This window comes from Grus americana, chromosome 2 (genome assembly GCF_028858705.1).
Source record: "Grus americana isolate bGruAme1 chromosome 2, bGruAme1.mat, whole genome shotgun sequence".
NCBI lineage: Eukaryota > Metazoa > Chordata > Aves > Gruiformes > Gruidae > Grus > Grus americana.
Genome location: NC_072853.1, coordinates 18,895,780 through 19,039,958, shown reverse-complemented (window position 1 = coordinate 19,039,958; position 144,179 = coordinate 18,895,780).

Here is a 144,179-nt window from a genome sequence, read left to right as displayed (position 1 = left end):
ACCCTTTGTGGAGTGTGGTTTTCATGTATATCATAGACCAATAGGTGCCACCATTGCACTGTGACAGTCACAGAGAGCCTGAAAGAATAAATAAGAGGAACTGTTTTGTTTTATAGTTCAGAAAATGCATTTTCTGAGGGAAAAAAGCAGGGTTTTTTTCCCCTTGGAAAAAGCAATTTTGGGGATGTAATTTGGTTGTTGGGCTTCTTATTCCTTGTTGTTTCCTTTCCCTTCTTTCTTATTTTTCCCCTCTTTGATTCATTCTAGCCAGAATGTTGCAACCTTGACATTTCTTTGCAATTATTCGAAGCCTTTGATCACAAGTATCCAAATGAATTAAGCTTTAGTAAACCGTGTGGATGTGCCTTTGTGTCGTTTTACTGCTGAGCAAACACTACCACAGAATGACTTCATTTGATTAATTTCTCATTCCTTTGGTGACCTAAATAGGGCTGCTCTCACAGTTCTTTATTGGATTTTTATATATGGAAGTCACACTAGATATACAGTTGCAAGTTACAGGTTACCATGGAAAATTCTGTTGAGAACAAAACGTTTTCAATGTTGGTATTCCTTTGTTCACAATATAGTGAATGGAAGTATGTTTGTGGGATGTATTACTGACTTCTCCACTCATACTTGGGTATGTTTCAAAGCCTCTGAGTACTGCTGTTTACTACGTAAAAAACCCAGCACCCTTTGCTGTTAGATATTCTGGAACTTAATTATTGACCTATTCAGATGACTTTAAAGTGTACTATGGTAGATGCAATTTATTTTCCTATTTGTAGGCAATGGTAAAATTGTGCCACTGAGAAATGGCAGATACACAAATACTTGCAAAGCCAATTTAGATGATAATAAGGGAAGTTTCCTACAATGTCCAACTTACTAGTCTGAACCTCAGTTTAGTTTGAGTCTCCAAGATGAGAAACAAAATCTATGTCAATGTCTTTTCACAGTGCTTTTCTTGCTGCTCAGACTTCTAAATGAGTCAGCAGTTATTGAAGGTTTGTGTGTAATTGAGATGGATGTAGAAAATGTGATAAAGCAACTTCACTTTGTACTAATTATCAAATCATTTGCTAGCAGTAAATCAATACCACTATGACCTGGATTACACAAAACAACGTCAAGATGAAAGAGTTGCCCTAGTTTCTTCAGTTATCTAGTCTTATCTGCATGACTATATTTTATTAGTTTTACTTCATTCTGTAATGTGTCACTAATGTATTAAATAGTTAGAACATCCACTAAACCTTTTTCACATTACATAGGTATCTAGGGAGCTTAATTCTTTTCCATTAAAACCACTGGATTTTCCATCATTTCCATAAAACAGTTGGAGAGGGAAGAAAATCAGATCTATAATGTTCCATGCCTTAGAGAATCATGTCCACTGTGGTGAGGAGTGCTAGGGGAGACCATAAAAATATCATGCCTTTTTTGGTTGAGAGCAACCCAGAGCAAGGGCTTGCACAGCACAATGTCTAAACCACTATGCATTATTTAATCAACAGAGTTTATTAATCAAAATACATTCATGCTAACACAGATTAAACCTGTCATATCCAAACTATCCATATATTGGTTTGTTATTTAGGGTTTTTGTTTGTTTTGTTTTGTGGATTTTGTTTGTTTGTTTGTTTGTTTGTGTTTGGGGTTTTTTTCCTCCCAGTAAGTTTATGCTACCTGATGTATCTCTGTATTGCTCTTCCCTACAGAAGGCTATTTGGAAATATCTGCAACAGTAAACCAAAGAGGGTGAGGGAACATGCTGATACACCACTATTGTTACCATTTGCTGAACTACAAATTGGCACGGCCTTGGCCTTTGTCAGCAGCACTCTCCCAGGCAGTGCCCGGCTGCAGCCTGGGGGACAGCTCAGGAGGAGGGCACTGAACCTGGGACCAAGGAATCCAAGTCCAAAGAGAAGGAAACATAAAGTGTTTCAACACTGTCAGACTCCTTACAAGATTTCTTAGTGCCACTGACATTTTTTTTTCATATAAAATGTTTCATGAAGCACAAACCTGCCTTTATTTCCGTCAGCTAACATTTTTGCTAAAAAAATTTGTAGCTTTTGTCCCTCAGAGCTGAGGAGATTTCAGAATCTGCAGCTGCCTGTCAGCTCCTACATCAGGAGGCACACCATCAGTAAATGACAGAAAAGCAAATCACTCATGCAAAAGACAAGTTTAGAGAAAAAGATGAGTCCAACAGAAAGTGCAGAGGTGAGCCAGCAAGACTGTTTCATGTACCAGGATGTCCGTTCTCTGTGAAGTTACTAGATATCTCACTCCAGGATAGGGGTGATAATGAAAGACCCCGAGCATACCAAAATGCTTATCCTGGTTTGCTTTCCAGTCTGTGCTCTGGCCTGACAAACCAATTCCACTGCTTCGATGCTGACCCTTTTGCCCAGCCTTTCCTTCTTGACTTATGTATAGGTAACCATCTACTTTTCCTAAAAGATCAACACTTTTATAAAGAGTCAGGGGTTTGCTTTTTCTTAAGCAGATGAATGATTTTCCTATTAATTGCAACAACATGTCATAAAACAGTAACCAGGAAAAATCTACAGCATAATATGTTTCCAGATTCTGTTTGCAGTAAAAAACCTACAAAACAACAAAACAAAAAAACCCCAATAATCCCAAATCTTTTGTTCAATGCACCAAATGTTGTTACAGAAACCTTTCTGTCCTATTTCAGTATGCATAGGTAAAGCTCAGATTTTTTAAATACTTTTCTAGAACTGTGTTTTACACCAATTATTATCAGTGTTGGTTCCTAAAGAGACATCAAGGTTAAATTTAAAAAAGGCTCTGCTAAAGCAGATCTTCTGAAAACAAAAGGAGACATCTAAAAAACAAATCTTGTAAAATACCTAAAAATAAATATTATAGATTGCTGCTATTCTTGGGCAGCCATTTTACAGAATTTTGTAACCCACTATTGAATAAAATTATACTTTTACTAAAACAGCTGCCATATAAAAGTAAATCATTTTTCTGTACCTCTAAGGTATATGTCTTTTTTGCTAGACTTTGTGTTTACCAATATTTTGAAACAGTACCTTGTTATTTTTCTTAACATTTTAAAGAAAAATAATTGAAACACTTTCTCCTGTCATTTTTTTCAGACTACAGCATCATTGGAAAGATTTGCCAACTTGCTTTTTCTAGGAAATGAAAATCTTAGTGGAAAATAATGTCCAAATCTCTTGTCTAAATCCTTCTGTATCTGTGTGTATGTGTTTCTCTCTTTTTATTTGGACCAATTTCAGGAAACATTTAAGCAAATGATCCCTGTCATCAAGATTTAATCTTATGTCTAAACCAGCATGCATTTATAAGTTTAGCTAAATAGAGATTAATTGGGCCCTTAACCTAAACAGACTGATTAAAGACTTATTTTGTCGCTGTATGGTCCAGAATAGAATCTATCCTGCTCGTCCAGGAAAGCTCTAGGTAATCTGAATGTTTATTGTACTGGTATTCAACATCATAATTCCTGTAAACCTTCCTTGTATTTAACTGCCAGGTACGGATGGTCCCATTGACATCAGAGTATTTGATCCCATGGGAAACTCCTATGGAATATTAAGTAAACTCAGGCACTTGCATATTAATAGGACATCAGGACTTTGAGAGCTGAAAGACTGGCATTAGTACACTTGTTTTCCAGGTGATCTGGGAGAAACTCTAAATAAATCAGGAAGAATCAATGCAGAAGTTCTCAAACTGTAGCATCCCTCTGTTCCACTGTCATTATAGATGAGACGTGTCTTCATGTGTGAAAAGCTCTACAAGGAGGTTTGCATAAGGATGCATTTGCTAGTTTGTTTTTTTTGGTTTTGTTTGTTTGTTTTTGTTTGCTTTGAGGATCTTTTGATTAGCTTTAGGCACCAAAAGATTTACTACACAGGATAATTCCAATCACAGTCCTTTCAATAAACTACAGATACTTTTTTCAAATATATTGTTTTACATTTCAAGGACAGTGGAAGTTGTTTCTAAAAAAAAAAAATAATAAAAAAAATATCACCGTAAGGGCAAGTATTGCAATTCTATGGCACAGATACCAGTTGCTGGTAGCTGATAAGAGGTACATAGAACATGTTCTTAATTACATTATTAACGAAACCTTGTTCAGCAGGGATAACCCAGGAGTACTCACAAAATTTCCCTGTTCCGAAATTCTTTACTCTTCAAACTAGAGTATCATGCTGAAACATGAAGGTATTTAATTTTTAAGGGAACTCTCTGTGGTTTTTGTTGTGGTGGGTTTTGGTTTTTCATGTGGGGTTTGGTTTTTTTTGGGGGGGTGGGGGGTGGGGTTTGTTTGGGGTTTTTTTGAGTTGGGCTGAAGCTCTCACCCAGTCATTAGCCCAAGCTCAAATGCAGTTCACCTCTCTTTTGAGCTCCGCTGCTAGTCGACATCAGTATTACAGCACAGCAAAGCCCCCTGGCAGCCAGCGTGTCCTGCTAACAGGCTGCTCAGCCGGAATAACTATTCCCAGAGATGGCTCATATCATCTCCCCATATAAACATTCAAGCTCTGCCAGAAGGACCTGGTTTTATATTACCTTACATAGCTCCATACTGCACTAAATATTCACTAACCTTTAGTAAAAACATGCTAACATACACATGTGGCAAGTATTTTCAATTTACGTTTTCACTAACGAACTTTGTTGAGTTGAAGAGTTTTCTTCCTTTGGTTCAAGTTTTTACTTGAGGTTGCTGATGTAGCACCTGCTATTCTTCATATGAAGTCATTTCATATCTATTTCAGGTGTGCAATTCTTTGCAGTCTCAGGACAATGTTAAATGAGAGTATTTTACTTTCTTTCTTTTTTTTCTTTCTTTCATTCTTTTCAAGCCGTCCAATTGGTTTTGTGAAAGACTTGGTTCCTTAGGCTCAATATTATACCAGGAGCACTGTCTAATAAATAAAGATGTTGTTTGGCATTTTCTGTAGAGATCTCACTGACTGATTCACCTTTCTCAGTATAGGTGCAAGAAAATATTTAAATAAATTATGTCCCTAGAAATAAGGGCAGACGATTACCCTATTGCCACTTCTTACCACTTACAAGAGCAAAACATAACCAACATTGGAAACTGCTACATTGATTAAAAAAAATAGACTTTATAGTTCATGGTGATGCAAGATTCATAATTTCGGATTCTTATAAATTTCACATATTACATAAACTGGGCTTAGAGAAACAGATACATACATTAAAAAAAGAATTTATTTGTTCTGGGCAAACATTAAATCAGCAGAAACAGACTCATATACCTTCTCATTAAAAGTTAGTGTCAAGAATAAAGGTCCTAGATTTAGATATATCTTCCTATATTCCTCAAGATATCTTTGCCATGGAACCAGCTACATAAAACAAGCAAGGCTGCAGCTATTCCTCTGTAATTAAAATTTGCACACACTGGGAAAATTACAGACCAGTAGCAGTAATGAACAATTTTGCAATGAGATGTTGCTTAGCATAGCTGAGACACGGAGCTTCCAAACCTTTTACTGAATCAGTTCATGAGCCAAAGAGAGTCCAGGTGGCGTTTTTCATAGCTAGCATTGTGTATGCACCAGCAGTGGAAAATCCAGTCTGGCATGAGCTCAGATATCTTAGAACAATCTGCTTAAAGCAAATAGAATGAAGTCAAAATGTTTTGACTGAGTCTTTTGGTACTAAAAAGAAAACACTTAAATGGTTCAAGAAATTCTAATCATATATTAATTACATTTTCCTACATTAATACTTATTTTTGAGAGACTGAGACCCCCAGATTTTAAGTTACACAAACATAAGTAGAGGGAAAAGTAACAGACTATTATTTAAGCCACCAGTTCCATCGAGCCAGTAAATTGCATTAATAAATGAAGGCTCATTGTGAGGTGTTCATGATCAGTCTAACAGTTTAGTTTACCGGAACTAACACTCATAACAAAAACATAGAGTGTATTCACATCATGGGTGAATTCAAGGAATCATGATTTGACTAGGAAAAAAGGGAAGGGAAGGGAAGGGAAGGGAAGGGAAGGGAAGGGAAGGGAAGGGAAGGGAAGGGAAGGGAAGGGAAGGGAAGGGAAAATTCTGGTTGTAAGAAGATCGGTATCTTTATGTAAGATGGCTAAGCAGATATTCACATTTTGGAGGAGTAAGGAGTGCATCACACTATCCTATTGGGACAATGCTGTCCTATAGGACAATGCTGTGCATCATACTGTCCTATATGACAGTTCTCACTGCCCTATAAAGTGTGAAAAGGAACTAGTTCCCTCATCTGAACCTGTCCCTGTGCATTCAAGTTATTCAGAATTGATCTACACATTATACGACAAGCAGAGTGAGGCAGCTGTCCCCATGTACATTCCCAGTCACCAGTCCCCAGACCTAAGAAAGGTAATACCTGCTGTGCAAGCAGTCCTTCTGAGCAGACGTTTTGCATGCTGGAGTTCCTTGTGTTTTCTCAAACAAGGAGTAATAAAACTTATCTCTGCTTCATTCCCTTGAACTCTCTGCCAAAGAAACACCCTGTCATTGGCTTCAGGAGGCTGCTCACTGTAGTTTCCAAGTGCATAAGAAATACTACGTCAAAAAACACCAAAAAATTTATCAATAACTAACGGGGTTTTTTTGTAAAAAATATAGAAATGGAATGTTATATTTCCTTACTGATTAATTTGGAGACCACCCGAAAAGATTCTGTCTAATGAGTTCTTGCTTTGATTTTTTTTCCTGTGTAGCAGGCTAAGTATAGACTAGGGCATTTTAATAAGGAACTGAATGAAATTCAATAGGAGTATGGGTCTTTTAATCTGCACTGTATCAGCATTGCCTAATTCTCCCTCTTTAAAAGTAGTAAAAATTTGCTTTTTTGTTTAATGGACCCTTGCTAAACTGAAACAGGCACTGATGGCTTAAATACCTTCAATAATAAAAACATCAGTCTAAATAAACTTCATTGCCGTCAACTTTGTGAATTTTACAGGAGCATGTTTCATGTATTTGTGTAAATATTTGTATATTTTTTGCTGTGCATAAAATCTAAAAGTAATTTCTTTAGTGCTGTAAAATAAAACTGAAGTAATTTGATTTTTTTATAATATGTCTATCAAGTGCATAGCCAAGCAATGATGCGTTACATACAAATACATCATGTTATATGTGACTGTGTCAAAGGCAAAGAACTTTCTGAAAATCTAGACAAGCTGACTGATAGCAAAATAAAGAGGAGACTATTTTTTGCCAGAACAGCATTTCATTGATTTCAGCTAACATTTATTTTCTCTTTTCTTTTTAACTAAAAATATGAGAGACAAAAGAACAAAGTTCCCAGCTTCACTGGGATTTCACTGGGCAAGAAATAGACATGGAAAGAAAACTGGTTTTGCAAAAGAAATTCTTTTTTATTCATCCAAATGCAAAACATTTTTCGTCTGAAAGCCTATAATGTTTGGTAGATGATTTTCAGTTTTCTGAAGAAAACCACTTTCAGTACAAGACCAAATACTCAAATTTAAACACAAATTAGAAAAAAAGTTGAAAGAAAACTCAAGTTCAGAGAACCAAAGCTGGTGCCAATGTGCTGTTAATTTGTCACATAGGTATCTGATTTACTTTGTTATACCTTTTATCATTTATTCAAATCCAAGGGACTGATAAAAAAAAATTTTGCAAACAATTTTAAAATATCACTAAAATGCTTTCAATGTTAGTGAAATTCTCCATGTAACTCATTTTAGCTCTGTGCTGGCTGTTCTTCTCCTTCACGGGACTGCCTGGACCTGAATTCCAGGAGGATTAGCTCCCTAATTTTCCCAGAAAACTAGGTGAGACTGCCTGGACTGCAATTTGCCCACACTCTCCTTCTTGTATTTTTTGAAGATGGGTGTGATATTTTCCTTTTCCTAGGCATTGGGAACCTACTACCTCCTTGCCAGGGCCTTTCAAATGTGATAAAGAGTGGCCTTGCAAAGACTTCAGCCAGCTCCATCATTGCCTGCAATTGCAAACCGTTCGGTGCCATGGTCTTGTGTGGGCCCAAGTGGATTAGGTGATCCCTGTTCTGCCTTCAGTTTCACTTCCACAGTTTCACTTTCTTTGGATACACTCTAGCACCTCAATGTCTTTCTTGTAGTGAGGGGCCCAACAGTGAACACAGTGCTCGAAGTGCGGCCTCACCAGTGCTGAGTACAGGGGGACAATCTCTTCCCTAGTCCTGCTGGCCACACCGTTTCTGATATAAGCCAGGATGCTGTTGGCCTTCTTGGCCACCTGGGCACACTGCTGGCTCATATTCAGCTGGCTGTCAACCAACATCCCCAGGTCATTTTCCGCCAGGCAGCTTTCCAGCCACTCTTCCCCAAGCCTGTAGTGTTGCATGGGATTGTTGTGACCCAAGTGGAGGACCTGGCACAGGCCCTTGTCGAACCTCACACAACTGGCCTCAGCCCTTCGATCCAGCCTGTCCAAATGCCTCTGTAGAGCCTTCCTGCCCTCAAGTGGATCAACACTCCCACAAAACTTGGTGTCATCTGCAAACCAAGGGTGGACTCAATCCCCTCATCCAGATCACTGATAAAGAAATTAAAGAGAACTGGCCCCAGTACTGAGCCCTGGGGAACACCACTTGTGACCGGCTGCCAACTGGATTTAATTCCATTCACCACAACTCTTTGGATCTGGCCATCCAGACAGTTTTTTACCCAGCAAAGAGTACATCCGTCAAGTGGTCATGAGCTGCCAGTTTCTCCAGGAGAATGCTGCAGGAAACAGTGTCAAAGGCTTTAGTAAAGAACCAATAAATGTCATCCACAGCCTTTCCTTCATGCACTAAGCAGGTCATCTTGTCATAGAAGGAGATCAGGTTACTCAAGCAGGACTTGCCTTTCATAAACCCATGCTGACTGGGCCTGATCACCTGGTTGTCCTGTACGTGCTATGTGAAGGCACTCAAGATGATCTGCTCTATAACCTGGCACTGAGGTCAGAATGACAGGCCTGTGGTTCCCCGATCCTCTTTCCAGCCCTTCTTGTAGATGGGCGCCACATTTTCTAATCTACAATCAACTGGGACTTCCCTGGTTATCCGGGACTGCTGATAAATGATGGAAATTGGCTTGGTGAGCACTTCCACCAGCTCCCTCAGTACCCTTGGGTGGATTCCATCTGGCCTCATAGACTCGTGTGTGTCTAAGTGGTGTAGCAGGTCACTAAGTATTTTGCCTTGGGTTACGGGGGCTTCATTCTGCTCCCTGTCCCTGTCTTCCAGCTCAGGGGGCTGGGTACCCAGAGAACAACTGGTCTTACTGTTGAAGACTGAAGCAAAGCAGGCATTAAATACCTCAGCCTTTTCCTCATCCTCTGTCACTCTTTCCTCTGTGTCCTGGTTTCAGCTGGGATAGAGTTAATTTTCTTTCTAGTAGCTGGCATAGTGCTGTGGTTTGGATTTAGTATGAGAATAGTGTTGAGAACACACTGATGGTTTTAGTTCTTGCTAGGTAGTTGTAGTGCCTACACCAAGTCAAGGACTTTTCAGCTTCTCACGCCCTGCCAGGTGCACAAGAAGCTGGGAGAGCACAGCCAGGACAGCTGACCCAGGCTGGCCACAGGGATATTCCCTGCCATAGAACGTCGTGCTCTGGATATAACTGGGGGAGCTAGCCGGGAGGCAGATTTGCTGCTTGGAAACAGACTGGGCATCAAGTTTTCTTTTCCTTCTGCACATGGTGAGCAATTGCATTTGTGTATCACTTTATTATTTTTATTGTTGTTATATTAATATTATTGTTATTATTATTATTGTTATCTTCCTTTGTTATCCTATTAAATTCTCTTTATCTCAACTCATGAGGTTTTTTTTCCCCATGCTACTTCCCATCCCCTTGTGGGGAGGGAGAAGTGAGCAAGCGGCTGCTTGGTGCTTAGTTACTAGCTGGGGTTAAACCACAACACCCTCATATCCAATAAAGGATGAAGATTCTCCTTAGCCCTCCTTTTGTAACTAATGTATTTGTAGAAACATTTTTTGTTGTCTTTTATGGCAGTAGCCAGATTAAGTTCTGGTTGGGCTTTGGCCCTTCTAATTTTCTCCATGTATAACTTCATGATATTTTTGTAGTCCACTTGAGTTGCCTGCCCCTTCTTCCAAAGGTCATAAATTCTCTTTTTTTTTTTCTCCTGAGTTCCATCCAAAGGCTTCTGTTGAGCCAGGATGCTCTTCTTCATGTCACCTTGTCTTTTGGCGTGTGGGGATGGCCTGCTCCTATGCCTTTAAGATTTCCTTCATGAAGAATGAATTTCTGTAGTCTTTTGCCCTTCAGGACTGTCTCCCAAAGGACTTTGTCAACCACACCCCTAAACGGGCCAAAGTCTGCCCTGCAGAAGTCCAAGGTAGCAGTTCTGCAGAACTCCCTCCTTACTTCTCTGAGTGTCTAAAACTCTACGATTTCATGATCACTATGTCCTAGACCTCCAACCATTACATCACCCACAAGTCCTTTTCTGTTTGCAAAAAACAGGTCCAGTGGTATGCCTTTCCTAGCTGGGTCCCTCAGCAACTGTGTCAGGAAGTTATCATCTTCCACACACTCAAGGAACCTCATAGACTGTTTCCTCTCCCCTGTACTGTATTTCCAGCAGAAATCTGGTAGCTTGAAGTTCCCGATGAGAACAAGGGCTAGCGATTGTGAGACTTCTCCTGGCTGATTAGAGAATATTTCATCTCTTTCTTCATCCTGACTGTGTGGTCTATAACAGACTCCTACCATGATATCTACCTTGTGGTCCTTCCCCCGACTCTTACCCATAAACACTCGACTCTACTCGTTTGTGGGCCACAAGACTTTACTGTAGCTGATACTTTGGTATTAACTTATTTGTATGATTTTCTTTCTTCCAATAAACTTTTGTATTTCATAAAATTTAGAAATAAAAAATGGAGGAAATAATGTAAAGTAATTATGACACAGAATTAATTTCTAATTTGTACCCTATTTTTAAGTATATGAAAAATAATTTAAAAAATCTTTCTTATACCTTTCTTCTTGGGCATAATGGTTTCAGATTGAATACAGGGAGGGTGGCTTGCATTTTCTTCTTTATAATGTTTCTTTTCATTTTATGCTTCTTGAAGTATGGATATAAACTTTTGACCTCTAGCTATAGAACTGTGTTAGTCTAATTTAAATAAAAAAATTCTTCACATTTTAGATGTTAGCAGTGCCATATGAAACATGACATCTTTGTACTCCTCAGCTATCAAAAATATTTTTTTGTTTCATTTATAGTTAATAAAGTGAAAATATATGTTGAAAGTAAAAAAAAAAGCTAGAATTTTACCTTTTTAATTACAAAGGAATCTTCATATGGTATGAATTCCATTGAGAGCAAAACAAAAATATGTTTTCCAGGTGTTTTCAAATTCATACTGCTTATTATAAGCTAAGGGGGATTTTTAAAAGTGTTTCATTTGTACAAAGCTACCTTTTACATCTTTTCTATTGATAGTTTAAGGATTTAGGTTACAGTAAACAATAAAATTAAGTTGGCTCAATATCCTTCCTTTTCCTTTGGTTAAAATACTAGCAAGCTTTTCCTTCTATTCCTTCCTTCTTTATCTATAAAGTTGCAAAATTCAAGCTTTATTCAAACAGAAATCATTGAATTACACAAAAGAAATTCTGAGTAGCATCTGTGAGTTTAGTTTGCTAAAGAGCATGACAAGAATAGTAATTTTTGAGACACATTCATAGTTCATGTATGAATTTTATTTTTTTTCTTACAATCATGTTCCATAGCAAAAGAATTCGTTCATCTTTTTCTCTAGGTTATTCCAAAAAATCTTCTTTAAAATGCTTCTAATGATGGTCAAGTTTCAGCAATATTTAAATATCTGTCTCCTGAAATCAAAAGTTAGGCATATGTTTTATCCTAATATGACACTTATAATAGACTACCTTTATTTCATGGTTTTCTTAGGTTAAGATGACTGGATTTGTGTCTGATTGTTCTAAGGAACTGCTAAAGCTTATTGTTTTGTTGTATAAGATCATTCAAAGAATAAGAAACCACTACTAAATTCAGTGATGTTTCTGTAATTTACCTCATTAAAAGACAATGTTTTCTCATTGGGCTTTGGAAATTCCAACCATCAACTACTATTAAAAGATCAGTCAATTGTTTGAAATCCATTATGAAAACATTTTTCAGATGGCATCGTTTATTGAACTTGACATTAGATGTAATTCAGGGTGAAGTAATTAAACTTTACGTGCTATTGACACTGGCTAGTCACATGTATATTTAAATTTTTTTGATACTTCTTAGAACGAAAGATAATGGTATTTAAACAGTACTACACATTTATTTAAGACAGTCTTCACTTCTCATTTCACAAATCTTTTTACTTGAAGATAAATCGCAAATGACTGAACTTACAGTTTTAAACTACTTCTCTGTTATGTTAAGAAATTTAAATGCAAGCTGTCTAATGAATCTTGTTATGGCCCCTGTGCCTAGAACTGTTTCTACATTAAAGACAAAGAAATAAAATCAAAATAAAAGATCATCTTGAAGAAGGAATCCAAGGCTTTCTCCTTTTTAGCTTCTTGTCTACAAAAGTTAGTTCTTCTTTCGTTTATTTTGCCTGAAGATTTCTTGCATTCTGAATTCTTGTTTTAACATTTAAAAAACAAATCATTAAAAGATCATTATATTTTTTTGTTCACGAATATAAGAAGTATTTCCTGGTATACTATTTCATATATATTTTTATGGTCTGAGAATGATCTTGTCTATAACACTGGATAAAGGAAATGCAGTGACATATCCTTCTTCGACCATGCATGTGGATGAGAGACTGTATCTATTGTGGTTGGTGATTAATTGCAATGAGCATACTAAGAACGAAACAGGAATTCAGCTAGGGATTAGAAGGCCATTGAAATATAAAAGATTTCATCCATTTAAGTGCTAGTCTAGAAGCTGAAATAGGCAATCTGCATTTGAGAGAAGCAAGAGTGTATCTTAATTTTAGCTGCATGAAAGCTGGGTCCCCCCCTAAGCAGTGTCTTCGTTCCCTAGCTCTCAGTGGAGTGAGGAGAGAACAATGCTTCCTGCTTTCTGCCTCCCATGCACAGAAGTAGATCTGGGAGCCTTATTTCCTCCAAAAAACAGAGAGGTGGGAAGTGTCACTTTAAGGTGATTCCTTCCAGATGTCTCATGCTATGTCACATTGGAAGTCTGTGGCAGAAGTGGCAAATTAAGCCCATCTGTGGAATCCCAAGTGAAAACTGGAAATACTAAATACTGTTTGTAAAGAATGGAGGAAAATTAACAAATGAGCATTTTTTCATAAAAGATATAGCTGAGAAAAAAGCATATAGATAGATTGGACAACATGAATCTGAAATTTATTTTCTTTTTTTGAAGATAGTATTTCTCTTCATATTGTAATATGTATACTATAGTTTATATCCAAAATACTTTCCTCATAAATTATAGCAAAAGTCTTGCACTGCCTCCCAAGTTCCTTTTCCAGTCATTTAAGGCAAAACTGAAATAAATGTTAAATAGCCCTGTTTTCCCCTCTTCATCCAATTACAAACTATCCTTTCTTGAAAATTAGGTTTTAGTTTTATTTTCTGCCTTCTACAGCTATGTTGCAAGAGAGCTTAATTATGGTTGAAATGCTCCCCATAGTTCTATTTCAATATATTTTACTTCTCTACTTATTAAAAAAAAAAAAAAAAAAAGTGCTCCCACTTATCTTTATAGATGTCTCAATTTTTCTCCTTACCAGACTTAGCTAAGTAATTATAAAATAAAGTACAGTCTTATGAAAAGATAATGTAACAGAATTAGAAATGTTGGGTATTGAGATACTACAGTCTGCAGTAAATTGTGATGGTAAATAACTATTTCAATTTCAATAGAATAACAATGCAGCGAAGTGATATCTCTTCATTTTGTGTGCGACAAATCAGTCGCACATAATAAAAGCAATCACAATTCAACAGATTTAGGGATTACATCCTCATAAAATCACAATTGCTTGTTTCCCAACCAATTAATAGGAATGAATTTTCATGTAGTGTGTATAAAGGCTATTTTCTTTCCAATTATAAATCTACAGGTAATAAGATGTCCACTGTAGAATAAAAAAGCATTTTCAATTCACTAGGGAGACTTTATTTTTAAAAAAGATCTGGTTGTCTACAACTCATGTTAGTTTTCTTAAATACCACACTTGAAATTTTTAATCAGGAAAATAGGAAATATTTTTTCCAGACATGTTATTAATGTCATAACAGTTAATTTTCTATTACAGTTTAAATTGCAAATCTCAATATATATTTGTTTATTACTTGGTTCTAAGATTTTTTCTCCTCTCTAAGTCTTATCCTGCTAGGGCATAAATCTGAGACATTTTTATGTGTAGAAATTATAGGTAAGAATCAGTTACAATGTTGTGAATGGAAATTTAATTTTCAATTTAATAGAGTAATTTTGTATATATTTTTAAATGTGATGTAACGAAAGATGCATTTTCACAAGTTTCTTACATTATCTGCTGTTATAATGAAGTGAACATTAATGACCCTGAACATTAATACAGTTTTCCCCCTGTAATTCTGATATTGAAATATAAAGAATTTCAGTATGAATAAAAACTTGATTACAGTCAAACCGCCCTATAGTACATCAGCAAATTGCATACATTTCCATGTTCACCTTGTCTTGATTTTCTGATGATTCTGCCTGATTAAAATTATTTAAAATTTACCAAAATTTTCACTTTGCTGTCACTAACTAGCAGTTATGAAGTAGTTCACACTCATGACATGAGCTCTGTCATGAGATCTCAATCTTTTAGAAAGCCTCATCCACTGACTGGTCAGATTTGGGACTGTTTGTGGTGTTCATCTTCTCATTTGGAGGTGATAATGGCCAGGGGTAGGTGAAGGAAAAAAAAAAAAGTTTTAGTGTCATGCATAAGAACAAATTAAACATTAATTTGAATATAAATTACTTTCAGATTACTTAGACAAGTCTTACAAGGTTTTGCTCATCAGGAATTGCTCATCTGGCCTTTAACAAATCTGATTCTCCTCCCTTACTCTTCAGTTCAGTTCAAACTTCTGTTCACTACAATGACAGAGAACTGATGTTTAGCTTCTGATTCTCTGTACACTCATTTAATCTTTAAACTCAAATAACTACATTAATTACCATAAGGTTGCATCTCATTTCCACCAGGGTAAACAGGAGAGCAGTTAGTCTTTCTCCAAATCCCTCTGAAACACTCTCTCCTGTCACTAGAGAGTGAAGAAAATAATTTAACTTATTGATCACATGTCTACTGGGTAAATAATACCTTTTTTAAAAATAAAAAAGCGGCTTTTAAACCATTAGATATAGGGATTAAAATTCTGTTAGAAACCTTTGCCACTGAAGTACCCACCAGACAATGACGATGAATTAAGAATGCAATTCAAACATATGAACTATGATTGCGCTCAAGAAGGGATTTTTGTGAAATTAGTTTTGTGACCCTACTTGTAACATTAGCTTTACCTTTGCATATGCAAACCTCTGCTGTTGTGGCCCTTTCCTGGGAAGACCAGTCCTTTTCATGAATAGTCCCCTGGCACAGATCCTGAGCTCTGTAGGGATCTGCTGCTCAACTTCTCTACTTTAAGAAAGCTCTGTTGCTGAGCTGTTGAATCATCTCTGGAATCTGTCTGCCCTTCCTTGGAAGATAGGGGAGCTGTTAATCTGCAAAGTGGTTATGATTACAATGGTCATTAAAATATGTTTGTACTTATATGTATGTGTATGTGTGTGTGTATTTTTGTGTTTGCATGGGTGTAGAAAAAGTGTAGTGATCATTACTATGTTTCTTAATCTCCAGTAGTTTCTTTAGACATAAGAAAAGTGTAAGGAATTCCTCAGTAAAAATATTTTAGTAAGAAATCACACCTGCTACAAAAGCTAAAATTGAAACAGGAATCATGATACATAGCAGTTATAAAAGCAATGCTAGCTGGAACTTAAGTGACAAAGGAACAGCTTAAGTGTGTACACCGATACGTTTCAGAGAAGTCAGAAGAGAGTTCCAAAGAATTAAACTTTGGGAAGTGTGCAAAGACTCTGGCAGTCGGCTTTGGTGGTATGCATCCTGATGTTCCCAAGAACACAATATTCAGAAACCATTTCCTATACCTCTCCCATATTTGGAAGTCTAGTCACATTGGCTGCCAGCTAAAGTTTATGCTCGCAAGTAACCCCAGGGCTTAGCTTCCAGCAATCCTTTATAGTTAGCACATTAGTCATCTTCGACTGGAGATGAACTTGAAAAATACCCAAAATATCCCCAAATACCAGCCAGATGTAGAACTGCCACAGGTGCCACATATGGAAAAAATGTCACCATGTCTATTAATCAACATTTTATTTCAGCTGAATCTCTCTTGACAACAGTGGTTTTGAGGATAGTATTCAGGCACGACATGAGAAACTCCGGTAACATCCCACTGCAGGTGTACAGATTATGCCTTGTTACACTTGACCTCAGCCAGCCAAGTGCAACATTTTCATCTTTTACCTCCCTATCATAAATTCCAATTTTCTACAAACTGCTTTGATCTTCCTCTAAATTCCACTTTTTTAGACCAAAGTATTTTTTAGCTGTACCTTATCAGTACTACAATGTGTTTACATGTCAGAAAGAAATAGCATATAAATAAGTTCTACTCATCTGTGACAGGCAAATATTTTAATTTTCATTAGTTTTGACAGGACTTCGTTTGCCATAGGTAATATGCATTTACAAGTTGTATTTTATTAGCACATCAAATCATGTTGCACTGAATTACAATTTGTCACATAGTATTAGTGTTACATTGTATCTGACAGGACATTGCTTCCTTTTAAACATACTCAGAAGCTGATAAACTTGTGGAAATTTTATGTATTTTGTACATATTTTCAGCTCCCAAAAGGTGGGAATTTTTGTTGTTGTTCAACTGAACAGATATGTATTAATGAAAGTTTTGGCACCAGACAGCATATTTCCTTGACTGAAATCTTATAATTTACTTTTTCTCATGATTTTTTGGCTTTCAACAATCCAATTTTTAGCAAGATTTAATACAACGTATAAAAATGCAACATGCAAAATTCACTAATCCTGTGTCATTTAAGTAAGTAGGGGCTTTGTCACTATCTTCAACCATTTGTTTCTTTTCAATAAAATGTTCAAGCTCTATTGCACTTCATTGTAGTTTGTACAATGTGTTTTATGAAGGGTGTGTTCTGAATGTTTCATGGAGGAACATCATAGGATTGCAATGCTTCTGCACTGCTACCTTCTACATACTGAGGAAAAGAAATTAAGAAAATAAATTAGTTGTGTTTTCAGGAAATGATGAAAACACATTGACCTAATAATTCTTTTTACAGCCTTATGTCTATTTGAAGCAGAGGTAATGTCACATGAGACTTAGAAGAAATTATTAATCTAGACTAATATCCAATATCCATTACGGCATGCATAGATATCCCAATCAGACAAACAAAGATTCCACAATATTAGATACTTATCTGTACCTAATTTAAAAAAAAAAAAAAAAGAAGGAAAAAAAAAAGAAAATGAAAAATTCATAGTAAAAAATGTATGGACTAACGTGTGACCAGACAGACAATAAAGGTAGTCAGAAGAAACAGTACAAATCCACAATGAGATTATAACAATCAATTCAACAGGTTTGAAATGCAGTCATTTTTGCCTCTGGAGTAGCCAGTTGTGAAGTAACTAATTTAATCATTTTTCTAACTTCAAATGTATGTATACAATATAAATTATTCAAACTATTTAAAGTTATTTTCATATATTGAATTTTTAAATAGTTGTTCAACAAAATGTTTTCCAAAGGTGCAGTCCTTTACTTCTTTAAGAGAATCTTTTTACTAGTAGAAATGAACATATAGTGTTCAAAATATACATCAAAACAGAAACTCTGATTCCAAATCTATTTAATATTTTATTATAGGTAGTTGATATCTAATTAACTACTGTTTAATATTTCCTGTTGCTAAGGTTTTAATATTAATCTATAATTAGCAAATTTTCCAGAAACTATTAAATATAAACTATACATATTAATTGTGTATAAAATTATGCATATCAATATATATGTACACATATAAAGAACATAAAAATTAAACTCTCTGTCATTCAGGAAAATGCAATCACAGCCAAAGCAAGTTCACCTCACTTCATCTTTACAAAAGAGCTCTTTATTTTCATTTTAAGGCATCTTCTGTTATGATTATGTATTATGAATGTTTTGGTATCGTGCTGTGTTTTGGATTTAGTATGAGAATAATGATAACACACGGATGTTTTTAGTTGTTGCTAGGTAGTTGTAATGCCTACACCAAGTCAAGGACTTTTCAGCTTCTCACGCCCTGCCAGGTGCACAAGCAGCTGGGAGAGCACAGCCAGGACAGCTGACCCAGGCTGCCCACAGGGATATTCCCTGCCGTAGAACGTCATGATCTCTATATAACGGGGGAGGCTAGCTGGGATGCTTCATGGAAACAGACTGGGCATCAGGTTGGGTTTTTTTCCTTCTGCATGTGGTGACCAATTGAATTTGTGCATCATTTGTATTATTGTATTATTATTATTATTGCTATTACTATTAATATTACTATTATTATCAATGTTATCTTATTAAACTGTCTTTATCTCAACCCACAAGTGGTTTTTTTTCACTTTCCTCCCCATCCTCTTGGCAAGAGGAATGAGCGAGTGGATGTGTGGTGCTCAGTTGCCATCTGGGGTTAAACCACGACATTGACCCAACACCTAATTGCTTTCCACCAATACTGCTATGGTTAAAGGAAACCGCAAAAGCTCTTTCAGTGTAAGTTTTCAAGAAGGGATTTAATGAATAGATGTTGACTTAAAGATATATAATAGTGACTCTGCATTAGACTACATGACCTGTCAAAATTAATTTAATGATTTAATGATGTTATTTTTTATATGTATCCAGTTATTAAAAGTTCTTTTTTTTTTTTTTCTTTTTAGTTAGTGTGGTAAGTTGACCTTGGCTGGCTGCTAAGTGCCCACCAAGCCACTCTCTTGCTCCCCCTCCTCAGCAGGACAGGGGAGAAAATGAGATGAAAAACTCATGGATCAAGATAAAGGCCATTAATGAAGTAAAGCAAAGGCCACATGCGGATGAGAAGCAAAGCAAAAAGATTTATTATCTACTTCCCATCAGCAGGCAATGTCCAGCCACTTCCTGGGCAGTAGGACCTCAGTACGTGTAGTGATTTCTTCGGAAGAGAAATATCTTTATAGCAACTTTTACCCCCATTTACCTCAGCTTTTATCACTGAGCATGACATCATATGGTATGGAATATTCCTTTAGTCAGTTTGGATCAGCTGTGTCCCTTCCCAACCTCTTGTCCACCCCTAGCCTACCGGGCTTTTTTGGGGAGGGAGGTTTGAAGAGACAGCCTCGATGCTCTGTGAGTACGGCTCAGCAGTAGCCAAAACACTGGTGTGTTATCAACACCACTCTAGCTACAAATACAAAACACAGCACTATAAGGGTTACAGTCCTTGGTTTTGGGTAGCTTGGATCCTAAATCCTAGCCTACACAGTTTCCCTGGTTTTCCATCCCAAGAGCATTACATGTTCTCATATCAATTATATATGGTATATGGTTCTAAAATGTTTTAGATTCCTAGCATGAAAATTGCTATATGCCCACTATCATTACAAAAGAGAAAATGACATGTTCTAACAGTTTAAATACAAGGCAGGGAAGTGGGTACTTGTGAGTTCTTGTACAAAATCCTGCTGTGGCTTTGGATAATAATAATTATTATCGTAGCTAGTGTTTAATGTTTCATATGCCATAGCTTGGAAATGTCAAGTGAGATTATAATAAATTCCAATCCCACACAAATTCTACAGCCTTTTAGCAAGTGGTTATCCCCCCAAAAAATCTGAAATATGAACAGATAATATAAAGGGAAGGCTGATATACTTCAAATGTAGACTGGGAGCAAAAGCACTGAGTAATTGAGGAAAACAATCCCATGGAGCTCAATCCATATGCTTTTTTAATCCTCAGAAATGCATTTATATAGCGAGACTATTAATTGGATTTATATTACATTTAAAAGAAAAGAAGGTGACCTTGAAGTATTTGAACTCAGGTGTGAAATACAGCTAAAACAGGCAGCCTGCAGTAGCCTTGCAACAAATCCTGATCAGAGCTTTATTCTCAATCCATCTTTGCTCTCCTTGAATTAACCTCTACTTCAGTTAAAAACAAAACCAAAACAAAAACCCCAACCACAAAACAACAAAAACCAAACCTGAGATCAGGAGATCAGTCCTATAAGTCTGTTGTGAAGAGTGCCTGGAAGACCTCAGAACTGTGAAAAACCCTTACATTACAATTCTTATTTGATGAACTTAATGCATAACCCATTCCCTTTTGATATGCACTGCACATAGTACAGCACTGTTGCATATTGCGGAGGAGAGAAATTATTTACCATTATAAAATGTCACCTCTTTTCCTGCCAAAATTCTTTGCCCATCTTTAAAGTAATTAGTTTTGTCATGACTATTCAAAATTCATTAATAGAAAATTCTGGCTGATTAAGCATGTCCAAGGCCAAGACTCACAAACAGTGATTCCTCTGATTTACATGGATTCACAGAGTAAATATTTGTCTGATACTGAGCCAGAACTGCCTACATACTTTACATTATGTTATCAAAGATTAATTTTGCTCTTGATCACACAATTTCACTAACTTTATAAAAAATGGAACAGAAGGCTCAAAAACCCATTACTTACCTGTGGGGACTAAAGTCTAAAAGCACTTTGCCATTGTTCAGAAGACAGCATTTCCAAAAGCTTTTTAATTTCCCTGCTGGTAGGAGAGAGAAACTTGAAACTTTAACACAAAATGGATTTTTTAAAAAAGGGCTCCCACTTCACACAATAAACCAAGAACATGAAGTCTCTGTTGACTACTTTCTTTTTTCCCCATCTCCTGATTTCATATATTCTATTGGCAAGCCTATAGACAAATACTTGCTACAGTGCACTGCTCACATTTTGAAAACATCTGCAAATTTACCACTGTCAACATTAAGAACATAAACGTGCAGTCTGCATTCAAAGAAAGGAGGAAAACAAACAAGCAAACAAACGTCTGCAATGGGAACACAAAGGTTTAATGAAAGATTTTGCTTTTCTTCTGAAAACTATACCACTCCTTAAATTGCTTCTTTCAACAAATTCTTTTCTAGAATTTTCTACAGAGGCACACGAGGGCATGAAGATAACTTGAAAATTGTTTTTATCATTTTGTGTCCTGTGGAACTATTTTCTTTGCTGAATAATCAAAACCTAGAACATTTATAGTCAAAAGTTGTTCTCATTTATAGACCAAGAACATTGAGAATCACTTTAAAATGATGGAGGAATTTTAAAAGGATGGTATTTCTATGTATTCTTAATTATGGTCTGTGATGCCTTAACTCTAGGAAGAAATACCAATCAAGTTCTATATGCACTGTTGTTATGAATAACCTAATAAATTCAATGTAAGTATTTGTTAGTAACAGTCTTCTCAGTTTTGTGTTTATGAGGTTCCAGCCTAGTTTTACAGATCATGAATTAATAATACTTGTTTGCCATTAAACAAAGGAGTCACATAAATTTCTTTTATTGTTGTGAATAACATCTAAGAGTGAGGATGGCTATATAGTGAAAGTCATACTGAACAGAAAGCTTTTAAAATGACAGAGGCACACTGGCATTACAGCAATGGAAGCACACTGGGATTTGGACTAAAATTCTAAAAGTTAGAGAACACAGGTGGAAAATAACATTCTGAAATGTTCTACTCCCATCAGACCTGTAAAGTTAAAGAAGGTTCAGGAAGCGTTTGTACTTTTGTATAAGCAAAATGCTTAAGACAGTTTCCCCATGACAGTTTCGCTCAGCTACAACAAGAAAAAGAAGCCATTCACATAGTAGCAGCTGATGTAACCAGCAGGAATAAAAAACATTTCTCTCTTTCTGCCTTCCAGCTTCTTGCCATACTGAAACACAGCTTTAATAGTACTTTATTCTTTACTTTTTTTTTTTTAATAAACTTCCCAAGACTTAGTCCCTATTAATTTTCTTCAAAGTGATAGTTGTTGTGTAAGAATAAGATGCAAGTGATTGTAAATGGGGAATAAAAATAATTTGAAGATGATGTAAATCAGAGCATTTTAACAGAATATGTCACAATTAAAAAGAATTTGAGGCAAATTATGAAGGATCAAACCTTTGGTAACACAAGTATGCACAGTTCTATTACCTTCAACAAAACATTATATGTTAATTAAACCAGGAAAAAAAAGTCTTTCATATTAGTTTTTTATAGACATGAGGAATGTCTCATTTCCTGAATACTGTCACTGCCAGCACTTTGGAAGTGAAAGTCAGAGAGACATTGCTCCATCATCCAACCACGTGTGTCTTTCTCTTCTGAACTTAGTTTTGCAAAGTGTATAGAAACAAATAATAGAATCGATTACTCAGCTCCATAATGAATATTCATTGTGCGTTGTTTGATTTTGAACCCTGCAGGAAAAACTAAAAATAATTCAGAGGCCTTCAGAGGATATATTTTCACTCATTTCCATTCTTCTCCTTTGACATCCTCTAGTAGTTTAGCTGCTCTTTCAAAGAGTGAGAAAATTAGTGGGGATTACATAAAGAGCATCACTCAAAATCTGTTGTGAGCTACTAGTGTGTTTTCAGGTCAACAGCTTCTAAAAATGGGGCTTTCTAAGCTTTAGTTCACGTTATAAAGAAAAAAAAATACCAGCTGAAGACATATTCAAAGTGGCATTCAGTACTATTATAATAAAATTATAAAAGGCTATTATAGTTGCATTGAATAAATAAATTACATGACTGTTTCTAAATTGCATATTTAATCATCACATGATTCCAAGTTAAAAAAAAAAAAAGAAAAAAAAGCCTAAACAAACCAAGCAGTGCATGTGTTTTCTTTTCTTGGTTTTCCAGAAGTCTACTTTGGGACACCTACAATGGGATAATTTCATCATTAAGACAGTAAAGTCCATATTTCCACATGTGCAGGTGAGCTACCTGTTTAAGCCCCCGTTATAGTAAACAAATATCTAGTTAGGTAGTCAATGTGGCTTAGACTTATTCAGCTGTCTCTAGCACAAGGGTAACCTCCATAGTAAACTGATTTACCACCATGAACTGTTATTTAGAGGTGGTGAGCATCTCTATCTCCCACTTACATTTAGAAAGATCCAGAACATCTTAATGCTCTCACATGAAGTTGTTGTCATCTCAAAGGGCAGTGCTCAGCAAAACATAAAAATTTTTGGTAGTCGACACAGAAAGTAATATTTGTGATTTTTCATGTATCAGAAGAGATTAATTTTCTTGTGGAAAATAGGGAATCAGTCTGAGGACTGCCTGTACTTATACCCAGCCTCTGTAGGGCCAGGAGTTAGCTGGACTGTGTCCTGGTAGCAATAGTACATTGTCCTTTGGAAATGGCAAGGCATAAGACACGGATGCAATACAGGAAAGTCTATAATTTCCTAGGAAATTGTTTCAGAAGAGAACTTTATGCCAGTGTTTATTTTTCTATCTTTTATAAGCTTCCTTCTTAGATGGAAACCAAGGGGACCAGATTCCTCTCTTATTGCATTCCTACCTATAGGTCTAAAGCATGGTGTTCTTTGTGACCCGTTATGGTTATTTAATTTCTGTTGGATGATTGACAATTTTGTAAAAAATTTTTCACTCAAGAGCATTCTTTATATTCTTCAGCTAGTTAATTGTAAACATAGACAATCATAGTGTTAAAGAATGAGTTTCCATGCATAATGTACAGCATCAGACTGTATTAGCCCCACAGTCCATTGTATCCAAGAGGGACCTGATTCTGTGTTATTTTTCATTTATTGGACTCCTGATACCTGTTTAGCATGAATGTAAGATACCCCTGTCCTGGTTTCAGCTGAGACAGAGTTAATTTTTCTTCCTAGTAGCTAGTATAGTGCTGTGTTTTGGATTTAGTATGAAAATAATGTTGATAACACACGGATGTTTTTACTTGTTGCTAGGTAGTTGTAGTGCCTACACCAAGTCAAGGACTTTTCAGCTTCTCACGCCCTGCCAGGTGCACAAGCAGCTGGGAGAGCACAGCCAGGACAGCTGGCCCAGGCTGCCCACAGGGATATTCCCTGCCATAGAATGTCATTGTTTTTTTTTTCCTTCTGCATGTGGTGAGCAATTGCATTTGTGCACCACTTGTATTACTATTATTGTTGTTGTTATTATTATTATTAATATTATTCTCTTCTTTTGTAATCCTATTAAACTCTCTTTATCTCTAACCATAGAATCATAGAATGGTTTGGGTTGGAAGGGACCTCAAAGATCATCTAGTTCCAACCACCCTGCCATGGGCAGGGACACCCTCCACTACACCGGGTTGCCCAAAGCCTCATCCAACCTGGCCTTGAACACTTCCAGGGAGGGGGCATCCACAGCTTCTCTGGGCAACCTGTTCCAGTGCCTCACCACCCTCACAGTGAAGAATTTCTTCCTAATATCTAATCTACATCTACCCTTCTTCAGCTTAAAGCCATTACCCCTGGTCCTTTCACTACATGCCCTTGTAAACAGCACCTCTACAGCTTTCCTGTAGGCCCCTTCAGGTACTGGAAGGCTGCTATGAGGTCTCCCCAGAGCCTTCTCTTCTCCAGGCTGAACAACCCCAACTCTCTCAGCTTGTCCTCAGAGGAGAGGTGCTCCAGCCCTCTGATCAACTTCATGGCCTCCTCTGGACTCGCTCCAACAGCTCCATGTCTCTCCTGTACTGGGGCCCCCAGAGCTGGACGCAGTACTCCAGGTGGTGTCTCACCAGAGTGCAGTAGAGGGGCAGAATTCACAACCAGTCCAAACTGGTATTGGATTAGCATTAGTTACCATGCGTGTATACACCTGCTGCTATACCCCACGTCTGTCCCAGGGAAGACAGACCCAGGGTTACCAGAAAAATACTAGCAGTTACACGCAGGTAAAGAACAGCTTGGAGGAACTGTTCTCTTACATGTCCATGTGAGGAACAAGTACCATGTTCCTTGGCTGCAGCCATCACTGGTTTGGGGCATGCTTAGCAGCAGGCTTCAAAAACAGAGTTCTCCCAGCCTTTAGCAGAGACATATCTCAACATTGTGGATGCATGGCAATCTCGAAAACACTGTGACTGATTTTCTGGAGAAGATGCACAAATCTTTCTTTCTACCTCTTCACTTCCACAGAGAATCTGACACAAAATTTCCATCCTGCTCAGAAAGTAGGGAAGCACGATACTTGGCCAAGTGGGTGTTCCATGTTCCCATGACTCCAATCATTTTTAAATCAACCCCAAGAAACCCGAAGACCTCCCAGTTGCACTAATCATTAAGTAAAATATTTTGGCATATGCTTGAATGGTAGATAAAAATAAAATCTGGGATCTTTGTTACAGTGACTTGGTCTGAATGGTTTGTCTCAAAGCAGACTTTGCCACCTAGATTTTCTCAGTAAAGCTATACACATTCTGCTAGGGCTTTACTTTTCACAGAAAAATCTATATACCAGATATATTCACATCTCAGAGGCATGAGGACTGCTGGAGTTTCTGTCTGCGGCCATTATTACATGTAAGTGAAGCAGTGAATTAATTGAACAAGTGAGCATTTGGAACAACCAAAACTAATTGTATCCTGGGAAACTAACTAGGGAAATGCATACTATTAAAAGTTAAAAGATTAATAGCCTTACCATGTTCTAATAATCATTGAAAGTGTTTACCTAATGACTCTAGGGTTTGCCTAAAGACTCTAAGGAAGTTATTGTCTCTTTAAATTCAGTACACTTTGTTGAAGTAGTAGGAAATAAGGAGTAGTAAGAGAACATGGAGACAGGAAACAATACAGAGACAAAGTGGAAAGATGGTTTAATAATTTGGACTGTACATTAATAATTAGGACTGTAATTTACAAGCAATAAGATGCACCTTGCACTTGTATCTTCTATGAGCTCTGGGACAAATCATTCAGTGTAGTACTCATCTCAGCAAATGTTATCTGTAGTCATCCAGACTCTTTTTATAATCAATAGAAGGAAAGAGGCCCTGAGCTTATCAGAACGCTTGAGCAAATGCTTATGTTCCCCAGACGTATCCACTTGGCCTTAGAGAACCACCTTGTGATTAGTGATGGTTAGATAAAGCAGCTTGGTGTCTCTCCTAGCAAGCAGTTACAGTACCAAGTATAGCAGATAAAATGACAGGTTAGGATTGTAGGCAACCTGAGTTCAGACAGATGAAGAAATATAGCTATACAGGCACTTAGAGTTAAGACTTGGAGTGCACCAGACTTCAGGCTGCACAGGCTGAGCAGTATTATAGTTAATGCTTCTAAGAGCCCTTGCCATAAAATGGGAATATCCAGTACTTTGCTATCTCATGGGGGAGAGGAAAAGAATCAGTAACCACACAGTAGTAACCGGCAGTAGTGGCAGTAAATCCTGCTTAAGGCTGATAGAGTAAGAATCTGATTTTGTCTAAAAGAGAGTAAAGGAAAATACAAATGTGAGGATTAGGATGTTTGTCTTAATCCATACCCCTAGAATGACTGGTAAAAAAGAGCAGGATTATCAGTAAGTGAATCGACTGAAAAATAAGTAACTTTCAGTGCAAGCAACTAATTATATAATTTATATTTAAAAAAAAAAATGTAATTTTGAATTCTCTTACATTTTTGAAGGAGGTGTCTACAAAGACATTCATAAGTTTGTGCTGGCATGAGCTGCAAAGGAACAAAATGTCTGACCTGCAAAGCATTTCTACCATTTACAAATGACTGCAACCTGATTCAAAGAAATGAAAAGTTAAAAAGTATTGGGTTTTATTTAGTGGAACTGAAACCCCACAAGATTGCACTGAGTTTTCAAATTTCCCCAGCTGCCCTTTAATGAATTCCTTTCTTACTAGGTTTCTGCAAACCAGCAAGTTAGCTAAGTGAGCTCTGTGAGTCAGCAAGGGGAGCATTCAATCAGCCACTGGAATTTAGCTGCTTCCAGGAAAACTTCTATTTCTACCTTTTTGGGGATGTCAATAGTCCAATGAGCCTGGCAATCAGGCAGGCCAGCGGCACAGGAAGTGAATTGCTCTAGCTATCTGGAAAGCTTGGGAGATGCTTAGTCAAATCTCCAGACCAGGAGCCAACAGAGCCAGTTGCTAAGGACATCTTAAAATTCATCAGGCACCCTGTGAAATGCGTCTAGCTAAATACCTAATTGCCCTGCAAACATGGTCAAGCTGGTGCCCTGACAGCCCAGGTATGCCACTGTGTGCCTCCCTGGGACCTCTCCCTGTCGGTTGGGTAAGAGGGCTGCTTTGCTTACCAATTTTGCGGTCTTTTTGGCTGGTTCACAGGAGGAACAGCTGTGGCGTGCACAGGGCTGGAGAGACATACAGCTAAGCAGATGGAGAGCAGCAGAAATTTGTAAAATTAGTTGTGGGAGCCTGGGAAAATCACTTAGATTTATTTGGAAGACTTAGGAAGCTGAATGATTTGGTTTCTTGGTTTCCATATGAAGTGTTGATATAATTCAATATTTCCCTGAAATACTGGATTTTTCTGGATTAGCATTTTCTGTCAGTTTTTTAACCAGCTCTATTCTCATGGCCTATTAAAAACAGCTAAACATTTTTGATAGTTCCACATAACCAGAAAATAGAATAGTTCATATTTAATATTATTATGCATTTTTATTTTATACTTTTCATTTAAAGAGTCAATTTAGCCTTGCAAGAAAAGCAAACCAAACCAAAAAAACCCCAACAAACCAACAAAAAAAACCAAATCGCATTTAATTTGGAGCTTTAATAGCCAGTTGAGAAATGCAACCCAGCTGTTAGACTGTCAGCATCCATTCTCTTGACCTTTTAGTCCTGAATCCACATCTCTTTCCTTGGCTCTAGAGATTTCTAGGCTTGGAATGGAGTTTTTTCTTTGAGATGTAAAATATCACTCTCTAGCTTTGGGGATAAATTGAAAATCTACTTGTCTGATTTAACACTTTAAAATGTTATTGGTTCTTGTACTATTATTGACTACAGTATTTACAGCTCTCTTGGGGATGGAAAATAGCTGCTCAACAATGGAACCTGGATTGATTTTCATTCATTAACTTTGAAAAAGGACATAAACATCCTGAACTATGTATTCATTCAAAATTTATCATTCCTCCTTATGTTTTAATCATGCTTTAGGAACTGATCTTATTGTTCCTTTCAAGAAAGTCAGTAATAAGTTAATGGATTAGAACTTCACTGGAAAAAAAAATCCAATGAAACTACTTTTCAACAGATTATTTAACCCTATTAGAATTAAAAGTTTTTAAGAATTTATACACATACATACATACAACACATTCTTCCATGTATAAGTATGTACACACATACATGTATAAATATGGAAGAATTAAAATATATCCAGCTTCATCATTTCTATTTTTGATTGACACAAACTGTAACTTATAATAATTTCACATACACACACATATATATGATATTAATTCTGTATTTCTTTCATAAAATATTTTATAAATCCTGATATGGGAAGTTAACATATTTGGTTTTCTGATAAAAAGAGAAGCTGGAGGAATGTGTAGTGAAATACATACAGTACAATGCATACACATCCTACAAAACATTTCACTATCTACCAACAGATTTTGGAGTGCAACCAGAATTGTCAGAATTCCCCAAATTATTGTTTTTACATCTGTAGTATGACTAGCATCAGTAAAAAACCTACCAAATACAGCAAATAAGAAGTAGTGAAGTACTTCAGATGCTTATTGGAGAATATGGAGTTCAACAGAGTGAAAACTACTAAAAGCTTGATCTTCTCACATCCTATGGCTGCTTTAACCCTTAGGATCTTCAGAACTGTATTAAGTCTTCCTCTTGTTGATGACAAATTGACTCCTGGACAGAAATTTGTTCTTCAGAGAATCTATATTTTGGAAAAAAAAAGGGAAAAAAAAAATCCTCCTCTTCATTGCAATTTGTTTAATCAGATTTATTAATTGGTAAGTAATCTGGGAAAACAGGCTTAAAGGAATCAGATTCATCCACACACTGTGGAGTTTGGTGAAAGACACTGGAGATTGAAACATTGTTTTCTTGCATTGCAAGGATTTAATATTAAATAAAATAAAGCAGATTCTTCCTGTCCTTCAGCAGAAACCATATAAACCCACAAATTTGAAAAATGTTTAATGTATGTAGAATTGTTTTTAGAAAGCAGAAAATTAAAGAATATAGGGCACATCTATAGATACTGAGCAAAAACACTTACAGGAAGTTGTCCTGGTTTTGGCAGGGGTAGAGTTAATTTTCTTCCTAGTAGCTGGCAAAGTGCTGTGTTTCGGATTTAGGATGAGAATAATGTTGATAACACACTGATGTTTTTAGTTGTTGCCAAGCAGTCAAGGACTTTTCAGCTTCTCATGCTGGCCTGCCAACCAGAAGACAGGGGCCACCCAAGAAGCCGGGAGGGGACACAGCCAGGACAGATGATCTAAACTCGCCGAAGGGATATTCCATAACATATGACATCATTCTCAGTATATAACTGGGTGTTGGCTAGGACGTGGGGCAGCTCAGGAACTAGCTGAGCATCGACTTTGGGTGGTGAGAAATTGTGTTGTTCATCACTTGTTCTGTATTATTATTATTAATCATCATTATCATTATTAAATATTAATAATTTTCTCTTTGTGTGTCCTATTAAATTGTCTTTATCTCAACCCATGAGGTTTTTTTCCTTTTCCATTTTCAGTTCTCTCCCCCATCCCACTGGGAGGGGTAAGTGAGTGAACAGCTGTGTGATTGTTTTAGCTGCCTGCTGGGTTAAACCAGAACAGAAGTTCATGCTGTTTCTTCTACGCTCTACATACCTAAGTGCTTTTTCAAATACAGGTCACCAAAAAAAAAAAAAAAAAAGGTCTGTACATTGAATAATACAACAATGTGCAATGAGATCATTGTTAAATAGCTCTAAATTTCAACTATATTTTGATGTTTTATCACATAGGAAGAATAATCTTCTTGTGAAAGTAATGGATTCAGAAATCCAGAACTCCTTTCTACAGGATGCTATGAAGGTCACAGATACAAAACACCTCTGAAAGATGATTACACAAAATCCTCAGTGGAAGCTGAAGCCAATCGTTTCTATGCAATCCAGCTATGAAACCTTCTACGACTAAACTTGTCAAAAGCCAGGGGAGAGAGGGAAGTGATGACAACAGAGTACTGAATATGTGTTCTAGTCTTTTGGCTTCTTGTTTGGAAGTACAGCTTACCAGTATCAGCAAAAGAGCTTCAAGATTATTTACTTGGAAGTTTTGTTTTTTAGATCATAGAGGTAAAAGTATACTGAGAAATGTTCAGCCTGGAGGAACTCCCTTTATGTTGATGGCAGTGAGGCACTTCAGAATTATCAGTCACCTCTCTGAATTTTCTGTGGTTTAGTTTTTCAACATTTCTTATCTGTGCCAGAGTATATGGCTCATTTGACAACGATGAGACCTAGAGACTACCTGACCTAAGATGTGCTCAGGCATTAGCATTGCTTTGATGACTCTGCAGAAGATGTTAAAGCACATAAAAACTCTAAAATATATTGGCAACCAAAGAGAAAAGGTGCTATGACCTGTCAGCAGATGACAACTCCTAACCCATTCTACTAAACCATGTACCTCAACAACTGATGGTGGTAGGCTTCTGTTGATTTTTATAAAAGATGTTGCAATTGTACCTTGTACTTTTGGAATTCATCCATCTGTTACTCTTCTCCTCTGAAGAAACGTAAAGCCTGTAGTGTACTTCTGTGCATTCTGTCTTCTTCTATACATATCCCTACAGGAAGCCTATGCATGTATGAAGAAATAAATGATAAATAAATATGAATGAAGAAACTAAAATTAAATAATTTTAAATTCTTCAGGTAATATTCTTCAGAGGAAACTTTGAGATTTCAGGAAATTAATAGTAAAGATCTATCTTCCCAGCCTTTTCAACATTTGAAGCTCCCTTTTAAAGAAATTCAGGATATTGCATGCAAGTCACTTCAGAACTTCATGAAACACTAACTCATTGACTTTCTAGACTGTAAATGTTTGTTCACGCAGCAAAGACTTGCCTTATTTCTACAGTTGTTCAGAAATTTGTTGTTACTTTTTCTGAAGTGATCTCAATGTTCTGACTGTTATTTTATGCAGTACTGGGGCATGAAATACTTTATGTCTGAGAAAGAATTTCCCAGTGACTAAAAATGAAGTGCAAATGGAAGCAAAATATTATTCCAATAGACATTTTTAATATGTCCTCTGTGGTTATCTGTTGTGTGATTCATCCTGTTGAATATATTTTATTCCAATATAAGGCTTCGAATGGTAGAATGGAAATTTCTGTGACAGAAAAGAGGCAATGTTGAGTATAGCCGGTGCCATACTCACCTACTCATTTCAGGAAATCTGTTTTTTAAATTTGTAGCCTCAGCTGTACATATACAAGACAGATACAAGACAAGACAACCATGTTATATGCCTTCAGTATGAACTCTGAAATGTGTCTGGAAAAAAATAATTTCATCATTTCTCCCATTTTTTAGTAGGCTTTTTTATAATTAGAAAAAAAGTAAAAATCTATCTTCAGGCTAAAATAGCTGCATTACAGAGCTTCAGTTGAGTAACAGTACTGCAATTGCATAGTTTACATCTTCATACTTAAAGAAACTCCAGTGCACTAGCATAACCTACTTAACCGCGGTATTAAGAGTTGCAGGCATTATATCCATTTACACACACCAGAATACTTGTTATATTCAATCAGATGATAATAAAAAAATAAAATAAAATTCCAGACCTGTGAAAAGAAAGACACAAATAACCTACAATTCTGAACACTGTATTTGTTTCTTCAAAGCTATGATTTATGAAGCTGAGAAAAACTCCTGTCTTCTTTTTAGGTAATTTTTATTATTGTGGCCATCCTAGACTTTTGGCTAAGCTTTCTTTCAAGTGTAAAGGTGTAAGAGAAAAATATTGGAATTCAAACAGTCCTCATATATTGTGTTGTTTTGTTTTGTTTCTCTGGAACAAATAAAAAAAGTAAAGCTCCTGGGTTAAGTTTAAGCAGGTAGTTGGAAACTTCAAAGGAAATGTTATTTACTAGAACACACTGAATTTTCAAAATTTTAAATTTCATGGGAGCTTCTCAATCAGAGAGGCTTTGCCTTTAAGATAATTTCCTCTTAAAATAACTAATGTGGCCAGCAATACAGTGCTCAGGGATCATCTGTAATATTTGTGACACAGGGTCAAGAATCTATTTTAACACTCAAGCTACTATTTCATACCCTGCCTCATTGCCTTCACCATACCAGCTATTCTGGCATAGGGTCTCACTCATTTCCTCGTACTTCTTACAGTGTCTGTCAATAATGAAATATTCTTCAGAGTAGAGACTTTAATTTGATGTCTCCAAGACTGTGTACATGAGACAGGTTTACTTAGCACAGTTTCCTTCCAACATGAGTGGTAAAAGTTTTGAAATTTTAAAAATTTTGTAGTTAGTTATTGAACACTTTTTCCAACTCTAATGTGATCAGATGTAATTATTTAAACAGTCCTGATATTCTCACTCTGCCTCTGTTTTCAGTGCTATGTAGCTCTTTCAAAAATTCACAAGTTCTGAGGTTCTGGAAACAAGTTTGACCATCAAGGAAACTAGAATATCCTCTTTTAATCTCAGCTGCTTTGATTTAAAAAATATTGAGCTGACAATTTTTCATAACCTTTGTTAGAAATAGAACAAACTGAACAAAAGTCTTTGCTGTTTATGTCCTTAAGACTTCAGATTTCTTTTCCTGCAGTAGGTTTTTATTAGCTTCTACATTTTTAAAATAGAATATGCAATAACATTGGTTTACTATTTCATGTTAAAAGAGATTAATCTTTTGACACAGAGCCATTGTGTAAAGTCACATAATCACAGAATCAAAAAAATGATGAGGCTGGAAGCGACCTCTGGAGGTCATCTGGTCCAACTCCCCTGCTCAAGCAGGGCCACATAGAGCCAGTTGCCCAGGACCATGTCCAGATGGTTTTTGAATATCTCCAAGAAGGGAGACTCCACAACATCCCTGACCAACCCGTGCCAGTGCTCGGTCACCCTCACAGTAAAAAAGTGTTTCTTGGTGTTCAGAGGGAACCTCCCGTGTCTCAGTTTGTTCATATTGCCTCTGGCCCTGTCACTGGGCACCACTGAAAAGAGCCTGCCTCTGTCATCTTTGCACCCTTATCTATCCTTAAATACCCTTCAGGATTATATACATTGATAAGACCCCTCCTTGAGCCTTCTCTTCTCTAGGCTGAACAGTCCCAACTTTCTCAGCCTTTCATCATATCCCTTAATCATCTTAGTGACCATCCTGTATGTCCATGTCTCTCTTATACTGTGGAACACAGAACTGGATGCAGTACTCCAGGTGTGGCCTCACCAGTGCTGAGAAGAGAGGAAGGATCACCTTCCTCAACCTGATGGCAACACTTCACCTGATGCAGCCCAGGATACCATTAACCTTCTTGGCCACAGGGGCACTTTGCTGGCTTGTGTTCAACTTGGTGTCTACCAGGACCCCCATGTCCTTTTCTGCCAAGCTACTTTCCAGCCAGTTGTCCTTCAGCATATATTGGTGGATAAGGTTGTTCCTCCCTAGCTGCAGGACTTCTGCAATTTCCCTCCTTAAACTTCATGAAGTCCAGGATTAGGGAAGATCATAAAAGCTGCAAATCAGGGAGATTGTCCTGAATCTTCCAAATAATAGATATGTGAAATGGAAGGACCTGTTTGGAAGTTGATCATACATTGTGTCTATGCACATAAAAAATATTTAGATAGATTGCAAAAACCAGGGACAAGGAACTTAAAAGAAGCATTCACCAAAAAGAAGTGGACCTGGAAAGAAGGGGCCTAGAAAGAAGGTGGTGAAGATACTGGCTGGTGGAAAGATCCTGGAAGTTGAGGAAGGACCTGAAGTTGGAGAAGACACATGGAGATGAATGCAGGGGAAAGCTGAGGGACCTTGGCTGGTAACACCCAAGACTGGTAACTGCAAGGTGTGGCACAGCAGCATCCAACATATCTTTGTGCCCAGCCTTCCTTGGCCGGCAGAGATGTGTCTGCTGGGAAGAGAAGCTGAGACCTACCAAATGTAATGCTGAGGGGAACAAGTTAGTGATTGTGAATGTGAGAGATAATCTAATTGGGTAAAAACTCCAATCCCCTTCTTCTTCAATAAACAGTGTTGTAACTCTCATTGTCTGAAGACATCTCAAAACTAATTTGGCTTCTTTGACTTCTCGGGCTTCAGGGGACCATAGCTACCTGTTTTTCTCAGAAGGCACATGTCAGAGTTGACAACATTTGTCTATGGCAGACCTATAGCATAGCAGATGCTGTCAATCTTCCTAAGAGAGCTCTAGAAAAATAATATTATCAGTACTATTATGGAAATTACTCTTACTTCCAGATAAATTCATAGAATCATAGAATCATTTAGGTTGGAAAAGACCTTTAAGAACATTGAGTCCAACCATATACCTAACACTACCAACTCCACCACCAAACCATGTCCATAAACTCCATGTTTATACATTTTTAAATAACTCCAGGGATGGTGATGCAAGCACTTCCCTGGGCAGCTTGTTCCAATGCTTGACAACCCTTTTGGTGGAGAATTTTTTCCTAATATCAAATCTAAACCTCCCCTGGCACAACTGTGGGCCGTTGCCTCTCACCCTGGAAGAAGTCACCAGGCAAGAGTTTTATACTAGTTTGCATACAGAGAACAGAAAATATATTCTTTGTAGTGATGTGATATAACTTGGGAACCTCTTAACACAATGTCTAAATATTCTCCAAAACCACAGTCTAAGTGGTCAACATGATATAATATCTACTGTCACTCTGCATTTCTTCTTTTTCAGTAAATTAATGAAACCCGGAAGGCTAACAGACTAGTCTACTTTTCCTATGTTCTGTATTTGGAAAGACTACAGCTAACTAGTCTAAAACCTTCCTGGTAGATCTTTCACATACAAAAAATAACATTCAGCAAATGTTATCTCTGTTTTCCAGTTATCATACATCTGTCAATTATATTTTTTTTAGTTCTGGCATATAGAACACTAGCTATGGATTTCAAAACCTATATTAATATCATACTTGATATTTAAAACCTAATTGTTTCCAGTCTGTTTTAATAGTCCTTCATATAACATAATCTAAAATGATTTTAAATACATCATCTCTAATCTTCTTTCCCTCAGTCATTTACTCCCCTCTTCATAAGAAACACAAAAAACCTTTCCTGCACTCATTTAAATGTGTAATCTCATCACCAGCTAAACTATATGGTTCATAATGCTTGCCTGAATTTTTGTTTTTAAGGTTTACAATTTATTCTTTATATACAAGTATCTGAAAATCTGCTCAAGGAGTTGATTAGAAGTAAATGATTGTAGTAAAATACTTGAGGTACTGAAAACTGTTTCTGTATAAAACCATATACTTCTGAGATCATCATTTTACATCTAATTGATCTATCTTTATAGTATAGTTAGAGGTACATTTCAGCGTAAAGTGACTGATTTTAAAACATGCTGTTTTGATAGTCCCAGAGAACAAAATCTCCCACATCAGCAACAGGAAAGTAAAAATTTTCCACAGTGCTCTGTCAAGACTATAATCACTTCATTTTTCAGAGCCTGCCAGTAAAGATGTTAATTGTACTGCGATATTGCAACAAGCAATCAGGCAGGAGGAATCTCATGCTGTAACTTGAGACTAACAAGACTAGTAAGAGAACATGTTCTGAAGTTCAAGGATAAAATATTTTCATCTGAATTGGTCATACTGCGCAAACCCCACTCAGCTGCTTATATCCAGCAATATTTCATTCTAGCAGAATAAACTCATCTATGAAATGTGAAATTCATTAGCTTTCATTAAAATATTCATTACAACAATTCATACCAAAATTAATTGTAACAAAGCATGTGCCACCCGGATGGTTGCACAGGTATATGCTGTAACAGGATATGCAGACCACACAACTGTCACAGAATATATAACCTTGGATTAGTGCTCAAATAAATCCAGTCATGCCTCTCTGACTATGCTGTAACCTCCATGATGGCATTACAGGGACATTTCCCACAACACATATTAACTGCAGAAATACTGCAATGCACGTCCTTGCTTTTCCACTTCTGAAGTTGTGTGCTACAGCAGGCCTTACAGAGCATCTTGAATGAATCTCACTCACAGTAAGGAAGACACTATAATGAAAAGATCTGAGGGGGATGAAAACGAGGTCTAAACGGCTGTGTCTGTGCACATGCTTAGACAAATCTCAGATCCCCAGAGACATCTTGGTTGCCTCAAGAAATTTGGTGCTCTATCCCCTTCCTGTTCTAGCTTTTTTTGGTAGAAAACCATAAAAAAAAAAAAAAACCAACAACAACAAAAAAAAACATTAGTGCTCCATTTCCCCAGTCTGTGTGGTAGGAAGAAAAGCACTGCAGGGTCTACTACAGCACATCTATCTCACAAAATACTTTTGTTCCACCTGACTCCTTACTTGTTGCTTATTCCCTGTGTAGACTTTGGAGATACTTGTGATGCCAGCAACACTTGCAAAAACTTGACTTGGTCTGATAAAATTGGTCAAAAGCTTTCTCAGCTTCTGAAAAACGTAGTAAGACAAAATTAGCCATAGTCAAAGTGAAATTTGTTTTGCGTAGGCAGGCATTCACCTCTATATAAGAGGTCAGCCTAACTAAATCCAAGTGATATCCTAAATATTATAGACAAATCATTTAGATTCTAAGCAATGAAAAATCATGAATCTAGCTTTTCCAAGAAGAGGGAGTTCTTATTACTAGCACAACACTGGACATTGACTCTAGGTTTGTTTTTTTTCTTCTTGTTTACCTAAAAAATCTGCGTCTAAGCCAAGCAATCGCTTTGATGTACTGATGCATTACAAGTAAGAGCCACTGGGCAAATGGTAAACATAAAGGACTGTGCTAGAATGTAGTTATAAAACCACTTTTGAGTCTCCATGATTTTCATGACCTGATATTTGAAATAATTTGTCTACATTAAAGAAACAGAGTAAGTTGACACTTGCAATATTAAATTAAATGTGTTTGTGTTAATGTTAGTGAACTCCAGTTAAGTCTGTCTAGCACTACGTCTTTATTATGTCTGGTATTACAGCTGTCAGCAAACAAACAAGTACAAAAAAGAACACTTTTTTCCCCTCTCTCTTTTTATTTATTCCTCTGTCTCACCACTCAAAGAATATATAAAATATAGGGCACATTCTGATACAGCTTGAATTTTTCCCTTTGGCTAATCATGCACTTTTAAGACATCAGTGTTTCTTTTTATAGAGTTTACCATTTCTTGTGTTTGAATTGATATTACTGCTAACCTTTTTCCCCTTTTCTCATTCTCTCTTTTTAAATCCCAACTCTTCAGTTCTCCTTCAAAGTGTGACTCATCACCAGTGAGAGAGACAGAGCTTCTTCATATCTTTGCAAATCACCTCTTACCCATCTACACATTCTCATCAGAATTCTGTTACATGAAAAAAGAGGAAAATTCTATGCCAGTGAACTATAGATTTCTAACTAATTTTATATGATTTATTTATGATCATGAGTGTACTAGTAATATTTAAAAACCCCCTAACATTCTAATGATGTTCTAATAAGACAATTAAAATATTTCTATAGAAAAAACTGAGAAATGGAGAAATGTTTGAAAGACAAAAGCCGGAGTGCCTTAATGACCTTTTGTCTTTTAGAATTTTTCATACTTTTACCATATCCCTCAGTTTCTACCACCTAATAACCTACTTTCTGAATTAATTGCCTCCCCCCATATTTTCCTCTCCCCCCCTTGATTGCATGTATTTACTCTCTTTTAGATATATTTAGATAATTAGAAGAGTTTGAAGGTAAGATTTCTGTACCAGAATTCACTCTAGGCAATGAACCCTTTTGTGCTCAAACAGACATCAGCAGCAGTTATACATGAACTAACACAACTTCCCCACCCTGAGTTAACTGTAAGTACCAGCAATCAGAACTCTTATGCACACCATATTTCTGTTCTGTTGAATAATCAGGGTTCAGCAAGACCTCCACAGAGAAGGTGTCTGCAGTGGGATTAGCAGGTCTGCATATAGGCTTCAATTTAACTACCAAAGTTGACCATACTGGGAAAGATATGACAAAGCAATTGCAACATGGACATGCAAAGGTGTCCAAACTTCACAAATTCCAGCTGGTTGAAAGCTTTATTTTTACAAAATGACTGCTTGCTCCAGAATGTTGTGTTGGATGCTAAGATCCTGTTCAAGATGTTCAGTCTTTGTTCTGTAGGCTGGAACATTTCTATGGCCTTTTATTATTATTTTTTTTTTTTTTTTTTTTTAGCAGAGAGTGTCTGAATGCTGAAGCTATGGCTCTATTTGTGAATCAAATTCAATTCAATTTAATTATCAATGAAAATTCCTGAGGACAGGAAAGTGATTGGCTAACTAAAAGAATGATCAAACCTGCTGTCTGGGTTGGGCTTAGGAGCTATGATGCTCCTGGGACCTTTTCAAGGTTCCCATTTCCCAAGGGGCATTTTGACCACAACACATTCCTTGTGCAGCCCCTGCTTACTGCAACAGTGCATTGGGGGCTACAGGAGCTTATTTAACCTGATGTCACTCATTCTGTGCAGTTACCACCATGATCTGCAACCCTGGGTGCTTTAATTTACATATACCTTTAGAGTTACTGCTTACTGTTGTAGGGTAAGGAAGCAAGCCTGGATGAAAATAGGGCTTCTAAAAATTTAAGGATCAATCTTCATATCAGGTTATCTTCAAATTTGGGCAGAGAAGAAATTGTCTCTGAGCTGTTAGTGCTACAATTTAAGGTCCTTTGCTCTGAGGTTAGTTCTCCCAGAACATTAAAAGATACAAGATCTTTATCAATTTGTTACACTCTTTCATTCTATAGATGTTTATTGTAAGATTTATTTGGTCTGATGAATCAGCAATTCCTGACAAAATCATGATTTACAGAAAAAATTGCAAACACATTTGTCACAAGAGTTCTTAATATGTTCAAAGAGGTCCTAAGAATAACCATATTTGCATCTTTTTCCATAAATGATATTAAAGTTAGCTAAATCGAAGCTGGTATTGTGTAACTACTTTGCAAGCATACTTCTGACATTTCAGAGTCTAGAAAAAAGAACTTTGACAAATTTATGAGGTATGTTTTCCTGCAAAACTTTATTTCATGTGATCATAATGGCTTATATCCATGTCACTGTCAACTCAAGATTAGTTTCAGGAACTGTTGCCATATTATATTTTATACATATATTAAGAGAAAAATTAGTAAAAATATCAGTTTTGTATACTCTAGGGCTTTCCTGTAATTCTTAACACTTACACTTTAATTATATTATTTAATTTGTTTATTAATTCATTATTTTTAGTTTTGTTGATAATAAATATTTTAACAAAATTACTTTTGACAGCACCATAAAATTATCTATATTTCATAAATTCATAGAATGGTTTGGGTGGGAGGGACCTCAAAGACCATCTAGTTCCAACCCCCCTGCCACGGGCAGGGACACCCTCCCACTACACCAGGTTGCCCAAAGCCCCACTGGGCCTTGAAAACTTCCAGGGATGGGGCATCCACAACCTCTCTGAGCAACCTGTGCCAGTACCTCCCCACTCTAAAAGTAAATAATTTCTTTCTAACATCTAATATAAATTGACCCTCCTTCAGCTTAAACCCATTACCCCTGGTCCTTTCACTACACTCCCTCATAAACAGTCCCTCACCAGCTTTCCTGTAGGCCCCTTCAGGTACTGGTAAGCCACAATTAGATCTCCCCAGAGCTGCCTTTTCTCCAGGCTGAACAATCCCAACTCTCTCAGCCTGTCCTTAGAGGAGAGGTGCTCCAGCCCTCTGATCAGCTTTGTGGCCCTCCTCTGGACTCGCTCCAACAGCTCCATGTCTCTCCTGTACTGGGGCCCCCAGAGCTGGATGCAGTACTCCAGGTGGGGTCTCATGAGAGCTGAGTAGAGGGGCAGGATCACCTCCCTCGACCTGCTGGTCACACCTCTTTTGATGCAGCCCAGGACACAGTTGGCTTTCTGGGCTGCAAGCGCACACTGCCAGCTCATGTTGAGCTTCTCATCCACAAACACCCCCAAGTCCTTCTCCTCAGGGCTACTCTCAATCCCTACATCCCATCAGCCTGCAATGTCCGGCTACTTCCTGGGAATCAGGGCTTCACTATGTGGAATGGTTGCTCCAGAAGACAAATGTAAATAATGAATGCCCCCACTCCTCTTCCTTTCTCTCAGCTTTTATTGCTGAGCAGACATGCTATGGTATGGAATATCCCTTTGGTCAGTTTGGGGCAGCTGTCCTGGCTGTGTCCCCTCCCAAGATCTTGCCCACCCCCAGCCTACTGGTGAGGGAGGGGAAATGTTGGCGAGACAGCCTTGATGTGTGCCAGCACTGCTCAGCAGCAGCCAAATCACTGGTGTGTTACCAACACCTTGCTCGCTACCAATGCACAGCACAGCATGGTGAGGGCTGCTGTGGGGTAAATTAATTCCATTTCAGCCAGACCCAATACAACATACTATATTTTAAACTGCTAGGTGCACTTATGTTTATTTTTCAAGTTTGCCTGAAGGAACAAGAAATGTACTGGGTTTAAAATAAAAAGTTTAAGTTCTCACAAGAATATATGAAATCCTGACGGAGTTTTCAGGGAAAAAAAAAGAAGCTGTAAGACTTGAAATAAACTACAATAAAATTCTAAATACTGGCAATATTGGAGAGGTAAATGAAGTTAGACCAGCAAATACTGAAAAAAATCATTCATTTATAAATCTGTTTTGTCTTGAACTTAATGAATTTCTATATCTTGTAGACATCTGAAACCTTTACCAACTACTTTTCTATATACATTTTCTAATGTAATATTTTACCTTTAATTTTGAATGTTGAATTTCTTCAGAGATAGTCTTCAGTGGACTCTCTTACGTCTGACTCATGTACACTGAAAAGAAAACAATGAATCATAGAATGGTTTGAGTTGGAAAGGACCTCAAAGATCATCTGGTTCCAACCCCCCTGCCATGGGCAGGGACACCCTCCACTAGACCACGTTGCCCAAAGCCCCATCCAACCTGGCCTTGAACACTTCCAGGAAGGGGGCATTCACAACTTCTCTGGGCAAATAAATAGGCACTGAAACTTTCAGATATGCCAAACATGCCAATTTCACCAAAAGATTTCATGAGCAAAAAATCAAATGGATCTCTATATTGAATTAAATATCTGATCTGAGAAACCCTACAGTAGGAACTCTCTCTTAGTTTAGTAGTAGATTCTTACTTATGGGGAAGAAAATGTATTCTACTGTACAACAGTGTTCTAGTTTTATGGTAAGGTATTGTACAGTGCCAGTGGTAATACAGGACTGTTTAATAATTTGAATTTTTTTTTCCAGCTTTGTGGATAAAATAACTAAGATGATATCAAATTGTCATTATATTTTTAAAATTTCTGGAAAAATGTAAGAAAAGCAGAGGGTTATTTTCTACTTTTTGTGGAGGTTATTTCTACTGAGAAGTTTCATGTGTGTTAAAATGCAGAGTCTGACTTAGTCACCAAATGTCCATTCCTTGTGTCTGTCCCTATCATTGAAGAACACTAACCTACTTTCACTTTCAGTGTGTTAAACTTTGCAAGTCTCCATAATCCTACTGGAATTTTTGGCATTTCAAATATATAAAAATGTAAAATCAGAAATAGAACCTCATCTCTGTATTAAATTTTATACATAAGAAATAATAGAATTAATGAATACCCACACAAAACAAAACAACCTATGAATAAGCAAAGCTTGTCAAAAGTTTCACTGTTAGTTTCACTGTTTTCATATCTCATGCCCATTCTGGAGAGGCAGTTAGATCATACTTGGTTTAACAACAAGCAGATAAGCTAAAACACTGCTTGAACAGTGCAAATATTAAATATACATCATTGTCCTGGGAGATAATGCTTGGTTCAAATGGAATTGTTAGTGAACCATCAGATTTTTTTTTTAATACACCAGCCGCATTTTTTCCACATCGGACTGCTGGCCTGAAGTCTCCAATATAGTATGTGGAAGTGACAAGAATTTGAATTTATTCCACACTGTTACATTGCTTGATGAAATATTCTGTATAGCCCATTAGATACTGAATGAAATAGGAAAGCAATATAGCCAACTCTTTTGTGTATGTCCTCAAAGTTTTGTATCCAATGCATAAAAAGTACAGTGTAATCATAATACCTTTGCTCTTACTCATCAATAATTTTAGGTCTGCTTCCATTTTACTTTAACAAAAAGATGTTTTAATTACTGGGCAACCTTTGAAAGGTCTGGGGTTTTTTTTCTGTTTAAAAATCTCTCTCTCTCAATATGCTCCTTACAGTAACATACAATGAATTTAATAACTTCTGTTTATTTTAATGTATTGAAAAACTTTTCCTGTTCAGACAATATAAAGATAAAAGTTAAGATCTTTCCATTATGTTCTAGATTTAGTTTGGCTGGGTGTGGCTGAAAGACTAGGACAGTAGTGAAATACAGGCAGAAGACACTCAAGGGAGGGAAAAATCCCCACAAAACCCACAAAACCAAAACAAACAAACAAGGAGAGAGATATTTGTGTCTAGCACATAATCCACAGTATCAGAAAAACAGTACTAAACCCATCATACAACTTTTTTTTGTTTTTTCCTGTCAGAAGCTTTTCTCCTTCTAAAGCAAACTGGCTGCAGCAATTGAATGGCTGCTTTCCATCTTGAGAAAGATTTTTTATCTGGCTTCAAGCAAATTGCATTTTTAATGGCTTTAATCTTTTCCTTTGTGTCCTTCTTATACCAGTTTTAGCAGTCTTTCCAAGAGTGTATTACAAGGAGCGCCAGTTGTTTCAAATGCAACAGCAAAAGAGAGAACACTTTTCCCTTGAAGCTTTGTATTGTGTCCTGACAGATGCTGAAGAGAGAGTAATTCTCTAGAGCTTTAAGCAACTTTGTTGCAATGACTGGTTCTGTTCTGACTATATATTCAGACAAACAGAAGATGAAAAAAACACAAAAAGTATGCTTCTAAACTCTTAAAATCAGATTTGCAGAAGTTTTCTATTGAAAGACTTAAATGTCCACATCATTACTGCATTTTATCCTTGCTCCCAGGATTTCCTCCGCATGGCATCAGAAACAGCAATACAAATACAAATCTAAAACTAAACTGATAAACCAAGCGCTCCTTACTTCTGTAAAAAGTTTCATTTGACATGAATCAGGGAACTCACAACGTGAACACATATATGTTTAGTGCCACAGCTACACAGCCAGTAGTTAGAGCTCTGGATGCGTAGTATTGCAGAAAACTAAGAAACAAAATTTACTAATGAAACCTACTCTGGTAGGTTCAAAAGATGTAAAATACAATAGATGTATATGTAGAACTATATTACTTACATATATTTGCTTACATACAATTCATTTGTCTATAAGCATGTATGATATGTATATCCTCAGTATTGTCTGTCTTCATAAAGCAGTAAACCACTACAGTTTTTGCAGTAAAAATTGCAACAAAATAAAAGTTGGCACAAACTTGAGCTGTTCCTCACCAAGTATGGAGCTGTTGGAGTGAGTCCAGAGGAGGGCCACGAAGATGATCAGAGGGCCAGAGCACCTCTCCTATGACAGGCTGAGAGAGTTGGGAGTGTTCAGCCTGGAGAAGACAAGGCTCTGGGGTGAGACCTTAGAGCAGCCTTCCAGTACCTAAAGGGGCCTACAAGAAAGCTGGAGAGGGTTTGTTTACAAGGGCATGTAGTGAAAGGACAAGCGGCAATGGTTTTAAACTAAAAGAGGGTAGATTTAGATTAGACACTGGGAAGAAAGTCTTCACTGTGAGGGTGGTGAGGCACTGGAACAAGTTGCCCAGAGAGGTTGTGAAGGCCCCATCCCTGGAAGTGTTTAAGGCCAGGTTGGATGAGGCTTTGGGCAACCTGGTCTAGTGGAGGGTGTCTCTGCTGTCGTGGTTTAGGCCCAGCCAGCAGCTGGGTGCCGCTCACTCACCCCTCCCCCAGCAGGATGGGAAGGAGAAGTATAACAAAAGGCTTGGGTCCAGATAAGGACAGGGAGATCACTCACTAATTACCGTCACCAGCAAAACAGACTGAACGTAGAGAGGAGATTCATCTAATTTATTACCAAGCAAAACAGAGTAGAGCAATGAGAAAATAAAATCAACTCTTAAAACACTTTCCCCCACCCCTCCCATCTTCCCGGGCTCAACTTCACTCCCGGCTTCAACCTTCCCCCCCTCAGCGGCACAAGGGGATGGGGAACGGGGGTTGCAGCACACGTCGTCTCTGCCGCTTCTTCATCCTCAGAGGGAGGACTCCTCTCAACTTTCCCCTGCTCCAACACAGAGTCTCTCCCACGTGCTACAATCCTTTACAAACTGCTCCAACGTGGTCTCTCCCACAGGGTGCAGACCTTCAGGAGCAAACTGCTCCAGTGTGGGGTTGCCCACAGGGTCACAAGTCCTGCCAGCAAACCTGCCCTGGCGTGGGCTCCCCTCTGCACGGGTCCACCGGTCCTGCCAGGAACTTGCTCCAGCGTGGGCTTCCCACGGGCCACAGCCTCCTTCAGGTGCCTCCACCTGCTCCGGCGTGGGGTCCTCCACGGGCTGCAGGTGGAATCTCTACACCCCCTCATCCTTCCTCCATGGGCTGCAGGGGGACAGCCTGCTTCACCATGGTCTTCACCACAGGCTGCAGGGGGATCTATGTTCTGGTGTCTGGAGCACCTCCTGCCCCTCCTTCTGCACTGACCTTGGTGTCTGCAGAGTTTCTTACATCTTCTCACTCCTCTCTCCGGCTGCAAAAGCTTTTTTAACTGTTTTGTTTTCCTTCTTAAATATGTTATCACAGAGGCGCTGATTGGCTTGGCCTTGGCCAGCGGCAGGTCCATCTTGGAGCCAGCTGGCATTGGCTCTGTCAGACACAGGGGAAGCTTCTAGCAGCTTCTCACAGAAGCCACCCTTGTAGCCCCTCCCGCTACTAAAACCTTGCCATGCAAACCCAACACACCTGCCCAGGGCAGAGAGGTTGGAACTAGATGATCTCTGAGGTCCCTCCCACCCAAACCATTCTATGAATCTATGTTAAGTAGAGAATAAATCTTTTGGTTTTCCTTTGCTTATACGCACAGCCTTTTGCTTTATTAAATTGCATTTATCGTGGCTCACAAGGTTTCTTCCATCTTATTTCTCTCCCTTCCCTGTCCTCCTGAGGAAGGGAGTGATAGAGCAGCTTGGTGGACACCTGGCATCCAGCCAGGCTCAACCCACCACATACGTAAATAAAAGAAACCTCTTACATACTTGATTTTTAATTTGTCCTATTCATAGTTTTTTGCATATTAAGTGTTCATAAAGCTGCAGATATTTCTCTTCTTCCACTGGTACAAATATAGTGATAAATCTGCTTCAAGGAATTGGAGACTTTCATGCATCTCCCATAGTGTTATGACTGTCTCTTTTTTTCTGCCTCAAACAAGGGTCCTTTCAAAACCAATGTAACAAATTATTTCTAGAATCTCAGATATCATGTTCTCACCTCCTTCTATCAATCAGTTATAGTTATGTTCTTTCAGGAGGAAGTCGAATGGAACTTAACTGCCAGTAAAGCTGAAGGTTTCTTCTTTATTAATGTGATACAGACCAGTACTCAAAGATGCAAAAGATGTTCCCTCTTTCTATTATCCTTTTCACTACATGGAAAATAAACTTTTTACTCTAAATATTTCATGCATCTAGCACTTGCCCAGGGATTATGAAAAATGTCCAGTTCAACAACAGTCTGCAATGGACAATTATGGTCCTACCACAAAAGCTTCTGGTGGATATAATCTCATCTGACGTCAAAAGAAATGAGATCACCTGAGTACAAGATCATAATACAAAGTTGTGATTTCATTCTGTGTTTGAGCTTGGACAGCTGTGCCACGTGAGCTGCATAATTTCGTCAGGAGAGGAACTTGCACGGGGAAATGGCACAAAAGCATCTTCTTTAAACCTTGAGACTGTAGAATCAGTAACCCTAAAATTAAAATTTCCTTTAAATGTCAGTGGAATTTCAAATCAGAACTTTGCGAGTCAGTGGTAGATAACATTTAAATGTTTTACGCATTTATGACAAGCACAAATATAAGCTACAAAAAGGTTTAAGTGAGTGTTGTAGTTTTGTTTGGGGGGGGGTTTGTTGGTTTTTTGCTGTTGTTGGTTTGTTTGTTTGTTTGTTTTTTAAAGAATTTATGTCCACAGTGCATTACAAAGGAGGATCCCTGTCTGATGTGCTTCACAATGGTACATTATGTGGTATACAACCAAGACTACTCATCTGCTTTTCACTTCAGTACCTGGAAACGGCTCCTGTAAGCCAGTGAGGAGACTAGAAAGAGGAAGACCTCCTTTTTGACAAAGGAAGAGAAGGCTATTCAATCTTTAGTTACATTCCATACTTTTACCTTCAGACTCAAGCTGTTTATGTGAATTTTTTTTTTTTTAAATCTATTCTTGCTTTCATTGCCTATTAAATTAAAGGTCTATTAGACGCAAACACGGAGGAGTAGGCAAAGTTGCACTGAAGAGGCTGTGAATGGTCATGGTTTTGGATAGAAGGTTATATTCAGTTTTAGGAGAATATTAATTTCTGGAAGTTATTAATTTTCCTTTGTACTGCAGAAATGGAATGATAAAATTAAAGTGGTAGAGGAGGAGGGACTACAGAGGAAATCTTATTGAATATGTATACTAAGTACTAGGGCCGTGGTAAATAAGCCTCTTAGTCTAATCCTGCCCTAAAAAGGAATATTCTCTGATTCTCCAAAGTTACTGCTGCTAAGTAAAGAAGCAATGTTAAATATAGATGTAGATAGCTTTGTTTGCATGTTGAGGATGGTCCTTAAACCCAAGTGTACTCAGTAATGCACGGGGTTTTCTTCATTATTTATTTATTTATTTACTGGAGGACAGAGTAAGAGTGCTCTTATTAGTCTCAATAGAAGTGATTGCATCCACAGTTAAATATTGACCCTCAGATATCTAAAGAGCTTTAGCATGATTTAAGAAGGGTTTTCTCTACATTTAATTGTTTACACTCTGCTCTCAGAGCAGAATAACAAAAAATTTTGTTCCTGAAGAAAACTGTTCAAGAATTTACACAGTCAAACCCAATATAAATGGAGATCAATCTTCACCATCTTTTTGTTATAGTTTTAATGCTGGCTAACTTTTTTCAGGTTTCTTTTCAAAATCAAAGTTAACAATTTAATGCTTCATAGTATACAAAATTATATGTGAAACCTCGTAATTCATACAACACGCACCAGAGAAACAGCAGATTAGACACAGAAATAAATATTTTACCTACATCCTGATAATTACCATATTTAAATATGCATTCCATCAATTTAATAGTATGTTCATTTTTGTCTTTTCTTGATAAAATGAAATCTTCTGTATTAGGAGGGATTTTGTCATTTCTCTTATTGTCTTTGACTGCAAAAACCTGTTTCTTTATTAGGACATAAAGTAATGGTCTTAATGACTGTATGTAGTGATAATTTCATGTGGTTGCTTCAGAAACACAGTTAATAAAAACACTACATAAAGTAATTCAACAGTAGGGTATTTGTATTCTTGGTTAATCAGTAATTTATTTCCCACTGTTGTATCACTAATTTACACATGATTGTTGCATTTTTTTCTTGCACAGACTATCGGAGAGAAATGCCTTTTCTGTATCAAATCCAGGAAATATTGGAAAACATGCTTATATCATTTATGAGTTCTTTATACTTAAGGAGAACAGATTTGATTTTTTTTTTCCCCCTAGATAGAAATAGAAGTATATCAGTGTTTCTCTTCTCATTAGTTAAAAATTAAACTGTGATGTGGAAAATGGTATGCCTAGCTGTGATAACTTCCCTGAGGGATAAGAAATGAAGTCAGACATCTTAGACTGAATTTTACCAGAGAGTTAGTTTCTTCTTGTTGTTTGTAGGATGGAAAAAGGCTATAGGAACTCTATCCTTTTCATCTATATTTTAATCTCTGGAAGTGATTTCTGTAAATAATATTGTGCTATTTTTAGCACTAGCCTATCTTGAGTTCTCATTAAATATTTCTTTTTTCTCTCTTTATAGGGATTCCTATTCACTTTCAGTTTCATCATTTATTTATTTATTTTAAAGTGACTTGAGGTGCAAGGATTCCCTGGAGTGCACTTGCCATCACTTTGTAATCTGGTCATTAGTGTGCAGCTGTGATATTGAGAGATTTCATTTTCACTGTTCGGTCGTTCCTGGGATATAAGGAAGATAAATTTTATATGACTTTATTGTGTATGTAGAGCAAGATATTCTCTTTCTTTATTCAAATTTGTGGGAGTTTCTGGCAATTCGATTTGACCTATGGCTAAAACATGCTTTCCCACTTAGTCGCCAACTGCATTTTGGTTATTTCTCTTTATGCATTAGCCTGACCTTACAGACCATTACATTTACTTTTTCCATCACAGATGAAAACTGTAATGTCATTATTTATTTTATAAAGCATTGTATACTGCCAGAGTCAAGATCTAACCATTAACATAGGAAAAATAAAAGCAAATTAATAGTTTCCCCAGTTCCCAAGATATGCAGACTTATAGAATTCATTTTGCAGAACTAAGCTTATGTGATCCTAGCACATGATCTCTTATGACATGCTTCAAGTAAAACTAACCTTTCAGCAGGTTATTTTAATTTTCTGACTTTAGATTTTAAGTATAGCTATCATATATATCTGTCCAGTAGTAAAATTTTTGTTCCCACTGCTAAGTCACATGATGAAAACCTTACAATTTGAAATATTTAATGAAAAACAGATTACTTCAAATTTCAGGAAAAGGTCATTCTCTTTATTTGATGAAATGAAGATACATTATTTTTCTTCAATACATTCTCACCTTGCCCTTTAAATGATGTCAGAGAAGCAAAACTAAGCTTCATATTCAGAAGAATATAGTTAAAGTCTTCTATAAACAGATCCTACCTTCCACTTGTCACTGGTTTTAAATGAGAAAGACTACAATACCAGCAAATGTTCTGCATTTTATTCAACGAATAATAATAACCCAGTGGACCTAATTCTATCCCCATGTATACAGATGCAACTTTCAAAGATAAAAGCATATAAATCAAAAGGAGAAACTACATTCAACTGCAATTTGGAACACATCCAAACACAGAGATGACAAATAACTTGTGCAAATCTCCTGTACTTGATATCTGAAATAGACAGACTAAAATAATTTAGTCTATTTCCCAAATTAAGAAAGTACCACAAACAATGTCTCATGGAGAGAACAACACACTAGGATGTCCACGCAGTATAGAAAATGCCCAAAAGGGATAACTGAAAATGGATACTTCTACTTACATATTCTAATTTTGAGTTCCTTCCATGAGATGTTTCTGCTATTATGAAGGATGAAGAGAGAAAAATTACATTTGTATGTATGCAAAAGTGAAAAGGATAAGTATGCATGAAGTAGGAAACTTAGTTTGCAAGTTCAGTTTTCTTATTTGTGGTCCTTCAAGTCATTTCAGAGATGAACTAATGTAAAACAATATCTAAGCTGTTGAAGTAGTTTAATATTTTCTTTCCCAGATTCCAGATGAGAGATACCAGGATGCCCCTGAAGTTCAGAAGTTTTAAGGAAAACTTAACAACACAGAACAAAACTAAAACCAAACTACTCCAACAAATCTATTAGAAAAGTATATAAGACCTCCTGAAACCCTCCTTTTGATGTATTTATCTCTCCAAGTCTGTGCATCTCCACTGATTACTGAGTCATTGTAATAACAGAAAGGTAGTATTTTAAGACCATGGCTCTAGATCCAGTTCACTGGATCTTTGAGATCTTACAGAACATCTTTTTTATTATTATTTTATTCTTGCAGACTGTGTTTTTTGTAAGTGCTACACATTCTGGTTGAAAAGAAAGGGTTGAGCAGTGAGGGCAGAGGGTGCCTCTTGGACTGCTCTTGGCTGCAGCCCAGCCCTCAGGGTGTGGGCAAAATCTTCTTGGGGAGCAAGAGGGGTTACCTCCTCTCTTTTAGAAATGACCATGGCCCTTGGGGTGACGAGGGGTCAGCAAACAGCATAGGAAGAGACAGGAAGCATACTTTTCTAGAGATCCAGACGTGGCTATGTGTGTAAGTTGCCACCTGGGAAAAAACACTTTGCCTAGCTGACCTGAGAGCAAGATTAGGTGAACCCACCTGGGGAAGGGATCTTCAACCCTTCTTATCTGAATCTGTAACCCAGTAGATTAGAGTTCTGCCTGTGACATACACTATATTATTCAAATATGATTTCTAATAAAAAAATAAAAATTAGAAGATATTTCATTTTCTTTTTGCTGTTGTGCAAATCGTTATAAACACTGACATTGGATGCTATCACTTAACAGCGGTCATACTGGCAGTTATTTCAATAATTTTTATATCTACATATATGGCTATACCATAGGCAGACTGTATTTTCACAGCAAGCCTAAATACAGTAAAATATAATAAGATTTTTTTCAAATTGATACAGATGTTTTTCTTCTTTTGATTATTGAAATGGACCGCATTTGTATAATTGCTGTAATGCTATATGAAAACATTGTAAGCTTGAATTTTGTTAGGCTTTCTGAAATATACTGAACTTTCTTTGTCTTATTATCTTACACAATGGCTTGCAAGAAATTACCGTATCGTTAGATCTCAATGTGTTCAATTTTTTTCAAAGATTTTGCAGTAACATCTCTCCCACTCTCCAGTAGGAATCACAGATTTCCCCAGGAATCATTCTTCTTTGTAGAACATACAGATACGTACACTGGAAGAAGGAATGACGGCTTTGAAAAGGTAGAAAGTAAAAAGTCAGTTCCTCAAATGATATAAAAAACATTACCATCATGGAGGTTTGAGGTCTGTTGGGAAAACAAACAAACAAACAAACAAACAAAAACTTCAAAACCATTTTAAAACCAGCAGCTAAGAGGCAGAGAAAAAGCTGAAATCCAATGAATAGAAACTCATTAGACTAGATCCTCTGCTATCTTTTATTGCAGTCAGGGCATGTGTTGGCTTTGTCTACACTACGGGACAGATGTGCTATTGTGGCATGCTGCTCTTCTCATCCAGCTTGCATGCTCAGGTTACTTTCCAGGGCATCTGGTAGGGCAGGCTGTGGTGCCTGTTGATACCTTGTTTTGATATGGAATTGGAAAGAAGGCTCCCTGTGATAAGCATGGCTCATGATATTAGATTGGGATCCTAATGCAGAGCTTTGTTTTACTGTAATTTTATTTTAAAAATATGTAAGCAGATTATTAATACAGGTCTGGAATAGCTTTACACAAAGTAGACAATATTATACTTGCAGATACTTCTCAAAAAATAATAGTTCTCTTCTGGTTTTCCAACCTTATTAGCATTAATTTTTATGAAAGGAGGCATGTGCTTTGATTTCAGAGACCACTACCTGTAGCGTTCTCTACAATGCAAGTGTAATTGGCTTTTCACTGTAATTTCACCCTGCCACATACCTCTGAGATGTTTTTTGTAGCTTCTCTGTAAACAGTGTTTCAAATATCAAAACCTATATCTCCCAGGATGATAAAGTGACACCCATCTTAATGAGTTCATAGATTCTGTTATTAAACACAAGTGTCAAGTTCTCTGGGAAGTTTTGTATGCATTTCAATTTCTAGATAATTGCATTAGAAATATCACATTTTGAACACAGTGAAATTAGAGATCTTCATGGATGTAATTATAGAAGTTAGCACTGTGTTTAGAGAATCTTTTTGAGTGATGATTTTGGTTTTGCTTTTTTGATTCACATAATTCATCTCGCAGTTTTCTTTTTTGAGTAAGGAAGAAATAGTGGAGCAGTATCACTCATACAGAGCTGCTTGTGTGAAAAATAACAATTGCTTTGAAGAAAAGGGTGTTCCTATCCTGTGAGATATAACCAGTCTTTCAAGCAGCAACCAAAATTCAATTGATCAGTATAGTCATTTTGCAACCTGATGCAAAACATAGATTTATTGTTGGGGATGAAGGAGAGGTTTTGGGTTTTTTTAAGCAAATAACTAGCACTTCACTGACAATGTTAAAGAACATGTCAATAGTCAGAGATTAGAACTGAGGCATAAGAGAGGAAGGAAGAACTGTGACAAAATGTAGCTTTTTGGCTGTAGCTTCTGTGTTAGAAACCTCAAAGTTCTATGCTGTTCTTAGCTAAGCTGGTAGAAAAACCCTGCTGTATCTGTGTCTAAAGAAAGGTACATTTTGGACCAATTGATTTGAATCCATTTTAATAAAATTTCATTCTTAAGATTTTTTTTTCAGGTTTATGTCACAGTAAATGAATATTTCTAATTATTGTTTTTAAAAATCATGCTTTGTTTTCATTTGAGTCATCTTAAATCCAGGGTCTTTCAGGGACGAGAAGTTAATGGATATGGGAATGTCTCACCCACAGATATAGCAGTTCAACATCCAGATTAGTCTCTGAAACCATCTGTATCTTTTCTGCATATTTTGTATCTATTCTGTATGTTTTTCAGGACAGCATCTATTCTAATTCTTCTTTTTAAGATAATAATTTCTTCTGCTTATCCCTTATTTTTATTATCATAAAATTTCTTTATTTTCTCACTATAACAAGAAGTAGAAAAAAAAATTGTGACCCCCTCCAGCATTTTCCAACTAGATTTTACATGCAATCCTTGAGATTCCATAAAGTATTAGAAACAGACTTAATATATTCATATAAGTTCATACTTTTTCCTTCTGTTCAAAGAACAGTAATTTTCAGACAAAATTCTGTTCCATTGATCAACAGTAGCCAATTAGACCTAAAACAGGAAAAAAAAAAAAAAAGAAAAAAAAAGGTCAATATTAGTCACAGTCACCTTTTTTGTCCTGTATTGTAAAGACAGGGGATGTAAAAATATTCATTAATTTTTTGGAAAAAAAAAAAAAGTGCTTTTTTTTTTTTTTGGTTGAGTTTTTTGTGGGTTTTTTTGTTAATGGAAATCTAAACTTGAGTATCAACATTCTCCAAGAAAAGCTTTTTTGTATCTGAGGTGTTTCTTAATGCTATAGAATGATAACATTCAGAACTGAAAATGACTGTATATGATTGAACAAGATATATTTTGGAAGAACAGGAAACATAATCTGTTTAGAGACAGGTGAAAAATTACCTCAGGGCAAATAGAGCTGATGTGAATTTTTGGGTTTGATTGATGAAAAGCTCAAGTAATCTTTATCCAATTCTAAATTGGAAGTCATTTAAGTCATCTGCTCTGTCAGTTTTTTATTTGGCCTGAAAAATAGCTATTAGGAAACAAGCAAAAGTGGCAAGTATTACAGGTACTCCTGGGTTCGTTGTGTTCAGGCTGATACTCCATGATGGCTGAAACATTTTTACATGAACAAACCGCTGCTTTAATTTCTTCATTACTTTATTAAAGACCGAGTTCTCTGTTTTCTGAGCCAAACATAAGCTGTTTGTTTACTTTTAAGTAAGACTAAACCAACTTTTCTAAGGATGTTGAACTTAATTATTGCCATTATAATTAGGGACATAGATATCATCGCTTCTTAATCTAATTTCCTCTGAGTCATTTAGAGAACGCTGAAAATAATTTCTCTTCTTGTTTACTTTGGTACTCTCTACTTTAGGAAGCAATTATTTAAGATGTTGAAAGATACTTATGCTATACAGTGGCCCAACTTGACATGAGATTGGTTTATATATATGTTATTTAACTCCTTGTCTCTCTCCTTCTGTCTCACATGTATTCATATATATATATACACACACATTTTTATATATATGGGCACACTTTAACTTATTTCCAGTAAATTCCATTGAAAAGTCCATTTCTTTCTTAGTTTTGATGTTACTCAGCAGAGCTACAAAAATACCTTAGCAGGAGTGCATATTTTAAATAGAAGTGTATATTTTTTTCCCCAACTTTGGAAATTGTGTATCCTTTTTTTGATCCTTTTTCCTTTTAAAAAAAAAAAAAATGATTGTGAGGAGGTTCTTGCAAAGCATTGATGATAACCTCTTGACACAGGAGGTGGTGGAGGAGCCCAAGAGGAGAGGGGTGCTGCTGGAACTTGTACTAACAAAGAAAGAAAGATTGGTTGAGGATGTGAAGGTTGGGGGCAGCCTTGGCTGTAATGATCATGAAATGGTGGAATTCAGGATCCTGCGTGGAAGGAGCAGGGCAATAAGTAGGACTACAACCCTGGACTTCAGGAGAGCTAACTTTGGCCTTTTCAAAGACCTGCTTGGGAGAATCTCATGGGTTAGGGCTCTAGAAGGTAAAGAGGCTCAAGAGACCTGGTCAATATTCAAGCACCACTTTCTCCGAGCTCAAAATCGGTGCATTCTGAAGAATAAGAAATCAAGCAAAAGAGGCCAGATACCTGCATGGATGAGCAAGGAGCTGCTGGAGAAACTCAAAGGGAAGAAGGAAGTTTACAGTATGTGGAAAAAGGGAGTGGCCACTTAGGAGGAATATAGGGATGTAGTCATAGAATGTAGGGTTGCAACAAGAAAGGCTAAGGCCCAGTTGGAATTAAATCTGACAAGGGATGTCAAGTACACCAAGAAGGGCTTTTTGAAGTACATCAGTAGCAAAAGGAAGACTTAGGAAAATGTGGGCCTGCTGCTGAATGAGGTGGGTGCCTTGGTGATGGAACATGCAGAGAAGACTGAGTTACTGAATGCCTTATTTGCTTCAGTCTTTACTGCTAAGGTCAGCCCTCAGGAAACCCAGATCTTGGAGGTAGGAGAGAAAGTCTTGCAAAAGGAAGACCTTCCCTTGGTCAAGGAGGATTGGGTTAGAGAACATCTAGGCAAACTCGACATCCAAAAATCCATGGGCCCTGATGGGAAGCACCCATGACTGCTCAGGGAGCTGGTAGATGTTATTAAGCCACTCTCCATCATCTTTGAAAGGTCATGGAGAACAGGAGAGGTGCCTGAGGACTGGAAGAAAGCCAATGTCACTCCAGTCTTCAAAAAGGGCAAGAAGGAAGACCCAGAAAACTACAGGCCAGTCAGCCTCACCTCCGTCTCTGGAAAGATGGTGCAACAGCTTAGTCTGGGGGTTATCAATAAGCATGTGGAGGAGAAGGTGGTTATTGGGAGTGGTCAACATGGATTCACCAAGGGCAAATCATGCCTCACCAATCTGACAGCCTTCTACAATGGCATGACCTGCTGGGTGTATGAGGGGAGAGCAGTGGCTGTTGTCTACCTTGACTTCAGCAAGGCTTTTGACACCATCTCTCATAACATCCTTGTTAGCAAGCTTAGGAAGTGTGGGTTGGATGAGTGGACAGCAAGGTGGACTGGGAACTGGTTGAATGGCAGAGCCCAGACAGTTGTGATAAGCGGTGCAGTCTAGTTGGAGGCCTGTATCTAGTGGTGTGCCCCAAGGGTCGGTGCTTGATCCGGTCTTATTCAATGTATCAATGACCTGGATAAGAGGACAGAGTTTACCCTCAGCAAATCCACTGGTGATACTAAGCTGGGAGGGGTGGCCAACACATCGGAAGGCTGCATGGCCATTCAGCAAGACCTGGACAGTCTAGAGGGTTGGGAAAAATGAAGCCATATGAAATTCAAAAAGGGCAACTGTAGGGTCCTGCACCTAGGGAAGAACAACCCCAGACATGAGAGCAGGTTAGGGGTTGATCTGCTGGAAAGCAGCACTGCAGAGAAGGACCTGGGAGTCCTGGTGGACAACAAGCTCTCCATGAGCCAGCAGTGTGCCTCGTGGCCAAGAAGGCCAGTGGTATCCCAGGGTGCATTAAGAAGAGCATGGCTAGCAGATCAAGGGAGGTTATCCTCCCCCTCTACTCTGCCCTGGTGAGGCCACATCTGGAATATTGCGTCCAGTTCTGGGCTCCCCAGTTCAAGACAGACAGGGAACTACTGGAGTCCAGCTGAGGGCTATGAGGATGATGAGGGGACTGGACCATCTCTCTCATGAGGAAAGGCTGAGAGAGCTGGGCCTGTTTAGCCTGGAGAAGAGAAGACTGAGAGGGGATCTGAACAATTCTTATAAATATCTACAGGGTGGATGTCTAGAGGAAGGGGCTAGACATTTCTCAATGGTGCCTAGTGACAGGACAGGGGGAATGGGCACAAACGAAAACAGGAAGTTCCATCTGAACATGAAGAAAACCTTCTTCACTCTGAGGCTGACAGAGCACTGGAACAGGATGCTCAGAGAAGTTGTGGAGTCTCCTTGTCTGGAGATACTCAGCCTGGATGTGATCCTGTGCAACCAGCTTTATGTGATCCTGCTCTGGCAGTGAGGTTGGACTAGATGATCTCCAGAGGTCCCTTCCAACCCCTATGGCTCTGTGAATTTGTGTAAAAGGACCAGGACACAGCCCTGGGAGATGGGGAAAGCTGTTTTCCAGTAGTACAACATCACATTCAGGTTTCTCATCCACTTTGCTATCAGTTACTAACAAAAAATAATAAGAGATTGTGGTGGGTTGAACCCAGCCAGCAGCTAAGCACTGCACAGCCACTCATTCATAGCCTACCTATGCATGGCCAGAACAGGAAGAGCAAAAGTGAGAAAACTTGTGGGTCAAGATAAAGACAGTTTCATAAATGAAGAAAAGAGGTTGAAAAACAACAAACCGAAGTGATGCAAAGGCAATCATTCTGCACCTCCCACAAGTAGACAATTCCCAGTCAGTCTCTGTTGCAATGGCTACCTTCCCCCAAAAAAACCTCCTCTCATATTTTCTTGCTTAGCATGACATAATATGGCATGGAATATCCCTTTAGTTAGCTGGCGTCAGCTGTCCTGGCTGTGTCCCTTCCCAGCTTCTTGACCAATCCTGGCCTAGTCACTATGGGGCAGAGTGGGAAAAAGGGAAAGCCTTGATGCTGTGCAAGCGCTATTTGGAAACAGCCAAAACACTGGTATGTTACCCACTCTATTCGCAAATCCAAAACACACCACCACATGGTTGTGTTCTGCTGTGAAGAAAATTAACTCCATCCTAGCCAGACACAGTACAATCTCCACCCCTTACTCAATACCATTTGCACCATACTCAGGTCCTCCACTATCCGGTATACTCACATTAAACAGCACCTCCCTTTCCATACTTTAATGTAGACACAGTTATCATTCCCTTAGTCTATAGGCCAACACCATCAAATGTCCATCATATCCATTAAGTTCCCATGTCCATGGCTTGGCTCCACCTGTTATGGTGGTCACTCAGGTGGTGTGTTGTGTTGAATTATTGGGTTCCAAGGCCAGCTCACTTTGGGTCACTCCTAAGCTTGTCCAGTTTCCTGTGCAGCTCTTTCCTGGGCTAGAGTTCCTTCATGAAATATCCACCAGCTCCTGTGTGGGGTTCTCCACAGGCTGCAGTGTGGATATTTGCTCTAGTGTGGTCTTCTCCACAGGCTGCAGGGGAATACCTGCTCTGGCACCTGGAGAACCTCCTCCCCCTCCTTCTTTTCTGACCTTGATGTCTGTAGGGCTGTTTCTCTCACATTTTCCCACTCCTCTGACAGCTGCTGCACAGTGTTTTTTACTCTTTTTACATATGCTTTCACAAAGGTGCCACCATCATGGCGGATAGCTCAAGTGTGTCCTGTGGTGGATCCTTTGGAGCCAGCTGAAACCAGCTGTGTCTGACATGGGGCAATCTCTGGTCTCTTCTCAGGGAAGCCACCCCCTGCAGCCCCCAAGCTGCCAAAACCTTGTCACAGACTCCCAGTGCAGAGGCAATGACTCTTGTATCAACTACGTAATAGTAAGGATAGATATCACTTTGCTTCCTGTACAGCTCAGGAAAAATCTTCATATACATGCACAAATTTTTGAGGATAATATCAGATTCGTTCTGCTGTATCAAGAATATTTAATGTTATTGCAATATTCTTTGATTTGTATAAACCACAGTATTGCCATGATATGGAATTAGAGGATTTTCAAACAGCATGGGATTCAATGAGCTTAATTATGTAAACATGATATATAAACTGAAAAAAAATCTCTTTAGGATTGCGTGAATATTCCTGCTATTCTAGAACAGTCTCTTACTTATTCTGTTTCTCTTAGGACCAGATCACATCATCACCAACCTTCATTCAAGATTAAATTCCTCAATTGTTAATAATTTTAGAACCCTTTCCATATCTGGAAGTACAAACTTGTTTCCCATAAGCCTCTTACCTGGTTGTTACCATGAAAATTTCATTAGAATTCTTCCAGTGCTGCCAAAAGGAAAATTATGGGCTAGATTGCTTCCTTACACACACATGCTAGTACAAACAAACCAGTGCTGATAGGAAACTTTACCACCTCAGAAGTGATGACAAATTGCTTTATAAGTAAAAGGAAAACTTTTTATGTTTAGGAGGAAGGAAATAAACAGTTCGACTACAAACCAGTCCATCTATTTCCACTGGAATTCTTGTTATTCAGTTTACTTAAATCTTTCAGAAAACAAAGTGATTAGTGAGTACTGAAACTTGCTGGTACAGTGGTATTCAGGAGACCCAAAACAAAAGTTCTGGAAGAGTTTCACGATATTGAAAGACTGGTGAATTATTATTTTTTTTTTTTTTAAAGAAAAAGAGAGTACATTTTGAAAAAACAAAACCCACTAGTTTTCAGCAACAATGTAAACGAATATATATGCACAAGGATAATTCCTAAACTATTATTACTTAGAAAAAGCTTAGCACTTTATAATCATAGCTTTCTGAAAATGTATAGTCAAATATTGGTGAAGATCAAAAAGAAAAATATGTTATAAAATCCTATGAAATGAACTGTGAATAAAATAGACTGTAAATCTATGTAAATCACATCTTTAATGTTGCAGTTTTGTCTGGCTATGTGTTCTTGAAAGGAGTTAGTAGCATTGCTCTGCAGAAATATTCAAAGAAATAGGTGATTAGAGGTATGAAATAAGTGCAGTGTGAAAATAAACTAAACAGCAAAGAATTAAAGATAAATGTTTGAGGGAAAGGATATGTTATGCATCTAAAATATCATGAATAGTATGGAGAGAGTGAATAGGGAAATGATTACTCTTTAACCACAAAAATGTTGGGGCACCCAGTGGAATAATCACACAGAAAAAGATTTTTATTCAGACAGCACATAATTAAATAATGAGATTCATCACCAGAATCTCTTGTTGAAGCCTGAAGTATTGATTAGATCACAGATTAGACCAATTCACAGAAAATAGGTATATCAGAGACTATTCATCATGCCAGTGTGCATGCAGTCTCCAGTTCAAGAAGACTGTGAGAATATGGAGCGCATGCAAGTGATCTGCCCAAATACCACCCCATATTTGCACTGGTTTTTATGTTCTTTTCCTAACCACCTGGTAACAGCTAATGTCTTGGTCTAGTGGAGGTCTAGTGGAGGATGTCTCTGCCTATGACAGGGGGGGTAGAACTAGATGACCTTTAAGGTTCCTTCCAACCCAGGCCATTCTATCCTTCTATTATTCTACCTTATTGTTATCCTTGGAGATAAGATAGTCCTAGACCTGTCAAATAATATGGAATGTTGCCTAAGTTGCAGGGAGCCTCAGCTCCATGGAAATTATAAGATCTCACATAATGTGAAGTGACCTCAATCACACTTGAAACTAGATACTTTTAATTTTTTTTTGGATGGCACAGGGGATTCATATGTTCAATAAATGTATTTATTGTACTAAATAAGTATATTATTCACTGGTATTTAACCTTGTATATCATAGTAAATTATTTATTTTTCTGAGCTATGGAGGTTTTGAAATTTATAGAAGTAAAGCAACATGTTAAAAGATATTGTTAGCAACAAAATATCACATAAGGCTAATAAGCTCAGTATAAACATAAAAAATAAAGAAGTTTACATAGCAGTAACAACTGATTACCTCATATGTATTTGTAACATGCCTTCTTTTGGAATTTTGCTTATATTTCATCGTGTAATGTTGAGTACTGTAGTGCTGTCAGATTGCACAGGCAAGGAAGGTTTGAGCTGATTTTAGGTTTTGGTGGGGGTTTTTTGGTGGGTTTTGGGTTGGGTTTTTTGTTTGTTTGGGGGTTTTTTGTTTTTGGTTTTTTTTCCAGTAATGATGACTTAGTTATTAAGAAACTAATGATGTCCAGGAGGAGGGAGATTTTTGGAAAAGTCAGTAGCCTGAAGTTCCTCGTTGCTGTTTTTCATTATGGATCCTGCTATGCTTTTATAAAAAACAAAGATTTTGTTGTAAGAAGTGCCCTTGAAATATTCCAAGCTGGAAAATTACTATCTGCTTGTAATATCCAGCACAAATAGCTTGCTTTTTCTTTGAAAGGTTGTTAACAACCTGGGCCACTTATCATCTCTGTTAATCTCAGAAGAAAACCGCCCTAGACATAAAATCTGTGGCACAGATGTGGTCATTTTTAGACAAAGTACCTTTGTTCTTTATTTCTGTTAACATCTACAAAGATGCATCATTATATTCCAACAAACTTCTCCTTAAAACTTTCCTGTGGTGCACTATAAAAGAGGTCTTGACAAAGGTGAGGGGATCTATGTGCTCAAACTGCTGCCTGTCATGCAGATAAATATTATCTCACTGTCTCACTGCAGTTTCCTCTTCTGTCTTTGTCGTCCTCTCATAAACTCTTTGCTAGATCTGTTCTACATTATTACGCAACTATAGTTTTTGACACATTATTTTCTGTTCATCTGATCTTTGTTTCCATAGTTATACAGCACAAACTCAGGAAGTTTAGTTACCTTCAAAGTTTTAGGAAAATAATCTAAACAGCTGAGAGGGATTTTTCAAAATACAATCTGGCTGACTAAATTTGGTCGGTTGTGGAAATAATTATTTCTTATCAGTAGAACAGAACCTCTTTGTTCTAAAAAAGCCCCAAACCCAAAAACCAAATAACTGTTTCTGAACACAATATCATTTACACAAAATAATTAAGATGTCAGAGCAAGTCTGACTGGTGTTCTCAATCAAACTTAATACTCAAGCTTGAAGTCTGACAAAACACAAAAATAATGAACTTAATTTCTTAGTGGTCTGCTGGGTTTATATTGTCAAAATGATTATTTAGATAACTCCAGACCATATGTTTAACTTTGTTACCACTTATTAAAGGTTCTGCCAACAAAACTATAGACTCAGAAGATTAATGCTGAATAATTTTATATTCTTTTGCTAATATTATCAAAGAAATTACTCCTATCACTTATTTTACATATGTGTGATGGGTTGACTTTGGCTGGCTGCCAGGTACCTAACAAGCTGCTCTCTTATTCCCCCTCCTCAGCAGGACAGAAGGAGAAAATAAGATAAAAAAGCTCATGAGTCGAGATAAGGACTGGGAGATTGCTCACCAGTTACTATTACAAGCAAAACAGGCTTGACTCAGGGAAGATTAATTTAATTTATTGCCAATTAAAAATAGCGTAAGATGGTGAGAAACAAAGACAAAACTAAAAAAAAGTCTTTGCCCCACCCTTTGTTTTTCCCAGGATCAACTTCACTCCTTCATTCCCAAGACTTCTGCCTCCTCCTACCCCGAGCAGTGCAGGGGGCATGGGGAATGATGGCTGCAGTCAGTTCCCAACACTTCATCTCTGTCCCTCCTTCCTCATGCTGTTCCCCTGCTACAACATGGCATCCCTCCCACCAGATACAGTCCTTCATGGACTTCTCCAACAAGGATCCTCCCCACGGGCTGCAGTTCTGCGAGAATTGCTACAGCATGGGTCCTTTTCTATGGGGTACAGTCCTTCAGGAACAGTTTGCTAGAGCATGGGCCCCCCATGAGCTACAGGTCCTGCCAGAAAACCTGCACCCTCATGTGGTCCTCTCCACAGGCAACAGCTCCTGCCAGAACCCTGCTCTGGTGTGCAGAGGGACTGCAGAGGGACAACCTTCATGGTCTTATCCAGAGGATGTTCCAGTGCCTGGAGCACCTCCTCCTCCTCCTGCTTCATTGACCTTGGTGTCTGAAGGGTTGTTTCTCTCACTCCTCTCTCACACAGTTGCTGTATAGCGGTTTTTACCCTTTCTTAAACAGGTTTTCACAGAGGTGACATCAGTACTGCTGATTGGTTCAGCTGTGTCCTGTGGTGGGTCCATTGGAGCTGGCTGGAACTGACTGTACCTAAGATGGGGGCGTCTCCTGGTATCTTCTCACAGAGGCCACACCTGCAGTCCCCCCTGCTGCCAAAATCTCACCATGTAAACCCAATCCAATATGTAATACTTAAACGCCAAACTAGAAGGTAACTCTCCTTAGGCTTTCTCTGCTATGGGTAGTTTTCTCTGTTGGGTAACTCATAGCAAGAGTTTAAATTTTGTTCACCGTGGTGGCTATGGAAACTCTTGAAAAGCTTGTTTCTCTCCATTGACCGTATCAAGAGCTGTAGTAAAACGAGGTAAGAATGAATCTTTACTTAGGTGTCTAAAACAGATTTTGTGCTCAATACATTCAGCAATTATTAATGTGCAACAAGAGACCTATTTTCTTGCTAATAAAGCTTATAATAAACAAAGATTGAGAAGATTTACATTTGCTGCAGATTTTATTCTAGCTATCATTTTTTTTCCCCCTCACCTGGTTTTATACTGGAGTCTGAAATAATGAATCAAAAATTACATCAAATTTATTTTATAGGTGATCAAATTTCATTTGGTATGAAAGTTAGTGTCCTGGTTTAACACACAGCTGGCTTGAAACATTTAAATGTCCGGTCATTGTATATACAGTTTATAATTCATTCAAGGATTTTAATTTTTTTAGTAAGAGGGGAAATTTTTATCCTTTTATTCCAAATTCTGGATATCTTGCTGATATGTGCACATATGTTTCTATAATGATATATTCTTCTTGTCTTATAACATCTGAAATCATCTGAGGCACTAATATATTTTACAGTAATAAATGCAATCCAAGTCATGCATTACTTCTTTTGTAGTGTTAGGTCATAATCCTAGGTGAAACTTAACAGTGTGAATTCATTTTTAACAGCTTATTTATATTCATTTTCACTCCTGTAATGTAGCAAGCTATTGACTGTTTCTCAAATGGGAGGAGAGAATTGTGTTCTCTTGACTTAGGGAGAACACAAAAAGAAATACATTAAGTCAACTCAAACTCTACAGCACAGGTTTGTTAATGAATAACCTCCAAAACCATAATACTTGTTACAGCATCATTTATATGACATTTGGACCTAAGGGTCTAATTTTTATTTACTTAGCTATTCCATTGTCTGAAGGAGTTAGGGACGGAAGTGAGACTTATTACTTTTTTTTTTTTTTTTTTAATACTAGAAACACACCAGGCTGTGTTGTCAGTCAGCTAACAAATGGGGCTCTAAATTGTCTTCAGCTTTCTTTTTTCTGCCATTAGTTCTATAACTGATTTTAATCCTCCTTTAATCTACCTAATTTGAATGGTACCTCTGCAGCACACAGGGAAGTATAATGAAGAACTGCACAAAATTTAAATCATAGAATCATAGAATATCCTGAGTTGGAAGGGAACCATAAGGGTCATCGAGTCCAACTCCTGGCTCCACACAGGACCAGCTGAATCAGAGCATATGACTGAGCGTGTTGTCCAGACGCTTCCTCAACTCAGTCAAGCTCGGTGCTGTGACCACTTCCCCGGGGAGCTTGTTCAGTGCCCGACCACCCTCTTGGTGAAGAACCTTTTCCTGATATCCAACCTAAACCTCCCTTGTTGCAGCTTCATGCCATTCCCTCCGGTTCTATCACTGGTCACCAGAAGGAGGAGATCAGCGCCTGCCCCTTTGCTCCCCCTCATGAGGAAGCTGTAGGCCGCGATGAGGTCTCCCCTCAGTCTCCTCTTCTCCAGGCTGAACAAACCAAGGGACTTCAGCCTCTCCTCATACGTCTTCCCCTCTAGACCCTTCACCATCTTTGTTGCCCTCCTTTGGACACTCTCCAATAGTTTTACTTTTTTAAATACACTTATCCAGAGCTCAGTTAAGCATGAGGATCTCAGATCCGAGTGCAGTGTATATAGGGCAAACCTAGGGAGCATGTTCAAAGTGGGAGAAGTTGAACAGTCCTTGACCACTGCTGTTACATGTCTGATACAGAGGCCAAAATGAGTCTGATCCAGAAGTGACAGTGAAGTAAATGCTAGGACTACAAGGGACCAGTGACTGGATATTTTACTCAAAGCTATTGGAAATGTTATAATTTTATAATTCAATATTGTCTTTAGGTGCTGAATTTCCTGAAATTGCCAGGGAAACTAGATTTGTTAAATGTATATTTTATCTGCGAGAATCACTGTATTTAAATTGAACTGCCCTTGGAATGTTTCCAAAAAGTAGTTTGGGAAAGGACTTTTCAGACTTGTGGTTTTGGAGTGCAAGCTGAGTGCCTTTAATGAAGCTTGGTTCTTCCAACTTTGTCAAAGTAGACTTGGGAGGGAGATAACCTCTCAAACCCAGTTTTTCTGCTCTCTCATTGTCTAGTAAAGCATATGTATATACAATTGTTAAATGGACAAGGGTATTTATAACAATTATTTGGTCCAGTGTTGCCTCCTGGTCCTGTGGCAGAGACTTTAGCTCTCTCTTGAATGTACCGGTGTAATCCATATGAAATGTATTAATATCATTTAGAGAAGATCAGATGCCTCTCCATATTGAGATTTCTCAAAGTATCTTCCAGCTGATGTGTTGCATATATGGAACATATATATGCATAATATACAAGCATCAACAGGTAGGCACTGTGGAACACATGTAGGTTACAACCCCAGAATAAAATCTGTGCTTTAATTATATTCCAATTTAGATTCATCCAAAGGAGAATAAATACATAAATAAACTGGCCTTAAGAGCAGACACCTAATAATTACTTGATGTTATTCATTCCATCTATTCTAGTGGTTTATATATTATCAAAACCCAAGAGATTTCTCTTTTCTTTTAAAGAGAAAAAAAAAAATTCTGCTGAGACATATAAATCCTCTTTTTACTCATAAATGTTGCTGTGGCATATCATTCAAGTTCTGACAGTATGAAGCTTGAAGAGAGTTACTGAATTTCAAAGAATAATAATTTTCCATGAGAAATAAAAATAGCAATATTTAAAAAGATTTTAAAAATATTTTCTGTATACTTAAGGTCTACAGTTAAGAACTGATTGAAGGATATAACATTAAAGAAGTGCTTGATATATGCATGTGCATATATGTAAATAATATCTGAAAGCATACCAATATCTTGTCCTATAGAGAGAAAAAGTTGAACCTAAGAATTGAGAAAAAATATGAATGTGGTGGGTTGACCCTGGCTGGACGCCAAGTGCCCACCAAAGCCACTCTATCACTGTCCATCCTCATCTGGACAGGAAGAGAAAAAATACGAGCAAAAGGTCATGGGTTGAGATAAGGACAGGAAGATCACTCAGCAATTACCATCACAGGCAAAACAGACTCAACACAGAGAAATTAATTTAATTTATTGCCAATCAAATCAGAGTGGCATAATGAGAAATAAACCCAAATCTTAAAACACCTTCACCCCTCTCTCCTCCTTCTTCCCCGGTTCAACTTCACTCCCAGCTTCTCTGCTTCCTCCCCCCTGAGCAGCACGGGGTGACAGGGAATGTGGGTTATGGTCAGTTCATCTCACATTGTCTTTGCTGGTCCTTCCTCGTCACACTATCCCCTTGCTCCAGCGTGGGGTCCCTCTCACGGGAGACAGTCCTCCATGAACTTCTCCAATGTGAGTCCTTCCCACGAGCTGCACAAACTGCATTCACAAACTGCTCCAGTGTGGGTCCCTTCCATGGGGTGCAGACCTTCAGGAACAGACTGCTCCAGCATGGACTCCTCTCTCCATTGGGCCAGAGGTCCTGCCAGCAAACTTGCTCTGGTGTGGGCTCCTCTCTTCACAGGTCCACAGGTCCTGCCAGGTTTCTGCTCGAGTGTGGGCTTCCCATGGGGTCACAGCCTCCTTCAGGCGCATCCACCTGCTCCAGCATGGGGTCCTCCATGGGCTGCAGATGTAGATCTGCTCCACCATCAACCTCCATGGGCTGCAGGGGGACAGCCTGCCTCACCATGGTCTGCACCACGGGCTGCAGGGGGATCTCTGCTCTGGCACCTGGAGCACCTCCTCCCCCTCCTTCTGCACTGACCTTGGTGTCTGCAGAGCTGTTCCTCTCACATCTCACTCCACTCTCTGGCTGCAGTTGCTCTTCATGTTGCACAGGTTTTTTCTCCCTTCTTAACTATGTTATCCCAGTGGTGCTACCACCGTCCCGATGGACTCAGTCTTGGCCAGCAGCGGGTCCGTCTTCGAGTCAGTTGGTACTGGCTGTGTCGGACATGGGGGAAGCTTCCAGCAGCTTCTCACAGAAGCCACCCCTGTAGCCTCCCTGATACCAAAACCTTGTCACACAACCCCAAGACAATCCATTAAGTATTTTATTTACAATTGCATATAAATGTATTGAAATATGGCTTTCTAGGGGACATGAATTTAAATTCTGCAATAGCATTGGTAACAACACAAAACTAGAAATTGGGACCTGAGAATTACAAAATTAGTATGTATAAAATGCAGTATTTACATGTAATTGTCTCTTTAGTTATTAAAGTTTTACTCTGAAATTCAGATGCTTCTTTTTCTATACACATTTTTTGCTATGCTTAATTTAAAATTAAACAGGAAAAATTTAGAATTATTTCCTGTCCTCTAACTCAGCAACAGAAAGATAAATTACTTGTATTAAACCAGACTTTCTTTCCTAGCATGCTTTTGTCACAAGAGAAGGCTAAAAGATTTTAACAGTGACCTGGTTCTTTTGATAAGGTTGTTCAGAAAAGATATGACTAATACTTTGGGATTTACAAAGTAGAAAAAAAAAAAAAGTAGAAAATTAAGAATGAAAAGAGAATTAAATCTAGACTTTCATTCAAAGTACAGTAAATTTATGGAATAAAATGTCAAATAAATCTAAAGCAAATGGAATTTAAATTGAAATAGATAATACCTGATGACATATAGTATAAAGGTTTTATATCCATGAATATGTGGAGGTTGATTAATGACAGGAATAAAGTTATAAGTGCACCTTATAGACTATCCTAGATTAGCGTTGCAATTGTAGAAGTCGATTTACTTTACAGTTCTCATTTTTGAGGCAGAAGAAGGCATCAGACTACTTTGAAAATTCCATTTAAATGTGAAATTTATGCTTTTATCAATGACTCTTCATAGTGTTTGATAACACTAGAAACTTATTGTTTCTACCCTTCAGTCGTATTATAGTTTCTTTTGCCTTTTTTTTACATCTTGCCTTTTGCCATTGACTTTTTGTTACTTTTTACAAATAGGACCCATATTAACCCAGAGATGTTTCCGGAGTATTCATATCCCAAATTCTGTACCAATACAGGGGTTGCAATATCTTTTTGCTACAAAAATATAACTTTCCTTCACTAGCTCATCCACCACCCAAAGTCTGGAGACTACAGAAGTCCATAGATTCTTTTTTCTGATGCAGTGACTTGTAAAATATTACAGCCTCAGCCAATGCTGATCTATTCCTAACATTACTCTTTAGTGCAGATGAAATAGCTTGAAAATCAGAGAAAAATTATATATCATGACAGCATGCATTCAATTAGAAGGCACCCCAATGTCATGTTCTCATCCTATATATACCTACTGAAAACAGTGTATCTTTGCAGATGAATTAAAAATCTAGAGCACAAGTCTTATAAGGAGCAGCTGAGGGAACTGGGTTGTTTAGCCTGGAGAAAAGGAGGCTGAGGGGACACCTGATTGCTCTCTACAACTACCTGAAAGGAGGTTGTAGCCAGGTGGGGGCTGGTCTCTTCTCCCAAGTAACAAGTGATAGGACAAGAGGAAATGGCCTCAAGTTGTGCCAGGGGAGGTTTAGATTGGAGATTAGGAAAAATTTCTTCACCAAAAGGGTTGTGAAGTATTGGAAGAGGCTGCCCAGGGAAGTGGTTGAGTCACCATCCCTGGAGGTATTTAAAAGATGCATAGACATGGTGCTTAGGGACATGATTTAGTGGTTGGACTTGGCAGTGCTGGGTTAATGGTTGGCTTCAGTGATCTTAAAGGTCTTTTCCAACCTAAATGATACTACGATTATATGATTATATGAATAATGTGTTCAAAACCATTGTACATAGGACAATTAATTATATAGCTAAAGAAGGCAAAAAAATACTTCTTCCACAATTTAGAAATTAAATTATCCAAAATTTATATATATAATTATTTCATTATTTTTGTTTGATTTACTGTTAACAAACAATGTTGAAGAAAAGAATAAATTTCCAGTACTAAACTATTTTCCTTCTGCATTACTTTACTAGTAATGGAAATCCCTCTTTCTTACCTTGGGTTTAATCACTGTGAGGTCCTACTTATGCATTGTGTGACAGGAAAAGATGTAAATTTGAAACAAACTTAAATACAAGAATTTCAGGCAAGGTGACCATTTCCTATCCAATAAAGCAATTAATTGTTTGTTCAGCTTGCAATGAGTGCATTTCAAATGCACACGTGTACAGGGACATATGCCACTGGCTATAGTTGCAGCCTGCATGATTAAATGTTCAAAATATTTGTTTAGTTATACTTAGGTTCTATTTGCTAGAGTCTTCAAAACATAAAATATTCATTACAGAAAGTAACTCTCACTTTAACTGAGACTTGTTAAGCATTGTGTCAATTAGGAATGAATTCAAATCTCTCTTCTCAGACTCTCAGTGAATGCTCTTTTTCAGCTGTGCACTATAAACTCTTCTGAGTAATGAAACTCTATTTATTTAGACAACACAGAGGAATAAGTGGAATTCAGAAAGTAAATGAAACAGTGAACTGTAGAATCAAACCTAGTGTTGGCTAATACCCTTCTTTAGTACTGGAGAAAGACAGTATACATATTTTTGCACCACTTGTTATCAACCTTAACCTTGTTGTAGTGGTATTCAGGAAATAAAAAGAATCACTTTTTTTTTTTTCTCCCCCTTCTCTGTTGATGCCATTAATGCCATTTGCAAGGGTTCAGTGCTTTACAGACTCTATGTAGAGTTAAATTGTAATATCAGAGGACTGTGTTAACAAAAAAACACAGGACGTCTTGTTGTTGAAGAAATAAATCATGAACCAGACAGCCTTCCTTCCCAAAATGACCTTCTTAAAGTTTCTATGGTTGACATCTACTTACTATGTCAACCTTCATGATTCAGTGTATTTTACATAAATGATAGATAAAAATGAATACAAATTAAGGTTGGATCTAAATGTGTTGGAAATTAATATTTTAAAAGTAGGAGAGTACAATGTAGTGATGGAGAGAAGTTGTTTTCAAATATGAAATTGAATTAATTAGGAGAAAAATTAAGCTTCCTCTCCACTATATATGTCATAATGAGAGTATTCAATACTGTTTCCTCTAAATATTAGCGTAAGGAGAACTAAGGCGGCTTCCATAGCTTGCAAATTTAACAAGAGAATTATGATCCATTATTCTTTTAAATATGAACCATGAAAATCCATGTTACAGGTACTTATTGAATATCTGTTACAAAGGAATTTATAACTAATGTTGATCTAGAATGAACCAAATACAGTGCCTATCTCCTGTATCAATTTTGTAGTTCTTTAACTGGACATAATTTCTTTTTAACTTTTTAACAAAGAAACTTCCAATGCACATTTACCGCACTTCCATATTGTATAAAAGTATCCTCTTCAAAAAGAAAAAAATCTTTAAAAATTTAGATTTTTTTATTCTTGGAAGTGTAAAATAAAGTGATAATGAGAACTTTTTTTTTTCATAAAATATAAAAAGCCATAATCAATACAAAATGGATACAGTCCTGTAGATAAAGGATTTCTTTGTGTCTGAGTAAGATTCATCTCCCTACTCTGTCCTAGCCACTAGATTATATAGTTGACCTCTGTTTCAGTTTCTTCTGCCTACTGCAATGTCTATAAAATAGTTAAGCATGAATTGTAGTCTAGAGAGCTTGAGATCATATCTTGATGATTAAAATACTCATCTGGAATATAGAGAACCAAATTTATACCAACAATTCACTTAGGGTGATATAAATCTTTGACTCTGAAAGCAAGACTCATCATTAATTGACATTTTTAGGATGTTTTTTCCTCATTGCAAATTCTGCTTGTATCAGATAAACTACCGCATCTTTTTTCCTGCAGTTTATAATACTCTGAAACTCAGATTGCCTTAATGCTTCATGTATTCTAAATCTGGTGCTCACAAGTAGCTGTGCTAAACACATCCTTAGGGGATTTACTAGATGTGGGCCTCCAAACTTAAGTCAGAGGATCTGCCCAGAGGAATATGGAAACATGTTCTTGTGGTTTAGCTTGACAGAAGATTATCTCTCTCACCAGTTGTCAAAAAAAATGTATAGCATATAAAAAGACTGACTGTTATAGTGTTTTTAGGGAGTTTACAATTTACAAACACATGCAAATAGGTCTTTCAGTCAACCCCCAGACTCCATTGTCTCTCTGGCAGTTGGACTAGACCTTCTGGTCTGGTCCCTCTTGTCCAGGTGCCTCACTCCAAGAGACACATGAACACCCCTGGCTCCCAGGCCACGTCACCTACTCACTGACTTGTCTGGTCTCATCTCCACTAGTGATTACATCTTCACTTAAGTACCCACACTCGCTCCAGTTGCTGACGCTATAGACACACAACAGGCACTCTGGTCTCTCTGAACCAGCTCCCTCAAGCCCCCTGTTGTGGTTTAACCCCAGCCGGCAACTGAGCACCACACAGCCGCTTGCTCGCTCCCCTCATGGCAGGATGGGGGAGAGAATTGGAAGAGTAAAAGTGATAAAACTCGTGGGTTGAAATAAAGACAGTTTAATAGGTAAAGCAAAAGCCGTGCACACAAGCAAAACAAAACAAGGAATTCATTCACCACTTCCCATGGGCAGGCAGGTGTTCAGCCATCTCCAGGAAAGCAGGGCTCCATCACGTGTAACGGTGACTTGGGAAGACAAACACTGTTACTCCGAATGCCCCCCCTCCCCCGCCTTCCTTCTTCTTCCCCAAGCTTTATATGCTGACCATGATGTCATACGGTATGGAATATCCCTTTGGTCAGTTGGGGTCAGCTGTCCTGTCTGGGTCACCTCTCAACTCCTTGTGCTCCCTCAGCCTACTCACTGGTGGGGTGGGGTGAGGAGCAGAAAAGACCTTGGCTCTGTGTAAGCACTGCTCAGCAGTAACAAAATCATTGCTATATTATCAACACTGTTTCCAGCACAAATCTAATAGCCTCATACTAGCTACTATGAAGAAAATTTACTCTATCCCAGCTAAAACCAGCACAGCTCTATACATGCACACGTGCACAGAAGAGAGAGTATCTTTGCCAGGAAAAGGGTTAGAAATGGAGTTTAATTAGAAAACAGGACAGATGGCATTGGCCAGGGCAGGGCATTGTCAGAGAAGCATATCGACCAGCACACTGTTTACATGTGACAAGACTCTTTTATCCCCTTGTCCCTTTACTACTCCACACTTTGTCCTCCCCATCCACTTTGATACTACCCTTTTCTTCAGTTCTTCCCCTAAACATCCCATAATAAGTCTTGCACAATGACAGCATGCCCTTCCCTGGCATCTCATGATGAGTGCCATTCCCCAGTCAGGGCCACCTCAGTATGTATAATGCCCTTGAGACTCAAGGTGCTGGGTCTCACCCAGCCCATGGTGCTGATGGTCTCTGGGACAGCCCTGGGGGCTGGGGCAGGGGCTCGTGTCTCTGACTGGGGCACTGGGGCTCCCCCACTGCCCTCTGCCTCCGCACTCCTCTGTGTGTGTGTGTCTGCGGAGATCTGCCTTTCAGGGTCTGATCACTCTCCTGTGATGGCCTTGGGAGTTTTCAGGTTCTCCTATCTGCCTTTCTTTGCTGCTTGCCTTTGTTGCTGCCTGCCTGCTTTCTGTGTGTGGAAATGAGGAAACATCTGTATTAAGCCTTCATTTTCTGGCCACATTTTTTATTGAAAGGTTGACAATGGTAAAACCACTCTTGGAGATCTGTTGCAACTTTCTCCCACCTAAATGACTGGAAATCATCCTAAAAGACTTGCCTGTGTACTCCAGAGATGAATGTGTATTTGGGCCTACAGCGGACTGACACAGTCAACATACCTTCAGTATTCTTTGTTTTGATCATATATCATATCGGACAATATGTACATTTCTCTCTGCCTCTTTATCTGCTTGTTATCTACATATCTGAAGGATATCCCTGTATATAATACATGGGAAAAAATATATACACAGCTATACCAGCCTATCTTAGTGTCAGAGGATAATAATAACAAGTTATTGTGCCTCGTGTTTCTCTAATTTTAAATTCTTCAGATGATAGAACTTGAAATATGATTATGTGAGACAAAATAAGTACTTTTCCTCTATTAAAAAAAAAAAAGTCTTCCAGAATTTTTCTCTGTCTTGTACACACAAACACACAGCGGCACACACAGAAGTATGGTGCTTGGCTAGGTTTTGTAAAACAATGTACATTCATGGTTTGCTTTATGGGCACAATGAGAGAAATTCAGTAGTTAGTTAACTTGCAGAAACTTTCTGATGAGACTTTCATGTAGAATAATCAAACATAAAATCTAAAACTTATTCTTCATTTCAGCCAGAGATCTAAAGAGTCTTCAAATCTGAAAACAGGGAAATAAATATAACAGATTTGTCTTGTCTTGCCACTCTTACCATCAGCTTTTTAGCAACAGCATTAAGAATACATTTGCATGGAATAAGATTTAGAGATGATAACTGAAGAAAGGCTGTAAGATTTGGTCATTACAGGCATTTTTAGTGAAGAGCGAAAGGCAAAATTCAGACCAGAACAGTAAGCATGTAGTGTACGTACTCTATTAATCAGTTCTGGTCAGCAATATAAGTAAAATTGAATTGAAGAACAGAGATTAGACAATAATCTGTAGAGCAGAAGAGATTAATTTTCTGAAGTGAGAGCAAAACTTTTTGTGCCGAATAGGTAAAGAATCTGAAAAGACTTTAGAGTTTGGGCTGAAATGCAAGAGCAGGTGTGAGAGAAGTTAAAAGCTGAGACCGGCTGTAGATATTGAAACACAAAAACATGAAAAAAAAAAATCTAATTTTAAAGTATCCCAAAAAAAGGAAGTTCAGTGTCAATTGTTATAGTGTGATATAGCAAAGCAGTTACTTCACACCAAAACAGTTGCGAAGATTATATAATTAATACATGAAACTTACCATACTGTTTTGCAGTGACTTCTAAACACTCTGAAACAACATAAAAGCTATAGACATGCCAGATACACCTGCGCTTTTCCAGCCCTCCATTACTGTACCACTTGTCTTAACATCTTTCTTCCCTGGGACAAAGTTTATGTTCTTAGATTTATTGCTTTGTTAGTCTGAAGTGTTCACATCAGCATCATTATTACTTTTTAATGACTCCACTATTCCATCTCTTTAGGATCCCCAAAGACAAATGTGATTCGTGGCACATACAGCTTAAATTAGAGATAGAGATTTATTGTTAGAGGTTTACTTCTGATGATTGTTGTGTCTTTATTGTAATGTATGAGAGTAACCTTTGATTTTTGTTATGTGCACATTGGCTATTATATTTGCTCTTATTTACTTCATTTCTTTAAATCTTACAGTCCTCCTTTTAGTAATTCAGCAACAGTACTCAATCATAGATGGGCATGTAAAGCATTTCTTGCATTACACTGACCAAGTCAATATATAGTATATGTAATGCATTCAAGTTAGCATATTTGAAGATAATTATACCTTTTGCCATTGTAAATGAGGTATTTCAAATGTTACTTGGCAATTTACTATGGAGCAATTATACTTAAAAGGCTCGATATATTTCTTGTGCAATGGGGCTAATCTTTAATTATTTTATACATTCATTCCTGATGAAAATTCATAGCATATTTACAATGCAAAACTATGATCTTGCAAGAAAACAAACCCATTGGCAATTCTTCAAAAAGCAGCAACAACAGATATTGTATATTTAAGTGTACAAAGGGACATAGTGGTTCGGAGAAAGGTAAAAGAATATTCAACAGAAGGAAAAAATAGAATATAACTCTGAAATGTAATGAAAGGAAGGAATGGAAATGTGTTGGGAAACATGCAGTGGTGCTAAGGAACACTTCCTCCTGACTTTTAGAGGCAAATTTCAAAAGCTAGCCTGCAAAATTAATGGTAGATCATTCCCAGAGACTGAAGCTGATTCAATAGAGGAGCAAATAGCTTAGCCTAGGTACAAGGGAGGTAGGTGCTCAGAAATCCTTGAGACAGACAGACTTGCAGATGAGTGATGAATTACTTGGATGTTGTCACAGACTGACAAACCTGAAACTGGAGTACTTAATTTCTCTACCAAAGAGAGTTTTTGCATTGCATGAGCAATATTCACTTACTTGCTGATATTTTTTATGAGTCTCCTGAGAAGGTCCATGTTGTCATAGCACTCTATGTGATATAAGCCCCGATATTGGGCATGAAATTATGACTCTTAGAATGACTTGATAATAAAACCACTAGTCATCTCTAAAAATCATGTTCCCTTATTTATACTGTTTACATATCCCATGTGTTTTGTGCAAATCAGACAAGAAATTAGGCTTTTTGATTATGTTTTTTTCAGAAACTGGTGCAATGACAAAGACATTCATAATCCTCAGGGAAAATCGATGCATCACATAAAAAAGTTTTAACTGAACTAATTAAACATTTTCCATTCATTCATTTTTGTTATTTTTGAAATGTATTGAAACTCACTGAACATACATATATACATAAATGATAATCAGAGTCATTAATCTCCTTTGTTCTTTTCTTTTTTCTATGAAATATAAATCAAAAGGAAATTGCAGAATACCAGGTGCAGGCTCTCCTAAAAAGTCTCTTACCAAGTCATCCAGAAATTGTGTCTCTCAGATAAAGGTCAAGGACAGAAGGAAGCAGTGAGTATGCAGTATGGAAGCAATCAACCCTTACATTCATTTAAAAGCAGGACACCTTTAAAGAACCATTAGCAGTTTGTCACAAAATCAATGAGTCTGATTCTTTTTTCACTAGCACAAACATAAATTGGGAGTAACTCCAAGTTTATGAATGAAGTTTTATTGGCATAAGTGTCAGTGTATGATGAGCCTAGAGGACAAATTGTCAAGTGTTTTTTGTTTGCATAACTCCAGTATCACACTCCCAGGGAGACAAGTGCATGTACATGCTCATGTATGCACTGGTTTAAATTCTCCATTCTCTTTTTGATTATCTATATTCTAAAATAAATCCATTTCTGAAAGCATGAACTTCAGTCTTTTTTTATTATTATTTAAGACTTAAATTTATCTGAAATTTAATTCATTTCTACAAGGAATTTTTAGATCTAAAATATAAAGTTAAAAAATTGCTTTTCATATTTTTGATATCTTCTAGTTCTGCACTTTTTTTATATAGTGTTATTGTAACAATGTACCAAATGTACATCCAGTTGCTGAATAGAAATAGAAGTCTCACTGAAGAAGAGAACAGTCATTTTACCTCCTAAAACTTTGTTCCTTTCCCACTGGCCCTTCTGTGTGACTTATTTTTCCCTTTCCATGATCAGGCTTGTATAAATAAAGTTGCAAGGGCCACGCCCTCAGAGAGTGACAAGAAATATTACTTTACTGAGACACATGTCATGGATTTCTTTAGATCAGAGACACATTATGCAAGGCGTCATGCTCAAACATCCAAACCCAACATTCCAGGCCTAAACTATTCTTTGTAGATAGCTCCCTGGCAGCAAATCGTATTATTTTGATAGACACAGGGAGGCTAGCTGTTATTGAAGTGATTGTCTTATTTGTTAATTTCTAAACAAAACTCAAAATTTGACAAAACATAGCTTTTAACGACTTTACTGTTTTGATATGCGGTGGCTGCAGCTCTAGACAATAGATCTAACATCTCCACAACTTACTGAGTTGGTTTTGGTTTTGGCTTACAGTGAAAGTTCTCATGTAAACCTCATCTTGAAAAACAAAGGTATATGTAAAATTTTTTTTTTTGAAGAATAGAAACCTGCAATTAGATGGCAATGATGAAAATGGAATAAAGAAAAAATCCATTTTAAAATAACCACACACTTAAACATCCCTAGTAAAGATGAACCAAATCTATGTAATGACAGGGTATACTTTACTGTGTGTATCTACCTGTGTGGTAAAACCAGCTTATGCAAGAAAAAAAAAAAAGTAGTCAAATTTGGTAAATGAAAAAGGATCAAACCAAAATTACCTTTTAAAAATTAACTTATTTTGCTTATTGTTTGATATATCAAATATAAGGCAGACCTATAGTCACTCTCTTGTCCAGAAAAAGATGCCACTCACAGACAAGGGAAGAACTTCACAAGAGCTTCACAGCAACTAACTTCAGAAGACAGAAGTGCAGCTGGGGAAACACAGTATTACAAATACAGTCATATTCTGTAGCACAGTTCTGTAACACATTAATCTTTTATGTGCTCAGTTGCTACAGAAATGACTGAATATAAATATGAAATAATTGCTCCTTTTAAACCAATTCAAACATAAACCAGCAGTGAGTATATCCTTTATGCTATCATCTAATTTTAAGCCTAAGCATTTTGAAGTACTAGACGGTTTGGTGGTTTTTTTGGTAGATTTTGTTTGTGTTTGGTTTGCTTTTTTTTTGGGGGGGGGGGGCAGAGGGGAGAAGAAATTAAATGGGGCATCCAAATTAGGATTTCTTGGACTTTATACTTTTGTAAGTAATTTTCATCTTAATTAAGTCTTCTTATAGCCTGTGTGGTCTGCCTAAATCTGAAGTAGAACATTGGAAAGGCATTGAATACACATTTTCTTCCTTCAAGAAAGTGTTTATGGTTTAGATTCTGTATTGTAAAAGCAGACGTTCTTACAGATGCTCTGTTTACTCTCTTGGACCCAATGCAAAGTCTTATAAGCTTATAAATATTCTTTGCCCTGTTGAAGTCAGCATTAAAGATAAGCATATCAGAATGTCTCTTCAAGGGTGATGATTTAGTGTTGTGGTTTAGGCCCAGCCGGCAGCTGGGTGCCACGCGGCCGCTCACTCACCCCTCCCCCAGCGGGATGGGAAGGAGAAGTATAACAAAAGGCTTGGGTCGAGATAAGGACAGGGAGAGATCACTCACTAATTACCATCACGAGCAAAACAGACTGAACGTAGAAAGGAGAGTCATCTAATTTATTACCAAGCAAAACAGAGTAGAGCAATGAGAAAATAAAATCAAATCTTAAAACACTTCCCCCCACCCCTCCCATCTTCCCGGGCTCAACTTCACTCCCAGCTTCAACCTCCTCCCCCCTCAGCGGCACAGGGGGATGGGGAACGGGGGCTGCGGTCAGTTCAGCACACATTGTCTCTGCCACTTCTTTGTCCTCAGGGGGAGGACTCCTCTCAACTTTCCCCTGCTCCAACACAGAGTCTCTCCCACGGGCTACAGTCCTTTACAAACTGCTCCAGCGTGGTCTCTCCCACAGGGTGCAGACCTTCAGGAGCAAACTGCTCCAGCGTGGGGTCCCCCACGGGGTCACAAGTCCTGCCAGCAAACCTGCCCTGGCATGGGCTCCCCTCTGCACGGGTCCACCGGTCCTGCCAGGAACTTGCTCCAGCGTGGGCTTCCCATGGGCCACAGCCTCCTTCAGGTGCCTCCACCTGCTCCAGCGTGGGGTCCTCCACGGGCTGCAGGTGGAATCTCTACACCCCCTCATCCTTCCTCCATGGGCTGCAGGGGACAGCCTGCCTCACCATGGTCTTCTCCATGGGCTGCAGGGGGATCTCTGCTCCGGCGCCTGGAGCACCTCCTCCCCCTCCATCTGCACTGACCTTGGTGTCTGCAGAATTTCTTACATCTTCTCACTCCTCTCTCCGGCTGCAAAAGTTCTCTCTCTCTAAGTGTTTTTCTTCTTCTTAAATATGTTATCACAGAGGCGCTGATTGGCTTGGCCTTGGCCAGTGGCGGGTTCATCTTGGAGCCGGCTGGCATTGGCTCTGTCAGACCCAGGGGAAGCTTCTAGCAGCTTCTCACAGAAGCCACCCCTGTAGCCCCGCCCCCCCCGCTACCAAAACCTTGCCAGGCAAACCCAACACATTTGGGAATTATCTTGAAATATCCCTTGTACTAGTGGTCCATTGCATTGACCTGGAGTGCCGTTGACCTCACTGAGACTCAAGGAGGTGCAGAGTTTCAGCTGCATTGAGCTCATCACAGAGCTGTAGAGTAGAAACTCACATTGCTTTCCAGAAGCTCATAGTACCTTCAGTGGGACCAGAACATTTTTTTGTCAAAGAACAGGCTATTCAAGGGAAAATAAATGAGAAACTGAAGCCTTTAAAACTTACTTTATGGATAAACAATTCTTTATTTTAAACAATCTACATTGAAACTTGTCTTATTACATTTGTATTGTAATTTTATTTGATATGGTATATCGGCATATTTTTAGTGGGAAAAAAATCACATATGCTTAATATTCCCAGGCTTTTTGTCTTTTTATTTAATTTGCAAAGTAAGCATGGTCATAGATCATTTTATAATTTTCTTTTGTGCTTCCAACGCTTTTTAAAATCTGAATTCTGAGTACCTTGCTTGCGCATAAAAGGCATTTTTAATATTAATGCAATTCATTGATAATTTATTTTAAAGGTTAAATGTTACTGCTCACTGAGTTCTTGGTAGGCTTCATGTAGTGGCACAAAATCCCACAGCTTAAATTTAAAGAGAGATGAACTCTTATTTTGATGTGAACACCATTTTTCAATTTAATGCCATTAAATGTAAGAAAACAGAAACACAAATGTTAAGGTGAGAGACATACACTCAGGAAAATTAGGCAAAGATTGTTCTTGTTCACTTGGTTTGTCTTAGTAGTAATTAAGTTACTACTTGGCATAAACTTCAGATAATTTTCTTATATAAAATAATAATTTTGTTACCATAGAATTTTCTCAGTGGAGATTATTTCAAATATAATTTTTCTAACCTTGTTCATGCAGAGGGAGAGTACATCCTCTTAGCTGCAAATAGCTTGTTTGTGTTTATATGTCCAGCTTAATTTTCTTTCTTTTATTTTCTTAGTGAGCAGGAATTTTGGAACATATTACCATCATGGTAATATATAGGTGAGAGCCTGCTACTAAAGTGGTGTTAATCAATGTCACATTGTCCAATGAATTCTAACATTCAGATATTAAACATAACATTTTTAATTCAATTGAAGGTAATAATAAACACACAAAAAAATACCCATCCCAGGTCAGAAGAAATGTGTGTAGCGACCGTTCTTACCCCCCTGGTGTTGTATGTTCCTGTCAAGCCATCTGCTCCATGAAGACCTCATGCATTGCCACAGTTTTCCTCTCTGCAAAGTTTCAAGAGCTAGAGCTTTATGGATATATGCTACTGAGGAAAGGAAAGAACAAACAGAACCCTTGGAACATGGAAAGCAATTGCTGCAGCTTCCTAGGCAGGTATAGGCAGAACAAAAATTGATTTGGCCATTGTTGCACTATGGCAGGATTTTTCAATCACTTCTGACAGTCATATGTTCTCCATCAAGAAAGAGCCTCCACTCATTGTACACAAGGTTTTTAGGGAGGATCTGCACATAAGGCCTTAACAACACTAATTAGTAATCCAAGGCGGCACATGGAATTACTCCTCAGAGGTTTTCAGTGCACTTTTCTCTATTTGCTGTCTGTACAGGGGACCCAAATACTTTGTCCCAGTGCTCCAAATTATTATCTTTGATTTAGGTGATTACTTGGTCTTTGCAGCACTTTAATGAGGATCCTATGACCTCTGAGCAAGATGTCCATTTTCAGTTACATATCATATGCCTCACTGTTTTTCACAGGACTATATGGATAAATCATAGAAAATACTTACTAAAAGTAACAACAATATTTCACAGTTGTGAAATGCATACAGCTTCCTCTCTCAGTGCTGAATAACAAGAGAGTACCAACTATTAAGAAAAGACAAAGTGCAGACTAAGACTGTTGCCAGACTAAGTGCTTATTAAGTATGGGGGTTAATTGAATAATTATGCTGTCATAAAGCCTGAGCTGATTAAAAATACAGACATTCTTACTGATTTTACTTAGTACACTTCTATTCTTATACAGATGTTGTGTCAAGAGAAAACGGACATGCTATGATGCTAGGACGCAGACGACATTTGTCCAAATTTAAATATGAACATGCTCACTGACGTATTTGCAAAAACGCTGTGAATTCTGCACAGCTCTTAGTTCTACACTAATGATTGTAGGAAGTGAAGGTTCAGAACAACTATTTTCAATTTAAGTGGAATGCTCTTTAACTTAATACAGTACAGATGTGAAACAAAGTACATAGTCTAATTAGGGAAAATAACTCAGCTATCTCCACTGACAAAATTCACACTCAGAGAAACATGGGTTCTTTTGGTCAAGCAGATAATTAATAGACTTCTGCAAAACTCCTAAATGCATAATTTGGGGGTGGGGAAATATTTTACATTATAGATAAGTATTCAACAAATTAATTATAAATCAATCCTGTAACTGTATTCTTTTTAGAGTAGGAAAAGTTCAAAAAAACATGTTTTGCAACACCTACATTTTCCATTTATCTAGCTCTTTCTTTATTTAATTCTGCATCTCCTGAAAAAAAATGGCAAGTACTGCATCAAGCACCACTTACTTAGAACGGGTTTAGAGAAACAGAAGGTTTAGCTGATAGGAAACTACTGTGACTAAGGCCTGAAGCCAAGAGGCAGATCTGTAACCTACACTTTCAAGCATGGTTGGAAAATCTAATCTTTAATCTAAACAATATAATCTTCAATTACTTTTAATCACATCAGTCTCATCTAATCTTCATTCTCAGGTTAAAAACCTGTGTTTATGACCCTCTTCTCAGAGGTGCTGAGTATTGCCATTTATAGTGTCTTTCATTTCATCATAAGTGCAGTGGAAATATTAACCCTTTGTGTTGAGAAATGGGGTTACAGCTCTTACAGCATCTCTGATTTCAGTAATCACAACCCTGTTGAGCAAAGTGGGAAACACAAGCACAGAGGTTTGGGACTTGTGTACACAGACAGATCCAAACTGCTCTACCCCTGCTCCACACTGACCAGATCCAAGCTGTGTCCAGCTCAAAGTTGCTGCAGTTTCATTAGCATGAGTCCAGCACTGGGTCCACATGCTACTGTGGCTCTGCAGTTTCCAGGCTACTTGTTTTAGTCTAGGTGGCTCATAAGCACCTGGGAACATGTGTCTGTATCCCTGGTTCCACCATCACCACCAACTAAATTCAGGTCATGACTCCATGTAGATATCCCCCTTTTATATACATGATGTCTATTTGCTACAAAATGTACTGAAAACCTGCAGGAAGTACAGAAAAGGTGAATTGACTGAATAAAGAAAGTCCCAGTCAAGTTTCCTCTGTATCTGCAAAGCAGTTCAGCGTGCAACATGCAGATTCAATAGTAAGGTGGTAGTTTTCCCAAGATCTCCTTGATCTCCTGAACAGGGAACTTTGTGCAAACCACACCTCCTGTGTGTTTATGATATGATGTCACAAATAATTTCCACATGAGTCTTGTGTATGTCTTTTTCCTTAGAGTGTGTTAAAGTCTAATGTCTGGCCAGTAAAATTAAACCCACACTAATTAAAAGGTCAAAACCATAAAAATAAATGAAAATAAAACATTTTGGAATTTACAATAAACTAACTCTTTTAAAATATAATCTAGGAAACAAGTAAAATATTTGTATCAGAATGGGAAATTTCATAACTAAGGATCATCATTAATCCATTTATCTTCCATAAAACTGTGAAGAAACTAATTTTTATATGAAACTTCTAACTGCATATCTTCTTACGAAAGATGGTGCATTAATAATTTGCTAAATATTTTTATTATGAATTATATCATTCGGTGTCCATTTGGTTATCATAACATTAACACACACATGCACATACACATATACACACAAAATGTAAACTACCAAATATTTTAAATTTGGTCATTACTGACACTTCATTGTAAGTAGCTGCAATAACCTGAAAATAACTCATGAAGGAATAAATGCTTCCGTCATTCAGATTAATTATTTGCAATGGTTTGTTAATTAGTTGTAAACAATCTTTGACATTATTGGCATGTACCAAATATGTTTCAGATAAGGTATTTTTTGGTGAAAGGCATGATAGACATGCTTCAAATTGACTTCTCTGTCTATGGGACATATGTAATTCTTTTTGCTCAATTCTTTGTCGTAATCTTTTGTCAAAAGATTCATTCCATCTTCCCAAATAGGAAATTTCCATTCGCTTCCAGGACAGCCGAGCTGCTACCCTGGACTTCAGGAGAGTAAACTTTAAGCTGTTCAGGGAGCTATTTAGGAGAGTACCCTGGGAATGTCCTTTTGAGGGCTTAGGAGTCCATGAGCGCAGGTCAGTCTGTTAAGAATCACCAATTATATGATCTCTGGAAGTGACGTTAGGCTTCGCAGGAAGAGTACAGAGCTGTGGTTCCTTTATGCAGGGAGAAGACACGAAAGGCCAAAGCTCAATTAAAGTTGAAACTGGCCAGTGTTGCTTCAGATAACAAGGGCTTTTTTTTTTTTTTATATCCTTCTATGATAAGGTCACTCACCTAGTGGATGAAGGGAAGGCGGTGGATGAAGGGAAGGTGGTGGATGTATTTTTTCTGGATTTTAGCAAGGCTTTTGACACTATCCCTCACAGCATCTTCCTGGACAAGTTGTCCAGCCGTGGGATGAGCGGGTTCATGGTGCATTGGTGGAAGAACTGGCTGAACGGCAGGGCTCAAAAGGATGTAGTGAATGGGGCTACACCTGGCTGGTGACCAGTCATCAGCGGTGTTCATCAGGGTTCAATTCTAGGGCCAGTTCTGTTTAGTTTTTTTATCCGTGATCTGGATACAGAACTTGAATTCACCATTAGCAAGTTTGCTGATGATACACAACTGGGAGGTGCTGTTGACTCTCTTGAGGGACAAGAGACCTTGCAGAAGGCCTAGTTTTAATTTATTTCTTTATAAATTGGGCAAACTAATTCTTCAGATGGCATGCCCTTTAGATAGTTGCAAGGGTGGCGATAAAAGTTAGGAAACAGCATTAGGTGGAATATGGTAAATTGCCTCTTTCAGTAGCAGATCACAGTTAGAATAAATTGCCTATAACATTAAACTGCTCTCAAAAGATGCTTTCCAATCTAAAATTGATTTTTTTCTGTCACTTCTGTAATGTCATACTTGCAAGACTATTTTACACCTATGTAAAGTTATCAGTCTTACCAACAAAAATTCAGTATTATTGTTTCAGTCTTAGAAGTCTGAGGATATAAGCAAGACTGACATAGAGAAAAACACAAGTTTGGGTCCAGAATATTTCTTCAGATGTGAAACAGAATAACAAAACAGACTCTTTAACATAGCTGTTCAACAAAGTAGGTAATCATTTTTGATAGGAATAGGTATTAATGCAAGAAGTCAGTGAAAATTTGATACGATTTCCCACTAAAATATTATGTCTTTCAAAATCAACAAAGTTACAAATTTAAAAAAACCAATAAATCTTCAAGGTTGTTATCCATAAATCCCTTACCGGTGTTATTTACAGTCTTGCAATGAATCAAACATGAACACTATCTACAGCATAAACAGGGAGGAAATCCAAAAGCACAGAGTACATATTGAACTTATCGCTACCCTTCATACATGTCTCTATCGCACTGCAAAATGAATGTCACAACATGGAAGAATCTATAATAGAGAAGATAGGGAATGTAAAATGGAATGTCAAATTTATAAAATGCTACCAAAAGTTCTTAGATTACAGGGTGGAACTGTCTTTCACTAGTTTCCAAACTGATGGCTGTGTCCCACTAGTCAAAATAACCCTCTGGAGACACCTTTGCTGTTTCATCTCATGGAGTAAGGACGTGCATTCCAATATTGAGATTGGGATTCAATCTTACTCTGCACCTGACAGAACAGGACCTCAGTTTAATTAGACAGATCCTAACTGGCAAATAAAAATACCACAAAGGTGGTGAACAGCACTGTGAAAAATAAGTATACCTGGAATGTATGTTTCAAAGTTTTTATTCACCATCTGTCTCTTCTCATTTCAATTCATCTTATATCATTCATGTGAGCCAAACAGAATGGAATCAGACATTGGGCTCCAGAGTCCTGCCTGACAAACAGTTAACAAGGGGAACCAAATGCCTTTGAGCCTCTCTAACTCATGTAAGCCTACACAGACTGCCTGGATATTTCACTACTGCTTTGATCCTCAATGTATTTTGGGAAGTCATTCCTTAACTCTGGCTTCTGGATTATTCATTTCAGGTATTTTTCTTACAGAAATCTAACTGGAAATGGATAAGATAGTGTGTTTTCTCCTTAGCACAAACATGGAAGTGCTTGTGGATCCTCTCATATGGAAATAGCCTACATGCCACCTAGTAAAGGAGCTAATCACTCTCCTAGAATCTCTAGAACACTGATCTTTTGTGTTAATGTCTTTTTGGACAATTACAATTAGAGATTTGTTTGTTTCCATTTGCTTCTTATTATATTTTACTGTTGAAAGACAAAGAGGTTTTCCTTTTCTTTTCCTGAAAGGAAGCCTTGTTTTCTCCTATGATGCATATGAAATACATAACAGTCCCTTCACATAGACATGAAGTCTATCTAAGCCTACATAACTATACATTCACAAAAGGCTTATGATCTTTAAACTTCAGAGCTATGGATTTTGGCTTTCTCATGTTAAGCTTTAAAAACTGAAATCACATGAAGTTTGGAGCATGTGTTTTCACAAGTGACATACACAGCTTGTGCCTCAAACGGCCATACAAAGCATACAAAGACCTGAAGACTGTATGCACTAATCACTGAGGACACCATTATGTGACACTGAGGAAAGCCCAGGAAACAAATTCTGAAAATCTACTGACCTTCCTGAAAAATTTTGTTGATATGCTGTTGTCTAAATTTTAAAAATCATGAAGACAAGTAAAGTATACGAAGGAACCTTCTTATAGTCAAAGAATTCACTCTTGAGTAGAGTAAAAAGCATAGAAGGTAATATGCCCACAGGAGCTGTCACACACAGGCAAGCTACTCATCGGATAGTCACATTGTTCTGTTTCTGTCTCCCAGATTTCAGCAAAGTACTCAGTTTTCTTCTGACAGTTACTGTGCTGAGCACTAATCCTGGATACTGTGCCACTGCCCACTAAATAATCATCTTCAGTCTCCCAAAGGTACACTGCACTGTCATCCCACAGCTGCTGCTTTGTTCATTAGGCAGGTTCTATCTGTTAACCCGATACTATCTGCAAGGCTGCAGCATACATGGTAGTAGAATGCCAAACAAAAAGAAAAGAAATGCTTACATCTTTTTCTTCCATGTAGTTATAAAGAACACGCTTCCTGAAAATTTTGTTGTGAATATTTCTCAACTGGTACGACTGAGTCCTGGAACTCTACAAAGAAGTATTCTTCTCATTTAAGAATTGTGAGGCCTGTGGCATGAACCAAGAATAGGAATAGGATTTCTATCAACAACAATAGTGGAATTGGAGAATTCTTCCTTTGCTGCAGCAGGAACAATCCCAGTGCACAGGACAAGGCAGCAGTTAAAAAACACAGCAAATGTACCTACCATGGTTGAGCACATGCTTTGAGATAAATTTCCCTCATGTAGAAATAATACTTTGAGAAGTAGCATGCTTTGGCAGTTATCTCAGACGCAATTGCATCAGAGAAGTTACACTGCAGCTTTTGCTTCAATGCATCTCAGTTTTAGATAAACCAATTTGTGTAGACATGCCCCAAGAGGTAACCATATGGTAAGTTTGTGAGGCTATGTGAACTACATAGTGAAAGTCTCAAAAATTCAGGCCATTCTTCAAGTGACAGCTGTGTCTTTATTTTTAATAGTCATCATTACCTGCACCATCAAATGCTCCAGGCTTCAGGTGCTTCTGCTTGGTTCTATGCTGTTCTCTGACTTTGTTTGTACACGTAGAGCCAAGCGTAAAGGAAACTCAGGGACAAATAGGTATTTAATTTAGATTAAGGAAGTTAAATAAATGTTAGTTTCTTGTTATTAATCTTAGCAGCTTTGAAATAATGATCTTTGTTACACACAGCTTATTTTTCTTTAATACCTATTACATGGACTTTAAACATTGGTGCCTAGAGGGGAAAAAAGAGTTTCTCAGTGAGAAATTGTTAATTTACAAGTAAGTGTTGACAGTAATTGCTCAACACCTGACCTTATGCTTAAAGGAAAGCTGTAAGAACATTATGCTCAACTTTCAGCAGTGAAGATATGCCTTCCTAGCACCTCCCTTTTATTGAAGAAAAAAAAAAATATGACATATAAAAGAAAAAATAGTATGATATGAAATCAAGGGCTTTTATACTTTGACCTTGATAACAGTTACAGTGTTCTCCAAAGCCTTGGGAACTGGAGTTGTTGTGGTTTACTGCCTTTCTAGAGGACTAAGTTACAGAATTTAAAAGGAAATTTTTAGCTATCAAAGCAGTCTGAACCAAACAGGAAGTTGTGGTTACCAAAATCATAGAATCATAGAATCATAGAATGGTTTGGATTGGAAGGGACCTCAAAGATCATCTAGTTCCAACCCCCCTGCTGCGGGCAGGGACACCCTCCACTAGATCAGGTTGCCCAAAGCCCCATCCAACCTGGCCTTGAACACTTCTAGGGATGGGGCATTCATAACCTCTCTGGGCAACCTCTTCCAGTGTCTCACTATCCTCACGATAAATAATTTCTTCCTTATATCTAAACTAAAGCTACCCTCCTTCATCTTAAAGCCATTATACCCATCCGATCACTACATGCTATTGTAAGAAGTTCCCTTGTAAACAGTCCCTCTCCAGCTTTTTTGTAGGCCCCTTCAGGTAATGGTAGGCTGCTATAAGGTCTCCCCGGAGCCTTCTCTTCTCCATGCTGAACAACCCCAACTCTCTCAGCCTGTCCTCACAGGAGAGGTGCTCCAGCCCTCTGATCAGCTTCGTGGCCCTCCTCTGGACTCTCTCCAACAGCTCCATGTCTTTCTTGTACTGGGGCCCCCAGAGCTGGATGTAGTACTCCAGGTGGGGTCTCATGAGAGCAGAGGGGCAGAATCACCTCCCTTGACTGCTGCTTATGATAGAAGCACTCATGATATACTTACAGGAGGGATTCCTGAAGATATATTTCAATAAATGGGAGAAAACCCAAACAGTTTCTCCTTTGAATTTTCAGGTATCCAATGGTTTTGGTATCTCTAAGGTTGGAAAAAGAGTCTATATCTTCTCAACAGTACAGTAATCCTAAATCTTAGAGTATCTACCAGTGTCATTGTCAGTATGAACCAAGGAAAAAAAGAGCTTGTAAAGTCAAATACACCTCCACAATGTGTTAAAATTATTTTAAGAAAAGACCTTCAGAAAGCGAAATCTGTTTGTGGATACTATATGAATAGAAATAGTGACATATGTTATATCGGCGTGGCATACAAATGTACATAACCTATAGAGTTCAGCCAGCTCTTCTTTTCTAGAGAAGATAGGTAGGATTTAAGGATATATGTACAAAAAAAGACTCAACAATTTAGGGACTGGGAAATTCAAGATACAAAAGTAGGTTTTATGGCCTTACTATAGCCCTATTGATTTGAGTGGGGTTGTGGCTGCTTAAAGTGACTGTATTTATCCTTAGGACTGCAAAAGGAATTAAGGAAATGCTTAAGCAGTTGAGAACTTCAATACAAATTGTGCCTTCATTCAATGTCAGAGAGTTATGAATGGATTCTCTATGAAACTTAGATTTGCTACCACACTGTAGTGGTAGCAAACGACTCTTTAGTGATTAATTGGACGTTTACTACAAGATCTATGCAATAGACTCATTTCTCCTGCACATGCAGTTTTTAACCTTTTTTTTTTTTTCCTTCAAAGACAATATTTTTGGACTGTTCATTTCATTGTCAATATCCATTGACCACCTGTGAGTGAAATCTAAAAGAACATTTTACAAATGCTGATATCAATTACTTTGCTGTTAGCCCATTTGTTAGAAGAAATATTTCATGTTATTTTTTGAAGGTAATGAGTGGGACTTATCTGTACAGTTGAGCTACAGAGGCTTTTACTCCATTTATGATGACAAATGGTGAAAAAAGGCAGTTCTGGAAGAAATTAATTTCATTCTGAAGCAGCATTCAATTGGTTATATGAATTCTTAGGTTAAAGTACAATTTTCTTGCCATTAGTAATAGGGTTAATGTTAATGACATGCTGTTCTTGAGCCAACATAAGATAAATTCAATGTTTACTGATACTCCATGCTACTTTCTGAATTACTTAATGACATTGAAATACATATATTGTCATTTAGAAGAGCATTTGTTTACAATGCAGCTTTAACCAGAGCAAACATATAAATACAAATATATTGCACAAAATAATTAAAATATAAATAACGTATTCCTTATAAAATTCTTTTGTATAGAATTGAATCTATTTGTAACCAGAGCTCAGTATAAGGATTTAACAAGCTTAGAATGTAGTACAATAACTTGTTTAAAACCAGCTATCCCTGTTGAAGGACTGGAATACTCATCAATTTGAGGATCTTACCTTTTCTCCCAATTTTCCTAGTGCTAGCTTGTTGGGGTTTTTTTTCCCAGATAAAACAAGCTATGGCACAGACCATCTTGAGAACTGACGTCAATAATAAGAAAGGAATAGCAGCCAGCTGTCACACCATATTACATCAGATTCTCGCCTCTATTCCCTCTGGGAAATGTTCTGAATCATAATTAGTACATAATCAGTTTGTGGTTTTAATTAAATAACAGCCAGGTAGCCAAGTATCACAAAGAAAAATGTTTTTGTTCTTGACCTTGAAAAAAGCAAAAAAATGGAGAACAATGATCAAATTGGCCTTGTGTCTGTTAAATGAAAGTCACCAGTTGCTTTGGAAACATTTAATTTTTTTTTCAGGCTCGTTCAATGTGGAATCCATCCACTTCTTTCAGAAAGCTGCATTTTTAAAAACTGAGCATTTTCTCTCAAGAACTGTCAGTAACTTCATCAAAAAAAAAAATAAAAGCAGATGGTAAGTATTTAAGAATGTTATTTTTTCCAGGCATAAAAGGAAAATACAAGCTTTTACTACCATTGTGAAAAGTTAAAGCAATAATTGGAGAAAATGGAGAATTACATTAAGTGTCCAAAAGAGTCTAGGGACATTTTAATGAGTTTATTCTGTACTGTAGTCAATATATATTTGGTCCCCTGACATTTTACTTATACATTAAAATAAAGAAAGAAAGAAAGAAAGAAAGAAAGAAAGAAAGAAAGAAAGAAAGAAAGAAAGATTATATGCTCTTAATGTAAAATCTCACTTCATTAAGAAATCTTAAATTGACTATATTGTGTTCAAAAAATAGATATTTGAGGAAAACATTGCATATCTGGAATGTTCTGAATTTAATGTGAACAGTGAATTATCACTTTTTTTTCTAGATTAATGACCTTTTTTAATCTCAAAACCTGTAACAGGATGTAAAAAAAGTTTTAAATACAGCTAAATATTTTAGTGTTTTCCCAAGAGACTTATTAATTTTCAATATTATGAAAATACCAGTAGATGTCTCTATTGCTCTATTATTTTCAGAAGTTAAAAAACAAAAACCCAAACCAAAACCAACAACCCCCCCCCAAACAACCAAAAAAACCCAACCAAACAAAAAACCCCACAGAAACCACTACCACTGCCCTGCATCACCACAACATAATCCACAGCATTTCATATCTGGAACAGAAATGTGAAGCTTTCAGTGAAAATCTGGTGATGCTATGGCTCCTCTCTTCTGTCCTACTTGTTCTCCTACAGGGAGCAAAGAGTTTACTTAATGTTATGTCACATTTACTAAACTATTATTACCACTGCTATCCAGATTCTAAAATATGGGGTATTTCAGTCGGGCTTGTTTTCCTGGAGTTTGGCATTCCTTATCTTGTTTTCTAAGCACAAATTTGGACCTCATAAAGGCTTTACCGAAGCCACATCTGGTGACAGCTCTCCTCGTGGCACACTCATCTCTCATCCTGCTTTCTGTTTTGGTTTCCACATAGTTGGTGGTCAGCAATTAAAATTTTCACATTTCAAGATTAAGGTTTGATAATGTTCTCCGAACATCTAGAGGTCTTATAACTTAAGAATACTTATAACTACTGAATCTTTACATTACCCCTATGGAAAGATTTATTTTGTATTAGTGCCAGAAAATAAGGAGTTGCTGAAATGATGAGGGCACAGCTGTTGTGAAGAATGTCTGTTTGAGAAATGGACAAGAAGTGATTCTCAGTGCCATCATAGTGCCAAGAAATGTACCCTTACTTTCAAAGCTACTTAACATTCATTTTTTAACACTGATTATTAAAAACATTGAGCATTGATTAAAAATTTAAAAAGAACCTAATAAATAAATATAAGGTGAATAAAATGGAACTCAGTTACTTTGTTAAACTTTAACACCTACATTAAATATTATAATACATCCTTTTTCTCTGGATTTGTTTGAAGATCTTGGAGGGACTGACAAAATCTCAATCAATGCGAACTGGTCTGCAATATATTGATTTATAAATGTAAAAAATGTCATTATTTACATTAAAAACAATTTTAAATTGCTAATTTGTACTGTAGTATTCAGAATTTTTGTGTTTTCTTTCCAGCTCTGAAAGAATGAGAAATAAAAAGGGGCTTGAAGAAGTTATTAACTTTATCAAAAAGCCTCCAAGTCTTAATATATTTAATAATATTTAATGTATAATATATAAATATAATATGTATTAATATGAAATAATACTAAGTGAAAAACAATATATGAAGATATTTCTTAAATGCAATGTATATCCTTTCAAAGAGAGTATACAATGCAAATGAAAGCTGTATTTGCAACTCTGTCTTCCCAATTCCAGTGTGCTTCTTATATTGAAATAAAAATATTTGCTGACTTCTTATCTGATCCAAGCTAGTATTTTCAAAAGGGCAATGGATAACTGGAGAACCTTTTCCTCAGAAACAGAAAAAAGAGGGAAAAAAAAAAGCAATCCCTCTGTTTACACGTTTATTTGAACTTAAAGTTTCTCAAGTTATATAGTAATGTCAAAAAGACTTGAATCAAGATTAGTTAAACTGGCAGTAAGATAATCCTGGCCACAAACTTTCCTTTGCCTTCAAACACACATAAAAGCGCTCACAAAGTGTCTTTTCATTTTAAAAACTAGAACAGACAGTCTGTGTTTGCAAGGAATGGGCAATACTGCAGCAGTTGAGCTGGGTTGAAAACAACAGCAAAATCCACACTTGAGCTATTCTTTGGTCTTGGGGTTATTTGGACAAGTGGTGTACAGTGTTCAAGGTGTTTGTATCTGTTTCTGTGTCATATTTTTGTGCTTCACTAACCACTTTTCATGACTTGTTGCTCAGAAAATATACATAACCTGCTTGCTGCCTCTACTTCTGCAAATTTCTCTCCTCACAAGATGGAATGGAATGGTGAGGGAAGAATTATCACTTGTTTTCTCAGCTGTCTACCATAAAAACACTTTTTCCCCCTCTCAAGTAATTATCTAATTTTGTTTCATTTCTCTATTATTCAGGCATATAAGCATGCTTGAAAGTTCTAATGTAGCTTGCCAGGGCACAATATTGCCTTTTTTCTACATTTTTTCTCACCGTCTTTTAGACCAGATACCTTCCCTGAAAGCCTATAATACTACTAGGTACTATGAGGGTAAGGGGAAAAAAAAAACGGAAAAAAAAGAAGATACGTGAAAGAACATATATTGGGAAAAAATGGTTAAATGTCCCTTGATGCAGCATGAAACTTCAAGACGCAGTTTAAAAATAATCCCAAAAACCTATTGAGACTCAGGGCTCAGGACAGCACTATGCCTTTACCTTCCCTTTATTTTGTGCATCTGCTTTTGTCTACGTAGAAATACTCTGTTTGGGTAAAAAGCAGAGGGACCCTGGAAGGCATTTGTGCTGTAATATTACATTCCTAATTTTCTCTGAGAAAACAGAGATATTATATTATTGGTTAAATATATATGGGGTTTTTTAAAATAATTATATTGGTGTTTGGGAATGCCATTGAACTCAAAGGGCATTTTGAGTCGGGGAATATTTCAGAATAAGGTCTGCATATACTTACCATCTCCAGCATTGTGTCATCGATGTGGCACGGTGAAAGGAAAAAGTCAATCAGAGATGGTAAAAGACAAAGAGTACAAAGAACAAAATATAACTTAATCTCTTTCTCACATGAAATCATATCCTGAATTCACTGAAATATTTTATTTTAGTGAAAAATATCTTATTCTTGGCTTCTTTTATTTGTGAATCCATTTAGATACTCCTTTTTTAATTGCTTTTTTTTTTTCATTTGTAACTATAGAGAAAAGGAATAGAGAAAGATCTTCAGAAAGAAACACACACATACAAAAGCTTTAAATACAACCGTATTAATCCATATGCCAAATACCTGAGTTTTAGCAGATGACTTACGTCATGTGCAGATGACTTAAATGCTGTGTGGATAGAGCACACCATAAACAAAGCAAGCACAAAACAAGAAAGGAAGAAAGAAGATTCAGGGCCAGTTAATCACACAGCTCTAGGAGCAAGGGCAGTGGGGCATTAAAGTTCACTCAGCCTTTTTAATTCATAACACAGTTATCAAAGAACGCGCTAGTCAGTGACATTTCTCCACAAAGTGTCAAGTACTTTGGGCTCCCACCAGAAAGGCAGCTCCGGCAATTCGAGCTCTCAGGTTCTCGTTTGGTGAACTTGTGATTTTTAGTTGCAGCTAGCATAGCTGGTATTTGATTTTGACTGACTTTATAAGAATAAAATAATATTTTCATACTTTTGACATATTCATAGGTGTTATTAAGAATAAATAGTACACATAAGAATATTTGTCATAATAAAAAAGGATATTCTTTGGATTTAAAACCAGCAATAGTTTCTTAGATATTCAGAATCACATACAAGCTTCTAATCTACCCATATTATAATTAACTGGGATTATCTCTGGCTCTTGAATTATACAGCAACACATCTCATTTTAAAGATTGCATTGGGTTATGAGACAGTCTGGAAATAAAAAGGCCCAGAAATGATCATCTTAAATTACCACAAATTTAAGAATATAGACATACTGTTTCTTTTGTTGCTCAGCCCAAGAAATAAACATCTAACTTTTTGAAATATAATTTATCTTAATTATCACTTTCAATAATAATGTTTTCACTAGAATTATACACATGTATCTTATTCCCATAATGAGTGGGACTATAATGCACTGTGAAGCATCTGAACATAAATCTTTCCTAACATTTTAAAGAGTTTAAGGCAGGATGTTTTTTTTCGTCTCAGATTTTATTAAAAAAAGTAGTTAAAACATGCAACCACTCAAATAAACATGCAAACATATGGAGCCCTCTGAAACCATAAAGTGTACAGTTACAGTTGCAATTTCTATGCTTAGCTATTTATAAAAGTCCCATGGCTGTATTAAATATACAGCAGTTCCAGTATTTAACTGCTGCATAGACATTTAAGTAGTCTAGCTTGGGAAATATGCATCCTGCCCTTAAAATATACATATGTGAGTGTAAGAATATATACACCTACACTTGAAAATTATTTCCACAGCTGAATAGGCACTGTATTTACTTTCCCTTAAAGGGACATTGTTTATATATATAGACATACACACACACACACACGAAAGAATGACTGTAGTAGCTAACTTTGCAGTTAATATTCAATAGTAAATGGAATATCTTTTTATACAGCACATTCATCAGCTGGAATGTACAAGCTTCTCTCTCCATATGTTGTATTTTTTTTCCTACAATGGGTAAAACAAGAAGATTGCTTAAAATGCAATGACTAAACTTGAAGTACTGTTTTTGTTCCTTCTGAACACTTACCTTTGCTAAAATAAACAAACCAAAACATCTGATTTCTGTCTCTTCAACTGCTAACGGAATTTATTTCCCAACTTTATGAAGTATTTTTGTATTAATTTTCTGAAGTTTCACAGATTTTGTATTATGAATGCTGAACTGATTGAGGCAGGCGTGTGGGGTAAGATTTGCATTTGTGATGAATGGTATAATTCCACCTTTCTTTGCTCACAATTTGCTGCATAAGTACTAGACATTTTTTGCAAAGAACAGGGACTGGTCAGCAGAGACAAGATGTCTGTGTGCTTTGCCTTCACTGCTGCTGGCTGTGATTTCATGGGAACCTTTGCAGAGCTCATTCCTCCCCTTGGAATGGCCCCGTAGAGCGCGGGGGTGTAGTGTCAGAGCAGGTCTAGGCAGCAAGCAGGGAGTCAGCTCCATGGGCCCAGACTGGCACGTCTGTAAGAAAAAAACAAGAGAATTGATTGCAGAAGGAAGTAAAAAAAAAAAAGCCAAAATACAGAGAATATAGGAACAAAATGTCCTTTTGAAGACTCTTAAGATGATTGTGTGGATTTAATTCAAGAAAGAGAAGCACTGAAAACTGCTAAATTAAAAAGCAAGATAGAAGGTAAAGGCTTTCTCTGCAGTTCCTTTGGGTGACTAAATGTATCATTGCTATGTCTAAAAAGAATTTCTACTGTGACCTTTACCCAGATGGAAACATTTTTACTAGATATCAGTTATACAGGGAATATTTAGATTTAACGAAGTTAGATCATGAGAGATCAAATTTAGCCTAACAGTCTAGAAATATTCTAGAGGAATTCATGGAGGCAGAGAGCTGACTGAAAGCGCTGTTATGTGTGTTTCAGTGTGTGACCACTCCACTGCAAGACTGTTTAAGTCTTCCTGTTGTGGGGTAAAGAGGCAGGATTGGACTAGCAGATCTTCCTGCAAACCAGTAGATAATTTAATCTTCTAAATACTATATACCTCTAGTAACAACTACTGCTCAGCAGCCCTTCTTCTAAAACATCAGATTTCCCTTTGAAGATCAAAATATCGTTTTGAAAAGATGTGTTGTGGTGGGATTAAACATATGTTCAGAATGATTGCTTTTCAAGAGGCTGAATGCATGAAGGGGGCTGACTTCACTGAAGCTGCGCTTCTGGAGCATCCTCAGCTTTTCACAGCCCCAGAGGTGCCACTCTTTCAGCGGTGCCTCTGCAGAACTACTTACTGCTGGTCTGAAGTGCTGCCCTCCAGACCGATGACAAAAATTGCTGGTTGTTGCACAGTCTGAGAGCGCATTCAATCCTTAACTGCTGACTTGTGTTTTCCTTCCAAAACCAACGATCAGCACTTTTTCAGAAGAAGGTGAAAGGGATGCACAGGGACACACAGAAGTGTTCCACAATGTTAAAGGGGATAGACAAAGTATGCAACAGAGGTAACGGATTCTGTTAGAAACCCTAGACAAAAATGTTTCTTGTCATGTGTGGATACGTAGGATTGGGTGTAAATGAGTCATCTGACTGCTTTTAATGTGGCTACTCATTTCATATGAAATTGCATTATGTGATATGGTATTAGGAAGCACTGAGTCTGATATCCCAACCCTGAGTGTTAATATTTCATGGTTGTACATTTAGATCTACAAAACAGTTACAAAAACATTATATCTACATAAGCCATAACAGTTTAAACTATATGCACTGTGAAATATGGCTTGGATTTTCACTATTATTAAAAAGAAATTTGGTCTAGGTTAATACATAAAAGTTATCATGAGATATAGGTGTTTGCAAAATACACAGTATCAGAAATATTTAATATCTATTTAACTCCACTACAACCTATTCTTTGTACTTCATCTGATTCAAGATGCTTAATTTTCCTCCCTATGTAATTCTTTTAAAAATGTGGTTCTCTGTCGCAGTTTAACCCCGGCCGGCAACTAAGCACCACACAGCCTCTTGCTCGCTCCCCCAGAGATATGGAGGACAGAATCAGAAGAGTAAAAGTGAGAAAACTCATGGGTTGAGATAAAGACAGTTTAATAGGTAAAGCAAAAGCCGTGCACACAAGCAAAGCAAAACAAGGAATTCATTCCCCACTTCCCATGGGCAGGCAGGTGTTCAGCCATCTCCAGGAAAGCAGGGCTCCATCACGTGTAATGGTGACTTGGGAAGACAAACACTGTTACTCCGAATGCCCTCCCCCCGCCCCCCCTGCCTTCCTTCTTCTTCCCCCATGTTTATATGCTGAGCATGACATCATATGGTATGGAATATGCCTTGGTCAGTTGGGGTCAGCTGTCCCGGCTGTGTCCCCTCCCAACTCCTTGTGCACCCCCAGCCTACTCGCTGGTGGGGCGGGGTGAGAAGCAGAAAAGCACTACTCAGCAGTAATGAAAATATCTCTCTATTATCAACACTGTTTACAGCACAAATCCAAAACATAGCCCCATAATAGCTACTATGAAGAAAATTAACTCTATCCCAGCCAAAACCAGCATACCCTCAAGTGGTTTTTTTTTTATTATTTTCCATTACAGTTTTGGAAAGATGAATTGCACTTAGGGGCTTGTATTGGGCCCAGACTTGTGTCTGCTGGTTGTGTAGATTAGCAATGGTTAAGTAGTCTCATGAAGGAGTTGACAGGTTACATTAAAATGTTGCAGTCCTGCAATTTGATTACACTTCTAATTTGTAGAGAGCAGATGAGCAGATCAAAGAAACATTTTTTACAGCTGGAAACTCTGATAGTGACTAAAATTGAGAACCAAAGCATAAATAAACATATCTTAAAATGGATTCATTCAATACCTGTATTTTTGTTAACTAGTTGTATAACGAAGTCTTCATTGATTTACGTGCAGCTTGTTTTGTGACTCTTGCCAGCCAAGGCCTCTGTACAGCAATTTTTTATTTTTTTTTTATGAAATAGCTAGAAATTTTTCAGACAGAAGCTCGAATCTTCAGGCACTCATGATCAATAAATGAACATTCCTCTTCTAGCATTATAGCACAATATACACACATTTTTCAAAGAATTCAAAATATTCTACTATACAAACAGATAATGTGAATTATGCTTCTCAAAGGACAGTGCACCACAAAAACACTTCAGGATGCCAACAGATGAATTAAAAACTTTTAAATATCTGTATCTAACTTAGTTTGTTTATAATAATTAAAGATTTTGTTTCTCAGATATATTTTTATAGTATTGGGGGGGGGGGGGAGAATTTACCCAAATTTCTGACAAAGAAATAAGCACTTCTGAGTTACAATTCTTGTAGTTTAGGTTTATAAAACACTTCTCCCCATTAATTAGTAAGACAATCTTGTGTTGTTTAATTTAATTTTTGAGATAAAGGTTTTGGGGTAAATAATCTTTTTTCCTATTTAATATTTTTTCTCAGAGAGGAAAAACTAGTGTGTTAGTTGTTCCGTTACGTGTTTATTCTGTTTTTTTGTTGTTACTGGGTTTAAAATAAGTCTGAAATTACATAACCTAAATGTTAAAAATGTTTATGAATTCCAGAGAAAATGTGAGAGGTTTCAGTATTTTCTTGGAGGAATATTGTGAACTGATCAACATGATAGCATGAATATCATTAGAATTAATAAATTATAATAAAGTTTTATCTCATATTTCATCTATCCATAATAGGCTAGAAAAAAATATACACATAGAATTCTATGAAACCATTTTTAAAAAAAAATTAATTTCATTTTTCCCATTTATAGAGAATGATACAATGAAATCCAGTTTAAAATTTAATCATTAGTCTCATCTTGATTGACTGGTCTCTACTGACCACTTAAAGACTAGGATATAATTTTAGAAGTTATGTTTCCCATTTGCTTTTTCATTCATTTTCCCTCCAGAACCTTTTTTTTTTTTCTAACTTTCTTCAGCATTAATTTTAACAGTAATAAGAAACAAGGTGAGATGAAAAGAAAGAAATAATATTTCCATTCTCCCAAACTTCATGTAAAAATTTCCCTGGAAAATTGCCTATATGTTACTTCCAATAACTTGGAATGGAAGTGGATTAATTAATTTATATGGAAGTGATTAATGAATTTTATCATTAAAAGAAGAAGGCAGGAAAACAATGAAGGTCATCCAGAAAAATGTAACATTTAAGAAGAAGAAAGAAAATGCAAAAAAAAAAAGATGAACAAGACAACAGAGGCAGAAGGGGACATCCTGTAATGTGCAAGATTATTCTACAAATAACAAAGCTATTTTCTATTCACAAGCAGTTTTGGCAGTTTCCTGTCAGACAACATTGCATTAACTGCTTTTATCATAGCATAGGAAAATGACAAAGCTGTTATAGCACTCAGAAAAGGTAATATCTTGCAAGGACAATATCCTGCTTGTATTTGGCTGTGTAGGAGAGAAATATATTAAAAGTCCTTCCAGTACATGGAAAACAATCAAATCTGAAGCTCCACTGAAAGATAAACTTTTAGGCGGAACTCTTCCCCCTCTCCCATGAAAGAAGTCCACAAATAACAGAAAAGAGAAAACAAATGAACCCTGAACTTCCTGGCTCAATATATAAATAAGACATAATCAATGATCTTAAGATATTAAAACCCCCCAAAACATGCTGTCACCTCCTACTTTTCAGTGCTTAAGCTAGAGTAGATCTGTCAGTCAGGACTTTGGACTGGAAAGGATGATGTATCTTGTATCATTACTACAAATTTCCTATTTTTAAAACTTTCAGTTTGAATCCAATTCATATCTCTCTTTAAAAGCTTATATATGTATTGCTTTTGATCTCTCTGTCAATTATTTAGAAACTTCCCATGTATTTTTTTTTATTTTTGAGAGGAAGTTTCCAACTCATACCTATGCATTTCACATTGTCACAGAAGTAGGATAAGATAATTACAGAAACTGGTCTCTGAGGTCTTCCTTACAGTCTTCTGAACACTGAATTAGTCTCTTGTGCTCAGTTCTGAAATGATATCTGAACACCTGCAACCTCCATCAAAGCAATATGATTCTGCGGATCTCAGTTTTCTTTCCCTCTAGCTCTATTTATCATCAAAATAATGTAACTTCTGTTAATTCCCTAGACTTGTCAATAAAATCTATCTGACATTGGAGCAGCAAGAGAGTAAAAGTTTAGCAGGTGGTTTGGAATTTACTAGATAAGTACTTGGAATAATTCTGTGAATTAGTAGGAAAGGATTTGCTGCAAGACTCTTTAAGAAACAGTAGAGTCAAAGCGGGCTTAAAATGAGAACAATCAAAACAAGAAATATCACAAGAGTCTGTAAGGATGACATTTAAACCATTATCTTGCTAAAAAGTCATAGATCATTGTCTCTGAGTTCAGCCTTTGCTTACAAAAATATCAGCAGAAAGTGAGATTCAAGAGGAGGTACATACTCCAGTAAAGTCTTATTTCTTCCAGAAAGTGCCTTGGAAGTCTGTGCCATGCACTGAATCCTTCTCTGACAAAAGTATTGTCACATATAACTTTAGAACAGAATTATACAAGAATTTTATTATTTTCTGGCAAGAAAAGAGTGTGAATACTTCTATATTATGTTGGTTAAAATTGTTAATTGTTGGGTATATTTCTGATAGCATAGTTCATAGTAGACATTTTTCATAATAATAAAGAGTTCATTTTTTAAAATGAGCTCTTTCAATCTCAGCACAGAATCTCTTTCTGGAAAAGTTTTAAGAATTCTTAAAGTCATTTGTGTGTCTCTTGTTCATTTCAAGTCAACTGGAAGATTTTGTTAACAGCAGAACAAATCAAATGCAACTGGAAGAATTATCTAGTATAATTAGAGAGAAATTTAATTAAGAACTCTTGTGATTGAGTTGATAATTAATATTATGACAGGTGCAATTTTAAGTACCTTTGGTGACTAACTTCAGAAAATATTTATATTACATCAGTGTTTCAGACGTTGATAAGAGTAATGAATCCTATGTGTATGTTTTTCTTGTCTATTAATTTATTAATATGTTGCTTTTATTAGACGTATGCTACTGTCTTTTTTTTTTTTTTGAAACATCTATTTAGAGTTGATAGAATTCAATGAGATACTCAAGGCATTTCATATTTTCATCTAATATTTTGGAGAATGCTTTGTAATAGTTAGATTATGCCAAGATAAATTATTTGACAAAACCCTAATTAACAAAATGCAAGTGACATATATTAAATAAAGCTCTGAGGAAATGCTACTGAATATTTTAACACTATTTTATAAGGCTTGTGTTTTCCTAAATATCTTCATTCTGTGGAGGTGCATTAGTATTCTCCTTTCTTTGTGTCTTCTGTAATTTAGCTTCTTTTCCTCAAAACTAGAACTTAACAAATTTTTTTTGGTAATATTTATTTCATGTTTTGAGAATAGTTTTAGAATATTGTGCATTGATCAGCTCATGAGAGATCCATTAAGTGCATGTGAAGCATGCACGTGACGTAAATCCTACAAATGCTTACTTGCAGCACTAGTTTTTTACCTTTTGTGATGCAAGTTAGCCAACCAGAGTAAGCACAGATGCCATTTACTGTATTTTACAGACAGTGCCGTTTCAAGGTCAAGGCAGTCAGCTGCAGCTAGTTATATGTTGCTCAAGGACAATGACAACAGCTGAGAACCTTTACGAGCAGGCTGAGATGAAGTCTCTCTGATATAGTCTGTGAAGTACATAAAGGCACAAGTTTGCCTTTAAAAATTAACTGAAAGCAAATGCTCATATATCAAAGGCATGTATCAATAAGTAACTACTACTTAGCCATTTTAGCAACTCCATACAGCGTAATCAGTATTTGCTGTCTGTTCGCCTGCATGCTTGGTGACTGGGCACGCTGTTTTCTGGAACTGCTTTGGATGGGAGTGCATTTACTGCAGTTACACTTGTGTAGATGTGTGCGAGGTAGCCTATGTAGTGCGTGCGCTGCCTGAGCTTTGCAGCTAAGATGTGTGCTGCTGTAGCTGTGCCAGCTGTTGAATCTGAGGTATAAACGTGTGAGCTGCCACCACAGGAATAACCATTATAACGAGGCCACTGATGAAGAAATCTGCAAGTAGCTGAAGAAATTGAGGGTTCTAAAAAAACCCCTAAACAAACAAACAAAAACCCACACCAAAAATAAACCCTCTAATTTTTCAAATAACAATAGAGTTATTTGTTGGAACAAATTTGAAAGGTAGACTGATAATCTAAAGCTCCAAAAGAGGTTGTAGTTTATGAAACTCTTACCCTATGTATAGTAGTAACTCTATTCGAATGGAAGAGACCACAAAAATTGTATACAGCGTTGTTTTCTTCTTTTGAGGCAGGAAAAATCTTTACAAGAATCAGTTGTATATCAATTATGTATTACAAAAAGATTTTAGGAAGCAAACACAACCATTTTGTGTCCAGGGACTGGAGTCTTACTTAAGAATAAGCAGGATGAAGGAAGAGAAAGGAAGAGAAAGGAAGAGAAAGGAAGAGGGGGAAAGGGAAGGGAAGGGAAGGGAAGGGAAGAGAAAGGGAAAGGGAAAGGGAAAGGGAAGGGGAAAGGGAAAGGGAAAGGGAAAGGGAAAGGGAAAGGGAAAGGGAAAGGGAAAGGGAAAGGGAAAGGGAAAGAAGTCTTAACAGCTTAAAACACTGTGACCAGTACTCAGAAAAATGCTAAACAAAGCACTTCCTCATGTACAAAAATGAAAAAAACTAAGGAGTTGAGTACCTATCTCAGTTTCCAGAAACTACTTATTTGTCACATTTACCAGTCAGAACACTGTGGTTTGCAAGGTTCAGCCTAAGTTTGCTCTCTGCAAGTTTCCTTCAGATCATCAGGAATGAACTAATGTTGACCATGAACAAATAAAACTTTTATTGTAGCAGAACTTTCCTGTGTTCTCCTCAGGTTAACGCTCAAACTGAAAGGCATGTGAAAATTATAGGATGTATCTTGAAAAAATTGCTGTCAAAACAGAAAATGTTTTTATTTCTATGTTATCTCTGATGTGCCGACCAGACTTTGGGTGCTATCTTATAAGTGTAATAATCCATTTACAATTTCATGCTGTGACTACCTGATAGCAGTGTTAGTTGGCAGATGACTATCAGGGTTTGTACTTGCAACATGCTCCCTTGTACTTTGCAAACACTAACATTTCAAGAGCTGCAACATTACTTAATTATGTTTACGATAAGCAGAGCAGGTAGAAATTGCTGACACCTTCCATTCTAAAGACATTTCTTCAGCTGATTGGAACTCTGCTACATTTCAGACCAGAATTTCTACGAGATATGCATTTTCCTGAACATAATTTTTATTTTCACAATTTCAGCAAAAGCTGTTCAATCAGATTGAGGCTGGGGCACATGTTCCCATGTAAAAGTAACTTTAAAAGACTTTCGAGGGATTTTTCGGGTACATGCTTGAAATAAGTGCGTGCATGAATGGGTGTGTTTCAGAGGAACAGTGTATATTTGCTGATGCAAAATCCAATGATATTTCACCAGGTTATGGCCATCTAAGAAATTCAGTGATGTAGTTCGTTTATCTGAATATTTACAGGTAGCTTATCCTTGGTGTGCTTTATTCTTGCTGCAGCAGATCAGATCAGCTTTCTTCTGAACTGCTGCATCTGCTGGTGTGCAGCGTTACACAAAAACTGGGAGCATGGCGAGTGCATCTGTGTTCCCAGCACCCTGCCTCGCTCAGGCCTTGCAGCTGGAGGTAGAGGGAGTGTTCAAGTGGAGTACGGAGGGATAAAGACTATGATTATGTATAATCAGTTTTGAGCTGAGGTGAAGGCCTTTTCACATTTCTGAGTGCAGGACTGAGCAACCTTCATGTCCTTTAAATGTGGTTTTGTCACTTTTCATGATCTCAGCCAATACCGATGAGTGATGTATTTCTAAATATGCAGATTTTCAAAGTCACAACAAAGCTTTTTAGATGTCAAGTTAAAAGTTAATGAAAAGATAATTTTGCCTTTCCACCAAATACTGCATTTAAAAGCAAGAAATTAGGAAGCTTATGTTAACATCACAAGAACATACTTTTTAAAATATTAAATGACATATATATTTAGATACTTCTGCCTTGCTTATCAGAGGTGGCATCCTCATAGACTCCACTGATTTCAGAAACACTGCACCTTTTAAACAAACCAACATTTTTGTTGCCTTGATAAGAGAAAGTAGGAGTCAGATCATTTACCAAGGCAGGTACCTGCAGCTTGTGGATTACAAAGTAGAGCTCCAAAAGCAAATAGAGGCGCAGCTTCCCTGACTGAAGTGATACTGAGCATGCATTTCAGCCCATGCTGGAGTATTGTATACACTGCTGTGGTGAGATATTCTTGAGGTTTCTCTCCATGATTTTGGTATTCACCCTGAAGACTATTAGGATTATCCAAGGTTTCTCAATTGTTACAAAGTGCAGCAGAGATTTATCCCCCAAATCCTTTTCTTCATGCCTCATAGAACTGTCCTAGCATTTTGCTTGTTTGAATTCCTTCCTGATTCCATATTTTCTCCCATACTGAAAGTTAGAACTGGTACACGCATGTTTACAGACACATAAAATATTAATGTTCCCTGTGCATTTATACCTATAGCACAAGCTTTATATCATATAGGCAAAAGGAAAAAAAGGTGTAGCATCGCTTTCAGCTGATGTGTGTTTATAATACCTGCAAGAAGCGTTCTAATCCTTATGTACAGCTGTGATAGTCACACCAAGAAGGGTCTCCTCTTGGGCCTTGCCTTGCATGACTCAGATTTAAACTTGCAACAGTGCATGAGAATTTAGACCATCCCCTTACACACCTGGTGTTCCCAAATTGCCTGCATGTGCCAGTGACACTACCTGCTCCCCAGTGTGTGATGACAACTATGATCGACCAAGGACAGAGGAAATGACCTAGAAACCTATACAGTGCAGATGTAAGCTCTCAGTCTCTTCCGGTTTTCCCCAAGACCCTAATTTGTTTTGTTCCAGATTACTGACACAGTGCTGTACAAGTCTACAGGCTTGGCCTGCTCAAGTGCCTTCACTTGAAGTGCAGAGCGTGCATCCTGCACTCCAAGGACTAAGGGCATTGTCACATTTTGACCCTGTTCTTTACTGTCTCTTTATTATTTTTTATTAATTGCAGTCTTTATTCTGTCCCTGCTGCAGGAGCTTACTAAGCTCCTTGGGCACAGAACAGGTAGGAAACGCTATCAGGAACAAATGAAAGAACTGCAAGAAATTACACATTCATGCATGAGTACTTTACACAAGGAGTCTATAGAAGAGTTTAATTTTGGTACAAAGATGAAAAGAACAGTACTTTCAGGCTATATTCCACTATCATATTCATATTTTCATATTCATATATGAAAAACAATCAGTATTATTAACTATGTACACATGAAACAATCTTGCACACTCCAGTTTCTAAACTACACAATAAAAAGAGTCAATTAAAGCAAAATGGACTTTAAGTCTATCTGGAGATAACCCAGAAGAGATCTGGAGGATTCCACAGGTTCCACTGTCAAAAACAGTGTCTGGTTTTTATATTCTCTGCAGTCTTGTTAGTCATTGCAATGTTCTCTTCACTTACCAGGATTCTGGCAGAAATGATTAATTACTTATATGCTTTCTCTGGTCAAGGTCATCTTTAAGAGCTTTTTTGATCTTCTATTGAAGTGGGACACAGATATTAATCTGCGGAATATCAGAAACTGGTCGGTATGCACAGATTTTCAACTTGTTCTTGGTAGCCTCACTTGGCATTTTAAGCCCCAGTACAAAGCTGATGGTTGTAACTAGAAAATAAGAAATTATGCAATCTCCTTTTCAGATAAAGAAAGATTTCAGCAGTAGATAGAACACCAAATGATATTCAGAATCCTGAGAAAGGTAAGGGCTTTTATAATCCTTTATTGATGAGAAAGGGGGAAAAATAACCTAAACATAAATATTTTTCCATAGAGGGAAAATCCTTCCTTGACTTTTATCAGCTCCTTATTGGGTCCTTATTTCTGTAAAAGAACTTGTAACAAATACCAGAATTTATACCTTGCAGAAATATATATCTTCCTAAATAGTATCTCCTGCTACTAAAACAATCATTAGATAAAATGTTGCTTGAAAATAAAAATAAAGAATGATTTTTCTTTTCTCTTCGCAAATATCTGCAAGCAATATCTACTTTGTAAAGGAAATTTTTTTTTTTTTCTGATTTCTCTTTTACTAACAGCTCATGAAGCATCAGATCAGGGTAACACTGTGCTGTAGGTTTAGGGGCTCTAGGATTGTAGTGCTGTGTCAGGCCTTATTCTAACCATCAGCTACATGAAAATGCCAATCAGTCATCATTTCTTGTAATATCAAACAGAAATCTTATGTAAGTCAATAGGATCTTCTTTTCCTCATTTACTGGGAGAAAAATATGCACTTTGCTAATCAGTTTTCTCTCTCGTCACAGGTGAGGCTATTATCATTTACAACTTGAAGGTAAATGATGAAGTTACTATTTCAACCAGGAAGATGTTGAGGCAAAGTAAACGTTAAAAGCTGAATGGTTTTGAACTTTTTATAATCATCAGCGAGTTCTTAGTCTCTGAAACATGCATACGGATTACTAGTTTTAAATATGCTACAGCCTGGTTTGTTGACTCTATCAAATGTAGACCCTCATCTGTCATTTAACAACCATCTGGTATGTGTTGGCAAAGCATCACTTCATCATCTGTAGAATGTTGTTCATGTGAGGGCTCTAGTCCTAAAGCAAATCTTGAGATATTGATATATTCAACATGATCAGATCTTTTTTTTTTTTTTTCTTGCAGATCTCAATTTTGTGGATTATTCTTGATATACAAAGTGTCATTTTCAAGCAGAAACATACTTAACTGTCCTTCAGACCCTGAAGCTTAAAATTAGATACTTATGTCCACATTTAGGTACCCAACAAGAAACCTGTTCAGGATTTTGAGAACCAATCATCATATGCCACTCCCATGGACTCCAGCCCAAGTTTTCAGGTGGTCAGCTGTCCTCACTGTGCTCAGTAAGTCAGGCAGGTGTTCAATGAGGTCACTGATACATAATGCTATGTGCAAATTGAAGACTGTAATTTTAAACAGCAGTTTTTAAAGCTATTGGCTACACTGTTTTCCCTAGACTAACAGCCTTTGACAAGTGTCTCTCTAATTTCCCAACTGTTGCTTTGATTTTATATTGCTGTCTAATAGAATATCACTAACCCATCAGATCCAGTGGAAAAGAAATGATGGCCTCCCAAAATTTGATTTGGTGCCAAAATTTGAAATTATATGCATGTACAAAAAGAAAATTATGCAGAGTTTCTGCCAAGTGTAGACTACTGTAAAAACCTTTTGAAATAATACAAGGGTTAGAATAAAGAGTAGATTCTTATATCAGATTCTTTTTAAATGTTTGGATACAGTCATTGAATGTTTGGGACTGGAATTTTTTTTGTTTCCATTCTAGGGCCTTTGGTTGAAAGTTGCTAAGATATTAAAACGCAACCACAGTCTGTTTTCTCCAGTGTAATTTCCTCAGTGAACCTTAGGCAACTCTGCTAATCTTTCAATGGTTCTTATTGTGCTCAAAGATCACAACCTAAGTGCTTGCAGGCAGACTCAAGAACTTATTAACCACAAATTTTGTCATGCGGAATTTCCTAGCTCTGGGAATACGCAAAAATATGTCTTAGGTACATTTGAAAGCTATTATTCTTCACATTAAATGTTCTTCTGAAAAATGAATTATTCTGTTATCTAATCAATGCCTGCATTTTTTTGCCTTTAGTTTATATATATAGCATAATCAGAACTCGGTTGTCACTAATAAGCTGATGAGTGTTTATATGTGGGTTGTAACTAATAACGTGCCTATCTTGCAGTCAAAAGGAGTTGTGTATGGGTGGTGCTGTCGTTATTGTATCTATAGCAGTAGAAGGCACAGTATGTACTAGCTGCCCAAACTGATTTAGCAGCTTCTGCTGAGTTTGGCTACTGTGCTGTAAGTAGTTAAATGAAATAATTTAATTGTAGCTTATGTATTTCTGCCACATCAATGTACTTCTGTACTAAAAGTTGTTAACTGCACTTAAAATTGCTGATTTTCAATGCTTAAACTCTCTTGGTGTAGAATAGAGAGAAGACATCTAATATTAAACAGCTGGTAAGCCTTTCCTTTCTCCTCATCTCTTATGCTTTACTTCCCTGCTTAGAATTCTCAGAGTGCCTCATGCTGGATAATTGGGAATATTTCTTAGAAATTACTTTTTCTGTCGTTATCTGTTTGAAGATATATATTTTGCAATGTGTTTAGTGCTAAGGTAGAATATGCCAAAGAAATAACTGTTTTTCCAAAGTTATTACCTGAATATTCATGAAGAAAGAAACTGTTTCAGCATTTTATCCTAACCTCTGGCCTTGTATATGTCCTGCTTGCTTTTGGATTAACCAAATACTGAATAAGAAATGAAGAAGGAAGTTCTTGTTAAATAATGCCATCTGGTATTAAGTGTTCAGAGATTGGAACATTATTTTCTAAAATGAAGTTTTGGGTGAACTTCATTAGGAACACAGTGCAGGAGTGGACCTGAGGTCAAGCTCAAAGCCAGAATTGCCAGCTTTCCTCATTGCTTATTTAAGGCTGGTGCAACCTATGTTTAGCTCCAGTACAAGCTAGCTGTACAAGCTTTGGGTGCGAAGGGAAACCTTGCACAACAAGGCAAACTCAGATACAGATAAAGGCAAACTCAGACTTTTAAGAGTGCAGGTATCCACTCTTCTGAAATGTGAATGTCTCCTGGCATTGCATACCAGGCTGCCCCATCTATTTTGTTTGTTTCTTTCTTTGTTTATAACAATACTGGGTGACCCTCTCTGGGCTGAGAAGATGGTTTATAGTTGTTCCTGGAAGGATCTTTGGGGCAATTTCTAAGAGTGACAGTTCCAGACACAAAGTCAAATATGATTACAGACAACCTGAATCCGTTTCATATGGACAGTTGTAGCTTGGTCTCCGGATTGAAGTTCCTTATGACCTGAGTGATTTCCCTGAACAATGGCAATGTGAAGGGATAATTTAACCTGGATTTTGGAGATACTAAATTAATCCTTCTCCTGTTTTCATTGGTACATCATTCTTCTTATAGGCTTTATGAGTTTATAGTTTTATGTATGATATAGTGTAATACACCCAATTAACATGTGCAGACAGTAGGAATTGAACTGATCTCTCTGAATTATCATGCTCTGTATTACAGAACAAAGGAAATCTCATTTGGGCATCAAGTCTGAGAATATTCAGCCATATTGTTCAAATAAAGCTTGTGGTAGAATGAACTACTTTTTAATAGTCTTCACTTCCTTTATATCTGGATGTTGCAAATGACCAATAAGCTAGAATACCCACCCCAAATCATTCCACTTACTACAAATCCCAGTCCCTGCTCAGATGTACACCTGCTCTTTACGTATTTAAGGACAAAGGTCTGTGTAGCTTCAGTTCTAGTTCTGTTGAAATTGATTTCTGGGTCATTACATTGCTGACTTCCTCCATAATCCTGGCTATTCTGAATAGTAAATAAAGGATAACCTCAGTAACATCAGCTGTCTAATCCTGTCAGCTGTACTAAGAAGTCAGCTTTACCTTGAAGGTACATGGATACTGATTCAGCGTGCCTGAAGAACTTCATAATGACTGATTAATGAGTTGATGACTTCGTAATTACGTAGTAAACCTGGGAAAGGAGTTTGTTTTCTTCCTTATTACAAAATAGGAAAGCAAACATGCCTTCCAAAGTCTAAGAATAGAACAGTTAGGATGACATCTAAGAATGGCTGCCACACTTGTGAGTATATGTGAACTTGTACATATGCATACATAAATGAAACAAACTCATATTTAGATTTTGGATGAGGTTAGGATCAAACAAGTGAGGCAGTCTGTTGGAGCTAGGATAGTAAAGTGTGAATGCCAGACTCAGTGATCAGTTTATGGGTGGCTAAGCATTCCCTGTGCCATGCCAGTCAGTACAGCTGACATAATTCCAAGAACTTTTTACTTTTCTTCATGCTGTCCGCTCCAACCCTACCTGCTGAGATTCATTGTCAGTTCTGTATCTTTGAAGAGGTACGACATCTATGGAGATGTAGCATTGAGGCCTATATTATTCAGTCATCATAAGTACGTGACAGGTGACTATGATTCAGTTAATCTGAATAACATTTTTCCCTGATTGCTAATGAATGGAGGTTGCAAGAAATAGCACAGCATAACTTCACCACATTTTTTAAAATATTATGAAACAAAACCACAGATGCTCATGAAGACTTGAACTGGGAAACAGGATTCTTTTGAGCTATGAAAGAAGTAAAAAGCCTCTTAGAGTGACTGGGCTTCAGGCTCTGTTGAGGTTTGACCAATATGAGCAGTTAATGTCCAGAGAGATGGGGATCAGTTTTTCTCTGTTCCCTCTGCTTGCTATTTGTGCTGCCCCTGTGCCACTTCCACTTTTTATGTGTGAATTTAGCACTCCACCATATTGTGCATTATGAGGTATCTCAAACCACGCTTTAAAACTTTATTATTATTTGACCTGACCTAGTCTTTGTAGCTTATTTGCTTCTGACTCACCAGGAGACTATGAAATAAAATACTTCAAATCCTTGAGGTACTTTGCTGTGGTGAAGGAGTGGCATCTCCACATCCATTCTGTTTTCCATCATCTCTGACCTCCCTGTCTCCACATCTCCCATCCTACTGACTGTGCCTGATATTTGGGGATACTGTATGTTACTACTTAAATGTCATCATTTTCCCTTCTCTTTTTCATTTGTATCTTTTGATCACTTGTAAAATTTAAGATTTTCCTCCTATAATTGTTATTATCCTATCATACCTTGTTATATTTGTTACACTTTTTTCACTGATTTCATTTACGTTATTGGCAAATCTGTTGTAGGATAATGCTTACCTGCTTTATTTTTGCTCCAGAGATTACTGAACAGAAATTTAGGCCTGTCAGTTTTTGTCTGGTGACAATCATCCTGTTCTTCTCCTTAGTCTCCATAACAGACTGCTTTTAAACCCCGCTGCTTGGTCTGATGCTGTATTGCCAGATGGGAACAAGGCCCAGGTCCTTGCGTTTTCATCAGCAATGCCTGGCCAGCCTTTATGCTGCATTTTTCTGTTTCCGCTACTTGACAAGTATTCTAAGAAAAGAAAGTTTTGCGATTCAGGACACATATCTTGATAAAGTTCTTAACTGTTGGAAATTACACCATTCTGAGTTTAATAAAAGAAGGTAGCATCACAAATTACACTCATGTTGACCATAAAAGAGCTAAAATCTGATCTTGAAAAAAAATCAAAAACTGTATCTTGTATATACGTGCATTATCAGAAGATGCTATAACTAGGATATTCTATATCTCATAAAAATACTAAAATTCTATATGTCTTTGATTGAGTTGTCACCAATTAACCAGTGCACCCATACTTGTATCTTTGCCTTTTTGATGGAAACTCCTCCATTGCTCTGCGACTCTGTGGTACAGAGAAGCAGTGGTCACCATCTTCACCATGGATACTAACTAGGTCTTGTTTGTTAAATGGAGACACGTTTATTTATTTGATCCTGAGAGCATCTGCTAGATTTGAGCATTTAAGCAGAATCGTGCTGAAAATTTGGATGCCAATAGAACTATGGGGGTGCTCAGCTGTTACCTCCAGTCTGTCAGAGATGAGAGATTTCTGGGAATACCCACAGAGTTTTCAGGTGTGTGGGAAATGTTTTGTTCAGAAACACCTGTGCACAATAATGGTGTAAGTGCCGGTAGTGACTGCTGAGTGAGCATAACCAAACCCAACCCTCCTGTGAAGTCCCTGCCCAGCCAGCCCAGGGCTGTCTCTGACCTGTTACCCTCACCGGGCCTGATCCTGACCTACACGCAGGCTGACATGCCTTGCCTGGCTTCAGCCTGTCTCCTGGGAAACGTCTGATGCCCAGGCCTGGGCTGCCCCAGTGTCCCCCATCTGCCCTGCTCCTGACTGGGGTAGTGGGATGGGTCTTGTCAGCCAGGCCCTGACCTGTCATCCCGGGCAGCCCCTGCTGTCCTCAGGCCCTGGGGCGCAGCTGGCCCCGCAGCGCCTTGACACCAACAAGGTAAAAGTCAAATGCATTAAAGCCAATTTAGCCTGGCTCTGGAAACACAGTCTTAATGAAAGCGACAGATGTTCACATTGGGGTTGCTTGACAATTTTTTTTTGGAGGCCAGAATGTGTTGGGTGGAAAAGGCTGTGTGTCATAGCTTTGGAAGGAGGAGGGGAGCGAAGAGGCCATCAAGAGGAGAGGTGATGGGCAAAATGTAGTAGAGCATTTCATGCTTAATTTCAGATTTGAGGGAGACACTAACTGTATGGGAGGAATGGGTCTGAAAATGTGCCGGACAATTCTTGAATTGTGGTGGGATTTGGCAAAACGTTGCAGAAGATCCTAACTGTGTCAGACCTGGTTTCATGTGCATGGTGATGAGCCACAGTTTCACACCCTCGATTAAAAATAATGCTTTCAGAAATTTAAACCATAAGCAAAGTTGAGAAGACATGACACTGGTCTGCTTTTTTGTCCTAACAGACCTTGTAAAGGATTTTACACAGTTTTGTAAAGGTCTAGTGCTAATTCTTTCTCTAAGAAATCACAGCTCATAAGTGCTTTTAGACATTCTCTCTGCATTAATTTGGCTCCCTGGCTGGTCTACAATGTGTCACTTTTTAAGACTAGCCTTTCCTTTGGGTTATAATATTTCATTAATGGAGAATTTTAAATAAACCTCTTCTTCAAAAGCTTTTTCTTGTATTTCTGACCATTCCCATATGATGACTTTAAGTATTAGTTGGCTCAGAAGCTCACAGTTTTTTGACAAATTATTAAGAAGGTTCAGCACTATCCCCAATGTTCTTTGACTAGCACATATTTACGGGACTGAGCAACTTTATGGGTTTTTTCAGATCATAGTTAGTCCTTCTTTTGTCAGCAAAAGTATGCCACGTGGCCCTTTCTCTTACTAAGCCAAATTCAATGCAATTTCAGGTTAACCAGATTCCATTTGATATTTTTCTGCCTAAGTTAATTTCAGTTTCTTAAATCTTCCAGGTTTAAGTATTCTGATGATGTTGCTGGGCACTTATTATGCACTTATGCACAGTAAATGGAATAGATGTTCTAATTTATACTTTGTAAAAATCATTGCAAATCAGACAGAAATTCCTTAGGCAATTGTGATAATGATAAGAATAGTAGCTTAAGCAGCATTTTTAATAAGCTTGGAGAAAAATCAGCTGTCATTTTCCTATTTCTTTAAAAAATGTTTGATGTGAGATGATCCATGGCTTTTTTTCACTGTACTTTCAGTGCAGCTCAGAGTCCTAAACATATTAATCTGAATCTTTCCCCTGAGCCACAATCAGTGATTTTTTTTTTTAATTTTTTTTTCAGCTGCAAATTGGTTCATAAATTTTAACTTTCTCAGTAATTTGTGAAAAAAAGAAATGCAAAATGAAAACTACCAGATTCCTTTAATAACTGTGTCACATCACATTGAATAGGAATCGTTACAGCCTTTATAGGAATATCATTGCATCTTTTTCTCCCCTGCATTTCACAGCTATAACTGCAAGGCTGTAGAGCTGCCTCATGCTCACCTTGCTGAAGAACCCTTATGTCCTTTTCTGTGAAGCTGCTCCCCAGCCAGTCAGGCCCCAGCCTTTACTGGTGCATGGGGTTAATCTGTTCTGGTTGCAGGGCTCTGCATTTGTTGGTTTTGAACTTCAGGAGATGTCATCCCGTTTTCTGTTGTTCCATTGACAACACTGAATAGCAGACTCCAGAAAATGAAGCACTCTTCCCGGTTTGGTGTCATCTGTGAACCTGAGTAGCTGCATTTCTTTGCCATGGAGGTTAGCAGTGCAGTTAAACTGTATCAGATGTAGTATCAACCCCTGAAGAGCAGCACTTCTAGCTGTGGGTAAGCCATGGATTTAAATAGTGGCATAATGATATTTTCTGTTTTCTCCTCTGGTTTCTTTCTCAATGATTCCTAATGATTTACATGTACTGCAGGTTGTGCTTATATTTTCATGGATTTACCTATCAGCCAAGAATCTTGCTCCTGAGTGATAGTAGTCAGGTCATTCCATTTTTACATGTGTACAAACAATGTTTATTTTTTCCCCATGTATGTTGAATATCACCTGCTATATCACTGACCAGTGACTCAGTGCCATAGGTCCCATTGCAGTTCTTCATAATTTGCTTTTTTTCCTCGCCCAACCTAATGTGCATACACTGTTTAAACGATTCGTAACTATGCTGAACTACATAAACCTCTGTGGAACAATTCTGGTACCTTCCAATGCTGGTTGGACAACTGAGCATTAATTCCTAACTTCTTTTCACTGTCTCTTATCCAACTGCTTATTCAGATTTCCTCCTACTTTTGGCTTTCTTTACAAGCTTCCTTTTGTCCTTCGTTCCTCTGTACAGTAGTTAATCTAAGTATATCAACACAATTACAAATTTGTATTCTTTTTTTGAAAGATTTTGAACAAGATCCTGTACATTGTTTTTCACCAAATCAATAGTAACTTCTAAATTTTTGTAGGCTTCCTGGTTAGCTGATCCTAAGACAAATATGGTTAGTCTCTTAAAATGTCATCTGTTTCATTTCCCAGAGTGACATTTGTCTAATATATGGGAGGATGCTGATAATAGCCAGAAAAACTGTCTTGCCTGTTCTCACTGTTTTTGTTTCTTCTGTGACCATTCATCAATCATTATCATTATCCTCATCAGGTCTAATAGCTACCCAAATCTATATTCTTATTTAAGATTGGGATTTGGGTCCATTCAGATTTTGTGTTGAATCTGTTAATCTGTTTTTAATCAAAGTTCTCTTTTATATGTCATACTAGGTTGCAACATGCATTTGTGCATTCACTGTCCCAGTGACTGCCAACAAATTTCACATATATCTGTTTTATCAATGACTTTATCTAGGGCAAGATATTCCAGTTTTTTTATCTTGTTTCTTATTTTCTTAGACATAAGAAAATATCATAGAATATGATACAGAATATGATAGAATATAGATATAGAATATGATATAGAATGGTTTGGGTTGGAAAGGACCTCAAAGATCATCTAGTTGCAATCCCCCTGCTACAGGCAGGAATACCCTCCACTTGACCAGGTTGCCCAAAGCCTCATCCATCCTGGCCTTGAACACTTCCAGGGATGGGGCATCCACAACCTCTCTGGGCAATCTGTTCCAGTGCCTCACCACCCTCACGGTGAAGAATTTTTTCATAATATCTAATCTACGTCTACCCTCCTTCAGCTTAAGGCCATTACCCCTTGTCCTATAGCTACATGCCCTTGTAAACAGTCCCTTTCCATCTTTCCTGTAGGCCCCCTTTAGGTACTGGAAGGCTGCTATAAGGTCTCTCCAGAGCCTTGTTTTCTCTAAGCTGAACAACCCCAACTCTCTCAGCCTGTCTTCACAGGGGAGGTGCACCAGCACTTTGATCATATTCATGGCCCTCCTCTTGACTCACTCCAACAGGAGTGATTTAGTATTCGTGTAGAAACATACCTGCCACTGTTTTGGCCCTCTTCTTGACATCTTATTTAAGTAGCCAGCATTATATTTCACATTTCTTTTTCAGCCATTCCTAATTATTTTTTTTTAATCCTATTTCAAAATGTAAAAATCTTTATGCATATATTTTTGGATACATCTTCCCCAGCCGAGTGCTTTGGTATACTTTTTAGCCTGTTGGCTTTTCTGAGCTCATCAGTTTCTAACCTCAGTCGTGACTTTCTCAGTTTTAAGTGTAAACAGCTTTGCTCACAAAATAATGAGGTAAAATGTAGGGCTACGGTAAGAATAGGAGAATTGTATCCTAGGAAGCCTTTTGATGGAACTGCATTCATACAAATAGTGCTAGTCTTGTGAAAACTAAGTGTTCTTAAGTAAGTGCTATGGTGCTAATATCAGGAAAAATGTACTTTCTAATATATTTCATACTACTTTATTTTATTGATATTATATTCCAGCGTCCATGGTGGAGTGGTGGGAAAGGATGGCACCAAATCAAAATGTTCTTGTGGGTAACAAAATATATTTGGCTTTGGTCAAAATAATATAAATAACAGCAGTTAATTTCCCCAGTGTAGAAATGTTTTTGGAGGCTGGATGATAATGCTGATGATGATAATCATAAAATTTTCTGTGGATAACATTGCAAGAAGAAGTAAAGTATACTGGAGCAAGCTTTAGTTTTGCTGACCTTTTTCTCCAACTGCATTTCATGGGCATTTGGATTTGAATTGAACTTACATATCATGCACTTGAGAGAAGTACAAGATATAATTTTTGTTATATGTTATTTCATGCCAAATTGTGCTCTACAGACTTCTACCTGGAGATCATTTAAAATCCCTGTGATGCATACTGCAGCAATCCAGCTTACATTTCTCCTATTGAATTGGAAGAACTTCACAGATATTTACAACAAACCCAACAAAAGTATGATGACTTTGAGGCATAAAATCTGAGACTGTAATGTGCCTGCCAGAGAAAAATGTGTGTCATGATTTAACTAGGTAAAGGCTGATGATAGTAAGAAATGATTTAATGAGTTATATCCATAGTTCAGAGTACCTGCACTTCCAGAAAAAAAGCGAGCTTACTCTCCAGTATAATAATTTCCCTGCAATTCGAAGCAGAAGATTCTTCTAAATTGATTCCTTATTTGTCTGTCCAAAATCTCTATGATTGTCTTGTGCTGGTTTTGGCTGGGACAGAGTTCATTTTCTTCATAGCAGCTGGTATGGGGCTAAGATTTGGAGTTGTGCTAAAAATAGTGTTGATAATATAGAGATATTTTCGTCTTTGTTGATCAGTGCTTACACAGAGTCAAGGCCTTTTCTGCTTCTCACAATGCCCTGCCAGCAAATAAGCTGGAGGTGCACAAGAAGTTGGGAGGAGACACAGCCGGGACAGCTGACCCCGCTCATCAAAGGGATGTTCCATACCATAAGATGTTATGCTAAATATATATAGCTGGGAAAGCTAGCCTGGAGATGGAATCATGGCTCAGGAACTAGCTGAGCACTGGTTTTGGGTGGTGAGAAACTGTGCTGTGCACCACTTGTTTTGTAAATTCCATTATTATTATAATCATCGTAATTATAATTATTATTATTATCTTCCTTTTCTGTCATATTAAACTGTCTTTATCTCAACCCACAAGTTTTACCTTCTTTTGTGTTTTTTTTTCTTTTCGTTTCTCTCCCCCATCCCACGGGTGGTGTAGTGGGAGGAGTGAGCGAACAGCTGTGTGGTTGTTTTTAGCTGCCAGCTGGGTTAAACCATGACAGCCTTTTTTGGTGCCCAACGTGGGGCATGAAGGGTTAAGATAATGACAGATCTGACCAGAGAATGTTAAAACAGATTCATTGTAAACATTCATTATATTACTTTAATAGTCACTAGTCACAATGTTGTATTATTTGTTCACGTGGTTTTGTAAAGTAATGCCTTACATTATGTATTCACTACGGTGCTGTTTATCACCTCTGAGAGCTGCATGAGGTTTTTCTTTTTGCTGCATTGTGTACTACTCACTTATGATAAGATAATGTTATTGGCCATGAGAATGATTTAGTCTGTGTATTCAGCTTTGCTGTCATGTCCGCACTTTGGATGCTACCTCCTGGGAATTATTAATAATCACACTCTACCTTTTTTACCCAGAGAATCAATCTATGGGGAAGACAGGGAGGAATACTTCCACTTTCCCTTTCTTCTTCAGGCTAGTTACAACAGCTCTTGAGAATTTTGAATACCCTTGGGATGTTCAGACCAGCATGTTTCTATTGCTAGGTCTCCTGAATGTGGTTCAGGTCTTGTTTAGGATTAAACAACTATCTAAGAATACCACCCAGAGATCTTCCTTGAGGCTGGATAGTTATAAGTGGCATATGAGGGTGTGTGGGATAGTATGGGCAAGTACCTAGAAGAGTGGTCACCTCCAGTGTTTTGGAACTTCACCCCCAAACAAGTGCAGAATCCTGAAAAACTAGTAAAATATTTGGAAAAAAATATGCTGTCACCCTGGCAATTCCAGAGAGACCCAAATCATTGCAATGTGCTGGGATCTGGCCCATGCCTACTGAGCCCTGTTCAACGCTATTCAGTACCCTCAAAGTGAAGAGAATGTCTCTGGATCTGACAACCAAATGACAGGCACTGTGGCCATTCCTGTGAAGGCACTGTGGTTACTCCAACCCCCGCCACAAGCGCTGCAGTTACTCCAACCCCTAAACAGGCACTGCGACTATTTCAACCCTGTTGACAGGCACTGCAGCCACTCCAACCCCGGTGACAAGCCCTGCGGCTACTCAAACCCCAGGCACTGCAGCTGAACCAGAGAACCAACCCATGCCAGTGTCAGTTGCCCCTGTACAGAAGAGGAAATACACAAAAAAATCAGCTCACTTAGCAAAGGATGACAATGAACCTGGGTCATTATGAGAACAAGAGGAAGAGACAAAACCAGAGGTATCTGTCCCTGAGTGAGTTGCGAGATATGTGAAAAGATTTCAACCACCATCCAGGCAAGCACATTGTCACGTGGCTGCTCTGATGCTGGAATAATGGGGACAGTAGCCTGGAATTAAAGGGTAGGGAAGCCAAGCAGCTGGGATCCCTGTCTAGGGAAGGGGGCAGTGACAAGGTGATTGGGAAAAAACCCACAAGCCCTCAGCCTCTGGAGCTGACTTCTTTCAAGCGTGAAGGAAAGAGAGAGAATATGGTGTATGTCATCCAGGCAAGTCGACCACCATGGAGATAGGTATCCAGTACCTCTGGCAATATGAAGAAAGTCTCTCTTCTTCCTTTGTCTCATCTGTGGAAAAACTGCCCCAGGAGGTCCAGCAACTCAAAGAGCATATGTCCTGCTGCCCACCTGTATGGACCAGTATCTCAGCTATTAGGAGTAAGCGTTCCTCTGCTCAAGAGAGAGGATATAGAGGGTACGCACTATGAAGCACCCTGTGGTTTTACCTTCATGACCACAGAGAGGACATGAGGAAGTGGGATCGAAAACCTACCTCGACCCTACAAGCATGAGTACATGAGTTGCAAGGCAAAACAATCACAAAAGGGTATTCTTCCAGGAAAAAAGCCACTCCAATTCCCAGCAGGCAGTTCCTCAGACAGAGTGGAAGGCCTGATTGTACTTCTGATCCTCTTGAAGGGACTTCTACACCATTTTTATAAGGAGTGAGTAATGAATATGATGACCAGAGTTAGAGGGACCCCATTTCTAGCCAGGTGGAGGAAAGGGACAACTGGATTTATGGGACTGTGTGGATCTGATGGCCTAGCACATCAGCTCCACAGGAGTATAAGGCTCTAGAGGACACCAGTGCACAGTGTACCCTAATATCATCATACTATGAAGGGGCAGAACCCATCTGTATTTCTGGAGTTACAGGAGGATCCCAACAGTTAACTGTACTGGAGGCCGAAGTGAGTTTAACTGGGAATGACTGGGAAAAGCACCCCATTGTGACTGGCCCAGAGGCTCCATACGTCCTGAGCACAGACTACCTCAGGAGAGGATATATCCAGGACCCGAAAGAGTATCAGTGGGTTTTTGGAATAGCTGCCTTGGAGACAGAGGAAATTGAGCGCTTGTCTACCTTGCCTGGTCTCTTGGTTGCTGAGGGCTGAAGAACAACAGGTGTCATTTGCTACCACAACAGTGCACAGACGGAAATATTGCACCAACCGAGACTCCTTGGTTCCCATCCATAAGCTGACTCATCAGCTGGAGAGCCAGGGAGTGATCAGCAGAACCCACTCACCCTTTAACAGTCCCATATGGCCAGTGCAAAAGTCTAATGTAGAGTGGAGACTGACTGTAGACTATTGTGGTCTCAATGAAGTCATGCCACTGCTGACTGCTGCCGTTATGGACATGCTAGAACTCCAGTATGACAATGACTTTTCTTCCCAGACACACCACCCCACCAGTGAGTAGGCTGGGGGTGCACAAGAAGTTGGGAGGGGACACATCTGGGACAGCAGACCGCAACTGACCAAAGGAATATTTATAGAATCATAGAATCATAGAATCATAGAATGGTTTGGGTTGGAAGGGACTCATCTAGTTCCAACACCCCTGTCACAGGCAGGGACACCCTCCACTAGACCACGTTGCCCAAAGCCCCATCGAACCTGGCCTTGAACACTTCCAGGGATGGGGCATCCACAACCTCTCTGGGCAACCTATTCCAGTGCCTCACCACTCCAACAGGAAAGAATTTCTTTCTAACATCTAAGCTAAATCGACCTTCCTTCAGCTTAAACCCATTCCCCCTTGTCCTGTCACTACACTCCCTGATAAACAGTCCCTCACCATCTTCTCTGTAGGCCCCTTCAGGTACTGGAAGGCCACAATTAGATCTCCCCAGAGCCGCCTTTTCTCCAGGCTGAACAATCCCAACTCTCTCAGCCTGTCCTCAGAGGAGAGGTGCTCCAGCCCTCTGATCAGCTTCGTGGCCCTCCTCTGGACTCTCTCCAACAGCTCCATGTCTCTCTTGTACTGGGGGCCCAGAGCTGGATGCAGTACTCCAGGTGGGGTCTCACCAGAGCAGAGTAGAGGGGCAGGATCACCTCCCTCAACCTGCTGGTCACACCTCTTTTGATGCAGCCCAGGACATGGTTGGCTTTCTGGGCTGCAAGCGCACACTGCCGGCTCATGTTGAGCTTCTCATCAATCAATACCCCCAAGTCCTTCTCCTCAGGGCTGCTTTCAATCCATTCCTCGCCCAGCCTGTAGTCATGATTGGGATTATGCTGACCCACGTGCAGGACCTTGCACTTGGCCTTGTTGAACTTCATGCGGTTCGCACGGGCCCACCTCTCCAGCCTGTCAAGGATGGCATCCTCTGGATGGCATCCCTTCCCTCCAGCGTGTCGACCACACCACACCACACAGCTTGGTGTCGTCGGCAAACTTGCTGAGGGTGCACTCGATCCCACTGTCCATGTCTCCGACAAAGATGTTGAACAGCACCAATCCCAATACTGACCCCTGAGGAGCGCCACTCATCACTGATCTCCACTTGGACATCAAGCTGTTGACCACATCTCTTTGAGTGCAACCATCCAGCCAATTCCTTATCCACGAAGTGGTCCATCCATCGAATCCATGTCTCTCTAATTTACAGACAAGGATGTTGTGTGGGACGGTATCAAAATCTTTGTATGGTATAACCATAATTTTTATATAATAAGTAATAAGGAGTAATTATTCTGTGTAGAATTAAATATTTGTGACTATAATGTAATGACATAATGCAGTAAAATGCAGGCCTGGTATGATAGCAGCAGCCTTGAAAGTTGTCCTGGTTTCGGCTGGGATAGAACTGATTTTCTTTCTAGTAGCTGGCATAGTGCTGTGTTTTCGATTTAGTATGAGAATAATGTTGATAACACACTGATGCTACTCATACCCTGCCAGGTGCACAAGCAGCTGGGAGAGCACAGCCAGGACAGCTGACCCAGGCTGCCCACAGGGTCGTTCCCTATCATCGAACATCATACTCTGGATATAACTGGGGAAGCTAGCTGGGCAGGATCACTGCTCGGAAACAAACTGGGCATTGGATTTTTTTGTTTTTTCCTTCTGCATGTGGTGAGTAATTACATTTGTGCATCACTTGTTTTATATATAAAATTATTATTGTTTATTACTACTACTACTACTACTACTACTACTACTACTACTATTATTCTCTTCCTTTGTTATCCTGTTAAACTGTTTTTATCTCAACCCACAAGAGGTTTTTTTACCATTGTGTTCCCTGTCCCATTTGGGGTGGGGGAGAGGTGAGTGAGCTGCTGTATGGTGCTTAGTTACCAGCCGGGGTTAAGCCACAACAAAAGTGAAAGTGAAGCAGAGGCCTCCACACTGTGGAGAAGTATGGGAATGAGATGATTAAAAAAAAAAAAATCTGGAGCTATGTAGTGTTAAACAATGGTCAGTTAAAACAGTGAAGAATTGGAAGCTGGGCAAAACTGGCTTTACAGTAGCCAAAAGAAAAAAAAGAGCAAGTATCCAAAATACAGAAATATTTATTTTTAAATACATTAACTATATAAATATATAAAGATAGAAAAATAGTCTGAAGTGTACCCCACAATGAGGAAGAAGAAACCATCAGAATCAATAGCATGTTTCTCCTTACAAAGCAAAAGATATATCATCATTGACATCACTGTCCTCCAGGAGATGAACTTGGGATGAGGACAACTTGCAGCACCCTCCTTCTGCTAGAGGCAATTGGGTGCATCAGCAGTGGGTCCCAGAGAAACAGCGTAAGGATGAGCACAACAGCAAACAAAAGGGAGCACTACAAATTTTCCGTATAACAAATTTTATGTATATTATTGATATTTGTTCTGATTCATTTAGATAATTTGGACTATAAATGTTAGTATCATTGTACATGGACGAATCATATAAACTGTTGTAAATTAGTTTTACATTTAAAACTTTAAATAGACTAATAGTAAATTTTTGGTATCTCATGAAAGGTATGTTCCCCTGTTTGCACATAAAAAGGTTTTGAGGGTTACATTCTCAAAGTAGGATACATACATGAGCTTTGTCCTCTGCCCATAAGATCTATATCTCTTCCTACAAATAATTTTAAAGCTGTCCAGGTTGAAACTGTTTCAGTTTAAAGGAATTAAATTAGGAATGAATGACGTATTAATTTCCACTAACTGGGACAAGAGTACCGTAACATTAGATGGTGCTCAGTTATGTTTTTCTTCCCTCCATCTCGCTCTTGGTAGTCAAACTTGCCTTGACACTCAGTTAGTTTCTAATCTCAGAAGCAGAAGAATTTGTACTGGGTTTACAATAGTGCTTTGGAAAGTACCATTTTGTCTACTTTACAAGCAAGTCTTTCCTGAATGACCTAAACCTGGCAAAGGATGATGGCTGGAATTGGAGCATAGAGAAGTACCTTGTTCTGTCATGCAGGAAGTTTATGGATGGCTTCATAAAGCTAGGATTACATTCTGAATTCAATCCTTTAAAATAAACCCATTACACTTTTTCATCTTATCTCCCAAAATAACTATGAACTAATTCTTTGGGTTTGGATATTTCTGTTTCCTCCAAGGATTGGCGGGGGGGGGGGGGGGGGGGCGGGGGGGAAGGGTTAGAGGCGCAATACTTTAATAGACTTAGGAAATTGTATAATGTCTTAAGACTGCCTAAATATTTTCTTCTTTGCTGACTGGAGCACGAACCTTTTTACTGTCACAACTGAATCTCAACCATGTAAGATGTGTAAATAATAATCAAAATGTGATCTAAAAAGATCACTGCTGAGAGTTTATGGAAAAATTAGGACCTCGTGGATAAAGTAGTATAATTACATCAAAATAAGTAATTTTAAATCAATAGCATATAGATATCTTTAAACCAGGACCTTTGAAATTCTTTGGGGAAAAATAACTTTGTTTCCCTGAGGAATGCAAATGCACTGAAAGAAATTGTTATTTCGATGGGGTGCTAATGATATGAGAAAGGACACGGAAAAAATTAAAGGTAACTTTAAATTTGTGCAGTTAAGAAAGACACCTCATCAGTCCTGATTAGTATTTCAGCTTTATTATATAATATCTTTTATAAGTAACTTATGGTCAAACAATAATATAGACTCTCTTATCTTTCTGTTTCACTCTCTTTGATTCTGATGAGCTGTCTTTCTGCATCTATGTTTCATGACATGTGCATAAGAAATGGTCTCCCACTTGAAGTCTAATTTATCCTCTGGCAGATGCCCATTCTTGATGTATGAATTATTTTCTTGATTTCAGATTATTACCCTGAAATAAAAACATGTTATTTTAAAATACCTTTCAGCTGAATCTCTGCTGTTACATACAAATACTGTGAATTAACCAGTTTCAGACTAGACTATTAAATATCAGTATTTTCTATATCTATGTATTTTCAGGCAGATAAATTACAGAACACATTTTTTCTTTAATCTGTAACTAAAATAATTTGTGTGCTGAATAGTAGTAATTGTCTGTGCAATTATTTGGATGTAGATGTTCCAGTTGACTAAAAGTACATTCCACTATACTATGTTATATTCCAGTTTTGTGAAGTATAAGGCAAAATGAGTTTGCATAGTGCAATTATGCAATTTGTATAAGAATTAAGGAGGGATCTAAAATATATTGTGTTGTTTGTACAGTACTGTTTCTATTGCTAGCATAAATTTCTTTATAAAGGGAACTGAAAAATATTATCATAATTATTATTAATATATAATAATTATTATTTAATAATAATAATAATGAAGAATGTGTTCTGTTTTCTGAATACCACCTTGCTATTTCATGCTGGAGCATCACAGAGAAGGTAGATTGCTCTTCCTCCTTTTGGAATTCATATGCAGCCCTTTATGCTAGCAAATACTATACAGAAATTGCTTATAGTTTTCCATGTTTCCAGTGGGCTTCTCTGTAATGACCTTTGGCTTCTGAGGTGATAAGCAATAAGCAAAATGTGCCACTTGGGCAGAAAAATTTCAGTTTGGCTTTCATATCTGCTAAACCACTATTTCCTTTATATTGCCTGTTTTTCGAAGGAGTGGCAAGAATTAGACATAGGTGCTGAAGAGAATGTAGTCATAGTAGTACTTTTTAGTCTTACTTCACTCATATCACTGCTAAGTCTTTTCAGTCCTAACTGACCTACATGGTGTGGTGGGTTGACCCTGGCTAGAGGCCAGGTGCCCACCAGAGCCACTCTCTCACTCCCCTCATTCACTAAACAGGGGAGAAAAGGTATAACGAAATGCTTGTGGGTCGAGATAAGGACAGGGAGAGATCACTCACTAATTATCGGCACGAGCAAAACAGACCAAACTTAGAGAGGGAATTCATCTGATTTATTACTAGGCAAAACAGAGTAGAGGAATGAGAAAATAAAATCAACTCTTAAAACACCTCCCCCCACCCCTCCCATCTTCCCGGGCTCAACTTCACTCCCGGCTTCAACCTTCCCCCCCTCAGCGGCACAGGGGGACAGGGAGTGGGCGTTACGGTCAGTTCATCTCACGGTGTTTCTGCCGCTTCTTCATCCTCAGGGGGAGGACTCCTCTCATCGTTCCCCTGCTCCAGCATGGAGTCCCTCTCACGGGGTGCAGACCTTCAGGAGCAAACTGCTCCAGCGTGGGGTCCCCCACGGGGTCACAAGTCCTGCCAGCAAACCTGCCCTGGCATGGGCTCCCCTCTTCACGGGTCCACCGGTCCGGCCTGGAACTTGCTCCAGCGTGGGCTTCCCACTGGCCGCAGCCTCCTTCAGGTGCCTCCACCTGCTCCGGCGTGGGGTCCTCCACGGGCTGCAGGTGGAATCTCTACACCCCCTCATCCTTCCTCCATGGGCTGCAGGGGGACAGCCTGCTTCACCATGGCCTTCACCACAGGCTGCAGGGGGATCTCTGCTCTGGCGCCTGGAGCTCCTCCTCCCCCTCCATCTGCACTGACCTTGGTGTCTGCAGAGTTTCTTACATCTTCTCACTCCTCTCTCTGGCTGCAAAAGCTCTCCCTCTAAGTGTTTTTCTTCTTAAATATGTTATCACAGAGGTGCTGATTGGCTTGGCCTTGGCCAGCGGTGGGCCCGTCTTAGAGCCGGCTGGCATTGGCTCTGTCAGACACAGGGGGAGCTTCTAGCAGCTTCTCACAGAAGCCACCCCTGTAGCCCCCCGGCCACCAAAACCTTGCCACGCAAACCCAACACACATGGAATCTCATGAAGTTGGTGATTTTTCACTGTATTACCACTATAGGTAATCCATTTATTAAATGATGGAGTGTGTCTTTAATTAAAGGTAATCTCTTAAATTTTTTTGTGTGTTTAGGATTTGGGGTGGGTTTTTTGGTTGTTGGTGGTGGTGGTTGTTTGTTGATTTGGGGCTTTTTTCCCATCGAGGTATGATTTTCAAGGAAGGTTGGATCAATACATTCTAAAGATTACAGAATGGGAGAAAAGTCTGAATGTCTATTTATGAACTGGTTAGCAGCACTAATTCCAATACCTTACTATGTAGGTTTTAAGACCTCAATATTTCAAAATCTTAAGTGGCAGTTAAGAACAGTAGTGGGGGGAATTTTCAAGTAATATATGAAAATAATGCAAAAGCTCTCTGACAATCCTATACTCCTCTTACACTGGGATAAAAGTAGTCATTGTGCTTTCATTAGTAACAAACCAGTCTGAGGATATGCCATCATCCTGCTAAAACAAATTGAAAATTCCAGGTTTTAATTCTGCATATTAAAACACAGTTCTTTAAACCAGGAAAAATAGCTGAGTACTTTTTGAAAGATTGATACATTTTTCAATTTTTGAATGTGTAATGTCCATCAGGTGCCAACTTTGTTCTTTCTTCTAGACATGCGATGTTGACATTTTTGGTAATCTGAAGTTGCAAGATCATATCTGTGATTGAACCATCTCCACAGAATAATGGAAAATTGTTGAGAACATTGTCCAGCTATGAATTACTTATACTTGAATGCATCATCACTCTAAATCAGAATTAGTTTCTTTACCATGTACGGTTTTCCCTAAACTAGGAATTTTAAACTTATTCCCCCATATCTAAGTCTTTCTTTTATTTTCTTTTTTTTCTTTTTTCTTTTTCTTTTTTTTTTTTTTTGAAGAGTAAGTCGCTTGATCAATGGCAAAATACTGAGAACTGATATTCATCATTTTTTGCTCCTTATTTTCCCTGTGTCATCAATGAAAAGTATTTTCAGAGGAGGAACTGAAGAGGATTTACCCAACTTAGTATGCACAGTCATGAGGAAGATGAGTAGTTGTCTGGTTTTTAGAACAAGGCAAAATTCACATAAAACTATTAATTTTCAACAAGAATGGTTAAAGAAAAAAAAAAAAACCTACAAGATTAAAACCTAAATACTGACTGTGGTTTAACCTAGCAGGCAACTAAAACCAACTACACAGCCTTTCACTCACTTCCCCCCCCCCCCCCCCCCCCCAGTGGGATAGAGGAGAGAATCAAAAAGAAGGGAAAAAAAAAGTAAAATTTGCGGGTTGAGATAAGGATAGTTAAATAGGACACAAAAAGAAGACAATAATAATAGAAGCCAATACTCAGTTAGTTCTCGAGCCGAACTGCCTTCCAGCCCACCCCCCAGTTAAATGAATATGGTATGGAATGTCCCTCTGGTCAGTTTGGGACAGCTGTCCTGGCTGGGTCCCCTCCCAGCTTCTTGAGCTCCCCTGACCGTCTTGTTAATAGGACAGTATGAGAAGCTGAAAAATCCTTGACTGCTTGGTAACAACTTAAAAACTTCAGTGTGTTATTTTCATACTTCAACATTATTTTCATACTAAATCCAAAACACAGTATTATACTAGCTACTAGAAAGAAAATTAACTCTATCTCAGCCAGAACCAGGACAATACTTTATTTAGCAGACCTTTTCCAGAGCCTTTTACGTGTCATAGATTCTCTCTGAGTACTGTGTGTCTCAGGTTACATTCTTCTGAAAGAAATCCATATTTTGAAGGATGTTAACTTTTTTGACCACTGTCTCTTTTTAACACCTACAAGAGTAACCTGCAGGTTCTATCTTTCTCTTCTAAAAATTATTTTCCTTTCACTTTTTCTGGAGAATCTCTAGCCATCCCTCTTTCACCTCTTTGGTGAATCTGATGCCATCTTTCACAGCCCATAAAGTCACTGACTCAGTAATAGATTAATTTTCTTTCCCTTCTTTTTTACCCTAGCATTTTTTCCTTTATGCTGGACATTGCAGCATAACTTTGATGCATTGAAACTTGTATTTTAAAACAACATTGTATATCTTTGTTAACTTTTTGAAAGCTTTTGATTGAGATTCCTGACATAAAATTGTCAATGATTCCAGGTTGAGGCCAAACATAAATGTAACCAAATGCTCTGGCTTGATGATTAATATGAATGAAACCATAACACACATAATACACCTGTGTATTACCTGCTAATATTCAAAACATTTCCAGATAGCCTGGAAAAGACTGGTATTGAAGTGTATCATGTGGCTGAAACCCACAGTCAGCTTCATGCTTCAAAACCGGAGTGAATCAGTTTGTTATCAGGTGAAACATTTTTGTCTTTATGAGATATAGGAGAGAGAGACACAGAAAGCCTGAAGAGCTGCATAGGAATTCAGTACTATTCAGTGCTGTCACTGCATCTCCCAGAGAAAACACCAGTTTTGTTTCCCTCTGCAATGAAAAAGTAGAAAAGATTAATTGATCCAAACATCATCAAAGAGGAAAGTGAAACCGAAACCTGAGAACTATTTGTGGTGAAAACACTGCTACAGCTAACTTTCTTCCAAATAATGTTAGGATTAAGATAGCTGTCATTGTGATAGGGTGTGAGGTTTCAGAATATCAGTGAAGTAAAAAAAAAGAGATAGTTAATCTAAATTTTCTGATTTTAGGTTCTAATACAAATAGTTAAAATTTTGAGATCTTTGGACATTGGCACAGCGTTCTTTTTGTCTGAAACATTACTCAGTAAAGCAAGAGAGCTATATGAACAGGCTTCAGCTTCCACATCATTTCATATCAGCTGTAGCTGTATGTAGAGTGCATACTGGATGTCAGTTTGCTTAGACACTCACTTCTCATTCATTCTCAACAATACCATAGGGAATGCAAGACCTACTGTTAAATGTCCCCTTCACCGGTAGACAGTATCAAAGGCAAAGATGTATACTTCATACATCTTCTAAATGATCAATAGCATGGTGATGCTAGTCTTTAAATATTGCTTTTTAAAGTACAAGACTTCCTTCCTAAGCCTGTTCCATTTTGCATACACCACTGTTTATATCAGGATAGCTATAAAATGTCTTAAAGACAATTTCAGAATTGACAGGATTATTGCTTTTTCCCCCCTCTTTTTAGCCTTTCTGCCTGACACCACTCAGTGCATAAGAGTAGTAGTTTGTTTCAGAATCCTGTTACTGATAATACTGCAGGAGCAGCTGTTCTCAGAGAATTTTCTCTAAAGCATGAAGATGAGAAGAACATGAATGGGAGTCAGGAGGACACATTGTGGATTCATAAGAGATTATCTCAGCATGTGAGAGAAAAACAAAATAGTTAAAATAGCCAAACAACAGTCTTTCACAGAGTTAATACCAATGGTCCTTGAGAAATCTTAGTGTTGAGGTGAAAAGGAGTGGTCAGGGCTCAAAACTAAATATATATGTATATACTTGTACTTCAAAATTTATCTATATATTTATGAGATTATATATCCAGAGTCATAAGCAAAAGAATAAGCAGATTTGTGATTTTATAATTATTATTAGTGTGCATCATGGAATCACAGAATCACAGAATGGTAGGGGTTGGAAGGCACCTCTGGAGATCATCTAGTCCAACCCCCCTCCTAAAGCAGGATCACCTAGAGCAGGTTGCACAGGATCACGTTCAGGCTGGTTTTGAATGTCTTCAGAGAAGGAGACTCCACAGCCTCTCTGGGCAGCCTGTTCTAGTGCTCTGGTATTGGATTTTTTTTTTTTTTTTTTTGTAATGTAAATTACTTTCATATTTAGAAAATGTTGAAATACCTTTTTTTCTGAGAGCACCTCACTTGGCTTTGGCTACCCTTAGGTGTTTTAGAATTAATTGTATATTAGGAAAGCAAAGAATTATATCTTAGAAATTTCTACCAAGATTAAGACTCACTCCACAATATTTTTATATTCCCACTGGGAAGTAGTAAGATATTATCAAAGGGGTAATGGGGCATTAAAAATCATATTCAAATTCTGTTTAAGTCACTTCATTTCCTGTCATTTGTATTTTAGGAATTGTAGGAGGATCAGCTGCATACCTATACTCCTGATCCTGTTCGGGGTAGTCAATGGTAATTCTTTCACTGACTTTACAAGGATAAAACTGAATTTCCTTGCAACAGCTAATTACCAGAGAAACTAAATAATGTGTCTATGACTCCCACAGCTGTCTCACTCGTGTCTCTAACTGAGCAGAGAAGCATGCAGTACTGCCTGCAGTATAGACTTCTTTCTTGAATCAGAACAGAATGATATCAGTTCTAAACTGTCTTATTTCTCTACTGCTTTAGAGAGCATGCCCTTTGTTTTTCCAGTTTAGGTATATCTAAAAGTCTGTCTCCTCTGCCAAATAATTCAGCTTCTTGGCTGCCAGGTTTTATGATGGCCTACTTTGGATACATTCTCATTTACTCTCGGGCTCTCTTCAGGTAAATTTTTCCTTCCAGAAGGAAACCTGTTTGTTTTGGGTTTTTTTCTGGAGATACTTCACTCAAGGGAACCTTTCCATTAGACAGCATAGACACAGCAGCATTGTGTTTATTTTGTTGTGCCCTATATAGTCATCTACCCCTGTCTCAGAAGACTTTTTGTCCTAAAGCTTTCTCATAAGCTGACAGGAGGTGCACAATATGTAATTCATGCCCTTATTTTCATTTCATAAGAAATGTCACTCCGGTTAACAATAGCACCTCACGTTACTATTATTTTGAAATAAAAAGCATAGAAGATAACATTGATGTTATTGGACTGCAGAGTCACCGCATGGGGGGTTCTTCAGTGAACTGTGAATGCATCAATTTGCCAAAAAGGGTGGTAGTCCCAGGCAATGTGGAGTCCCTCTCCTAGCCTGGGGGCAGATCCTGCTTCCTGGATTGGTTGCATTTAAGGATATGGATGTAACCTTGGAGACCATGAATAGCAAGGTCTTTAACTTCTGTAACAGAGAATGTGCTTGATGAGAAGGAGTTGGACCCTGTACTGGTGAGTCCTTTACCTCAGTTTTCTTCATTCTCACAGCTGACTTCCCACTATAACCGTTCATTCTGTGAACCACGTATTAATCAAAGTGTGGTGAGAGGAAGGCTGGGTTTACTTTTTTAACATTATCCAGTGACCTAATTTCTGTTTTACAAGCACTTTTAAAGATCATGTATATGATACATAATCTTACAGATTATGTGTGAACAGATTCTGGAGTCAGGTTCCTCAGTTTTTGCCACTCATTTGAATCAATCTTCCCAGACTTCCTCGGGACTCATTCATTTTCTCAGTTGATTTTAGGCTGGGAATTCTCAACCACTTAAATGGTATTAAAATTACTAAGAAAGAAGCTCTCTATCAACATCATTCTCATACTAAATCCAAAATACAGCACCATACCAGCTATTAGGAAGAAAATTTACTCTGTCCCAGCCAAAACCAGGACAGCATCTGATAGCATCTTACATTTTATGACAGTAGATCACAAAGTACTTTATAAACAAATAGAATACTAACAATTTAATACCATACAGGAATCACTTAACTCAGCATCGACATACAGCACTTTGAGGTAAAACAGACCATTTAGAATAGGAGATGTAAAATACCATCTGGTAATTTCTTCAGGATGATTTACCATAAGTATACACATTTTCACTGAAAGGATATAATTTATTATAGCATCTGTGTCCATATAAGTAGGCATAATATCATTACTCAGCTTGATGCTTGATCCTAAACACAGATCAGATAATTGTGTCATCTGGATGTTTGCATGGTTCATTTGAAATAAGATACTGCTAGCAGCCCTCTACCTTCTCATGCCACGCATGCAATGTTTTTAGGGGTGTGTGGGGTTTTTTGCACATCTCCCATACCAGTTTGGAACCAAAATAGAACTGTTGCTTGTCCAATAGACTAAAAAAGTTTAATCCAAGGGAAATGCGTCTACGAATTATCTTGCTCCCAAAGATGTTTCCTCCACCCCCATTTAGTATAATTTGTCTGAAAGCCATGAAATTATGCACTTGAAATTTTCATTTATGATAGGTAGAAAGAAAAAGAGAAAAGTATAATTAAACTCCTTATGTTGCTTAAAGCAAGAGAGAATGAAGAAAGGAAGCACCTATGTTACAGAGTAATACTTTAATACATACTGGACCTATTTATCTTAGAAATGATTACATATGAGTGCAGGTTAGGAGTAGATAGATGTGGTGGGTTGAGCCTGGCTGGGGGCCAGGTGCCCACCAGAGCCGCTCTCTCACTCCCCTCATTCACTAAACAGGGGAGAAAAGGCATAACGAAATGCTTGCAGGTCGAGATAAGGACAGGGAGAGATCACTCACTAATTATCGGCACGAGCAAAACAGACCAAACTTAGAGAGGGAATTCATCTAATTTATTACTAGGCAAAACAGAGTAGAGGAATGAGAAAATAAAATCAACTCTTAAAACACCTCCCCCCACCCCTCCCATCTTCCCGGGCTCAACTTCACTCCCGGCTTCAACCTTCCCCCCCTCAGCGGCACAGGGGGACGGGGAGTGGGGGTTACGGTCAGTTCATCTCACTGTGTTTCTGCCGCTTCTTCATCCTCAGGGGGAGGACTCCTCTCATCGTTCCCCTGCTCCAGCATGGAGTCCCTCTCACGGGGTGCAGACCTTCAGGAGCAAACTGCTCCAGCGTGGGGTCCCCCACGAGGTCACAAGTCCTGCCAGCAAACCTGCCCTGGCGTGGGCTCCCCTCTTCACGGGTCCACCGGTCCGGCCTGGAACTTGCTCCAGCGTGGGCTTCCCACGGGCCACAGCCTCCTTCAGGTGCCTCCACCTGCTCCGGCGTGGGGTCCTCCACGGGCTGCAGGTGGAATCTCTACACCCCCTCATCCTTCCTCCATGGGCTGCAGGGGGACAGCCTGCTTCACCATGGCCTTCACCACGGGCTGCAGGGGGATCTCTGCTCCGGCGCCTGGAGCTCCTCCTCCCCCTCCATCTGCACTGACCTTGGTGTCTGCAGAGTTTCTTACATCTTCTCACTCCTCTCTCTGGCTGCAAAAGCTCTCCCTCTCTAAGTGTTTTTCTTCTTCTTAAATATGTTATCACAGAGGCGCTGATTGGCTTGGCCTTGGCCAGCGGCGGGCCCGTCTTAGAGCCAGCTGGCATTGGCTCTATCAGACACAGGGGGAGCTTCTAGCAGCTTCTCACAGAAGCCACCCCTGCAGCCCCCCGGCTACCAAAACCCTGCCACGCAAACCCAACACAATAGAGTTACTCCCCACCTGGTCTGCATATTCAGATTAATTTTCAAAAAAAATTAACTGTATGCTGAGAGTAGGACCTATGATGCATTCAAATGCACACCTCAGTAGAGATGACCAAGATATCAGGGCATCAGTATGTATGGAGAATATACTTTCTCTGCAGTTGTTCTGCAGTCCAAGTGCCCATTCTGGAAGCAGAGCTGTAGGATATTCATCTGTCTTGTAATTTAGCTGTGATGAGTTACACAGGTAAATGATGTTCCTGTCAGATAGTTGAAATTTCTTATCTGGCATGAAAACTATAAGGAAAAATGTTCTTTACCTTTGAAGTTATATATGCATTTTTAATAACCTTATATTCGTAACAATTAATTTAACCATTTTTAATGATTGAAAATGCTATGTCTTTCCATAGAACACAGAGCACTTGTTTCCCATAATCTTGGCTACAGCTTTCTATCCCCTTTTTGGGTACTGTACCAAATTCAGACAGACAGGTTTTATTAGAGCACATTTCAGAGCAACTGAAAAGGGAAAAAGTGCAGAGACATTGGGTTCAAAATCAGTCAACAGTAGCCAAGGAAGAGAATTTTAGGAAATAATTTGCACCATTGGAACTGTGTGGCTGCAGAAAACAAGGCTGACTGTAGGCTATTTGGTTTGTTTTCCTCTCTGAAATCAAGCATTTGAGAATAGATGAGGAGTGGATTTATGTGACTTTTCTCCTGTTTATGAGCAATAGGTTATTATTTAAAAGCTAAATGTCAAATTCCATTAGATTGAAGAAATATCCTGTGTATACTGAATTTGGGAACTTAATTGCATTGTAGTGCTTTAAAGAAAAACTGTTTTCCTTTCTGAGTCATATGCTATTGAAAAAAAATTCACCAAAATTACATGTAAAGGGTTTTTTTCTTATTTGCTCTGAAATAGCATACCTGTCTGGACTCCTTTTTTGGGCCCTCTGGAAAAGTCAAGTGTATTTGCAGCTGGTGCACTTGAAGTAATTAAGTGACTGAAATTCATCTTACTAAATGCAAAATGAAGACGATTAAAAGAATAAAAAGTTAATTTTAAATGTCATCCTTCACACAGTCAAATACTAATGTTTTGTAGTGCAAAATCACTACAATTTAAAAGAAGTGCATGGGGATATAATTACATCAGTTTAAATTATTTTAACTGGGCTTAAAGAACTATTTCTGCTTTAACCCTCTTAAAAAATAGATGTTTTATTATGCAATATCAGAATATTATCTTTTTTGTGAACACACTACATATGTCTTGCTCTGTGCACAAAAAAAGTAGCAAAGGCATTAAATGCATTCCTATGATCTATAATAAAGGAAATATTCTTATATTACAGTATACATGACAAAAGATTTAATCATGAGATATTTTTACCAGGAAGTTCAGTAATTGGACATGAAGTCAAAAACACTTCCTGAGCAACCAGAAGTGTAATCCATCATGAAAAGATTAAAATGTAATTAGGCTTTCCATCAAGGAGGTATATTAAGAAGATATGAATAATTAAGAAATGTTTCTTTAAAGTTCCCCAGTAATTAAATTTATATGTTTGCAAAGTATCCCACAAATCTGTCTAATTTTTTTTTATTAATAGTTGATAATAATAGTAATGTGATGTTGAGGAAAGATCATAGGCTCTGGATTGGATTAATTGCATGAACTCTTTGTTCTAACATTTAGTTGATGTCATTAAGAGAGCAGAGACCAGGGGAATGCCGTCTACTTATCACAGGGAGGTATTCAAACCTAATTTTTTCAAATGCTGGTCTTACATATGCCTTGAGAATCTGTAAGTGTCAGCTACTCAGTAGACACTTCAAACCCATTCTGCTATGCAGGATGTTGGGTCTAGTGAGGAGTACCGCTCATTCTTCTCTTTAGAACAACTAGAAATATGACTTGGAATATATATATATGTATTTTAATGTCATTCTATACATTTCTGCTTAATTAGACCCTGTGCATGTAAATTAGGAAGATTTCTAAGGGTTCGTGATATTTTACTCTTGTTCATCTGCTGACTATGCAAAAAATCTGAGCGTCCTGAACTTGGAAATGTTCTTTGACAAACGAGAGGGCCTCACAGCCTCAGGCAGCACATCTGAGTCCCACTTTTGTACAGAGTTTCTTTGTGTCTTTGAACAAATATCTGTCTAGAATATCTGTTACCTCTTAATGTGCATATCCTTGATCTGAAAGAAAGGTTCAAAGTTCTATTTCATAGCTATAGTTCGCAATAAAGTTCTTTTTTTTTTTTTTTCCCCTTTGTTTTTGCCCAAATCATTTGCTGCCTGATGGCTTTGTGAACTCCCTGTCAGGGTCCTGAGGGTACTGCCTGGCCTGCCTGTTGCTGCCCAGCCCCAAACTCCCCTCACACTGCCCAGGCCAGCACCCCAGGGACATCAGCCCGTGCCCCAGCCATGCTGCAACAGGGCCGGTCTCCAGCTCCCTGCAGCCCTGTCCTGCCCGGCCACGGCCCCGCTGAGCCCACATCCTGGCCTGGCCTCAGCGCATGCCTTTCTCCAGGGAGGAGCCTGAATCCTGGGGCTGCCCCATCGCCCGTGGCTGCCTGCTGCTGGCTGGGGCGATGGGACCGGCCCTGGCTGCCTGGACCCCGAGGTCCCAGTGCCTGGTCCCCGGGGAGCCACCCGTCCTCACTGAGCCCTGGCACTCCGCTGCTTGGCTGTACAGGGAGCATGAACAGAAAATTCCAAACATATTACTGAGCTGCTTGGAAAATTTAAATTATATTCATATATGTCATTATAGTGATGCTATTTTTTTTAGTCAAATTAACAGTTTTAAAAAATAATAATTCATTTTGGAATATGTTTTTTTAAAAAATATACATTCCTGAAATTTCATGTGTGGATGTTCTTTTTTATACAGAATTGTCATTGTTGCTTACTTGATATGAAAAAGGTACCAATTCTAACTGTCATGAGTACACTCAAGAATGTGTACCATACACTAAATAGAATGACACATTTTTCACTAAGAAAAACATTTGTGAATTGTTGTTGATTAAGGTGTTCACTGTCTTCTCAAGCCTGAAGTGTCACACTGTTTCTTTCCCATATAAGCTGATTGAAACAGTTCTAAGTAGCAGCAAGCATCAGTTTGAGAAACAACAGATTGTTATGTTAACAGTATACTGTTAATCATATTCAAGTGATTCTTGAACACTATTTATGACATTAAATAATGGATTAAAATAGAAAAATGCAAAATAATAACCACTTGACATTAATTTTCATATTTTCTTTCCAAAAGGTTTGGGTTTTTTTGTTGTTGGGATTTTTTTTTGTGGGGTTTTCAAAGTGCTGCTTAAGTAGATATGAAAAATATATAGCCATAACTGCTATGTATACAAAAAATGCCCTTTTCCACTGGTCTAAATATTCAAATGCATATACTCACGCTACTTTTTCCAGACATCATTGTATTCTAATGATAGGACATAACATAGGTGGGCAGATTTCAAGTGTATGTATGGGAAAGACTCCATTTAAGGCATGGTGGAGAGCATTTTTATGTAGAGTTGTATTTTTTTTTTCATTTTAGCTTTCATTTTACATTTTCTGATTTATATAATCTGTTCTAGGCAATTCTGTTGGTCTGCTTGCCATCAAATACATTGGTTCAAGATACTTGCAAGATAGTTACAGTACTACTGCTGCAACTCTCTGTTTTTATTAGGGAGGCTGTTGATAGATCTGCCAGGATATATAGGTTGCAAAGAGCTATTCTGTTAAGGATGGGGAAGGAAAAAACAAAAAAACAAAAAAACACCCGTCTCAATCATATGAGTCTAGGCAAGTGGCCTCCGTTAAATACATAAAGGTTTCCTTAAATGCCCAGTACCTCCAACTTCTTTTAAAGTGAGTGAGTCACTATTGCACTATTGTTAGCAATAAGACTCTTTTAAACAGTGTCTTGCAAGACTGGACCATAGCTTGGACAAATATATATGCTCTTAAGGCCATTACTCATGTTTCCATGCAGACAGATCATCGTAAAGTGGAATTTAACTTTATTTTAGCTCAGTTCATTTTTTCTCAGAATTATATTATTGAAATCCTCCTCTGCTTTCCCCCCTTCGCTATTTCTACATTTATAAGTCTTTGATATGGATTAATAGGTGTCATGGTCTCATCACAAAAAATATTTTCAAAGAGAGAGAAGGGGAGAGACCAATTAATCTTTATCACAATTAATTAACCTCAGTTTAAACAGCAGTATTAATCAGCACTTTCCCTCAGGTACTTAGACTTTGAAAGCTCTGTTTACTGTGATATTTCTTCATGATCAGTGCTATGAGACAAAAATCTTACACTGAAAAAACATGTTTAAAGCCACTTCATTTCAGACATTCTTTGGGCATTAGCCCATTCTTTGGCCATTATTGTGATGGTGATAGTTATAGAAGTACTTGCACTTTATGAGTATTGTGTTTCTCCTTATGCAATTGGAAGTTGGGTTCTTGGATATTCCAATTTACAAACTTTAAGGTTAATGCTTTATGATCAGAAGAACTGGGCATGGTTGGATGCAACCAACAGTCTAAATCTGATTTTACAAATGGCTTTCCCATCTGTTATTAGGACACACTGAACCAGAAAAAACAACCCTGCACTTGCTTTGTCAACTTGTGTATTCCAGTGCTAGAGCAATACTGGAGCAATCTAAAGCATCTTTACACCTCCTTTACATCTCACAGATACAGTTTAGAGCAGATAGACTCTGATTTATCTTTACTATATTACCAAATCATAGCCATATCAATGTGCACTTCCTTTTGCCCATTTTCAATGCTGCAAATGTCAAGCATTAAATTTGGCATGTGTGATTAGCAGTTCCTCCTATCCTCAGAAATGAAATGTGTGTGTGATGTACAGTGTTTTATTGTGGTAAGGTATTTGGGAGAATACATATAGATGTATGTTTATTTTATAGGATGGTTGATGAAAGTCCACTTTGTCGTCCCGAAGTGAAAAAACAAGGCACATGATCCACGATTCAGTAAGTTCTCTATCCTCATTTACAACATGTACAAAAGTGAGAGGGATTAGGATGAAGATCTGCACTGCATTCTCCTTTTTTGCAACCCTGTAAGGAAAACCCAGTGCTTCTCAAAACAGTGGGGGCTGTAGGAGAGGGGTGGTGCTGTAGTGGTTCCTGCACACCTTCTGGCTCACCTGCTGGCCAGATGTAATTCATTTCCATGTCATGCTGGACATTCCCCTAGTGTGGCAGATCTCCTTTCAGAAGTCCTTCAGCATTATGATGTGTAGAAAGTGTCTTGAATAGTTTTCTCATTATGCCATTTAATCACCATCATTGAAGTACAAGGTAATGGGACCTCTGTTGGTCTTTATATCCTTCAGGAACCTTTTTTTCCATATTCTCAGGCTGTCCCAAATATGTAGTTTCTCTTTTTTCCCCCTACACAATAAAATTTTGTTCTCACTACAAGATAGAATAAACCCATCTACCCAAATAGATTTGCAATGTCTAGAATTTTACTCTATTGCAGTTTCGTAGAATCATAGAACAATTTGGGTTGAAAGGGACCTTAAAGGGCATTTAGTTCCAACATCCCTGCCATGGGCAAGGACACCTTCCACTAAACCAGGTTGCCCAAAGCCCCATCCAGCCTGGCCTTAAACACTTCCATGGATGGGGCATCCACAACCTCTCTGGGCAACCTGTTCCAGTGCCTCACCACCCTCACAGGGAAGAATTTCTTCATTATATCTAATCTAAATCTACCATCTTTCAGTTTAAAACCATTACCCCTGGTCCTATCACTACAGGCCCTTGTAAACAGTCCCTCTTCAGATTTCCTGTAGGCCCCCTTTAGGTACTGGAAGGCCAGTATAAGGTCTCCCCAGAGCCTTCTCTTCTCCAGGCTGAACAATCCCAACTCTCTCAGCCTTTCCTCACAGGAGAGGTGCTCCAGATCAGCTTCGTGGCCTCCTCTGGACTCTCTCCAACAGCTCCATGTCTTTCTTGCACTGGGGCCCCCAGAGCTGGACACAGTACTCCAGGTGGGGTCTCACCAGAGCGGAGTAGAGGGGCAGGATCACCTCCCTCGACCTACTGGTCACACCTCTTTTGATGCAGCCCACGACACGGTTGGCTTTCTGGGCTGCAAGCACACACTGCCAGCTCATGTCGAGTCTTTCATCAACTAACACCCCCAAGTCCTTCTCCTCAGGGCTGCTCTCAATCCAGCTATGCAATTTCCTCAAAGAAATGCTCTGCCAGCTTTATGAGTAATTATCACTGAACCTACAGTGTTTTCTTGAAAATGGAATTTTTGATCACATTTTCCTTCGAAGAACCATTGAAAGAAGTGAACTTTGTGTTTGCATTATACATTGTAGAAAAGGTGATAAACTCATGTTCAGTAGAAAACATGCAATTACCATCACTGTTAAGATGCTAATTTGACTTTTCTAAGATTGAAAGACATAATTAATTTTAATTTTGGATACAGGCTCACATTTATTCTTCCTATATTATCAATGGAGAATTGTGTTATACTCCTTCCTTACAGTATGTTGAGTAACAGAATAGAATAACAGAAGTGTATTAGCATGAATATGAGGATTTTTCCAGATGGATGCATTTGACAAATGATATCCATTGAATATCAGAGCCACTAGGATATCCTTCTAAGCAAGCTAGGTGATATTAATGAGGAGTGCTTCTTTTTGCCTGGATGGTTTCTTTAGATGGCAGGTTCAGTTTGAAGAGATAGTACATAAAGAAATCTTATATATTTTTTAATCTTACATTCCCTCCTTAGTGGGATTCATACAGTTGACACACAGAAGAATCTATAATTGCTAAAATATATATCAGCAAATAATTAAATTTACCAAACAGCATAATTAGTGAAGACTTTACATGCTGGGATTCTAAGCAAGTGAGTTTCTTTTGTGCTGTGAAAACAGTATAGGTAGATATTCTATGCATGCTGTCTTCTGAAGAATGAGTTTTACTGCTATTTTAAGACACAATATATATGTTTGCCTCAGTATCTTCTCTTAACTTGAATCAATTTTCCAAAATATTTCCTGGAAGGTCTCAGTTCAAACTTTTTTTTTTTTACATTAAGAATGTCCCAGCCGCTCTTACTGTGCATGGCGATAACTGGTTTCCATGGCTGTCAGCAACTGCTTAACATCTTTATGCAGAATTATATTCAGGATGGTTAAGAACATTTTCACAAAAATCTTTTGGTTTGCTCTTTGGAGGAAAGACCCGATTTGTGAAACATGGAAACATCTTGATTTTGACAAGAAGGCTTTTCAGCTGAATTTTGCTAGGGTGGTTCAGGGATCACATCACACACACTGATTAGCAGTCTTTTCCAGAATGTCTTAACAAGCAGCAGTTTGAGTTTTTTTAAACGGGCGGAGGCTAAAATCCAGATAGACCTTATGCCTATTTAATGAATGGTGAAGGTTTCAGAAATAAGTATCTTGAGTTAATCCTGAGTGGACACTATGTCCCTCAGCACAGCATTGGGCTGTGCAGGGAAAGTGGCTAAAGCCAAAAAATGATGCTCAAGTTAGTAAGATCCAGTATTTTACGTGAAGGCAACACAGGAAAACTATTTTCAGTCCTGTGCATGGATGGGGTAGAGCTCCACAGCTCTCTGCATTGAGTTTGTAAGGCACTGTTCAAAGACAATAAAGTAATGCAGTCTATGTTCGCTGTGCCATTTGTTAATGCAAAAGTAACATAAATCCTTTCTATAGATTTGCACATTCCCTCTTAAGATTCAAACATGTTAGTATCCACACTATACTTTCCACATGCTCTTCTTGCTGTTAAGCCATGTTTGATTTTTATGGTATTTTGAAAGCAACCTTCTTGTGAAAACAACAGTTAACAGATCCTGATTCAAGAGAGTTAATGTAGTTATCCCATATGAGGTATTATTGAGACATTTCTGTATTAATATAAACAATTAGCATTAGTAGTATAACTGAACTAAAAGGGTTTGTTATAACTTTATTACAATACAAAAGCAGTAGTTGAACTAAGAGCAGATTCTTTTCTCCACATATTTCCCTTTTTGCCCATAACAAGATGTTGAGTGTGTAAGAGGCTGGAAGTCTGATGTGGTCTGTTCGACTAGTCTAAGTTATCTGGACTTCACGGGGTCTATTTTTTTCCGTTTTGCTTAGTTCAGATAGTTTAAACTAAATCAAGACTAAGTGGCTTATTGATTTACTAATGACACATAATTAATCAGCAATCAGTGAACTATAGATTCAAGACCAATATCTGCAATTCAACAGAAAAATCACTTACTAAGGTCTTCTGAAATGTTAATATTTGCCCACAAATTTCTCGACACTCTTGTTTTACTAATCGTGAAATGCTTTTGTGACACACACATACGCACACATACAGACAGAGTCACAAGTGCACCCCTTCTCCTGGGTGCACTCTCCCTTACTTGCACACTCCTTCTGTGGGTGTTCCAGCTTTGGACAAACCTGTGCATCTCTCAACACCTCATTGATCCCCACGCCAGGGAGAAAGCACCCCATGAGTTCAGGGTCACGCACCCCGAGTGTGGGTCTCTGTGTGCTGCACCTCATCTTGGTACTCCAGCACCTGGGGCAGGCACTTCATGCCAATTGACAGGTTGTGATGCCTGTGGGGTCAGCAAGTGCTGCTGCTTCCACTCCAAGGTCTCTCCCCACTGTTAAAAAGTATTCATGCTTCTTTTATATCTCTTTTCAAGCTGAATCCTTTGTTTCAAAGAGGTCTCTCTGTGATTCTCTGTCTACTGTTTAATCTGACTGATGGTCATTATCTTCTTTAATATGATGTTTTGGGTGAACACCCTCCCAAACAGCACCCCCCCAAAGCGCTTTCATAGTCCCATTGACACATACTGTGTATATTCACATTTCTGTCTTAACATCTGTTGTTATTCAGGCCACAGGTGAGCCCTGTGGGCACTCCACATCAGTCTAAATGAATAAGCAGGTTAGAGAGTAATAACATGTGACATTTTAAGAGCAGAATACTATAAAATGATATATCAAAACCTGCAGCGATTCAGAAATAGTTCTAGGAGATTTTCATGCCAGTTGTGGTACAACTTCTCATACTATACTGGGATATGGCCTCCTCCCACTTTCCATGTCTCAGTTTTGCCTATGTCACCCTCTTCCACTGCTAACTGAACTGTATGTTAGATTCCACCTCAGATGTCCTATTTTTCATTGTGATCTGCTTTATTTATTTACATCAGAGCAAAGAGGATGTAAACCCTCATTAAATCAGAAAAGTAGTTATTTTCACCACTTTTCAGTCACTGCAGACAGATGTAATTGGCTACATAAGGGGAAAATCAGTAAGATATCCAGCCCAAGCTATCTACATTATACAGCTTAACACAGCTGATTCCTCAAAAGATGTATATATACAATCAATATATTAATATTTAAATATCTGTACATATTTGAATATATAAAAAAAGTGAAGTGGAAGAACAAACACTTGAATTTTTCAATGTAACTGGTAACTTCACAGATTTTTATACTTTAGGACAGGGAAATGAGGGAGGAAAGAAACAGACGCAAGAGCCATAATGAGATATATTTTGGATGTGAGAATTACATGTGCTATAGTACTTATGAGTCCAGTTCCAGCTGGGAGAGAAACAAATGGGAGAGTGTCCAGAGGATCTGGAGAAAGTGTAGATGTTGCTAGAAAAGGAAAGTTCACTAGAGTGGTATTTAACAAAATGGTTATGGAGAGAAAGAACAAAGGAAGAGACAGATCTCCTGGGATGTTGTTATGAATGAGATCTGGCATTAGGGATGCCCAATGTGATGTTGTAAATACACTCATTTCCACAAAAGAGGAACAAAAATCCACACACAGTTGGAAAGAAAAAGCCTATGACATTATGTTCTCTTCTCAGAAAATAAGGCATATGGTTATCTTGAATATTGTGCAGCTCTGCTTTTAATGACTGGCTGCCAGAATTAACAAAGCTTTTCCTGAAATGCTGAGATTTACATGCTAAACATGTTGGTGATGCTGTCTTTTGACCTGCAGCTTTGTCCTTGTAATCAAGGCTTGGGTTTGTTTCCAGACGAACTGCAGATATAAAACTGTAATAAGGAAAAGCACTCAAGTAAAGAGTAAATTCCTTTTTTTTGGAAAAGCATAGGTTCACAGAATAAAATAAAAATGATAGCACAAATGTACTGGCTTTTTCTACTACTGTCAAACACTTTTTTAAAGCAGATTAAAATGTACACTTTTAGAATGACTGTTTAATAAAATCCTGTTGCACATGAAATAATATTCTAATCATGTTATTGCAATAGCAATATTTGATGTATATAGATATTTGATATATTGCAATAGCAATATAGCTGGTTTACTAGAGATTTAAAGATGGCTAAACACTGTTAATTTTCATTAAATAAACTGATTTCATGTTAGTAAATCTCTGAATCATCTTTCTGTACTGCTTGTTTCTGAGTTTAGGACTAGCAACTTGCTTTTTAGCTTTATTTAGCATGTTAAATTCTATGCTTGACAACAGGACTAAAAGGAACTGAAGAGACCAAATTAGCTGTCCAGCAGGTGAGACTGTAGAATTTATGATGGACTGGCTAGAATTTTGCTCTGAGTTATTTAGAAGAGGCTTTATAACTTAATTAGAAACTATCAATTTACTTTTGAGATTAGAATATTAATAAACAATATGTATTTGTTTTGCGCATCTCCTGCTCACTTGAACTGAAAATGTTGGCCATACAAACTGCAAACCCTGAGCTTTCTAAGCAATTTGAAAGATATTCTCAGTCATCTCTTGATGGTGTTCTTTTGAGGTGGATGTTTTATGTAATGGAGTAGGTTTCCATGGAGCAGGTGGATACAAAAGTTCTTGAAAAATTTCTAAATAGTTGTTGGTTTTAAAACTGTCTTTCATTAGCTTTAATGGGGTTTTATGGACTCAGAATTTCTGAAAATTAAGTCTATCAAGCAAAAAACCCATATATATTGATCCTGGAACCTAACAGTAAAAGGAAAGT